The sequence below is a fragment of the Pleuronectes platessa genome, chromosome 19 (assembly GCF_947347685.1).
Source record: "Pleuronectes platessa chromosome 19, fPlePla1.1, whole genome shotgun sequence".
Lineage (NCBI taxonomy): Eukaryota > Metazoa > Chordata > Actinopteri > Pleuronectiformes > Pleuronectidae > Pleuronectes > Pleuronectes platessa.
Genome location: NC_070644.1, coordinates 9,395,894 through 9,499,973, shown reverse-complemented (window position 1 = coordinate 9,499,973; position 104,080 = coordinate 9,395,894). Strand labels below are relative to the sequence as shown.

General features: G+C 41.2%; 7 protein-coding genes across 9 annotated transcripts; 3 read left to right on the top strand and 4 right to left on the bottom strand.

Annotated features, from left to right (window-relative positions):
* Positions 1-3,480: 3,480 nt before the first annotated feature.
* sdad1 (SDA1 domain containing 1) lies at positions 3,481-8,762 on the top strand. The gene is made up of 22 exons (XM_053410898.1): positions 3,481-3,688; positions 3,802-3,906; positions 3,989-4,087; positions 4,379-4,489; positions 4,773-4,844; positions 4,948-5,048; positions 5,134-5,191; positions 5,295-5,369; positions 5,441-5,542; positions 5,654-5,723; positions 5,822-5,925; positions 6,249-6,306; positions 6,384-6,442; positions 6,523-6,599; positions 6,759-6,856; positions 6,940-7,016; positions 7,153-7,285; positions 7,412-7,506; positions 7,596-7,786; positions 7,936-8,020; positions 8,292-8,453; positions 8,539-8,762. The coding sequence occupies exons 1-22, from the start codon at positions 3,599-3,601 to the stop codon at positions 8,584-8,586; spliced, it is 2,070 nt and encodes a 689-aa protein (XP_053266873.1). The 5' UTR covers positions 3,481-3,598; the 3' UTR covers positions 8,587-8,762.
* A 2,457-nt stretch (positions 8,763-11,219) lies between these two features.
* On the top strand, positions 11,220-21,138 carry klhl8 (kelch-like family member 8). 3 transcript variants are annotated; one of them, XM_053411543.1, is made up of 13 exons: positions 11,237-11,311; positions 12,616-12,739; positions 13,673-13,892; positions 14,037-14,098; positions 14,702-14,867; positions 15,487-15,807; positions 16,055-16,241; positions 16,681-16,824; positions 17,348-17,459; positions 17,957-18,125; positions 18,210-18,369; positions 18,851-19,052; positions 19,370-21,138. In XM_053411543.1, exons 3-13 carry the CDS (start codon positions 13,695-13,697, stop codon positions 19,491-19,493), a joined length of 1,845 nt encoding a protein of 614 aa, XP_053267518.1. In that variant the 5' UTR covers positions 11,237-11,311; positions 12,616-12,739; positions 13,673-13,694; the 3' UTR covers positions 19,494-21,138. The 3 variants fall into 3 exon arrangements, with proteins under 3 accessions (XP_053267519.1, XP_053267517.1, XP_053267518.1); XM_053411544.1 differs by lacking the exon at positions 12,616-12,739 and having other exon boundaries at positions 11,220-11,311; positions 15,487-15,636; XM_053411542.1 differs by lacking the exon at positions 12,616-12,739 and having other exon boundaries at positions 11,220-11,311.
* A 21,163-nt stretch (positions 21,139-42,301) lies between these two features.
* LOC128462302 (AF4/FMR2 family member 1) lies at positions 42,302-62,508 on the bottom strand. The gene is made up of 19 exons (XM_053447631.1): positions 62,049-62,508; positions 58,582-58,702; positions 56,913-57,743; positions 52,603-52,644; positions 51,773-51,859; positions 51,561-51,594; positions 50,178-50,265; positions 49,854-49,986; positions 48,753-49,763; positions 48,581-48,669; positions 48,254-48,467; positions 48,043-48,137; positions 47,404-47,467; positions 47,158-47,294; positions 46,911-46,982; positions 46,053-46,146; positions 45,836-45,879; positions 45,485-45,723; positions 42,302-45,185 (listed from the first exon to the last, which is right to left on the bottom strand). The coding sequence occupies exons 1-19, from the start codon at positions 62,099-62,101 to the stop codon at positions 45,061-45,063; spliced, it is 3,573 nt and encodes a 1,190-aa protein (XP_053303606.1). The 5' UTR covers positions 62,102-62,508; the 3' UTR covers positions 42,302-45,060.
* Positions 62,509-63,363: 855 nt separating this feature from the next.
* LOC128462301 (uncharacterized) lies at positions 63,364-67,081 on the bottom strand. Its single transcript, XM_053447630.1, has 2 exons — positions 66,574-67,081; positions 63,364-66,363 (listed from the first exon to the last, which is right to left on the bottom strand). Exons 1-2 carry the CDS (start codon positions 66,914-66,916, stop codon positions 65,996-65,998), a joined length of 711 nt encoding a protein of 236 aa, XP_053303605.1. The 5' UTR covers positions 66,917-67,081; the 3' UTR covers positions 63,364-65,995.
* A 265-nt stretch (positions 67,082-67,346) lies between these two features.
* LOC128462300 (bone morphogenetic protein 7) lies at positions 67,347-70,571 on the bottom strand. The gene is made up of 5 exons (XM_053447629.1): positions 70,401-70,571; positions 69,891-70,039; positions 69,719-69,796; positions 69,491-69,621; positions 67,347-68,745 (listed from the first exon to the last, which is right to left on the bottom strand). Exons 1-5 carry the CDS (start codon positions 70,502-70,504, stop codon positions 68,608-68,610), a joined length of 600 nt encoding a protein of 199 aa, XP_053303604.1. The 5' UTR covers positions 70,505-70,571; the 3' UTR covers positions 67,347-68,607.
* A 10,239-nt stretch (positions 70,572-80,810) lies between these two features.
* On the bottom strand, positions 80,811-82,383 carry gsdf (gonadal somatic cell derived factor). Its single transcript, XM_053447628.1, has 5 exons — positions 82,280-82,383; positions 81,843-81,991; positions 81,671-81,748; positions 81,447-81,577; positions 80,811-81,027 (listed from the first exon to the last, which is right to left on the bottom strand). Exons 1-5 carry the CDS (start codon positions 82,381-82,383, stop codon positions 80,896-80,898), a joined length of 594 nt encoding a protein of 197 aa, XP_053303603.1. The 3' UTR covers positions 80,811-80,895.
* Positions 82,384-88,285: 5,902 nt separating this feature from the next.
* Positions 88,286-103,780, top strand: LOC128462298 (serine/threonine-protein phosphatase with EF-hands 2). Its single transcript, XM_053447626.1, has 17 exons — positions 88,286-88,337; positions 88,438-88,455; positions 88,695-88,822; positions 89,454-89,508; positions 89,678-89,853; positions 89,982-90,096; positions 90,186-90,232; positions 90,312-90,478; positions 91,785-91,821; positions 92,343-92,492; positions 93,056-93,397; positions 93,521-93,706; positions 93,826-93,968; positions 94,063-94,169; positions 94,427-94,590; positions 94,709-94,796; positions 103,596-103,780. Exons 1-17 carry the CDS (start codon positions 88,286-88,288, stop codon positions 103,778-103,780), a joined length of 2,160 nt encoding a protein of 719 aa, XP_053303601.1.
* The last annotated feature ends 300 nt before the right edge of the window (positions 103,781-104,080 follow it).

Below are 104,080 nucleotides of genomic sequence, written 5' to 3'. Positions count from 1 at the left end.
ACAAAATAAAGCTCTCGTGGCTCGATAAGGACATTTGTAAGGATTATTAGGGCCCGAGCACTGACTGATAGTGAGGCCCCATTGAAATTGTAAGGATTATTATTATTTTGCAGGCAAATTAATTGTCTTTTTGAGGGCTTTAACATGCTCAAATTCGTACCAAAATTCGCAGAAAATTAGAAAGTGGTAAAAATGTATGTATTCTGGAGGAATTTTCAATGAGCGTGGTAAATTGGATCAACGTTGCCCCCCGAGACCCCTTGTACGCTTTCACATCGACCGATCTTCACAAAAATCGAAACACAGGTATATAATGACGAGACAAAACAAAAAGGTCTACAGGTGCAATTTGTGCATCTTCTTCCTGTGCTTAGTTTCTCATGGGGAAGAGCAGGTAATCCAATCCTTAATGTAATTGCTAAAGGTTGGCAGGCTGTCGTGTTGGCAGGACTTCAACCACCTATTCATTGCACAATATCTAAAACTATGTAAATTTAAAAATAAAATAATTTAATTTAATTTAATTGTTTTTATATTTAATTTAATTTAATTTTTATTTTATTTTATTTTATTAAATTAAATATATTATTTTTTTAATTAAATTAAATTTAAAAAAAAGAAACTGCGACCGCACATCCTGCGCAGAAGCCCACTGCGCACATCTGCGCAGTAGCCCATTGTGCAGGATTTCTTTTTTTTTGTATTTGTTATTCATTTAAATTTAACCTTTTTCTGTTTTTATATTTAATTAATTAAATAAAATCCTGCCAATTTTAACACTGGCATGAAAATGAATTAAGCACGGACACTACAGGGTTATATCAGGCAGTCCACGCCCAACATACTATATTGCCATCTTTCTGCAGCACAAACCTGAGAAACGAGAATATAAAACACATCAGTATCATTACTTAGGTTTCCATGGCTGTGACCAAACAGCTGCACTCCAGCTGTTGTCCTGAATGAGCTTTGCTAATGAAAGAATACTGCATAGTCACATGCAGTATGTGTTGAGAGCACAGCATCCTGGTTTAAATGTTACTACCAACACATCTCCTTTGGTACTCTGTGTGCAACAAGCATACTGTGTCAGGGTGAAAATGTATTACACTGCATACATTACAAGCGATATGTATATGTGGGCAGGGGTGGACTGGGACAAAAATTCAGCCCTGGCATTGTCTGTCCAGACCAGCCCATTACATTATCAGCGGACACCACATAGAAGTCCACAAATCTCGCGGCGTCTTCTCTCATGCATACTACTGTTACCACCTAGCTCAAAGATGGCAACAAGAAGGGAGGCCACACACAAACCTCTCAAGCCAAAAGTAAATTTATTTAACCCCAAATCAAGATAGCTCTAACTACGCAGTGGGATGTGTAAAATATGTTACGCGTCAGTGGTGTTAACAGTGTTTGGATGTGTGAAAATAAGGTGTGATGTATGTTGTAAGGTGCAGAAGCAAAGCAAAACAAAGGCTGAGGGCCCCATGCCCCTGGAAGCAGCCTTTAGATCTGCAGCTGAAGCCCAGCCCAAAAGGGCAGGCCCAGGGTGAGTGCCAGCCCTACCTGTGTCTGGAAAACAACTCCTCAGGCTCTCACATGTCAAGTGGTCAACCTGAGAAGGACATGGATACATTATAATGTCTCTAATCATCACAAATTAAGTATGATTTCATAAAACATAAAAAATGATAAACTCACCAGACTAGAGGAGACTCAACAGACATGGTACAGTGAAGGTAGAGAGTGGAGGCAGACAGAGAGCAAGTCCTCGAACATGGACAGAGGGGGAACAACTCCTCAGGCTCTCACATGTCAAGTGGTCAACCTGAGAAGGACATGGATACATTATAATGTCTGAAAAATAAAGAAAATGTTTTCCTCTGTCCTGAACCTAGAGTTGAGAACTTTTTGGTACTGTGTTTCTTTTAAAACCTTTTAAAAATTATTATAATTATGAATTTATACATTAAAAAATACATGATAAACTTACCAAATTCTAACAGTGGTCCCAAATGTCCACATATAAAACAGAGGGAGAACGACTCCTCAAATATATCACAACAACCTGTAATGGAGAATAATTGATCATTTAGTGTACATGATCACACCATTAAGGATCAACATATAAGCACTCTCATCTCTATTTACAGCTCAGAAAGTTTACTGTTGCTATGGCAACAGTAAACGACGTTAGCAGCTCTTAGCTAGCTTAGCTAAATCATCTGAACAATAATAACCCATAATATAACAATTCAGCATATTAAAACAAAATCAAAAACGGCCAACGTTACTTACCATGTCTGCCTCCACTCGCTCATCATTGTCGAGTCCTCCTCGCTCGTCTCCCGGCGCACCTGCTGCTGCTGGGCTGGTGAACCCGGCTCCAAATAGGTCCGTCAGTTTGGCACATGTAGCAGCCTCCACCTCCAGAGACTTCAGCTTTTTTTCCCGATGCTTCTCAGCGCCACCCGGGCGTTTTTTACTCTTATTATCCATTTTAAGTTTCTGTCTCAGCAGCAGCCCGTCCCGCGACTCCCCCCGCCAATGCCATGAGGTCCCGCCCCACCCTGGTTTGTGTTGTGATTGACAGCACTGTCCGGGCTCTCTGAGCCTGTCAGCCCATGATTGATTGAAAATGACAAACAATAGACCAATAATATGTGTCGATGCTGGCAACACACTGCTAGCCATCTGTAGCCAATTGGCCGGCCCAATTGGAGGGAATTTAGAGAGGAAGAAGAGAAAAAAAAACGAGAAAAAAAACAAAGCGGACCAGACCGGCCCACATTGGGTCAACGGCCCACCGGGACGATGCCCGGTATGCCAGATGGCCAGTCCACCCCTGTATGTGGGTAGTCAGAGAGGTCCTGAACACAGGCATATCAGTCTCTCACTGAACTTATTGAGCAAAGTGTTTTTACAGTACTTTGAAATATCCAGAAATTAGCTACTTGAAGCTAAAAATGTGAGACTTTTATTCACTAAAATCTCTAAATTGATACAGTCAAAATGCTATTCATAAAAATAACACGTGAGGCGATGTATACTTCTTGTTACTATAATCCAATCCATTTAATTTTCAATTATGCATTTTGTATATACTCCATGTCAACAGTTTATTTAGAAAAAACGCTTTGGATGCGTTTACCATAAATGTCAGTATATGCGCGAAGTAGAATTTCTGTGTCGGCTGATTTGACCACAGAGACACGAGTGTCGGCTGGCTTGACCGCAGTGGGATGGGGGTTGGTGGGGCTGGGTTCCTTCTAAACCAAAGCCTACAACCATCTCCACTGTTTTCATTGTAGTTTATTATTTAAATCATATTTCATTTACGGTTTTAACCAGTGTTTTTGTCTAAAAAAAGGCAAAAAAACAACTGTAACACAAGTGTCACGTTAATAAAGTTTGATCATTAAAGAACTTTGTAGAAAACACGAACGTCCCCTTTTATTGAAGTGGACGTGACGTAACGCTACTTCCTGTTGGTACCTTTAATGGATGCCCACACTGTCGCCACGTTTATCTTGTGAAAACTTCTGTATTTTCATTTTTTTCAATAGAACGGGTTCGTAAAACAACTTAAACCATGTCCGGTCGACAGAGCAACAAACTGCCAAACAACTTACCACAACTGCAGAACCTCATCAAACGGGATCCGCAGTCGTACGTAGAGGAGGTGAGTGTTGTTAGCCGGAAGGCTGCTAAAGCTGCTAGCTCGCACACTCGCATGTTTTATTCCTAGACTTGTCACTTAACCCTCGTATCTGTGTTCCTGTGTGTGTGCTCCAGTTCTCCCAGCAGTTCCGACACTACCAGTCCAATGTCCACATCTTCAAGCTGCAGCCGGACAAACCCAACAAGGAGCTGGCGGAGCTCGTCATGTTTTTAGCTCAGGTGACATATGAACGTGTGGTCGCAGTGAGTCGTGCTGATCAGGGATGTGAAACGTGCTAACGGGAGACTTGTTGTCCCTCAGGTCAGTCACTGCTACCTGCAGCAGCTGTCCGGCTTCCCCCAGGAGCTGTCCGAGTTACTACTGAGTTACCACACAGTCCTGCAGCCTGACTTAAGAATGGTGAGGATATTATATACATATTATATTTTCAAGTGTTTTCAGGGCAGGTGCAATATTTACCTCATTTTATTATTATTCTGGGTCTTACTCGAGATGTCCTTGTGTATTGTTTTTTCTTGTTTGTTACACAATATAATGATGAAGCTGCTGTTGCACTTTGGCCCCATGGAGACAAGAAAGTATATTTGATTGATATGAAATGGAGCTTGTTGATATTTATGTCACATAGCACTGACATGTTATCGTTCACATGTGTGACCCCCCCCCCCCTCTCTCTCCTCTCCTGGTCAGACCTTCTGCAAAGCTATGATTCTCCTGAGGAACAAGAATCTGATCGACCCCACTTGTCTCCTGGAGCTCTTCTTTGAGCTGCTGCGATGTCACGATAAGCTGCTGAGGAAGGTGAGAGCGCTCGGCCCCATAACAGCTTATTGGTGATCCAAGTATAGTCTGTCCCATTTATTAAAGAAAGATAGATTGAAATGGTCATTATATTTTATGTAGTATTTTCTGTTTATCAATACATATTTGCATATTTCGAAGTATTTGAGACAGGAGTTTATTGGTAGTAATGGTTGTGCATCTGGTTATGAATTTTATGAAAATGTGACATTTTTTAAGTATGTATTTGTTGTAAATAACCTGTAACTCTCCCTGATTTTGTTGTTTCCTCTTTTCTCTCCAGACACTGTACACACACATTGTTGTTGATATCAAAAACATCAACGCTAAGCACAAAAACAACAAGGTCAACACAGTAAGTATAAACAACGAAATCGCGCCTTGTGCACTTCACATGTGACTGTCTGGGTTCAAACAGCCGCCACTCACTGTCTTTGTTATCGTGTCGTGTGTTTCAGACATTACAGAACTTCATGTACACCATGCTGAGAGACAGTAATCCCATCGCAGCCAAGATCTCTTTAGATGTGATGGCGGAGCTTTACAAAAGAAACATATGGTGAGAGTCATGACTTATACACTGAAGAGAGATTGTCAAGCGGAGGGGATTTCTGGACCTGATCGTCTTTTTGTTTGTTTCACAGGAACGACCCGAAAACAGTTAACGTCATTACAACGGCGTGTTTCTGTAAAGTGACAAAGGTATGTTTGTTTTCACTTGACAGCCGTCACTTACTCACTGACACTGATTGAATAAAAAAACAATGTTGTACATGTATGCTCACCTGCATCTCCCCGTCCCTAGATCGTTGTCGCAGGTCTTAAATTCTTCCTGGGCAAAGATGAAGATGAAAAGAACGACAGCGATTCAGACTCCGAGGTAAGCATCCCAGCCTTCGATTAGAGGTGTTAGAGACACAAACATGTCTTATAGACCGTCTTGTTTTCCAGCCAGAGGGACCAACAACCCGAGATGTGATGGTGAAATACTCCACAGGCAGGAAAACCTCCAAAAACAAGAAGAAGATGGAAAAAGCAATGAAAGTTCTCAAGGTACCGTTGTTGTAACTACTAAGACACACGCATAACTGGTTTTCTTACACACATGTTCAGGTAAACTGAGTTCACTGTTTTAATTTTCAATACTCGTGTGGTTTTGAACAGAAACACAAGAAAAAGGCTAAAGTGGAGGTGTTCAACTTTTCTGCTATTCACCTAATTCATGATCCTCAAGGTAGGCTCACCTCCCCTCTCCACAGTACCACATAAATGTCCGATGTCATTTAGTAAATTACCACAACTATCTAATATCTCCTCTTTTTTTTTGTAAAGATTTCTCAGAGAAACTGTTGAAACAGTTGGAAAGCTCTAAGGAGCGCTTCGAGGTGAAGATCATGATGATGGAGCTCATATCCAGACTGGTTGGAATCCACGAGGTAATTCCTAATCATGTTGTTATTTTTATTTTTTGCGGGGGGAAACATATTAAATAATATTTTTATAAAGAGAAAAACCGGTTCTGATACAAAGACGAAAGCTGGAAGTTACTTCAGATAAAACTGCAGTAGGCGATTTGTAGGGGGACGAGGCGGGACAAATTATTGTTGATTGATATTGTTAACTCATTATTTTGCTAATAAACCTAGATGTTGTGTGTGTGTGTACCTGGGCTGTGTGGAAATATCACACAGAAGTATAAATGCATTATAGATGGAATATTTTATATCGATTCTTATACTGTGTTCTTTTCCATCTACAGCTCTTCCTCTTTAATTTCTATCCCTTCATCCAGAGGTTTCTTCAGCCTCATCAAAGAGGTGAAACTTAATCTCCGATAGTAAAGTTAAAAACCTGAGTTGATGACACGTCTAAAACCGTCTTTGCTCTTTTGTAGAGGTGACAAAGATTCTGCTGTGTGCTGCCCAGGCATCTCACCAGCTCGTTCCTCCGGAGGTACGTTATGATCTACACCGTGATTCAGTCAGTTAATAAACACTTGAGCACTGTTAACGCTGTATTTCCTACTCGTGCAGGTCATCGAACCCGTCATCATGACCATCGCAAATAACTTTGTGACTGACAGAAACTCTGGGGAGGTCATGTGTGTGGGGTAAGAGGCTTCCATGTCTCCTTTCTCTCGTTACAGTTAATGAGAGTCAATATGATTATATAATGTGAAGGAAACAATAGAGAAAAGTAAGCTTTTAACTACAGTGCTTAGTATTACCTCATGGATTTACAGTACAGTTCTCCTCTCCTTGTGCTCCAGTATCAATGCCATCAAGGAACTGACAGCTCGTTGTCCCCTCGCCATCAATGAGGATCTGCTGCAGGACTTGGCTCTGTACAAGAACCACAAAGACAAGAGTGGGTTTTTCTACACGTTGTATATCGACCACATCATGCACATGTGTGTTCAGTCACTCACAGTGTGTTTGTGCTCCCCTCAGATGTGATGATGTCGGCACGGGGACTGATCCAGCTCTTCAGGAATCTGGATCCACAGATGTTGCTGAAGAGGGACAGGGTGAGCGCAATGAATTTTTTAAGAACTTTTTTGCTTACTCACCTACTGCTGAGGAGCGTGTTTGGAACTTCATCTCCAACTCTTACTGTGACAAAGCTACATCTCTGTTACTTTGAATGTGCTTCTTGTTGTCCAGGGGAGACCCACAGAGGCGTCGACAGAGGCTAAAATCAAAGACTACGGAGAACTTGAATCTAAAGACTACATCCCTGGAGCTGAAGTCCTGGAGGTGGAAGGGGAGGCGAAGAAAGAGGGAGAGGAGGACGGAGGTCAGCAGTTGATTGAATTTTCTAATCTGAACTACAAGATAAAAACAATTTTATTTTAATAGATTGTGTGTATGAGATGATGGATAATCAATATAAAGGATGCATATTTGTCCTGTTGTACAACAGAAGGCTGGGAGAGCGCCAGTATAGGTGATGATGATGATGAAGACGGGGAGTGGGTGGACGTTCACCACTCGGCTGATGAAGACGCAGGAGAAATGGTGAGAGTAACTGGTCTTGTTGAGCTGCTGGGGGACGATTACACACAGGAACTTTGTTTTAATGTCAGAGTTTCCTGTGGTGGTTTCAGGCGGAGAAGCTTCAGAGTATTCCGGTGGAGGAACGAAAGGCGAAGGCAGCTGCCGTCAGTGGCAGCCGGCTCCTCACGCAGGATGAGTTCAAGAAGATCCGCCTGGTGCAGATAGCCAAGGAGGTGAACAATGCGCCGGGCAAGGGCCAGAAGAGGAAGATCGTGTTGAGTGACGATGAAGAGGACAACAGGTGAAAGAGATGTTTCAAAGATGAACTGTTTCATGTGAAAGGCAGTTCTCTCTCGTCTCCTACTCCTTGAAATAAGGTTGTCATCACTGTCATGTCAGGTTTATCCATAAGAATTGAAATATTTTTGTATTTGTTTCTGAATCTTGCAGGGGGGAGCTGCTGACTTTGAGAAACATCGAGAAACTGCATAAAAAACCCAAATCAGACAAGGAAACACGTCTGGCAACAGCAATGGTAAAAAGCCTGTGTTTACTGTGGACTGACATCAAAGCAGCTGATAAACCAGTGACTCATTTATACTTCAGTTTATAAAATGGGGAAAAAACTGTTAATAACATTTTCAATATTCACATTATTTGTTTTGTCTAAATAATAATATTAAAAAATATTGGCACTGTAGACTGTGAAAGGCAACAAACATTTGTGAAGCTGGAACCATTTTTTGTTGTTGTGTTTATCATAGTTAGTGGTTGATTGACCCCTGATGATGTGTTTGATTTTCCAGGAGGGACGAGGTGACCGGAAGGATTTCGTTAGGAAGCATTCCAAACTGAACTCACACGCCAGCACCAGCAACAAGGAGAAGAGGAAGACCAAGAACTTCATGATGATGAGACACAGTCAGAACGTTAGAACCAAGGGCAAACGCTCCTTTAGAGACAGACAGGTAACACGTCAGACCGAGGGGCTGCTCCATTTGATTGTACTCACGCTTGCACTTCGACTAAAGACATTTGGTCTTTGTGTTTCAGATCGCTCTACGAGATGCTCTCCTGAAGAGGAAGAAGCAGCACCATTAGGACATGTGGAGATGATGATGATGATGATGATGATGGTCGTCACAACCCTGATCTTTGACTATGTCAAATATTATTCATCCTTCAGTGGCTTGCAAACTGTCATCTCATTAATGTATTATATTCAGTGGATGAACTGCATAGATGTACTATGTTCTGAAATAAACCTTTTAATTGTGTGAACGTGAGTATGTTAATTCAATTATGGAGAAAAATCATTATCCTGTTGTTTTTCTCGTGTTGATAAATGGCCTATTGATCCCGTATATTTTTGAACTGCTCTACTCACTCCATGCAGGCAGCAGCTTTGATTTTTGATGATAAAATGTATATTTTTTAGAGCTGTGAAAAATAACGCGTTATGATTAAATTACAGGATTAATTCGTTTTTTTTTTTTAACGCATTTAACGCATGCGCAGAAGGACCTTCCAATTCCGCCGCCTCTGCACTAGTCGCCGCTCTAATGCAGTCAGACGGCAGCTGCCATTCAAACAAACAAACAACATGGATAATTCTGATGAACCTGAGGACCTTCTGGACGGGAAGATCGTGTTCCAAAAAAACAAAGATCGAACATTCAGTAAAACCAAGGTGATATGCACACTCTGCGAGAAGACGTTATCGTTTCACCGTAGCAAAACCCGCCTAACCACCGCAACGCGAAGCATGTGTTGGTCGGCGAGGGGCGTTCAAGTGGAATGCGCCAAACCAGACTCACTCGCCGGACACATTGTGCAAAAGAAGTGGTCAGCTTTACTGTCAGAGAATTTGAACAAGTTAGTTTGCCTCACCAACTGGCTAAAGACCGAGTAGCTAAGAGGGCCTTTAGAGGCATTAGATTGTATCATGGTGTGGTTACTGGTTGTGTGACAAAAAATATAAAAAATGTCAACCATCCTATGGCTAAGAAGCTCAAATAATTTCTGTTTAATTTTTTAAAAAAAAGTTTTATTCAACCACACAATGGCTAAGGAGCCCGAATTCTGTTTAGGATGAAGATTATATTAATGTTCCATATGGAAAAGCAATGATAACTGCTGAAGAACTGCTGAGTTGCAGCACAAAAGAAAAGTTAAATGTCATAAATCTTGTTTTCACAAAAATATTCCGAAAAAATCGGTAATGTGATTAATCATGAATAATCCATAGAAACCTGTGATTAATTTGATTAAAAATTGTAATCATTTCACAGCCCTAATATTTTCTGTTCATTAGATCACAGGCACTGAAAAAGAGTAGACGTATTTACTTTCAAACTACTGACCTGATCCCATTCATATAAACTGTGGTGTAATATATAGTCACACTAGTACAAGGACAGTTTTTAGCTGAATGTGATAGTTCAGTTTTGCAGCCATGGACTTTGAGGTTATTATTGTTATGAATACCTTGGTATTTAGTGGCTACATTTCAACGAAGATTGAAATAATAAAGACTTCATTTCAATATTTCTGATTAATGTTTTTAAGGTGGATCAGAAAAATGCTCACACAGAAGCTATAAACAGTAAACGGCTCAGATCCGGCTCAATCAGTCTGTGACGGTGTCGTTATGTGTGGGTGAAACATTATTGGCCAATATAATTATATAACAAGTGTTTTGACGGTCTAGCTTGTCCTCACTTTGTACGTTATGTAAAGTTATACTTTTTTTTTAATGTCAGTGTCTGACAAAATAAACAGTGTGTGTGTTTTACAACTGAGCAGAGTGAAAGTTTTGTGCAATAACTTGGTTTTAATGACAGAAAAAACATTTGTGACAAGGTTTCATTACATTAAAGCTGAAGTTAAATTATTGTATTATGGAAATGCTTCATTCTCTGTCATCTCTAAGATCATTGTCCTCTCAGCATCTGAACTTTTAAGCCAGCTGTAGCGTATGGCACACACACATTTTAACAAAGGACTAATAGATATTTAACGCTCTTTCAATTTTAGGGGTCAGTATCTTGCCAGGGACACTTGGGCATGCAGATGGGGAAGAGTGGGATCCGAACCCTCTACCTTCTTGTTGGAGGACGACCATTCTACCCACTAGGCCACACCACCTGCTCATTCCTAAGCACAACAAGAAGATGGACATATTATGTATTATATTGTATTTTCTACTTTACTACATATATTTGACAGCCTTACTTAAAAGTTACTTTTCTATTTTGGGATTTTAGATACTGGATGATTTAACATGCTTTAAAAACCTATTGTTAGAGAATAACCCAGTAGTTTCTAACCATGGCTTCTGACGCCTTACAAGAATCACAGTGTGGGACACATTTAATTATATATATTTCAGAAAATTCACGCAAAACCTTCTAGTTTATTTTCGGTGAACAAATTAATGACATATTGTTTCCATCAACTAGCACAAGGAGTAAGGGTCACTCATTACAACAAAACTATTTAATCTCAAGTTGTTTCTTCGTATGATGTAATGTCACAAATGCATCATATGATATAAGCTCTATTCATCTTTTCATATGTTAAATGAGATCTACAAATAATTCGTATTAATTAAAGTAAAAGTACCTCCAATTTGAACTCACGTGCAGGTCTTAGTAACATTACTTTGGCCATAACGTATATTTCCGGGAGCATCGTAGAACTGGATATTAAAACTTTGTATCCTTCAGGTGACGCTGTAAAACTACACTTCCCATGAAGCACCTGGAAGCACAACAAACATTCCACTCAGAGAAGCCGGCATCTTAATTCTCAGCTGCGACATGAGGTATCTAAGTTAAACACATTTCTCCACACACCGAGGCTCCTCGACGCTTTACCGTCGCTTGTGGCGTCGCACGTTCAGTGTTTTCGCTAAACTCGTGGTTAAATCGTGAACGTGAGCTGCGCGTGCTAGCCTGCCTGCTAGCTACAGTTAGCTAGCAAGCCAAGCACTAGTGGACTCTGAGGTCTAGCTAGCTACATTTGTCACAAAGACACATTTAGCATCGTTAGCTGTGAATGTGGGTAACGTTAACAACCCAGTGACTCACAAACACAACCACACTCATTTACTGTATTAAATGTTGACCCGTGTTTGCTGGTGCAGATTGTTGTTGATGGTTATGCTATGCTAACCTGTGTGTAATACATGTACGAGCATGTTGGTGGTGTCACTCTGAAATAATAAGATGAGCCCGATTATTCTGAATGACGTCTGAAGGTGCGAGCTGTCACTCACAGTAAACAGATCATGTGGTGTATTTGTATTAAAGCTGCTGTCTTAAATATTTACTTAAATCAACCCCAGATCGTCCAATGTCCAGTAATAGCTGATCAAAATCCACTTTATTACAAACAAAAGCCATAACACACCTTCATGACCTGATACAATAACACGTGTGATACATGGTGGAGCAGTGAGGACCGGTTTGATCAGCTAGAATAAAAAAATCAGACCTATACAGTCAAAAGAAATCAATCAAATATGTGTTTCCATAGCTCAATTGTCAAAAAGATCTAAATGCTTGCATACACCAGCTGTTAAGATGCACCACTGTAAACCAGCAAATAGTATCTCAATGATAGAGAAGTGATATTCTGGGACTCTAATATTCCTTCAGATCTGCTTTTTCTGTCTAACGTTGCATGCTGGTTTCCTATTGGGAATCGCTCTTTATATATGGTGGACACAGAGATGCACAGAAGGATGCTGCATGGGTTCAAAGTGGTGCTTGTTATTGTTTTTCCCATTTGTACGCAGCGGAGTCGGGCAGTTGCGCAATACATCCCTTTAAATTATTGACTCTCTCGCTCCACTTACTCTTAATAAATAATAGATCACTGTCTGATGACGTTACCATCTATAAAAGGGCTCCAACTCATCCTGGGTCTGTATTTGAAGAAAGCGAATATTACAAATCGCTTCATGGGCTGAGAGCGTAAACAGTATCGAGAAAGGAATCTGTCGTCGGGCTTTCAGAGTAGAGCAGCAGTGGAATCCGTGCATATGATGGGACTGGATGTTCTCAGCTCTCAAAGCTGAGGGGACTAGTGATGAGGGGGCGACACACTGAGTCTATTCACTTTCAGAGGCATGGCTTCAAAGAGAGAGACAGTACATCATCTGTAGGGTGTGGGTGGAGCTTCGGCCTCTGGCGGTCCGCTCTCACTTCATCTGTTCTCTGTGGAGATTTTTCATCAGACTCAGCAATAGGTAGGAGCTTTTATGGTTTGATTGCCGTGTTTTCTGAGCGGTGTGCTAGTTAATCTTGGAGTGATTTGCTCGTTGTTGTTTTTCCCCTTTTTGCTTAAGTCTTTGCTAAATGAATATAGATGAAGTGACACTGCAAGTGGTAGTGGGGGGGGGGGCTGCTACTGACCAAACTTGCTAGGCTTGCAGGCGACCCCCCTCTAACAGCAGTTCCCCTGTTGTCTCCTCCGTTTAAGCCGATAGAATGTTATTTGCACCGAGTTGTGTTTTCTCGTTGTTGACTGTGAGTTGTTCTCGCATGGTGCTGTTAAAATCTGGCCTACTTTTCCATGGGCAATAATTGAATACTGTTGTTAACGACCTCTCCATGTAACTATATTGTAAAAAGCATTACTTCTAGGTTCTAGGTTATTTGTCTAGATTGAAAAATATCAAAAGATGGCTATCAGAGTTTTTTTGATTTAAATAAGTCTTCTTATTCGTTTTTTAGTTATTTATTTTTTACTTAAGGATCAAAACGCATCAATTTTAAATTTGCCATCATATAAGGAACTAGAAAATAATACATTTTCACACAAAAATAACACTCAAATGAATGTCAGAATTTTTAAGGACAAATTTTTTCGGTTCCAGGGACATGCAGCAAAATATCTTGGTTCACATTTATTAATAGAATAATACAAATGTATTTCTACAGCACCTATACAACTAAGTTGTGCCTACAATTTGTCAGAGTGAGATCCTAAATATTTTAGGGCATATGTTTAACAATTTAGTGTTGTTTTAACATAATTAAAGAAAGGTTAAGTTAAAACAACCATTCGTTTCAATGAAACCTAATACAGCTACACTACTTTAAGTCAGCAAACCATATCTCCTGCAGAGGAGCAAAACAATCCAGTGAGTTTCCAATGTGGTGGTTCATCTCTCCTGTAGGTATTGTTTCCTGTAGCCAGCTATGGCACCAGGGGATGTGGTGCCAGACCATGCCAAGCCACTGAAGCCCAAGGAGAAGCGGCCAGTAAACAAGGCACCGAAAGCAAACTGCGAGCCCGATGGCTCCTTTGTCTTCGAGGCTCACGAGGCGTGGAAGGACTTCCATAACTCCCTCAGACACTTTTATGAAGTGGGGGAGCTCTGCGACGTCACGCTGAAGGTGAGTCACCCTGTGTGGACTCAAGTGACAAGTTTGTCTCATTCTTTTGTCACAGCTGATACTCTATGATTTTAAAAAGCATCTTATCTTATCCTCTATCTCTAAATAGCTGCAAAAATCAGTTTTTTTGTGTCTATTTTCTAGGTTGGCAGCAGGTTGATACCATGTCACAAGCTGGTGCTGGCTTGTGTCATCCCTTACTTCCGGTACGTTCGATTTGTCTCCTTTATTTATACATTGAAACCTTAACTATTCATTTTCAGTGCAGCAAAGAGTGTAAGAAAGTAGTTTTTAGTTCCTTATGGACTCTGATTTTCCATAGTGATTTAATGGAACCTGTTCTAATCACCACACATCACATGCTGGATATGCTTTCAGCTCTGATTAAACACACTGAAATTAATGCATTAAAGATCTGTCTGTAAACTCTCGAGGCTTAATGTAAAGTTTCAGTGTCAGGAAAAAAATCGAAGACTTTTCTGTTGAGCTCATCTACATGAAGAGGACTGGTTGGAAACATGACACGTATTCTCTCTTGTATGTTTAAATCTGGAAGAAAACATACATCACATCATATAGAAAACACATCACACTGTAATAGCAGAACAACCACATTCGATATCAACTAAAATGCACTGATTGCTACAGCATGCATATAAAGCCTGGACAAACCTTTAGTGTGGGTGAAATTATATGTACCGTGTAGACCTCCATATTTATCGAGTGGCCATCTGTGGAGCAGTCTCTTAAAGATGATTTGATCCTGTATTTCAACTCGTCCTAGTCAAAGTGGATATTTCTTCTTGCAGGGCCATGTTCCTGTCAGAGATGTCTGAGGCCAAACAGAATCTGATAGAGATCAAGGACTTTGATGGGGATGCCATCCAGGACCTGGTGCATTTCGCCTACTCCTCCAAGCTCACGTTAACAGTGGACAATGTCCAGCCGCTGCTCTATGCTGCCTGCATCCTTCAGGTAAACACACACACATGTAATCTATCAACAAGCAGTGTGAGCTTAGTGGTCTCCTTATGTGACTTGACTGAAGGAGTTCTGCTCCGTCAGTGACAGCATTAGTCCGACCATTGACCTGAATAAGATCTATTTTGATGATGATGTTAACTTGAGTTGCTTATAGAATATTCTATCCATATTTCTGTTGACATGTTACAGAACAGAGTCTAATTGTGACTCATGTCAACATTATGGACATTACAAGTCCTACTACTTGTTTACACTTGAACCCAGGGCATGCGTTTGGTAACTGCTGTATTACAGTGTCGCAGAATGCTCCATATAAACTTTGTTATGCAATACATATCCACACAATGTGACTTAGGTCTGAATACTTGTAATTATTATTGCTTTCTGAGTAAGATCTTATTTGGATAAAGCTGTTTACCGGACAGCGTCTCATTCAGACTATAGTCTTAATCCGGTTAATGTCGGAATATTGGTTTCCATGTAAATATGTCCTATGGAAAGTATAGTGATCTCCGGACATTTCATTCAGCACTTTCAAATGTTACAAGAGTCTTTCCATATAACACCATTTACACACGGAGGGATTTCCATTACTGCCTGACTCTGTTAGGTGGAGTTGGTGGCGAGAGCTTGCTGTGAGTACATGAAGGCCCACTTCCACCCCACCAACTGCCTGGCAGTTCGGACTTTTGCCGAGAGCCACAATCGTGTGGACCTGATGGACATGGCCGACCGCTACGCCTGCGAGCATTTCATCGAGGTAGTGGAGTGTGAGGACTTCACATGTGTGTCTCCCCAGCACTTGCGCACGTTATTGTCCTCGAGTGAGCTCAATATCCACTCAGAGACACAGGTGTATAACGCCGCAGTGAAATGGCTGAAAGCAAACCCGCAGCACCACGAGGCCTGGCTGGACGAGATCATGTCTCAGGTTAGAGGCGGCAACTCTTGGAACAGGAGGATATGGTTTGGTTGGGCTGAATGTTAATTTATCAATGTTGACTCTCTGCATGTTTGGGATTTGTCTTTAGCAACACATCCTATGTTATAAACAGTTTTACTCATTAACTGAACGTTAAGCTACATAACTGTGCATGAAATAAGTGTTGCATAAACCGTGTGCAGCTTTTATGTAACCTTTTTTACAATCACAGTACATTATATGATGGTTCCCTCAGGTGCGCCTCCCCCTGCTGCCCGTCGAGTTCCTGACTGGAACTGTTGCGAAGGACGAGATGATCAAAGGTAACTTGAGTTGTCGTGACCTGATGGACGAAGCCAGGAACTACCACCTCCACCTCTGCAACAAGGTGGTGCCTGACTTTGAGTATTCGATCCACACCGTACCCCGGAAACACACTGCAGGTACTTTTATGGTTGGGTTGGGTCTTTGAATATGTAACTACTAATTTTTATGGTATTTGTAGCAACATTCGGCACTTTCTTGTTCCTCTAAAGGAAAACATAACTATCTTCATGACACCGTATGTCTGGATGTTTGAGTTTTAAAAGGTTAACTCTCATTTTTATAATTAAAGCATAAAGTAGAAAAAGCCCAAGTAAGTTTCGTTTTTTAATTTAATTTAAATCTTTGCCATTCATTAGCCACTAATTTTACAATTTTCCACGAGTTCCTTAGTTTATTTCTTTGGTTTTCTAACCAAATTTATCACTACAGTAATGTTCCTTGTGGAATTTTTAACAACTTGTTAAGCCTCTATATTTTTTGTATATTTTTTACCTCAGCTGTTCTGTGAACATAAAGTGTAACATGTGTTCTCTCTTTTTTTTACCTTTCTTTTAGGGGTTTTGTTCTGTGTGGGTGGCCGGGGGGGCTCAGGTGATCCATTTCGCAGCATCGAGTGCTACTCCATCACTAAGAACAGCTGGTTTTTCGGCCCAGAAATGAACAGCAGACGACGTCACGTGGGTGTCATATCTGTCGGAGGTAAGAGAAATATATATATACATTTATATATATTGAGACAGAAATTATTGACAGTTTATATAAATGTAAATAATACATATTTGGGGCATGCAGAGTCAGTGAAATGTTTTAAATCACTTCTCAAAATACATCTTTATTATGAAAGTCTCTTAATAATTGTTGCCCACTGTGTTATAGCAAAAACTTTTATTTGTATTCTATTATTTATCTTCTTTTAAGTTTTTATTGCATTCTATGTATTCTTTGTATTTTAATTGCATAACCAATCTGTCAATTTGTTTTGATCTCGTTTGTTGTTTTTATCTTAACTTGTAAAGCCCTTTGTAACCTTTTTTTTAAAAGTGGCATATTATTATTATATATATATATATTATTATTATTGTTGTTTTATTGTTATTTTACATTGTTATTTTACTTTTTCATAGATTTAAAAAAAAAAAAATTGTCCCCATTATTTGTAATGGCTGATCTGTTCACACGATCATAAAGACTCATCTTCATATCCGTTGATTTACCCTCGTAGGCAAAGTCTATGCTGTTGGAGGCCATGATGGTAACGAGCATTTAGGCGACATGGAGATGTTCGACCCCCTCACCAACAAATGGATGATGAAAGCTTCGATGAACACTAAGAGGTACATGATGCTGCAATATAATGACTGTGAATTTAGATTTTCCCATAACATTCAAGACTGAATGGATGTGAGAACAACAAAGTTTTCTAACATCAGCCCACAGCTCCCTATGTAATCTGTCATTCTTACACATCTTGAAATCGCGGCGGTGGAGTTTGCCAAAAATGACCAAAGCCGGTCGGATTGTTTTGAGGCTACATCCACTAAGCTGGACAAATTCATTTCAAATGTGTAATGTAATGCTTATAGTGAAAGCCTGGAATTGATTCATACTGTTGGCTCTATGGCAGCTGTTAACTCTCCTGTGTTGAGCAGAATCTCATTTCGTTATTTCCTGTTCATTTAAACGATTTTCCTCCTTTTCCACCTCAGGGAAAGTCAGACTTTACTTTACGAAATAATTGATAGCTAACCTGCATTTCCTCCAATTTACCATTTACCATTCACACTTTTCCAATTACTGAGAGTGCTGGGTAAAAAGGATGTGTGTTTCTCAGGAGGGGCATCGCCCTGGCCGCTCTCGGTGGTCCCATCTACGCTATCGGAGGCCTGGACGACAACTCCTGCTTCAACGACGTGGAGCGTTACGACATCGAGAGCGACTGCTGGAGCGGCGTGGCCCCGATGAACACGCCGAGAGGAGGGGTGGGATCTGTGGCGTTGGGGGTAAGACCGAAGAGGGAAGACGATAAATGATGACTGATGTTTAGCACAGTATCAACACAGTGCTCTGTATCCTCTTCATGCCAGAGCTTTGTGTACGCGGTGGGAGGCAACGACGGCGTGGCGTCACTCTCCAGCGTGGAGCGGTTCAACCCTCACCTCAACAAATGGACAGAGGTCAGCGAGATGGGCCAGCGGCGGGCCGGGAATGGAGTCAGCAAACTGAATGGCTGCCTCTATGTCGTGGGTGAGGGAAATAAATTCACTAAGCAGACGGAGGTTTGTCGGTTTGGGTTCCAAACACCATTAATTATCTTCTCCTCAGATTTGATTTGTGGAGAGATTACATTTGTTGGAGCCGTATACAGAAGCTCGAAGATGTAATTTGTCCTGATTTGATCACCCTGCTGGTATTACTCGTGTTTGTTTTTTTTTACACCTGTGTGATAGGCCTAAGTTTCTGGTAACTTATTCACAAAGTTTAAAGAAGAGATCTTCATTATTGTTCCACTTGAATCTGACGAGTCATTCAAGGTTCATTCAAACATCTGTGGTGACCTTTTGCCTTGTGGATGACTCAACATAATCGAACTCACACTTTTGCAAAAATTTCCACCTGAGCATGATGTTTTTCTGGCAACATGTGTCTTTATACGTTCTGTGAAGTATCATGATACCTGTCATTTTCCTGCTGGAACATCCTTTACCTTGTTTGTCACTTTCCGAAGGTGGTTTTGATGACAACTCGCCCCTGAGCTCCGTGGAGAGATTCGACCCTCGAATGCACCGCTGGGAGTACGTGTCGGAGCTGACCACCCCTCGCGGTGGAGTTGGGGTCGCCACCGTCATGGGGAGGGTGTTCGCAGTCGGGGGCCACAATGGGAACATCTACTTGAACACAGTGGAGGCGTTTGAGCCTCGAATGAACAGGTGAGGAGGCGATGGATGAGGTGATGTGTTCTTCACGTATAGCAAACTTCATTGCTCGATAATTAAATAGCTCTTTTTAATAGTAAGAACCTTTTACTGGTGAAAACCCATCAGTACAAAACACGTGAAGTATCCAATAGAATCACAATGAAATCATCTGAGCATTAAAACTGGTGTAAATATAATATTATTTCAAACATTATACATACTTGAATAATTACAATGCTTTCATTTAAATAAGAGTTATAGGAGTTAAGATGGTTAATGTGTTTTCCTCTTGGAGTGTTGTTTTAAATCTGTTTGTGTGTGCTGTTCAGATGGGAGCTGGTGGGATCAGTGTCTCACTGCCGGGCCGGAGCCGGCGTGGCCGTCTGCAAATCTCACGTCAGCAAGATCAGGGACGTCGGCCAGGGCTCCAGCAACGTGGTCAACTGCATGTGACCTCCGCTCCGCTCAGTGCCAGGCGACCGACTTGCCCGGTCGCCATCAGCTCTGATCACTGCACAGGCAGCACAGCACAAAAAGCACACGTTGTTCATGTCAACACTCTCTGAGCATCGGCCTGAAACTGGTGAAGGCTGATGTTCAGTCTGCACTCTGACGGAGGAATAGGAGAGAGATTTCACGCCTGATCTTCTCTGACACATTCAAGACATTGTTCTCGACCCGTGCTGGTGTTATTTGCAATCAGTGATGTAGTATTTTGTACTGTACTTTCTTTTGTTTTACTTTCTCGACATAATTTTGACTTAAAAAAAAAAGGGAAAATAGAAGCTGAGTCAGGATATTTACGACTAACCTTTTGAAGGTGAGAGTTGAGCTTGGATCAGGACCACTAGGTTCCTTAACCGTGCACATAATAGATAATGGGCTATGTTGTGGGCCAGTATGAAACGATTTCCGATGTTTACTGCCTCAGACTATCTCTGGATTTCTCTTTGGCTCTGCTTTGTGGTTTCTTTATTCTCAGAGAAAGAATTTAGGCACATTCATACTGGATTCAACACCTTGTTTGCAGTGCAGCGTGTGAAGTTGTTACACTTTCATCAGCAGTCAGTGTCAAGTAGGATAAAGTAGTCAAATAGATTTCCAATATTCCTTTGTTCTTTTCTTTATGGTGAATTTGACTCTAAAGGACTGTTTCTATCTGCAGGTCCAGCTGCTTTAAGCTGGATCACAGCAGCTGGGACTGTAAATGTGTTTGAACAATCATTAATGGCTGACTCGACAAGTCAGTCACTTGGGCAGAAGGTACCGGGGGAATCGAACTGATGCAAGTGCCAAACACAAACCAATATGCGTCAGCCGCTTTTACCTCGTCCTCAGGTGTGAGAAACGTTTGACAGCTAAAAAGCCGAGAGTGAAGGACCGATCAGAGCAATACGGTGCACGTCCCCACTTCTTTTTCAGTTTACATTATTGTGTAGAAATGTAATCAAAGTGACGGCAGATTTCAAATTTAAGATTTGCGTTTGACGATAGCTGGACTGTCAGTAATCCTAGTCAGAGTTTTCATATGTGTTTGAGATTCAGCTGAGGTTTGTCTCTGCAGACAGTTCTGTTATATTTTAATATATGGACATTTTTGTATTATAAAATGGGTGTATTATTCATTATGACACTATCTTATCCATTGCTGTGCACTATTTTCCTAGAATAGATATGAAGTCTGAGTATATTTTTGTCCTAAATGGAGAATTTCATGTTATTCATGTCTTGAGTTTGAAGATGCTTATTTTTCACTCACGCCTGTTTCTGTCATTTAAATGAAAAACGTCATAATTTCTAGCAACACTTGTTTTTTCAGAAAAGGCTGAGACATGACTTTAAAACAGAAATTCTATATACGATTTATACTAGAGGTATAGATATAATTGCACAATTTGTGTCCTATCCTTATTAATACAATCAATACTTTTTACTCCACAACTGATGTTGCCAACCTTGTTCACAAATGAGACCGAGTCTTTTGTAAATTTTACTGTACTTTGTGTTGTTCTTCCTCCTTTTGGCTGCTTCCCTCTTGTGCTTTTTATTCACATGGTATTGGAATAAATTGGTACAATAAAGTTACGTGTAAAGTTTATTGGTGGGATTCCTCTTTTTTCCCCAGTAACAGGCACAGTTTCCTTCCAGTCAGGACTGAGAACAAACTGAAAAGCCTTCGCCGGCCGAGTTCCTGCAGCTTTATGAAACTAGAGGTGCATCTGAGAGCACATTCGTCTGCTAGGGCTGATCAGCTACTTTATCAACATATTGCATGTACATGTATTGAGGCCAAGCACAGATCAGAAATACTTATTTTGATTCACAAAATCTGGATCATTATACCTGATCTGCAAAAGAAACTAAAAAAAATCTACAATCTTGAATGAATCCAGTCCAAAAGGCAGAAGTTCTTCTTGGGCTTGTACCAAATCCTTTCAGTGGCTTTTGCACTATCCTGCCCAAAGACGAACTAACAGCAGTGAAAACACGTCCTCCTCGACGTTTATCTCTGTGAAAACTCAGCCTTAAAACACAGTTTGTGTAAGTTGTCATCTAGAAGTTTCCTTTCTTTCTCTTTGTGACAATTCGTAGTATTCTACTTTTTCTACCATTAGACATTTTAAAGCCTCAAGTCAAAGTGATATGTCGGCTGAGCAAACAACCAATGTAAGAAAATTGTAAAAATGAGAATTAGATTTTAAGTTTATGATAATGGTTTTCTAACGTCCAATTAAACTGAGTTAAAAAGTAACAGTTTAAGGCAGAGGCTCCACAGTATAAACTTTATTGACAGCTGACATGAGGTTGTTATAAACTCCTGGACTTTGTGGTGTCACTGTATCAGATGGGATTTACACTCGTCAGTTTTTCATTGAGATTAATCAGCTCCACATGGTTCCTCATATTGTTTACATACCCTGACATTGTGGTTTCATCATGTAATGTGTCTTTTCACTTCTCTGGCCTCTACCACACAACTCATTATCAACAGTTGTGATTTAGTAAACATAAGAAATTCAATTTTAATTATTTAGAAGTTCTATTACTACTCTTAAGACACAAGAAAAGAATCACTCATTTCAAGGAAAAAGGGTCAAATTAGCCATATTGTTCTTAAAATATAAACATTAAGTCACACTTCTTATATGTAACTGTCAAATGTTTTATCCTCAATTTTGCATAAAGTGGAATCAAAATAACAACTTTGTTTTCAGGCACTGATGTTTTTATTTGGTGACAAACGGCAGCAGGTTGTAGGAAATGAGTCAAGAGGTCAAAATGTCTATCATCTGTGTTTTACTGCTTTCAGTCTTTGGACCCTGGTCAGATGCTGAAAAGAGACAAACCAAAGAGAAGATGCTCAGAGGTCTGATTACTGAGAGCTGGAACACATCACAGACGCACAGACACACACACAAACACACACACTACCAGACTCAGGGAGAAGTTTGGAGAAAAAACACATTAACTCTATTAGGATGTTTAGAAACTCACCTTGAGAGGTGACTATAGAACTAGTGCAAATGGACGGAGGACAAAGACGCCTCGTGCAGCTGCTCAGCTTCGCTGCTCTTCTTGTTTGTGGTGAGTCTCTTTGTTTCTTTGTTTTTAAGTGCGGTATTATCAACCATAATCAAAGTGTTGGGATTCACAACCTGAAGAGACAATAAACCAAATATAACCACTTGGAATTCAGATTGAATCCATCATGTGGCGTAGGCGATAGGACATGAACTGAATAACGTGTGTTTTGTGCTGAATTAAGTAAAGAAACCTTACCTACAGACATATGATGTAATGAGGGTTGTGTTTATCACATTAAAAGATGGATAGAAATAAAAAATAAATAAAAATACCAGTCATTCCTATGGAAGCGTATTGCATTCACTTGAAAAAAAAAAGAATTCCTGACCTAAGGTTATTAATGTGAGTCGTCTGTGTGTGACTGCACCTTCACAGCAAGTGGAAGTTTTCTATTTGATCTGTTAACAAATTTGTAGAACTAAGATTTGGTTCCAAAAATATTTAGCAATCTTAATTTGATTAATAAATCAAGTCGATTGAATTTTTGTAAACTGTATGATGTTTTTATTTGCACAATTTTTAAATAACAAAACAATTTAAAAACAAAAGATTTGATGTCTATTTTTCACCAGGATAACGTACTTGATAAAAGTATTACAATTTAAAATAATAAAACGAAATACACATTCTATCATGGTTTTTTTTTATCTCAGAAAAACTAAGTTTGCTTTTCTTTTTCTTTTTTTAAATGAAAACTTATCTCAGAATCTCCAAGATAATTATTTCTCAGAAAAACAGAACTTTTTTTTTCAAGTAGAATGAAATCGTTTCAGTAAATTTCCAACGGTGACATTTGAAGGATGTTCATCAGAAAATAAAGACGACAAAATTGTATTACAGACGATCTCTAAAGATATTTCTAAATGTCAGTGATCCCATCACATCTTTAAACTTGAAGAAAATATCTCAAGGCACTGGGTTATTGGGCTTTTCGAGTTGTTGTCAAATGGCATTAGAAAAGAGAGAGTGATTTACTGTATGATTATAGAGAAATATTTTAACTGTCGTTAGATTGTGAAATAGTTTAAACACAAACAAATCTAACTTTATTTTCTATCAGACCTCCTAGTCTTCATCATTGCAGGTGGAGACGAAGACGACCAGAGCAGCTTCTCTTGTGCTAAACATGTGACTCTATAGTGTCTGTAAAGTCAAACATTACCCAAATATTTATGTGTCGTGCTAAGGTTTGGATGACACGGCTGGACTGTGGATCTGTCACGGGACATTTATGATTGACGTTCAAACCATTCACCAGCTTGAGAAATAACACATCAGCAGCTTCTTCTTGTTTTACTGATCAGCCACTGGAAGTAATCAGATTACTCACATCCTGGATTTTCTTTGATTAAAATACCCCATGTTGTCTTTAAAACAAGTCTGCATTTACTACTAGTGGTTGGTTTTTAAAAGCCAAAATATTATTATTATATCAACAGACAGTTTAGATGTGACCCCCCCGGATTAACATCAACATTTTTTAATATTTTATTGATATAACATTGAATAGCAAACAAAAATTTGGTCAGAAATATAAACTTAAGACATCACAACGAAGGTAATATGTTTATCTTTTACTGAGAAAGCTGCTGTTGACATTTATAAAACACATAAATTGTTTCTTCTTCAACATAATGCCTGAATTAATTTCCAATTATATAAAAAAAATATTATTTGTGTTTTTGGCTGTCATACAGATACTTAATTAATTGGAGATTGTTAATTTCAATATATCATATACAATAGATATGAAATTAAGGTATGAGGCAAATTAGCGACATTAGGCATAATGGGGCATAACCTTAATTTAACACATTTTCCAGTCTCTGGTATGTAGATTGATGCTGCTTTTGGTTGAAATTGAATAACAACATATGTTTCTGTACAATCATTGCTGTTCCATCATCACAGTATTTCAAATACAGCTTAATATCTCAAAATAACTTTGCTGCACAGTCCCAAGGGGCTTGTATATATTTTCCACTCCGACCACTAGATGGCGGCAGAGTGCTTCCAATACCTTCCTTGGTATGTGTAGTATTTGCACCATCAGGCACAATTGTCACCTCGGCGGCATTAAGACCGGAATGGGGTTTGAGGACGAATTCGTCCACAAGGGGATAATTCACATTTGTCATCTAATATCGTATATTACTTGCATATATTTTAACATGAGCTGCTTTACATTATTACTTTCCTGTGTTCTTTTGTACTTTAAATTATTTTGTTGTATGTTCAGCCCGTGGTCAGTGTCAGCAGGGCTGGAGGGAGTATGAGAGCAAATGCTACTTCTTCTCAACCGACACAAAGTCCTGGTTGGACGCCAATGCATTTTGTCTGCAGCAGAACAGCAACTTGATGAGCATTCAGGACATTCATGAGAGGGTGAGACACACACACACACACACACGCAAACAGACACCCTACATGTTGTTATTTCATACACTGGGTTGATGTATTGTCGTGTGTGTTTTCTCTAGCTGTGGGTGAGAACACAAATCAGCACAGACAGCTTCTGGATTGGCCTGAATGACCGAGTGTCAGAGGGCGTGTGGGAGTGGAGCGATGGGAGTCGTTTCATCGAGTATCTATCGTAAGTAACACTCTTAAATCTCTCATATCACACGAAACTCATAAGTACATTATAAGTTTGGTTTCCTCTCTGCTGTTTCAGACACTGGAGGGAAGGCCAGCCTGACAACTGGAACGAAGAGGACTGTGGTCAAGTGGTCGGATCCAGCTTTGGACAATGGAGCGATGAAGACTGCAGCCTGGCGAGGAAATACATCTGCAAGCACCTCAACTGTAAGTCCACCCACTAGTATCCATAGTGATTTAGACTTGTATTTTTTCCACTTATAATCTATTTAAGTTTATTATTTCTCCAGCTCATGCAATAAAAAAACCACTAGACCTTTTTCCCTCTTTATCGTTGTGCATTCTCACCCTCTTCTACACATGTACAAACTTGAATCTCATGCAGGCAAACTAAGAACTTTAACTTAAAAAACCCTTTTCGAACCTAATTTCAGCTTGTGGCAAATATAATAACCCTCATTTTTATAATCGATTGAGTAAAGTTTACAATAGGGTACATTTATACTCTAAAAAATATATCATGTGTTTAGGTTTTCTGCATTCTTATGAAATCACAAAACAAAAAAGCTAAGCCAGTAATACATTGAAACACTTCCTGTTTGGAACCATCAGGACATTTGATTGTTTTTTGAACTTCACCTTATGTTGCAGGTCTAAAATGTTCAATCATCTATACATGAAACTATTTTTTAAAAGCCGAATTAGATTTTGACTGAACCCGCCAAAGGAAATGCTGATAGACTCAGTTCTCTCTCACTGAGGATTAATCACACTATGTTTTCCCTCCGCAGCCAATCCTGGGCCACAGTGTGACCTGGCCAACGGGTGGAGGCCGTACGGTTCCAACTGCTACAAGCTGAAGGCCGACACAAGGAAGAGCTGGTCAGCAGCCAGACTGGACTGCGTGCAGGACGGAGGGGACCTGCTGTCCATCACCTCTGCAGCCGAAGAGGAGTACGTCACAGGGACACTGGACCAGTCACGGTTCGACCTCTGGATTGGGTTCTCCACACTGGTGAGAGGAAACCAGAGAAGAACCTTCACTTTCTCTTCTCCCTGAATTCCTTCTGTATCGTTGCATTGAAATTGACTATGCATCAGTGTGAAGATTCGCTTTCTGTCTTCAGAAATGCAACAAGATGTCCTGTCAAGTTGAAGTGGGAAACAGCCAGTTCACCTGGACTGACGCTAACACGGAGTCTTACACAAACTGGGCCGGCGGTGAACCTACAGTGTAAGATGTGAAATATAACACACACCTGTCCTTTCCGTTCATCCATCCATTTGTGCAGTCATGCTTTAAACAGGTCTGTTCTCTGACAGTGACACACAGTCGGGCTCATGTGCTGCAATAATCAAAGATGCGTCGGATCGATTCGGGGAGTGGCGTTCACATGTGTGCAGATACGAGCGCCCGTACATGTGTAAACGACCACTGAACAGTAAGCTGGCTCGTCTGATCGTATCACTGGAACTAGAAAAGTCTTATCTGTGTAGTTCTCAAAGTAAAATAACCTTTTTCCTGTTGTTTTCCTCCTCCAGCCATCTGCCCCGATGGCTGGTCGAGCTTTGCCGGCTCTTGTTATTGGCTGGTCAGTAACATCAACCTCTTGACCACCTGGCACGACGCCCTCACCAAGTGCTCGGATATGGGGGCACACCTGCTGATTATAGACAGGTAAGGAAGAACACAATGGATAACAGTTTTAATATTCTACTTTTCGCTCTCTACTTTGGTCTCCAACTGATCCTCAAGGAATTGTGTGGATCTTTAGCCCCTAAATATCCCTCAATTCTTTGGGGGGGAATGGACATAAAGAATAAATAAATAAGTAAAAATCGACACGATCCTTGTTTTCTTAAATAGCTCCATCAAGACAGGAACACAAAACTGACTGCAAACGCTCAAACCAAGCATGCCAGGCCAGTAGGGGGCAATAAAGGAAATGATTCATTAAATACCAGAGAAGAATAATGTGAACTTATCTCTTCAGCCACTTGTAGAGATTTGAAAATGGTCTTTTACTTATATCGCTGTTGTCATGTGGATGAGACCAAACGCAAAGAAAAAAGTTTGTTTTGCAAAATATCCACATTAGTTAGACAAGGCCATTGGGAGATCACCAAATTAAAGTTTATCTAAAGCAAAAGTGTCAATGTATCATTGTACTGTACAGTTTAACATTAAGACACAATCTTCATGGTTGTAATCTCTGAATCACACAGTGAGTTGCTGTTAAATGTTTTTCCCTTTCGTCGTTTGCAGTCAAGAAGAACAGTTCTACATAAACGGGAAACTTCCAGACTTCCACCAAGTGGACATCCCTGACATCTGGATCGGTTTATCAGGTTCTCTGCACACTGAATGTTTTAATGCTCACCATGAAACAATAGAAAAGATGCGTTGTTATCTTCACATTAAATGTGATGTGTGAACACGCCCCTTCAATGTCTTTTCCCCCTTTGGTTTGTGATGTTACCAGATAAAGACCAGGATGGAGATTTCAAGTGGGTGGATAAATCCGCAGTTACTTTTTCGAACTATGGTCCCGGCTGGCCCAGAAACACAGCAGGTGTCTGGGACTGTGGACAGATCTTCACAGGTAGGACACACACTCTTCCAGCTCTAAACCGACAGCGTCTTCTGACGTCCACATCAGCTGAGTCCACGTTCTCTTCCAGGAAACTATGACGGCAAATGGGAAACAACCAACTGCTTCAAGAGCCTGGGTTACGTCTGTGAGATGACGGGCGGACAGAATACGAAACCAACTTCACCTCCCGGTCAGTCGGACGGACAAACTATTTTTGACACACTGTCTCGTTAAAGGTTTGTCAATAACCTTTGAATTATTTTGCTTCAGATTCCCACTGTGATCCTGGACTCTTGTTGTACGGGGACTTCTGCTATCATTTCGAGACTGAGATGGTGAAGAACTGGCACGATGCTGAGGCCCACTGCAGCAGAGAGCAGGGTCACCTGGCCAGCTTCCACTCACAGGAAGAACTGAGCTTCCTGACCGGTGAGCTACAAAAGAGAGAATATGGTCCATATGGAGGAGAGAAAAACTGAAGGAGCTAAACGCTGTTCCTTTAAATGAGGATTGGTCTTGTTATTTTCTTCTTTTGCAGCTCACATGCCGGCAGAGTCCTGGGTCGGTTTGAATGACATCAATGTGGAAAACCAGTTTGTGTACACCGATGGAACTCCAACAGTGAGTGATAAAGACAGAAGTAATATTTGCTTTTTGGAAAAATGAATCCCTAATTAATTTGTAGAGCAATGCAAATCTTTGGATTCCTGCGGAGAGCCTGTTCTTTCCTCCAATTGTCTGTGTTCAAAAAGGCCTTAGAAAGACTGATGCTGCTTGTGATGAAGCATTTAATATATATTTTTCTCTGGATCTCAGGACTTCCTTCTATGGGGATCCAACCAGCCCGATAACTCAGAGGATAACGAGGACTGTGTGCACCTCAGAGGCATGACTCACGCTGATGCTGGGAAACTAAATGATGACATCTGCTCTGCCACCAAGGAATATATCTGCAAAAAAGGTCTGATCCTGTTAGGCTTTCTCAGGTTAAAGACTCAATTGCAGATCAATGATGCAAAAACGTATTTATTTCCAAAAACAGGGAAAAACAAGGATCCAACAGGGCAAAAACATACGAGCAAAAAACAGAAAGTCCAATTCAAAAAACAAAATTCCAAAAGTCAAAAATCACAGAGGATCCAAAAAATCTGAGTTTACTACCTTACTAGGTAAAACAGGGCTCGAAAAACTGCAGCATCTTCTCACATACAAACGATGACAATCCAACAGGGGACAACAGAAAGACTGGGCTTAAATAGCAGGGTGAACAAAGACAAGACACAGGTGAACAATCAGGCAAACACTCAGGGTGACGATAGGGAACAGGTGAGGGAGAAAAAGAGCGGGAAGCAGCAGAGGGCGGAGTCTCCGGACAATAACAGGACACACATGGTCTGACAAAAATAAATACAAGCACATGACAACATAAATAAACAGGGGGAAACACATGACATAACAAAACACAAGCAGGAGGCACAAGGGAAAATGTCTTCGATTGCCCGGGATCTTAACAGATCCTCTCATCTTTCTCCCGTGATGCTCTATCCATAGGCCTCTTGTTGCATTCATGTCCTAGTTTGGAGTTCATCTTTGTCTTGTCTCTTCACAGCCAAGGGACAAGGACCTCCTCCCCAGCCCCCAACATCTGGACCAGGTTACCTTTATACTACACTGATCAATACAGCTCAGCCTACATCAGAGACGGATCAAACGTTTGTGTTAATCTGGTTGTGTCTATTTAAAGCTGTCTGCTAAATTTGTTGCAGGATGGAATGATAAATGTGGTTCCTGGATGTCGGACCCTTTTAACGACTACTGCTACCTGTTCAACTACCTGTCCATGAGGACGTGGGCCGAGGCTCGGGCCGACTGCGTCAACCAGGGAGGAGACCTCATCAGTATCACTGATCCCTACGAGCAAGCCTTCGTACAGGGTGCCACTTCCTCACTTCTCTATTCCAATTATTATTATTTTCTGAATTCAGCCTGTTTTGATATATTGACATAGTGCATATTACATATTTACACTTATTGTGTCTGTGTTTATCATGTGGGTGAGGATCTAAATAAAGAACATTCAATATTACAGCCTGTTACAATATCATCATTTCTTCAGGAAATCAAATCTCATGATCCTGTTTGGGTTGCTCATGCACAAGTCCCAGGTAACATAGATAGAGAGATAGAGTGATAGATAGAAAGAAAGACAGAAATATATATAAATAGATGGATAGATGGATAGACAGATAGATGGATAGACGGATAGATGGATAGATGGATAGATGGATAGATGACTAGATGACTAGATAGAGTGATTGCATTTAATTCGTATTTTTGCTGTTTCCTCCCAGGGGTGATCCAGACGAGTCCCACGGGGATCTCACTGTGGATGGGCGGCCATGACTCCATCACTGAGGGCGGCTGGGAGTGGATGGACGGCTCTCCCTTCAGATACATTCGCTGGAACGCAGGTTCATATCAAACTCAAATATATCTCACATGATATCTGTGATCAGTTCATCCAGACACTAGAAGGTCAGTAAAGCACTTACCTCCACCACAGCCCCCTTAATTAACCACATTCAAATTAACCAAATGCAGATATTTCTGTGGATCTGCACCAATCAAACTATTTTTCATCAGGATCCATGAATTATTCTTGGAGAAATCAATGAAAATGTTCAAAAATGGCCTCTCGCACATTGTTAAAGAAAGAGAGTGATTTACAAAAAGACATTAACAGAAGCTGAATAAGAAACAAGACCCTGAAGTGGGACTGTTTCACACCTTGAGGGCAGCAACAGAGAAATCTCGTTCCCCTTCAGTTATGAGAGGAGAAAGGGGGATCGAGAAGATTTGGAGTTGGAGAGAGGGGTTTGAGGAAGACCAACTAGATTCTCTTCCTCCTTCTTGTCTTCCTTCACAGGTAACCCAGACGACTACAATGGGGAAGACTGCCTTTCTATAGTTATTAACAGCGGCTACTGGAATGATGACAACTGTGAGAACAACAGAGGATACATCTGCAAGCGGAGAGGTGAGATGTGTGGCTCGGAATGTTGCCAACGGTGCAAATTGAAAACTAAGACAATAAACAGATAAATCTTGTTAAAACCATACTGATGTTTCTCCTGTCAGGAAACCTGCCCGAGCCTCCTCCACCCCATGATGGTAATGATACCTCACTGTTATTGCTATTAAATGTGTTATGATCAGTTATATTCGGTTCACAGTTCTCTTGATGGGTAACGTCTGGCTGCCACAGGTTTCATGACAGCGCTGGTGTGCCAGGACTCCTCCGCCGTCCTCCACTGTCCGGAAGAAAGTGTCATCAACATCCAGTCTGCCTTCTACGGACGGAAGAGTGCTGACATCTGTCCACATCTGGGCGGATCAACAGGTGCTGTAGCCAAAGGAACTACACATAGGTTTAGAGAACAGAGAGCAGATAAAAGCGAAAAACTATAAATGTAAAATCCACATGGCTCGGAGAGTTAAGTGCAGCCTCTGATTTGTTTGGGGAGAGTGTTCCAGAGGGAGGGGGCAGAAAAGGCTCTGGTGCTCCATGCTGAGAGGAGGTGAGAGGAGGTGAGAGGAGGTGGGAGAAGAAGGGGGCCTGGTCATGGTGGGATTTTGACTTTGAATTGGATTTGTTCTGGGACGGGGGGGCATATGAAGATTGTGAAGAACGAGGGGTGAGCAGTCGAGCAACAGAACTATAAGTCGTCAGTTGCTAAAATCCCAAAAGGTTTAGAGAGATCATTAAAATGCCAGCTGTCAGTGTGTGTCATTGCCTTCTGACTGGTAACTGCTTCATGTAAATCATGATAAATCTCCTCTGCTGTTGTTTGCTTCACCAAACATTCACGTCCGTCTGTGCAGAAAGCTGCACAGTGGAAGGTGTCCTCCCGATGGTAAGGAAGTCATGTGACAACCGACCCTTCTGCTTCGTGTACGCCCACGCGGAGGAAGACCCCTGCCCTGCCGTTTCCAAATATGTGGAGATCGTCTACAGCTGTGAACAAAAAGGTAGTCTCCTCTTCGTGTTCTTGTCCTATTGGGATGTCCTTCATCAGTCAGAATCCTCTAACGTGCTGTGATCCGGCTGCTCCCAGTATGTCTTCACGGCCTGGGTGTCGAGGATGGAAACATCACAGACTCCCAGCTCTCTGCTTCCTCCTACACTGGGGCTTTCACTCCCAACAAAGCCCGTTTGAATGGGAACTCCTGCTGGATGCCTTCGGGAAACCGTACGTACACATATGAAGTACTGCTTTTTGGCCCCAAATACCTTCTTTATTTCTGTTGAAGTTCAGCTTAAGTCAGAAAATGGGACAAACTGGTGTCATCAAGTCAATCTAACACTAACTCTAATGTCTCCAGCAACTTCCAGCTGGATCCAGGTGGACCTGGGCCAGGCCAGAAAGGTGACAGGGGTAGTGATCCAGGGTTGTCCTCAAAATGACCACTGGCTCACTAAATTCAAGATCCAGCACAGTATGGACGGAGCAACCTGGACTGATTACACAGGCGACGGGCGAGTGAGTAAACAGAGAGTAACGCCGTCTTGAGTATTGCCAGGGGCTGAGGTTGAAGATGGCAGCTTCAAAACGAGTCTGATGCTTCACTGACTTGGAACTGAGAGAATTGTGCCACTTTCATTCCCTCTCCTCACCCTGAACCTCTTTTTTAGCTTTATGTAACTTTGTTGAGTGGGTACGATCTCATGTGAGAAGGGAAGAACTGTAAGTCAGAATCATGCCCAGGAAATCAAGAAGAATTCTACACAGAATTTGCTGTATTTATCACAGCAGCAGCTCTTTGATTCAGGAAGCTGTGGATAGGATTGAAAACCACTTGATCGCTCTGACACAGAGCCCAGGAGAAATCACCGTGTGTGGCAGCAGAGGGCGCTGTTGCTCAGTAAAAGTTACACAGTGTTGCTTTAACAGCCAAACAGTGAAGGAGGAACACAGGTGGTGATTCTGGGATTTCCTTCCTTTCTAGTTTCTCCCAGGTTCAACAGACAGAAACACCCCCGACACCCAGCTACTGGGTTCACCTTTGGTAGCCCAGTACGTCCGTATCCTCCCGCTGGACTTTAGTGGAGAGGCGGGCCTTCGATTTGATGTCCTGGGATGCACCCCAGACTGTGAGAAAATACCTACACTTGTTGTTACAAGCAAAATTGTGAAAACGATATGTGATAGTGTCCTGTGCTTTCACATATTAACACTGAAAGACTTTGTGGTCCAACAGATGCGATTGCATGCGTCACGAAGCCCAACTTCAACCTTGCCAATGATCGAATGACGTAAGTGAAACCTGAAATAATATTTATACACATGTACTGATATGACATTTCTAATCTGTTTGTGTTACAATGATATTTATGTGATTTTTTTTATTGATTATAAAAATCTCATGTCTCCGTCAGTGTCCACTGTCCTGCAGGCTGTGCCAAGGCAAATTACAGAGTCTATGGCACTTCTGTGTATCGTGGGGTAGGTGACTTCCTGACCGTTTAATCTGTGCCGCCCAGTCCTCATTTGTTTAAATCCAACATAATAACATAATTCTATGCAACAGGACTCAAACATCTGTGCAGCAGCGATCCACGCTGGAGTGATACTAGACGAAATTGGTGGAGAGTGCACTTTGTTGAAAGCTGAGGGCCAGGACCTCTACCCCGGCTCCACCAGGAACGGCATCACCTCCAGACAGTAGGCTCAAACTTAAGCTTCATCCTTAATTCATCTTCTTGTTGTTTATTACAACAGACCAGTGAGGTTTCATTAATGAGTTTACTTTCTCCAGATTCGATGGAGACTATGATGTATCGTACATATTTGCAGATGGGGGTGAGTTTTCCATGCATTTATAATCATTTGAATTGCTGTATTTCCTCTAAACAGGCCCTATTTATCTACGTTGAAATAAAACTTAAAGGTTTTGTGTGCTGTACATTTTCCCTTCTCTTCTGTCCTCTTCAGAGCTGAGGTGCTCTGGGCCGGACTGGTATGAGTTCGGAGACTTCTGCTACAAACCTTTCGAAGACAGAAAGACGTGGCACGACGCCCGCGACACCTGCAGGAGCCTGGGAGCTGAACTCGTCTCCATCCTCTCCATGACCGAGCAGACCTGGCTGGAGAGTTACATGTACATGGGTACGGAGAGAAACCCCCAGAAGAAAGCTGGTTTAATGTGAAGATGCTGTTATATAATGTGAGACTGTTGAAAGGAGGTAGAAGGTTTCAAGGCCTGTTTACACTTGAATTATTTATGAATCAACAAAGAGTTGGAAGCATCAACAAAAATGGTTCCAAAATATGCGAAAGTATCGAAGAAAAAATATACAATTACAGCTAAAAGGCGAGAGTTGTTGAAATTACCATGAAAGCACAGCCTCTTTATTTTCTGACAGGGAATATAACTCAACCTGATCCTGAACCTTGGGTGTTTACCATATAGTTCCAGCCAACACCGGGCCAAACAATAATTAAAATAAATAAATACAGCAGTTCAAATAAAAAAATAAAAAAGTCTATTTACACAAAAGGCATGTCTTTCTTTACAAACAAATGGCTATAACAAAAGGTGTAGGTATTACTTAACAGTGTGTTTGATCCCCTTCTTCTCCAGTCCGCTTGCTCAAGAGTCTCTGGTCAACATACTGAACCTCAAATTGCCCCTGACGATCAGCAAAGTGCTTTATAACGACCAATAATTTAACATTTCTTCATTCATAGCTACCAATGATGTGTGGACCGGTCTGAACGACCTGTTCTTGACGGGTATGTTCACCTGGTCGGACATGCACATGGTCACCTTCACCTACTGGGCTCCGGGGGAACCCAACAACCACGGAGGCTTCAGCGAGAACTGTGTTGAGATGTTACACCAGGTGAGACGAGAGTGAGAGTGAGAGAGAGAGAGAGAGAGAGAGAGAGAGAGAGAGAGAGAGAGAGAGAGAGAGAGAGAGAGAGAGAGAGAGAGAGAGAGAGAGAGAGAGAGAGAGAGATTTACACTACACATAGAATTCCACCACATTATTCATTCTTTGCAGTGAAGGTCAAGTCCATTATTCTCTCTCTGTTCCAGACTGGACGATGGAACGACGCCTCCTGTTCAGAGCTCAACACCTACATATGCAAAACACCCAAAGACCATTACCCCCTGCCCTCCGTGAAACCCACCCAATACGGATGTCCTCAGGTACCACGTGTTTTCTTTATGCCTTTTAAACATAAACTGATTTACCCAATAATTATTCAGAGCTGTGGTGTGTGTTGTGTGTTGTGTGTACGGGTTGGGGGGGCTGTAATAAGCTCATGACTCTAATGCGTATATCAGGGGTGGGATGCTTACGGCTACGCCTGCTACTGGATGGAGGAGACCCCCCAGAGCTGGTCTGATGCTAAGGTCTTCTGCACGGAGCAGGACGGCTTCCTGCTGCACATCGGAGACATGTGAGTCTGAAAAGAACCAGTTCAAACAGGAGAGATGTCTTTCACACCACCAGTATTCTGCAACGTTTGTCTCGAAAGACTTAATTGTTTAGCTAATTAAGTTGTTTGTGAAGATCTTTAACCCAGACATCCCGAAAAGCATAGTGCCTTAAAGCCGGTGACAGTTGGTCCCCTCGTCCCATTCTTGTGAACGTTATATCTCAGGTACACCTCTAGAGAATCTCTTCATATTTGGTTGATTTAGATTTTTGTGGCCTCCGTTCAAACCTAAAGGGAATTTCATTACATCCAGAACAAACATTCACCAGGACTCAAGGATGACCTGACTAGAATATAGAGGTCAAAGGTCATGGCGACCTCACAAGTCTGGACAAATAATATATGTGAATAGGAACTACACAGGTTGGCGGTGGCATTCAACCACACGTCACCTCAATTTTATTACATATTTTCTATTTGTGTTTTTTTTGAAAACTTTATTCACCTTCATCATCTCTTCAATTAATTCAATAATTCCTTCTTGTTTAATTAAGTTGTTCTACTTAAACTCATTCTATGTGCCTTACCTGTGTTGGTACAGTCTCGTTTATGAAGTTTTCTTCCTCGCTGTTATTTACATTATGAACAGTGGTCAGCAGTGTAAAGACATTATTTGAATTATATCTTTTGTCAAAGTGTTATGACTCGTACATTTCCACGTGTGTGTGATTCATCATCCTAACAATTCTGGTATCATGATGTGTCGGTCTGATTGATTTACTCGATTACGAAAGATGAATCAACTTTGGATTTTGTTTTGTATCACACTGACTAATTTTCTCTTCCCTTGTAGTTATGAGCAGGCGCATTTTACCGTGGAGTTGTCGGGAAAGACGGGGATGTGGTGGCTGGGCCTGAGGGCTCGTGGAGGCACATCTGGAGGGGTGGACTACATCTGGGACAACGGCTCCCCTCTCTCCTTCACTCACTGGGACAGAGACCAGCCAGGTACACAGCAAACACCGACCAGAACAGGACAAGGGGAACACAGCGGGAAAGGGGTTGATTTAACTAATTTTCCCTTTTTTTTTTTTACCCCATCTGTAGATAGCGGGGATGGGACCTGTGTCGCTATGACAACAGGTCCGATTGGTGGTTTCTGGGATGACAAGCAGTGCTCTGAGAAGCTCGCCTTCATCTGTGAGAGACCCAGGCCGGACATCACCCCACCCACCAGACCCCCGACTCCTCCTCCCGCACAGGGCTGTGCTGAGGGCTGGACGGCCCAGCCTCACTTCAGGAACTGTTACAAGGTAAATCGAGCAGAAAATGAAACACCTAAAAACCCAAATCCCTTCAGGGTCCATGAGGTCAGAGATGAGTTTATAATAACTGATTTATTGGCTTTCAGCTCTTCCACAATGTGGACTGGTCTCTGAAGAAGAGCTGGGGAGCCGCCCACGAGGACTGCGTGTCCAGAGGGGCTGATCTGGTCAGCATCCACAACCAGGAGGAGGAGGAGTTCCTGTCTCTGTACAGCAAAGGCAGCAGCAAGTGGATCGGCCTCAAGCACAACCCCACAGAGGGAGGTGGGTAGGAAGTGTGCTGTATAGGATGAACCCCGGTGGAAGCTTATGGGGATCCAAATAATGAAACTGCTTTCTAGGTCATACTTGGAGTGACGGCTCACCTCTGTCCCACACCAACTGGGGCCACGGGGAACCCAACGACCACGAGGACCGCGAGGACTGTGTGGAGATGGTGAGCAGCACCAATGGGACGTTCTCCTGGTGGAACGACCTCAACTGTGACGCTCACCAGGACTGGATATGCATGATCACTAAGGGAAGGACCCCCATCCTGCCCCCCGTGCCCCCCCCTCCAGTCCCGGGTAAACTCTTCCCCTCCAAGTCATGTTTCTGTTTTTCTAAGGCCAGATCTATTTTAGGGTATAATTCTAATACACTTTATTTCTCACGCCTCACCCCTCAGCCCCCGACTGCGGAACCAACGTTGGCTGGAGGAAGAACAACAACATCTGTTACTACTACAACGACACCGACGTGGTGGACTTCCACACGGCCATCACGCGCTGCTACCATGAGAAAGCCTCGCTCGTCTCCATCCACAGCAAAGAGGAACAGGCCTATGTCAACACCATGGTATTCATTGGATTTATTTTACAACTTCCACACAGCAAATGCACAGTAGAATATGTTGAATATGTTGCATGTTCTTTTTCCAGGTGGGGACAGGGCATGTCACTGCAGCCTGGATCGGATTGAGGATGATCGGCATTGCCAACGGACAGTACCTGTATGTACAAGTGTTCAGAACTCAGTTTGGGTCAAATTAGAGGGAATGATAAAATCCCAAAAATTTTGCTCTGTCAAAGGAGGTTTTATTTTCATCTGCAGCTCTTTGTCTGTTAGTGAGCAGGATTACACAAAAAGTACTGGATGGATTACCACAACATTGAGTGGAAGGATGTTGTGTGGCTCAGGGAAGAACCCAATAAATGTTGGTGCGGCTCCAGGAATTCTTTCCCTTTTACTTTGACATTGTGGGATAGGACGTTTTTCTTTGAGGAGAAGGTTTTTTCAGCCTTTCTGTTTCCCCAGTTGTTTCCTATTTGTTACTATAATGTGGCCTTACCTATAAGACTTGTTTTAATTTGAATGGATTCTCGGACCTTAGCAGAAGTTTATGCTGTACTGAGGGCAATTCTAGTTTTTTGCTGCATCATACAGCTCAGATTTGAACGTGTGGACTGTGGTGAAGGTGTGATGTTAGAGACATTCTTTCGATGCTCTACAGTGAATAATGAAAAGTCCTTTAGACTCACAACACATTTGGATGAACTGTGTCACGTTAAAGTGCAGAGAGTCCTTTGTTATTAACATGCATTTCCTCTAGGGAGTGTTTTCAAGTCAAACTGTATGATTATATGCCACAAAGCAAGATCTGCTCCAGAAACAATGTCTTTTTTTGTGTTGTTGATACAAAAGGTCAATGCCAAGATGTGTGTGTTTTATCCTCACAGCTGGATGGACCACTCCCCTGTGACGTACACTCACTGGGCCTCGGGTGAGCCCAACAACGCCAACGGGGAGGAGCAGTGTGTTCTTATGAACAGACATCAAGGTGCTGAAATCTCTAAAATAATCAGAAAATCATCTGTTTATGAACTGTGTGTGTTTACCTAGCATGCCCCCCCGCTGGGTATTTACACTGAGTTCTGGTTTGTCGAGGTGGATGGAACGATGCCAACTGTGGTCGGGCCGCAGCAGGTTACGTCTGCAAGAAGCTCCCCGGAGACAACCACACCCCTCCTCCACCCACACAGCCCTGGGAGGGGAACTGCCCTGAAGGTAACATACACATCTTAAATAGAGACATAAAACACACAAAATGATATATATCATAAATAAAACATACAGTTTATTTGTATAGATATACATACTTGATATAATCTATTCTTACTGTCAGTAAAAACCATGAAAAGAATATATCCACTAACTAACTAAGGTATTGTCTGATTCATCAAGGCCTGATGCAGTTCATCCCTCTGAGACATAGAGCGTCACTGTGTCACGTATTAATCCTCTGCAGAAAACAGATCCCCAATAAACACTCTACAATCTACTCCTGTTTGATTAGTGTTTGCTTAAAACTACAGTTCCCAGCAGCTACTGAGGCAAAATATGAGATAAAATCCAATAATCAATGATTCGAATCAATAATCAGGAACACTTCGGGATGATGTTGGATATTGTTTTGTATATTTTTTATAGATAAAATGACGTAGACTGTAAATTAAGCTTTTATCTTCATTGCCCACCTCTCAGTGACGAGCAGATGTAAATCATTTGTCTCACATACACAATGTATGTGTACAGGAGTCAAGACGTAAGTGTTGTTAGCTGGAAGTTGCCCATCTTCTTTCCTCCCTCCCTCTCCACAGGTTGGATGCGTTTCAAGGACAAGTGCTTCATGTTCAAAGGGAAGAAAAACGATCTTAAAGGCAACTGGTCCTTCGCCCGGAGCTGGTGCAAAGACCAAGGCGGAGAGCTGGCGGTTATTGATGACCAGTATGAAAATGGTGAGCTAAGCAGGGAACTAGTCTCTCAAAGAATGAATGAGTCCAGCTCAGAGTGTTTAAATAGTTTAATCGTCTCCTGTAGACTTCGTGTCCAGCTACCTGAGGGACCTGGAGCTCCCCACCTGGATCGGCCTGTCTGATCTCTTGGCAGAGAACCAGTACACCTGGAGCGACGGGGTCAGCCCAGTGCTCTACACCAACTGGAATGACAAGGAGCCCAACAATGCAGGAGGAACGGTGAGGCATCTTTAATAACATGGATTATTTCTATGATAAGTGGAGCAAAGCAGGTTCAAACTATATTACATTCAGCTTTTAACTCTCTGAACAGGAACACTGTGTGGCACTGAGTCACGGCCCCCTGGTGACGGGCAAGTGGAACGACGACGCCTGTCACAAGGATCACAGCTTCATCTGCTACAGGAAGAAATGTCAGTAACAACCCCAGTCGTCATTCATCCACCTAAAACCAATTGAAATCATTGATGCAGCTAAATCATCCCTGTTCAGGCCCGAACTAAAAGATATATTTCTCCATCTCGCTCCACCTCAGCCAGCAGCATCGCGCCTCCACCCCCAACCCAGAGCCCCTGCCCGGTCGGCTACGTCTCCTGGTATCAGAACTGCTACAAGCTGGTGGAGGAGCCTGCGACCTGGGACGCGGCTCAGAAAGCCTGCGAGCAGCAGGGAGGGAACCTGGCGAGCATCGACATGAGCTACGACCAGGCCTTCGTCGCAGGAGTGGTGCTGCAGGGCCGAGCCGACGCCTGGATCGGACTCAGGCGCAAGGTGGAAATACACAACAGACAGACTGAAGTACCTACAGACTTAAAAACAAATTATAGCCCCTGAAAACGATGTAAATGTCAGTCAACGCTAAAAAATATCCTCCAATCCTTATTTTTATTTATTAAAAAACTCAATTAATCTCTGTTCTAAACAAACAACCAGCATAAAACAATGTACAAATTTGAAGTTAAAGTACTGCATCTATCTTATCTTAGTTATATACAAAGTTATACCATCAAGTTTGTCTAGGAAACAACTTCACAGGGGGAAATAAAGCTGTCCACTGTCTTGTGATGCAGGATGACAGCTCGTACACGTGGACAGACGGCTGGCCCGTGTTTTTCACCCAGTGGGGACCAGGAGAGCCGAGCAACATCAAGGACGAGGGCTGCGTGAGCATGCACGCGTCACGCGGGTTCCACGGGACCTGGAACGACACCAAGTGTGACCAGGCCAAGCCCTACATCTGCAAGATCTCCTCAGGTACAACTCACACCTTGGCTTTCCCCTCCCTCGCCGTCCCAGCTAGTTCTGTAACAGGGATCCGGAGCTTTGATTCAAAGTCTAAAGCTTGAACTGTTGATAAAAACTGTTTCATTGAACGTAACTTCATCAGAGACCCCGCCACCCACTCCCGTCCCTGGTGATGGGAAGTGTCTGCCTTTCTGGATCCCCTATGGCCGCCACTGTTACTTTGTGTACAACCAGCAGACGGGCTTCTCCTGGCCGGACGCCCGACACTACTGCCAGGAAGTCAGGGCAGAGCTGGCGTCCATCCACAGCCGAGCGGAGGTGGAGTTCATCAGGAACCTCAACTACACCAAACATCACAACATCTGGATCGGACTCACCAGGGACCGCAACTGTGAGTGCAGCCGTGGACAGAGGAACCACGATACTTCTACGTCTTTCCGTCATGGTCGATAACTGGCTGATAAATGACAAATACATGCCTGAACCTTTGTGTGTTGGGTTTTTCAGTTGGTTGGGGCTGGACAGATAAGACGTCTCTGGGCTTCCTGAACTGGGCTCCCAGTGAACCCAACATGGCCTTTCACCCCGGGGACGTGGCCGAGGAGAACTGCGTGGAGATGTATGGTGACGGGCGCTGGAACGACAACAACTGCCTGCAGAAGAGAGGGTTCGCGTGTCGCCACCGCCAGTGTAAGGAGAAGAAGGAAATCTATATATTCTAATGAAATATAAAAGGCTGTGTTTTATTTCCGTTTTCAAAGCTCTGAGGAAATTAAACAGAAAATGTTAAAGAAAATATTTTTTACAGGGATTTGATGAAAAACTAACAGATTCTTGTAACACTCTCTTTCAGATTACACAACTGATGATGGCGGGAATCCGATTTTCCCCACCGATGGTCCAGGTGTCAACGGTAAGTGTGAAAAAGTGCAGATCCCTTAACATGTGTGTTTTCTTTTGGCCTGCTTTGATAACTCCAGTTTTAACCAATCTGATGGATCGCAATGTTTCTGCGTTGCTTCTTTGATCCAGACTAAAATGTCACTCTTGGATACATTGCCCAAAAACGTTACCCGACACTCATGGTCGCCAGAGGATAAATCGTACGTCTTTGCTGATCATGTGACTTGTCTGGTATCCGACGTCTGTGTCTCTGTACAGACGGAGGCGTGATCGCTGGTGCCGTCATCGCAGCCTTGGTGATACTCGTCTTGATAGCTGGAGGGCTGTTCTACCTCTTCAGGGTGCGCGGTTACAAACTAAGCGCCATTAGCCTGCCCACACGGAAAGCCGCCGTCATTGATGTGGTGAGTTATTGATCAGCCAAGAAGGATTGGTTCAGTGTTGAGAATGATGTGCTCAAATTTGTCGTACTTGTTTTTTTTTGCAGCCTGCTTTCAACAACCCCAACTTCGGAGGAGAGTCCGACAAATAAAACACCATCCAAGTTTTGTACAGTGAATTTAAACAAATCAGTAATAATGTGGTTTCATGAGATGAAATGCTATTGTATATACAGGTATCTTAATTAAACTAGAACACGTCATGTTTCCAGGAATTATTGCAACACATGTCTAGACTCATTCAGAACATTTTGTACATTCTCTTAGTTTGACGTCTTTCCCCACCAAATATGAAATTGTGTCGAGTAAAAGAAAAGTAAACAATGAGTTCATTTCCAGTGTTTAATTCATCTGTGTACACTGCAACACAAATTCTTTACATATTTCACAAAAAGGAAAAATAAGCAACCTTCAAAAAGGGTTAGGGTTTGTGATCATTTTTCCAGTAAACGATTATTCGGACAAGAAGTGTAACCTTGTTTTTCTGAAGCACCGACACCCGGTGATGAAAACAAAGCCACAGGTTGGAAAGACAAGACCCAGGAACATTAAAAAAACAACAAAAAAAACAGATTGCACTAGTCATGAATGTCGAATGCCAGGTTTTGCTTTTTCACTTCTTGTGCAGTGTAAAGATCAATACAATATGTAATCATATGTATGTAAACATAATCCCTCCTTCCGTGGCATATGGTAAAAACAATCGTGAATAGGAGAAACATAAATCCAGGAACACTTTGTGGTCCTTGCTCAGCCCTTTTTAGCCAATAATTACATGGACACACATGAACTGAGTCAGGCAACTAAATCTCCTAACCTTACGAGGCTAATTTCAAGAGAAATTCAATATTTGTATGTGTTTAGCTAAACCAATGTTTCCTTTCTCGAATGATTGATTTTATACTGATTGTATTTACCCCCCAGTGAATCAATAAGACCCAACGATAACTAGAGCATGATATCCACTGATTCAAACATTGAGATAAAGAAACTCATACTTTATTGCTTAGAATCAAGATACAACAAAAAGAGAGTGAAGACTAACACAGTCCTGCCGGTCTCGGGGAACGTGGTGTTTTTCTGTACAAATTAAATTAAATAGAAATACTCACAAAAGTGTTTATTTTTTTTTATTTTTATTTTTTAAATAAGCTACAGTTGGCCATTTATTCTTCTCAACTTTAGTGTAGGAAACATGTAGGGCTGCAGCCTACTAGTGCAAAAACAAACAAGGGAACACAAATGTAGTTTCTTTTCAGTTAAATGATTGTGGTCGTCCATGATAAACGCAGCCAATTAAAACCATTAAATCCACAACTGTGTGTACGGAAAGTCAGGGATGTCATAGGATTCCGTTTTTTGGGGGTTCTGGAAAGTTGAGTTGCTGTAAGACACATCTGTGCTTAAAAGGCCAAGTTCAATGTTTTTAAATTCTATATTTAAACAATACCAACAGGCCCATGTGTAAACTGAAGTGAGATACTGGTTCCCTCTGTTCATACTGACTGAATAAAGAATTCTTTCTATGACACTCACACATTCGTGAATGCAAAGTGTACATCGTAGGTCAAAGTTCACCAAAGTTGAACTCCAATGCGAAGCCTCTCATTCCTTTAAATAGGAGAAAGTGGACACTTCATCATTATTTCTGGTCTATCAGGTCTAACTTTACAAAATGCCCTCCTAGGTTTGTTGGACTCAGGCTGCTCAAGCCTACTAATAGTTTAGGATTAACTTTGAAGTTTATCTTCCCCTTTAGAATGGATCTGTTCACAGACAGTGTGGACAAGAGGAAAGATGTGAAAATCGTTTTTAGGACAAAACACAGAAAAATGAACCTGTCATTTAAGATGTTGACTGAAAAAAGGGCAAAAGTGCAAATTCTGTAACGGGATGATGAGAATAAAATAAATTCAACTTTGGATGGACAAATAAGTCACCCTCAGTCATTACCACCGACAGTGCTACAGCCAGAAACAGCATCTGCAACACGGGTCACCGTTCTCTCACGTCTCAGAGGTTTCCTACCATCAGTCGCTCCGACACGCAAATGAGACACATTTCATTCAGGAGCAAAGAGGTCAGACCTTAAACAACAATGCTTACTTAAATTACCTAAATTAAAAAGAAGCTTCTCTGCTCTGTTTGATTTTACTGTGTCCAGATTGATTTTTGTCTCATTACTCTCCACATAATCAAACCTACATGCAGTGAATGTATTTCATCTTATGTCTCATCACCAGTATGGCACTTTTTTTTAGTTTTTTTGTTATTAATGCACTTATTCTTATTGCACAAGAAATGTGACGGCATTGAAAATATTGACAATGTGAAGCAAACAAGGAACGAGCTGAAATGAATAAACTTAATGCCGACTTAAAGTTACACTTTGGTGCTTTTGCAACCAACTTCATGAACTTTTTGTCAGTAATATTTGACTTAATGAAAAGTGACAAGCAAACTGGGTTTGTCTCATACAAAAGGATCCAGATTTGTGGGAGAAAGAAATGTTGACTATAAAAAATACAGACTCCCTGTGACCATAATCAAACAATCTTTCAGACTGAAACAGGGAAACTTAAATCTCCTTTTAAGAGAAATAAAACAAAATTTGTTGGGAAGTGATGAATCCAAAAATGAAGTGAAGTGCTTATAGTTTTTCGTATTATACAGGTTGTCGAATGTGATGACAGTTACAGTGCTTCCAACACCACCAAATGGCACTTTGAGTTAATCTGACATTTCTATGACATCAGCTGACAGAGGAACAAGGAGGAAAGTTAAACCTTCCGCGACATGAAATCAGAGAGAAATAAAGAGACTCCAAAAGTGAACATAAGAGAAAAGAATAAACTGCGAGTGCAATGGTTAGTGTTGTGTATTCCTTGCTGGGATTTTTTTTCCAAAACCAGCCTTAAAAACAAACATGAGATGACATCCATGTGTTTGTAAAGAGACGTCCTTGTGAAGGAAAGGAACAAGACGCCTGAGGGACAGTTCAGGTGGGGATCACGGTGAAGGACACTGAAGTGAAGTGGAGGCGGTGGGGGGGTTTGTAGGTGTCCAGCAGGGGGAGCAGTATGTTGGTCACTTTACCTTTTGGCTGTCCAGCCTCAGCCAGTAGACTCCCTGTCGTGTATATCGGACCATAGTGTTCAGAGTTGAGGTTTGACTCAGTGGGCCCATAACCGTGTCCAGCGACGTCAGCAAACCTACAACACACATGAAAACCATGAGTGAAACAGCAGCTCATTCCCCTGAGGAGTAATACAACACTGACTGACACTGTTTTTAACTCCTCTCTGAAAGAAGCGTCGGTCAGAAATCCACCTCACCCATTGTTAGTGGATTGTACAGTGGAACTAAATTTGGTTTTAATTGATTACTTGACGCTGTACAAACAGGGGGAAACATCCTGCCAAAAATATGTATCTTTACGAATAAGAACAGATGTATCCACACCCCATTAACACATGACATGTAACACCGTCTCTTTCCCATCCATCCTTACCGCTGCCTTTATTTGCCATCAGCTCCGCCTGCTCCCAGAGGTCATGAGCGCTTACGAATAACGAGGTGATTTTGACGTAGGTGAATGCTATTTGTTCTATAGCCTGGGGAACCGCCACCATGCCACTGAGGGGGCCCGCTATCGACCCGCTGCCACTGTGGTTGGATCCGGGACCTGAGCTTGTGGATGTGCTGGCAGGAGACGGGATGTCAGGCATCGGGGACGGGGTGTCTGCAGCACTAAAAGAGGGAGACAGGTGCGACACAGAGGGGAGTATTAATGAAAAGAAGTCAGCTGTCGACTTTTTACATAATGTGTAAGTGAATGCAACAAGGCCAATAGATGACTTACCTTCCTGTGAAGACAGAGGGATCATGTGGTGCCTGAGCAGAATTCTGAAAGAGAAATATAAATGGCAAAGCAAAATAAAAACTAAGTCCTGGATTGAGAACGTGTATAACTGCTGCTCTTCTACTTCAGTACAACTACTTAATTAACACATCTGTTAACCAAGTATTTTCTAAATAATCCTGTCATTTAAGAAGTGTGGCCATGTGTTAATACTCACAGTGAAGTGATCAGTCAGTGTCTTTGAATACTTGAGTGCAGTTTTGTATTTGTGGCGAAACATGGCCATCTGCAGGAGAGACTGGCACCTCAAACTACAGGAAACAATTAAACGTCATTCAATAATGATTAATGATTCACATAAGTTATTACAGTAAACAAAAGACATAGTATAGGACACTGTCTATTAGCTGCAGGGAGACCATATTAAGTTGTAATCATGTTTTGTTTATCCATCTATCCACGCATGCATCCATCCAGCTTGTCCTTTAAAGGTCATGGAGACAATCAAAACCATGTATATTAGTAACACAAATATTTTCAATATCTACACTTAACAGAGAAGTGTCCAAAGAGAAAACATTCAACTGTGAGGATAAATCCACCTGGACGAAAATGTCATTTGTTTTCTTATTAAAACGTTGGGATTTCCTGTCTGTGCAGCATTTTGTGGTAATATTATATCAATAGATATTAAGAAAATAAAGCTAATTTTACGTTGTAAAGCCAATGTGCCAAACTCATCATGTATCAATGAGACGAGCAGTTATTGTCATAAATATTAAAAAAGATGAATTCATTTTTTTTTTACACTGTCCATCTAAATAAGCGATACACTAGCACACAACATCATGTTTCAGAAATGTTTCAAGGTTCTGTTATATAATTCAACTGCACCACACACTCTAGTTCAATCAAACCCTCTCTGAAATGAGTCAATGTAAATGTATACGGCCCTCAAGAGCCAAAACAAATATAAAAGCTAAAACCAGGATTAAAAGCTTAAACCTGTGATGTTAGGGGAACCTCATTCGATTTTCTGGTGTCAGGGGAAACAGCACATTCAGCATCCCCTTACCATAAAACTAAAAAGTCCTTTTCTGAGGGCGGAGCAGAGGGGTCCACTGTGTTTTTAAGTTTCAGGATAAACCTGTGACAGTGAAAAATGCACAAATCAGAACCAGTTATGGAGCAAAAACATTCAGCTGAAATTTAAAAAAAAAGAGCCTTTTACTGAATGTGTCCACGAAAAGGTGGAGGAGCCTCTATGGCTTTGCAAAGATTCAAACTCATAATTGTAGGGAATAATGGAAGTTGGTTCTTACTTGAGGAGGTCGACTGTCTCTTCAAACATGGTGTAGGAAGACATTGAAATCTGTGGATCTTTTTCCATAGCAATGCCGCTCTCAACAAAGAACATGACAGCATCCAGGTAGTTGAAAGCTTTACTGAGCTTATCTGACTGTAGAGAAGGAGCAACAAACAAATGCAGTGGTTATTGTTTATTTGAAGGCCTGTTCATATTTCATTACATTTTGGAAAATAAATTCAGAACCAAAACAGAACCCCACCTCTGCATCTGCTTTGTGCTTCAGCCGTTTTGCCTCCTTTATGGATTGCTTCACTGGATACGGCCTGCAGGAGAAAGGACCAGAACAAAATGAGGAACAACGCAACAACAAGTTCATATAAATGAGATTAGAACTTTGGCACCAATTTGATAAGAATAAAGATAAAAATAATAAATGAATAAAGACAAAATCACAATCGTCTTTAAACTGTATATAGACTCTATAGTTCTCTGATGAGTTGGGTTGTATCGAAGAGTTATTTGCAGATGATAGACAGGAGAGATAGACCTGTGACCATATTTATTGAGCTTTTCATTGTGAAAACATTGTTTTTAATGATGAGTGACACAAAGTGGGAGAGCAGTCCTACCATATTCCTAAGTCATAGTCAGTAACAACTACCACAAGAATCATGTTTAAAGTTTCTGTTCAAAGCTAAAACCAGCTCTGGCCTTTATAAATCTGTGGTTACAATGTCAGACGATTCTGTTTGGAGCATTCTCTTTGGTTAAACAGCACAACCAGATACAAATCTGACTAAACTGAACGTACAGCAATTTAGGGTCAGGGGCCGCAAGATTTTATAAAACATCAAAAGTTCACTAAAGTTCTAACAGCTCTACATAAAGGAAATCTCACCTGTCCTCAAACCTGAGCAAGGGCCTATTGATCAAAACTGCCTTGTTGGACTGTGAAGACGATGGGACCGTGGGGCAGAACTTTGGAGGCTTTAGCTGGAAACGTTCGGTCGTGGAAAAATTAATTAATAAACTTCTCCACTGGAAACAATCACTAAAACGCAATACACTCGTTTGATGCTTACAGCAGGTGCTCGTGTGTTGACAGTTACCTTTTCAGAGTGGAGGCGCTCGGTGTGTTTTTCACTCCTCTTCTTGTGCTTGCCGGAGTCCTTGCTCTTTGCAGCCTCCTTACTGGACTCCAGAGTCTCCGCAGAGCAGCGTTTGTGTATCTTTGAGTCTTTAGCTGAGTCTTTGAGTGTTGTCAACACAGGCTTCTTCTTGGCCTTCTTTGTCTCCTGATCCTCCGCTGGATTGCTGGAACTTCTGCAGAAAAGACCAGTGAGCCTGTGTGATCAGACTGAACTGACTCAAACATAGACGCCATCCTTTTACCCGTGGCAGACAAATATAGGAGGTTTCTTTTTGAGGGTACCTACTCCATTTTGATAGAAGGATAAGCTGAAGAGGTATTCTTGTTTTCCAGCCGCCTTTTCTTCCTGGGTAGATTTTTATTGTCTCCCTCAACCTAGAAGACAACAAAACACACATTATAAATCAAAACAGAACTTTGATTATGTAAACACATGCTCAGCCCTGGACCTTTCTCACATTTGGAATTGTGCTTTTTTTGCTGCTTTTGCTGGGTTTGTGTGTTATAGAGACATCACCGCCCCATCCATCCGGCTCGACAACCAGCGCTGGTCTCTTGGCGTTGCTGGGTATCTTCTGCTTGTTGCCGGATGTCTGGGGGACCCTTGAGAGCAGACTTAGATCAATCCTCACCAGCAGGGATATGGGAGGCCTGTGGAGGTCCTGAGAACCATTGGCTGTTTGCGCTCTCTTCTCTGAGTGCTTTTGGGATGTTTTTTTAGGTCTCTTGTTTCCCTTCTGGCAGATAGTCTCTGCCTTGGGTTTGCTACAGGGGATTTTCACTGGTTGGTCGGGAGACGGCTCTTCAGGCTGAGCAAGAGTCTGTGTGGGGCAGGAGCAAGGGTTGGGATATTTCACCCCACAAGATTGACAATGACTTTTCAGAACCACCTTGACTTCAGGCTCGGATCCAACCTTCCGCTTGTCAAGGGACATGTGTTTAGAAGTCCTTTTGCTGTCATGTTTAGAGTCACCATCCTTGATTTTCTTGCAGTGTCTTGTTTTCGTCTTTACCTTGGGCCTGTCTGTGAAACCCAGGTCTTTGCCTCCTGTGGCTACGACGTCCTCACACTTAACCCTGACGGCTGCTTCAATGGGATCCTGGCGGCCCTCCTTTGCTGGCTTCAAGGAGTACGTCTTGCATGACGGTCTCAAGGAATCAGCAGAAGGGTATTTTTTGCTACTCTGCTGGTGATGGTTGTCCTGGTGGCTTTCTCTGCACTGCTGGAGTTTTGCATGGTTGTCCCCAAGCTCATTTTGGTGAGTAGGAAGCTGAGGCTTAGAATCCCTGGTGGGGTCGACCACTTCTACGCTGGAGTGCTTGGAGCTTTGAGTGGGCAACAGTCGTTTGTGAGAGGGGCTCTCAGAGACATGCGTACCACCTTGACAGTCAGTGCTCGAGTTCTGTTGGTTGGTCCTGATCCAGTTCCCCAACTGCCAGTCACCAAGGCTCACCGCTGGAGCATCAGGCTACAAAAAGACACACGACGAAGAGCAAAAGGAAATAGTTCTGAGAATGTACATTCAACCTTTAATGCAAATAAACTAACAAGAATTTACCTCAGTTTTAACTATGCTGCTCACTGGGGGCTCTCCTGTGGTGCTTTCACTGTCCGACTCTGATCTTGAGGTGCTCTCTGAGTCGCTAGAGCTGGCTGACTCTACCCCGCTGGAATGTGCAGCAGCTTTGAGGCTGGTTGAAAACAGAACATTTTTTATATGTCTTTATAGCTTTATTAAACTTCATGGAAGCAACAAGTGTATAACAGTCTCTTAAGTTCAGTTACTTTCAGTGGCTGGGCCTGAAAGCTTAGTTCCTTATCTTCTGTAGTGTTTTAAAATGACAGCAAACAAAATGTCCTATAGAGGAGCTAAGTCACTTACGATAAGGCGCTCTGCTGGTTGAGCTGCAGTGGATCTGTAGGAGGAGGAGGAGGAGGAGGAGTAGGAGGAGGAGGAGAGAGACAACTTTCTGGAGAGAAAAGCAAACAAACAAAATGAGACAACATAAGTACATGTCAGTAAACACTCATGTGGATCACACATTGCATCTGAGCTTTTTTCCCCCACTAATACTTTACGGACTAACCTGATGCCAACTAATCTTCAGTACTGAACTAAAATGCCCCTTAAGCAAATAGATATAACTCAATAAGGATATTTTTCATTAAGATCTATGAATTATTGCCAGGAAAACAAGTGAAAAAAAATAAGTGTTGAAAAAATCACCATGTTTAAGCAAGTGAAAAAACCTGATCCTGGATCCGCCCCTGAACCAGATCTACAATAAAATGTAATAGTTCTTTCCTGACCCCATCCTTCCACCAAGTGGAAATACATTCAGATGTTTTGTCCTGTTTTTGTTTGCTTACAACCAAAAAAACCAACCAACAAACAAACGGACAGGGATGAAAACATCTTCTTTTAGTGGAGGTGACTTGAAGTAGTGCTGACTACTCTAATGATAAAATATGCGGTTTTAACGCTGGTTGACAGTTGAATTTTACCACGAAGTTTAAGTGTATCATAACTCTGACTACTAGAGTTTGGCTTTTGAACTCATATCTTGCGCTGTAACATTAACACGTATTGTGGTCACTGAATGAAGAAAACATGAGCTTTTGTTTTGCTCCATTTTCCTGGGCGGTTTATAGCGCTAAAATAAAGCACTCCGGATTTTCTGGCATGTACTTAAACAGCTGGAAAAATGTAAACAGAAGTTCTGACTCATTTTTCAGAAGAAGCACTTAAAGTCAATGACTCATTAAGCAAACATGAGAGGAATGAATGAGCTGAAGTAGGTACCGTATGAGATGGATTAAAACAATAAAAGTCTAACAAAAACAGAATAGTCCTAAAAAGAAAGGAGTGAGAGATTTGAAGAAAGTTCCCCCTCCTCTCTGCGATATGCCAGCCCCTTCTCCCCGAGATGATGTTAATTTGAGATCAAATTGTAGGCCTGTTTCTCTCCTCTGGCATTTTGTGGTCAACTCACAGAGTAGGGGAATCTGGCACTACAAGTTACCATAGAAACATTGCTTTCAAGAAGCAAGTTAGGTAGAACAGAGACACTGCTTTAAAACCATGAATATTAAAGGTCGAAAAGAGAAAGTGATATGATGACTACTCAATATGTCTGCTAAAAACATCTACGGACATTAAAGAGTCAATCCTTGTTCCTATTCGATGTTTGATTGCTTATTTATTTATTTTTTAATCCTTGTTCTCTGCCTGAGTTGTACTTTGCTAACTTCCCTCATTACTCACTTTGTCCCGGGCATGAAGAGACGTGCACTGCTTCCTGTTTGGACAGAAAAACAAAACAAGCTTTAATATAGGTCATAGATATGGTTCAATTAAGTTTGTACCCTTGGATCTGCATTTACACTGAAATAACTTACTCAATTACCAACCTTTGTTGACTGAGTATGCATGATATCAACATAGATTTCAATTACTGGCAACCTTTTGGAACTTGCCTTGGCTGAGAACAGGGATTCGGAGGGTTTGTCTATGCTCGTTGTGGGTATATCTGTCAGAAGAGGAGGCCATGAGTGGGTCATTTCCTGTAAAATAAAGAGTGTCATATGTGTTAGGAGCCTACAAACAAAGTCCAACTACAAAACAGATGCTTGTCTTCATATAACCAACAGTAATTCATGCAGATGGGCTCTCTTCACACTAAAAAAAAAACACAAAAACAAATAACTGCACTGATAACGATAATATTATAAAGCAACCAGAGGAGACAATTGTAAGAGAGCTACAGAAAAGTTCATCAGCATCTATGGCAATGAATTTATTCCAAAGAGAATTAATTCATAATACATCTTAATTCAATAATTTATTGACATTTTAACAAACCAAAACTATTCAAATATATAACAAATATCTACTGAAATATTAACTTATCCACCTTTTAGATTATATGATACTTAATTCACTCCATTTTCTCCTTTCTATTTCAGTTAGTGCTACAAATAGTTTTGTTTTGTCTTACATGTATGTTTACTGTCAATTTCAGTTTGATGTTAATATCATTTGATATATTATTTGGAATGGGATCATTTTTGCATTAGTAAAAGTTGCATGTGCATGGCATTTAGCAGCTTTTCTAGCAAGTGTGTGAATGGTACTTGGTTGTGTGGCATACACAGTAAGTGAGTCAGTTATCATGCATAGTTTTGGGTGTTATTTTTTTGTGTTTTGAACTGATATGTGAGATATAAATAGGCTGTTACCATAATTACAGATGTAGGGCAGCAGTGAGTCATGAATTAAAATGTGAAATTAAAACAGATGAACCTACCCTCAAGATGTCCTCAACACACTGAGCTTCATTTGTCCTCGTCTGTAGAAAGGAACAGAGATATACGAGTTTCTGAAATCACCATGAAAAATATACGTGCAATTATAAAATGATGATTTAATATGGGGGTAAAACAAATCAAACAGACATAAAATATTCCTTTCACAATCTCAGATTCCTCACTAGCATTACAAGAGGCTGTCATTTATCTTACAATCTGATTCATGGCAGATAATCTCTGGATATAATCTGTAGGGAAATAACAGTACATACAGCATAGTCAAACCACAGATTAGTGTAAAGTGTTGTGAATTTATTCTATCTAGAATGTCAAAGATGTACACTTTTGTCTTTGTGCTACAGGCCTATAAGCACTGGCAGTCCAGAAGAGAAAAATCATCAACTAACCTTAATAGAACGGAGTGAACAAAACCTTAGACACATCTGTCAACATCAAGCAGTCGTACACAACATCTCTACCAACTACAGCCTCAAACAGTGATGCAATAACCTGATTCAGGCAGCAGCATAGGCCAACCCCAACGTCACGTAAACACTGAGTGAATGAGTCAACAGCCTGCGTTTCAGTTTGTTTTCAGACCTCTCTTTCGGGTTTTCCTTCTAAATGGACAATGTTTGAGATAAGGTCAGAGTGAATGGGCCCCCAGAGCAGTTATGCAAGTTGGTGACAAAGCTCATTTATTGTTTTGCTGATCCATGGGGTGAAGGTATCAGAGGCAGCTAAGGTCATGTATGCACACAAAAAACATAAATGGCAGGTTGCTCACCACTTACAGTTGCAATCAGAAATATTCAACCCCCTCACCTCAATAGACATTATAGTGATGTGGATGACAGATAATGACAATAAATGACAAAAAAACCTCATCAAACAACAAAAGATATTTATTGATGCGTATTTTACTTATTTTGACAACAGAATTTGACTTAACTTTGAAGTTCAAATGAAAAATGTAACTCTTTCAACACATGTACATGTTCAGTATTATTCAACCCCCCAGCTTCAGTACTTTGTGGCGCATCCTCTAGCTTTTATAACTTCTAAAAAATGTTTTCGGTAAGTGCGGACAAGCTTCTTACACCTCTCGAATGGAATCTTTGCCCATTTTTAAAGTGCAAAAGCCTCTAGATCAGTGATGTTTGATGGCTTCCATGCTGCAACTGCCTTCTTTAAATCCCACCAAAGATTTTCAATCAAATTTGAATCTGGTGACTGTGAATGCAACTCCAGGACGTTCCAGGATCTTTTTCTCAACCAAGCTTTGGTGGACTTGGAGGTTTTGCTTTGGATCATTGTCTTGCTGGAAAGTCCAATGATCACCAAGGTTTAATTTGTCAACAGAAGGCATCACATTCCTCCTTAAAATGGCCTGGTATTTCTGTGAATCCATGATGCCATGTACACAATAAAGATTGCTAGTTCCTGCCACAGAAAAACAGCCCAACATCATCTTTGACCAACCTCCATGCTGGACTGTGGGGATGGTATTCTTCTGGTCCTAAGCCTGGCCTTTCACACGCCAGACATACCGCTGGTCCATACATCCAAACAGTTCCAGTTTGGTTTCATCAGTCCATAGAACTGTCACCCAAAACTCAGTAGTCTTATCCAAATTCCTCCTGCATATTCTAGTCGACTTTTGATGTTCCTTGTGGTCAAGAGCTGAGTGTTTCTTGAAGCCCTTTTTTATTCAGTGCACGTCTTATAGTTGCCACTAACCCACTTGTACCAGCCTTCATTAGGTCATCCTGTAGGTGGCTTGCAGTCACACAGGGGTTTTTCTGAGTTGTTCTGACTAAGTTGCTGAGGGTCCTTGATAAAATGTTGGGCTTTCTTCCACGGCCAGGCAGGTTTGAAGCTGCTCCATCAGTTTTAAACTACCTTATAATGTTCCCAATTGTGTCTCTTGGAATATAATTTTTGGGGGAAATCTTCTTCTACCCAAGGCCTTTCAGGTGTGATGAAATAATCTCCTCTCTCAGCTTTTATGGAAGCTCCTTTGTCTTTCCCATGATTGCAACTCACCTTGAATACCTTCATGGGTAGGGTTTATATATGCATCACAGCTGAAGCAAATGAAGGATCAGTTTAGATTTCCCAAAGGCTTAATAATGTTTCAACTCATCTTTAGGAGAAAAAAAACTGTCAGACAGCTTTAAAAACAACAATATTATATAGGGGTTGAATAATTGTGATTATATACAACTATTTTTAAAGCACTGGTATCTGATCTGAAGTTGGTATTTGATGAAATGTAAAATCCAGGTATCAAGCAGGGAATTTGTTTTTTCTGTTTTGTTTATATGCTTCACAAAATGTCATATGCACTCCAGAATCACGCAGTAATGTGATTATGTTCATGCTAATGCAAACATAATCTGCTCAGTATCACCATCACACATTTTCACTGGCCACACCAGTCGGACAGTAAACTAGATGCCTGATTGACATTGTCTCGACACTGTTTGAACAAGGAAGTCTGCTCTCTGACCCCTGACAGCTACATTAATCCATTTTGGTAGAAAGCACAACTGCTTAACACATTACTTCTCCCTGTCATGTATTGTTGCCCGAACTCAACCTCAGAGAGAAACTGCACGACAGAGTCCAGATGTGAACTCAGGAGGGCTTGTGAGCAAAAGGGGAATGAGTCACTGCTCAGCTATCCTGCACTGGATTAGTCCCAGCCTTGAAAACAGAAGCACATTCAACACTGCTCTGCTGCTGCAAGAGGGTAAGGGGGAGTTGCAGAGAGCTGCAGGTGCAAGGGCTGTATGTATGTGTGTGTGTGTGTGTGTGTGTGTGTGTGTGTGTGTGTGTGTGTGTGTGTGTGTGTGTGTGTGTGTGTGTGTGTGTGTGTGTTTACGTGTGACAGGGAAGGGATGAATAGAGTTGAACTGGAGTTCAGCCAAATACTCCAAAACAATAGAGTCCAAGGCCTTTTTCAAACGCCTGAGCAGTCAAGCAGAAACAGCCAAACTACGAGGATGCTTCACAGACTGTCCTGGAATCAGCAGACACAAAACGCTCGTGGTCTAATGCACAGTATATTCAAAGCCCAGACATGAGTGCAGAGAAGTTATCGGTAGGACTATCCTTGTTAAACCACCTCCCCCACAGTTCCTGGAAGCACCACACAAGAGCTTCAAGAAACATCACAATCATGCGCAGTACATCAGAGCATCCATTATTGAACAAGTAAGTTTAGTCCTTCAAAAGCTAAACCACTTTCTTCAAATAGCAGGAATCATTCCCATAATATGGAGTGCAGTAAATCCTACATGCGTAACTACAGGTCTATACTGAATTGTGTAGTTGAAGTATAAGCCACAGTTAAACTAAACTTTCAGATTATAACTAAATTAAAGAAAATATTATTCAAAGATCCCATTAAAATCTAGTTGAGCTAGCTGTTACTTGGGTTGTGTACATTTTACAAAAATTGTAATCTATGTTTTGATGTTTTTTAGGCACTTTACCTTTATTGTCACGAGTTGTGTGCTTAAAATGAGGAGAATGAACAAGATGCATAGTAGAGCCAGGTGGCAACCAAACCTACGACCTCAGCAGGAGGGTTCAACATTAAGTACATGTATATGTACGTATGTGTAGGTATGAAAGACATTGCAAGATGTGGAGTTTTTGAACATTTTCACAGGAAATAATTCCGACTTCATGGGGTAAAAAATATGGCTTAGGGTTACAGATTTTTTGGAGTGTGTGAAATTGGGTGCAGCATGTTTGAATTAAAGGAGACTGTTTACCCTTGGCGAAGGTACAGTATGCACTCCACTGACTGCTATTCAAGTTGTTATACTTTTTAAGCCACCTTTAAAAGGTAATACACAATTGGAGCTTAAAGTCTCCACTAGTTAAGAGATAGGCTTTGGTTTCCATTCTGAACCTCTTGCTATTTTATTAAAAAGGAAAAATTTCAACATTTTGGAAAATTCCATTGAATGGCTTGCTCAAAGTTTGATACCACTCGTGTTTGTATACTAAACATGAAGTTATAGCCAGCACCTGCATAGCTTAGTTTATCTTTAAGTTAAATATATCCACCTACCGTTTTCCTAAAACGTATTAATAAACACACTTTGCTCTATTTCCAAGCTATGCCAAGCTAGGCTAACTACCTATAGATTGTAGCTTTATATTTACCGTACAGATATAAATGTGCTGTTGATCTTCTCATCATAACAACTGTTGGACTGTTCTACAACCAATATTAAATTTTAAACAATAAGATATAATTTCACTATTATTAGACCTAGGATAATACACTCACCTCCAAGAACTGTGGCAGTATCTTTATTTTTCCCGGTTTGGACTTGCTGATTAACAATGGTGCATATGGCTGTGGCGAAGATTTCAGCTCAGGCGAATCACTGAGCACCTGGTCTTGACCATCCATGGGGCGCACATAGGCTGTTGGCTTAGGGTTCATGACTACGCTGGGCTGCTTAGACGACAGGAGTGGGGGGAAGGTCTGAGGGGGTAGTGCGTTTGTTTTGGTGGCTTGAGTCACAGCTGTATCTTTAGGGGACAGCTTAATGTTCAGCATGGTAAAGTCCATGGTGCTGGTGGACCCAGATGGAGGGTCTGAGAACTCCTGATGCTGATGTCTATCGAAGGTATCCTTAGTGTCAGTGCTGTTGTCGTTACTGGAATGTAGGAACGCTTGCGGCTTTACATCAGGAGACTGAGCAGACATTTCCTGGGGAAGGCTGACGTGTACCTTGACATCTGAGAAGACTTCACTCTTCTTCTGTTGATGCCCTGAGTTTCCAGGATGACTGTGGTTTGAGGAAGTCTTTAAGACAGTGGATGAATGTCCATGTCCGTGTGGAGAAGACAATGCAGACATCGGCATAGGCTGGGAGGAGTAACTGCTACTAGAGGGGCATTTCTGGTTTAAGGGTGGCATGTAATGGACCTGGTTGTGGAATGGACCTTTGGTTGATTTATCTGTGTTTGTCTGACCCTGATCTGACTGCGAGACGGTTACATAACTAGGAATGGATGAAGGCTCGGTGGTGAGGGGACATGGATTGTTCACATCCTCGTAACTGCCCAGCATCCTCTGGATCCGATTGGAAAGCTCGTCCCCTTTGTTTGTCTACAATGAGAGGGTACAAACATTCAGCTGTGGTAAACATGAACATGGTATCTCAGTTCAAAAAAAGTTAATTTTTAAACATGATTAAAACATATTGGTTGTAAGAAATCAGCGGAACACCCTAGTGATTAGAGTACATTTTCACATGACAACAAGCATAAAGTCTTCATTGATGTTTTCTCTGAATTTCTTCTTCAGTGTTTCTGGAGTCTCTGAAAACTGTTTCCCTGTCTGACTGCACTTCCTAGTATTCTCAACTGATACTTGTTACAGGAAAAGATTTTCAACGCAAAGATTTAAATGTTATCTACAAACAACCGTGTGGTTCTTAGAATGTCACCAAAATGTTCTCCTTATTTTTCAAAATAAATTTCTTGTTCCCTTCACTTTTACAGGTTCATGTAGATTTTCTTACTAACATATCTCTATACAGATTGTGTCCAACTGCCCAGCTGCCTAATTACAGATGAATGAATAGAGGAAGCTGAAAAAAACATTGATAAGCTCAGCTTTTGGTTTGCTGCTCTATTTGTTTGCCCTGGGTTTTGCTGCTCTCTTATGTAGACTGGAGAGTTAATCTGCAGCTTTAGAAGAAGAGTATAGCCATAACTCAAGATTTGGGGGGGGGGGGGGGGATCCAGCCAGCTCCTCTGCAAATAAAATATCCATCTATTCGAACTTTAAAGTTGATATTCTTTTGCAAAATCTCTACATTTGGCCAATAGTCAGGGACACAGCAGTGAAGAGCACTGATATTTCTAGTAAAGAATAAAACATTATTAATCATGGTCTTTATGAGAAACTAGTACAGTTAATGTATCTATAGTACTACTTTTACCTTGTATGGTTCCGCAAAGAGAGGCACTTTCTCAGGGTTGAGTTCTTTGGCTTGGCTGGCTTCCTGGTTCCTCAATTTCCATGCTCGGAGACGAAGAAGGTGCCTTTCTTCATTGTATACACTGAAAGAAGCATTTTTGAGAACATCCTTTACACTATGACACTAAATAAATACAATTATCCTTTTAAATGCCAGAGGTGGGGATACATAACATATTTAAATGAAAATCCAACAATCACACAAACATGAATGACCATGCTCTTAGTCTTGGTGGCTGATGGGAGAACCGCCTTTTCCTTACATCTGGATTTTAGATTTTGTCTAACGACTTCAAATACTTATAAACCTCAGAATAAGGACTTTTCGTCTGACGATACCCAAACATTTAGAGACTGCAAATAAATGGCATCTTTATCACATACTTATCTACCTGAGGGGCTTGGCAGCGGCGTCTAGGGGGAGAGCAGACAGTGCCTATCAAATCTAGACAAGTGTAATTAGACTCACAGATGCCATGAGGATTCACCAAAACATTCACATCTGTTCTCTCTAGTCCCCAAAGGCGACACGCTGCCTATCCAGTACATGCATCAAATGGATAATAACAAATACTGTTCTTGATAGGATGCCAAAGGTAAAAAGAAATAGTTTACTCTTTGTAAAGTATACTGTGGAGAAGCAGCCCGCCCCCTGTTAAAAGCTTTAAATATGCTGGAGTGAACTGAACACTTGAATCTACAGTTCGAAATGTTGTGATTTTCCTGCCAAAATAAAGTGTTGATTACCCTCCCAGAGGGACGCTTCCATGGCAACAAGTCTGGCAATGCAGATTTGAGACTGAGCCAAACAGATGAGCACTCACTCATTATAGTAGCAGAGAGACTGGACCAACTACAAGGACATCAAAAAGTGGCATTGCCAAGTCACACAGACCCAGGGGGAAAGTCTGTATTTCAGACACTGTCTAGTCTTAAAAACAAACATGAAACATAGGTTTTGTTGACGACTGTCAGTACTGATGATGGGACTGAGCCATATGGCCAAATATTCAAATAAAAATGTTAATATTGATAATTATTATCCCAATAAATGTAAATTTTATTTGTTATTTCAAGTTTAAAGACTTGTGAATAACAAATGCTGTGGGGAGCAAAAAAAACAACATTTTACAAATATGAGACAGATGTGCTATACTTCCTCACTGTGCTTATATATTGCGTAAGCACTGCAATACATCTAAATATAATCGGATATATATTAGAAACTGCGCCTGAGGGTATATACGTTTTTGTTTTTTATTAGCTTGATACAAAACTGTCCAGAATTAGCATGCATGATTAAATCTCGACAATGAGCAACCTATAATAATTTAATCTGCAAAAAAAAAAACTGTAATTTTAACAAGAGAGCACAAAGATGAAACCATACAACTGTAAAGCTCCGCAGAAGAAGCATGTTCCTTTAAAACAAGTTATCATTTGCTGAATTAACAACCAATTTAATTGAATTTAGAGACTGGATTTTGCTGCATAATATGTAATTTACTATATTTCCTATGTTCAGAAAACCAGTAGGGACAATAAAGGCCTTCAATAATTAATTCATTGATTATGACTTTATGAGATTCCAAGCTACTTTGGCTAGAAATAGCAACAATGTCTGCTGCAGATCTGATGGCACTGACTGAAACTCCACTTAACAGGATTAAACCACCTCCAGCTGTACAATCGACCATCACGGCAATCCTACTATTTATTAAGACTGTCTTTAACCAGATACAAAAAAAACATAAACAAAGTTTCTGTGCACGACAGTCAAAACTTCCAAAACAGCTGCATGAAATGTACGATTTTCCATACCATCTAAGGCCTTATTGAGGGAACTACCTGCAGATACCCTGACATCGTGAATGACAGAACCCAGAGGATACCAGTTTACCTATTATACAAAAAGATGATTGATTGTAGAATAAAAGGTTTAATAACGACCAGAATAAAGCACATGCAAGACACAGTTGCACTGAAACAATAGCAATAATTATTGTTATTTTATTGAAGAGCAAATATGAATTTCATAAGGACTTTCTGAAGCATAAATGGAGAAAAAAAATTAGAAATATACATATAGAGCCAGAGGTGATCAGAAAGTGGGCAGTCATTGCTTCGCTCCGTCAAAAAAAAGAATGTATGTATATATATATATATATATAAAAGGATTTTCTGAAATTTCAGGGGAGCAGGGTTAGGGATGTAAAATTTACTGTCGGAACCAGAGCTGTTTTAAAAGTGGGCAGTCTTTACTTGTCTCTTTCAAACATTTAAAATAATCATTATACTTTAATTTTAGTCAATGGCAAAAATCTATTTTCATTAGGATTTTCTGTGACGTCAAAGGAGAAACTGTCAGGTTAGGGAAAATTTATTTGAAAATTTCCTCTGGAATCAGAGCCATCATAAATGTGGGAAATAATTGTCGTAATTCAACTTTTATCAGTAGAAATAGTCAATTTCTGCAAGATATTCTAACATGTCGATGGAAAAAAATGAGAAGGAATTTTATGAGGGCGCAACAGCCGTTCTGGAGTGGCGTTCGAACAATATCAGTGTTGAAGTGTAGAAATTCAATTTTAAATCTATATCTTACGGATTTTTTGAAACGTCGGGGGAGAAAATTTATGGGAAATATACCTCTGGAAGCAGAAGTGGTTTTAAAAGTTGGCGGTCACTGCTGCACTCCAAACAATCTCAAAAAGAACAACAATATAATGGTAATCAATCGCAATTCATCAGAAGGTTCAGTAAATATGGATATATGAATGCATTGTGTAAGCACAGTGAGGAGGTATACCACTTGGCTGATTTGAAAATGATTTGCAGTTCATCGTTCTCTGCTCATGAAGAAGAGTTTAAAAGCTCGAGTCTTTAAAGTCAAAATCGTAACATGACACCGCGTCATCGCGATTATTATCGATATCGTCCCATGTTGTTGTCCTGGTATTTTGACCAGGTCGTGCTTAGATCGTTGTTAAATGAAAGTATCGGTCACTGAGCACCGTGTTCAACCCTGAGCTCTAATGTTTTCCAACTGAATCCCAGTTATTCCAACACTGGGGGGGGGGGGGGGAGAGACTAGCGTGGATCCGTGACGTGAACTTTAACCGTGAATTTGCTTAGATCGTGCGGTGTAAACAGAGCAGCTGGTGGAAATCACAGCAGATTCCAGCTCCTCGCCCGGACACACGAACAAGCTAAAGCACAACAACAACTCCTTGCAGTTTGAACTGAGTTTCGAACTACATAAAACTCCACTTTTGACGCGGTGTCAAGCCCAGCTACACTCACTGCGTGTGTGTGTGCGTGCGTGTGAGGCTAACGCTCCCTGGCTAATTACTACCAGTCTGGGCTGGGGAGGCTAACGTCCCGCAGCTAGCAGCTAGCAGCAGCCGCCGCCGCTGTGTGTCTGCCTACCTCGGCTGGGATGCCATGGCGCGCCTCTCCCCGCAGCTGAAGTTGGCTGTCATGTGTTTGTGACAGTCCTCACCGAGCCGCTGCGCTCAGCCGCTCACATCCCCCAGTGCTGAGGAGGCTCCGTCCATTTAAAGCGACTGTCAGGCCGCCGGGGTGCGATAGTTGTCTGCTAACAGTGGAGCTGTGTCCGGGTCGATCCTGTCGCTGCCGCCGCCGCCGCTGCTGCTGCTGGATTGTTCTACTCTATTCAGCCGCCCGGGGACGAGGCTGGGATTTATACACTCAATGCTGCACACACATGTCACCAAACCCCCCTAAAGCGCTCGTTTCACCGCAAACACTTAAAATGTGTCATGAGTTCGAGGAATCCTCCCGTTGAGATCTTTATTAATCACAGTTTCTTCTTTACTACCTCAGTTTGGCCAGAGTTTCCACCATGACCCCTGCGTGCCAGACATGGTACAGTCATTACATACTGTATGTTTACCTGAGGTGACAGCAGTCTTCATTCGACCAGAACTGGTTTTGTCTGCCCCCGTCTGTGCCCATCACTGTCTCAGTCTGGACCTACAGTCTATGGTTCAAACCCATCACTGTGTCACTTGTCTCAATCTGTCCCCATCACTGTCTCACTTGTCTCAATCTGTCCCCATCCTGTTCCTGTCTGTCCCTGAACCCATCACTGTCTCAGTTGTCTCAATCTGTCCCCATCACAATAAACAATGCAGGAAAAATGTGCATTTAGATTTATACTTTCTGTGACAATACCCTATTTACTTTTCTCATTTCAAGTTCTATATTTTTGTTTGTATTTGTGTTGTCTTTCTTGTTTCAAGTCAAGTTTGTAGTAAAACTGTTAAATAGCATAAACCCCCCCCAAAAATGTGGCTCCAAGTTGGCCTCCAGTGTAAATGGCAGATTCACCACCTACTGTCATATTATCATAATGTATATGAATTCAATAAGTCAATATTTACCTCAGCTCATGTCCCATGTACAACTGGAATCATATTTAATTTTGACTGTATCAAGAAATTTGTAACCAAAGTGACTTTGATTTAAATAATGACACCAAATATAATAGAACAAATATCAATGCTTTAATTTATACTGGGTCTTATCCTGAGTATGTGTGTATGTATCATTATCTGCTTATTTATTAATTTTGGGTTATTTTGCTTTATTCTATGTCAATATGTGAATCTACAGCAATGCACATACAGTTTATGGGATTGCCCAAGTGAATAGATGAACTGTATAATATGAAATATTATATGAGTTGTTACCTCCAATATCAATGAAATACGGAAAAAACTTGGTCACAAAAATGCTTTAATTTAGCATATACAAAACATTTGTCCCATCATTTCTATAGGTTGTCAGTGCAGTGTCACACATAGTCACAGGTCTGATGAAACCAGCAGGGATTCACTCTCCTGACCAAACATATATCGAAGCAGGCCTCACATGTCCTGACACACCGTAAAGCTGTGGTACCAGTTTTGATGACCAGCTCTACTCTTGGCCTGCAGCAGACAACCTAGAAATCATTTAAAGCTTTTCAACAATAAAACTTTAGAAAGCAGTTTGACCTGGGGTTAAAAAAAAAAACACTTAGCTTGCATGTCCTCGTGTAGCTGTTCTTGCAACTCAGGCTTTGGAGAAGGGTCAGTTACTGGACACTCACCATGAGTGGTTATGTTACACAGCTCCTGAGCGTGTGCCAACAGAGCATACCAACACCACTATCCTTCATTTAGACCTGAGCAGAGGCTCAGGACAGCTGAATATGAAACTGTTATATTATAGACATGTGCCAATGAAAGTGCACTTGACTGTAAGTGTACGATTATATAAAACATGATTTCTGTGACTGTTTAATAGTTGTTATAGAGTCAAATATATGTATTTTTACATGCACATTCATATCCTGGTTTTTATTCTTAATATGGTTTTGCTCATATCCTGGAGATAAAATTATATCCGAAATAAAGTTTGTTCCTTAACAAATTTGGCTTTATTGATGACATCATAAGTTGTGATTATCCACTGCATAAAGGCTTAAGAAAACTGGACCCTTCTAGTGTTTGATACACATTACTGGTTGCACACACACACACACACACACACACACACACAAACACACACATACACACACACAATATTGCCGTATGACTAGTTTGCCATCCAGTGGTTGGAGAGTGTCGAGTACAATATTTTTGTATTTCCGTTATTTCACATAAAAGCCAGTAGGTGGTACTCCGTGCTTTTTTGTTTCATGTTTCCACTTTGAGCACACGATTAGTGGCAGGATGATTGAGACTGCACATAATATCACAACCACGCAAACACACAGTGACACAGGCTAATATACAGGTGAGCAGTAATCAGACAAATACATGATACACACAGATAGTTGGCACTTTTAGTATTCCAAATATAATAATACTTTGTATCTCAGAAGATTCCCACACAATTTGTCCAAAAGTATTTGTTCATTTTTTTTGCTTAATCTGTTTTGCAGTTAATTGTAATAGGAATCAGGTTTGCATTGGTTGGTATGTAACCTTTTAATAATTATAATACTGACACACAATAAACATTTGGTGTAAAAGGAAAATAAAGTTTCCATGCAGACTTAAAATAATTAATTTCTCATACATACGTTGTTTATTCCATGTAACAGGGACCTTTTGCACGACTCATATTGCCAATGAAACCATCTAACAGAACACTCACCATTCTTTGCAGCTTTTCTGGTAAACATCTATTCGTCTGTAACATAGATTCACGTGTGGAAAGTGATCCACATCTACTTTCTGTGCTCAAAAAAGGACTTTCAAAATAAGAACATTCTTAAAACATCACCTAAAGTAGACTGAAAGACAAAAATATTGTTTACTCTGCGTACAGTAAATATACAAAAAACATCCTTTGTCAACAAAAATTCGTCAAACAGAACAAACAAACCTCCAAAGGGCCCATAATCAATATCTTAGTAGCATTTCAATAAGTTACATTCTGATCCTGCATCGACTTACCAATAACTGTCTGTTTTCTTTGTTGTGGTTATAATATAAGTCGAACTTCAACATATTTAGATGCAGTTCTTATCAAGTTAATAGCTTATATAAACCATGTTGAATAAACCCCACCGCCAGCCAGTATTCAGTTAACCTTGTACTTAACAGCTGTGGAATGTAACTATAATCTCTTTTACTCAAGCACTGTGCTCAAGTACAAATTTAGTACTAAGTATTTGTGCTTGACTACTGTATTTCGTCGTTATAATACTTTATATTTTTATATTGATAAGGAATATTTTGTTTTGATTGTATTTAATAACTATAGATGTTTAAGAAATGCAGAGTTTTGCATATAAGCATGGCTTTTTATGAAATACAATGCTTTATTTTAGATTGAATAAGTAACATTATGTAAAATTTGTTCATATGTTTGACAGAACATACATTGGCAACAATTTTTTGTGTCATTTTTCATTCTGTAATGACAGTTTAGTCGTAGTTTCAGATGTAAGAATTTGCTGTTTTTATGGTTTTGGAAAATGGTATTGTGGTATTTGTGATGTTTTCTAACTTGGAAAAGACAATTAATCCATTAGGAAAAAAACAAGGAGATTAATACATAATGACTATCATTATTAGTTGCAACCTTATATCCAATTATTATAAATCAACTTAACCTCAACAAACTACAACTGTAAAAAGCTGCTTAGACCTAAATTCATTAATAAGATTAAACAAAAAATATATCATAAAGAAGTATAACGAGATACTTTTGGGCTATAGATTGTACTTACATACGTGTACTTACATACGTGTTGTTACATACGTGTACTTACATACGTGTACTAAAGTAACAATTGAATGCAGTAGTGCTTTTTTTCTAAGGTAAAAGTTCTGAGAACTTATTCCATCGCTGATGTTTTATCCTTCACCTTGTTGGTTGGACTGGTTTGGACCTCTCTTCCAGAAGGTGACCAGATAGGGGGGACATCTGAGAACGCTGTCCCCCAGGACGTCTTCCTGGGTGCTGAGCTTGACGCAGAATGACGTCTCTGACTCCCCTGTGCTGAAGTGCTCTGTGACATCGTAACGCAGGCCGCAGCTCTCCAGAACTGTGGTGGAGCTGGCGTGTAGGTGCAGTTTGGTGGCAACGGGGGCACTGGCTATCACTTCCAGCTGCTCGTGTCCAGCAGCAGATATATCCACGGGCAACACCACATAGGCACGCAGAAAGCTCTCTCCCAGGGTACACTTGAGCTCCTTAGACCAGCAGTATTCCCCGAGGTCTCCTGGCAAGAGATGATATATGAAGGCCATCACACAGCAGATCGTTACATATGCAGACTAACAAAACAGAGGCCAATGTCAGTCACTCACATAGGATAATGACTCACTTGATAGTCTCAACACAAAGTGCTGGTTATTTTTAGAACAAGCTCTTCTCAAATTTTTTTATTTTGCAGCAAACCCTCAATAACAATGTCTCCAAGGCTGCTTACCTTCTGTGGAGTCTTTAAGCCGTATGTTGTTATTGTCCTGAATTTGCAGTTTTTTGTAGTATGTCATCCGGGTGCACTCCAGTAAGCAGTTGGTCAGCTGTGGCCCGGTTCTGGAGCTCAGGCTTGGTCTCAGTCTCAGTTGTGTTTCCATCTCTGAACATTCGATGGCCCCCAAAGCCGGCAGAAGTGTGGACAGTACACCGACACACATCCACAAAATGACAAACATTTTCTGTGCTGGCAATGCTGAGCTGCAGGCCCAAATCCTGTTGTCCTCTCGTGGATCTGTTGTTTTTCCGTAATCTGGGATAAATTTTTCTTGCTTGCACGACTTGAAAATCATAGGTGAAGTCTCCACTGCAGCCAGGGGGAGATTTATAAAAGCTCAGAGTGCAGCAGCACACCCAGCAACTGAATATATTAAAAGCTTGTTCAAAAGTGCGCAACATGTTTCTCTTCCCCTGAACAGCGCCTGGTTTTCAGTGCCAACATTTTCTCCTCTGCTATTTCTCCGACTTGGCATGTAACTGTCTGCCAGTCATGAAATCCCAAATTACTGTCACAAGGAAATGATTTCAAAAAAGATCAAATAAAAGGGAAAAACAAGCAAAGAAAGTTTGTTGATATCAATTATCTTTATTCAAAAAATGCAAGAGAGAAATCAGTGACTTTGTACATATGATTAAGATGCTAAATCATCGGTATATGCACAATAAAAATTTAGCATGCGATCTAAGTCTATTGATTAATTTCAGGTGACGTAGAAGCTCACTCATAAAAAACAAAAACAAAAACAGTACTTGAAAAGTGAATGGTGAGGTAACTTGATGAAGTGAGTGGGAGAATACAAGCAAACAACTGAGAACTATAAAAAATATCATGAGAAGTTGTGTACATGGAATAATATGCTTTGGATTAATACATGATATAAATTAAGCAATAATAGCACTGACAGATAAGAGCCTCAAATTTACACAATTTAACCCCTTTTAATTTGAATTCCACTTTTGTTTGCCAGGATTAAATCTTTATGATTAATGATTATTTACTTTTTGTTTTTGCAAAAATTATAAACTTGATTGTATTTATCAGGATTAAATTCAGATTTTTATTTGCTATATAAGATGATGCAAAGCAGCTTTCTTTAGTCCAACATTTTCATATTTCATAAAACTAATAATAATTGTTTAATTGTCGTTTTTTTATTATTCTACTTGGAGAAACATGAAGATGGAACATTGCAAATGGAGGTTTGTGGAAATGTAAAAAACAGATGTTATTCATCTACCCAGACTTTTAGGTGCAGGGAGATTGATTTGAAGATAATATGCTCCTTTTAATCTCTCTGCAAAATGTCTAAGCATCATAGTTACGAGCCTGTATTTCATTTATTGCTTATAAGTCTATTTTTAATGATGCAATTTGGCCGTTTGGGATTGTTTTCAATGAGAGGAAAACAGATCAGAGAGAAGATTGGCTTCAGACTGTCTCAGATTTTTGGAGGGGACACTAGGTGACTGTTAGTGACTATAAATAACGCTGTGGACTCATGACCTGTTAAAAGATAAACTGGTGTCAGCTGCATTTCAAATCACTGTTTATAACTTGTTGCAAGAGAAATACTTGGATTCATCTGCAGAAATTATCTTTTTTATTGACCTGCAAAATCGAACTGGTAACTTTTTATTAAAAACAATATCACATGAAATAGATTGTAATTTGAGACCGGTCATGTTTGATCGAGCTCAGTAATCCCCTTCTCTCACCACAGCTATTAAAAGAGCATATAATTTTAAATCAGTTTTGTGGTCGAGTGTCTCGAAAAATCTGTGCTACCCCCTTGTATCTCTTTTTTTCTGGCTACAGCAGAGGCACAGGAATGCAAAACTTAGGTTCCCACACTCAGAGTTGAAAAAGCAACATAAGTGTTTGTAAGAGAATATAGGCCTGCACCTAGAGGTATATTCTACTTTTAAACGTTTCTATTTCTTGTTTACGTTCCAAGTGGCTAAAAGATGTCACAGGAAAACAACTTTACTCTCTGTTGGCTCCAGGTCCACAGCCGCAGCTGCGGGTCAGCTGCACAGAGGAAATGATGACAGTGCTGGACTCGTCCACGTAGACGATGGGCACCAATTCCTGGGAGCTGGGCTGACAACATGGCACCTGGACCTGCAGAACAAACAAAGAGAGGTGGAGGAGTCAGGCATTGTGACACGGTTTGATATTCAGAGTGAAGAAACTGTCCAAATAGACCGAACTAAGACAAAGTTCAGTTTATTGAAGACAATTATTGAAATAATAGACATTTACTTAAAGTTTAAAAGAGAAAAATCAAGTGTATTACATGCAAACATATTTAAAAAGATGAATGAATCAGAGCAAAATGTAGGCAATGCCAGTGAGAATAATTAAATAAATTACAAATGTGGTAGTTCAAAAACCTTATTTCAAATGATGCAGAGTCAAACCAGGCATAACTAATGGCAAGAGACACAGATAAACTCTGCAGCCAGCTGTACAGGGACAGCAGTGGAAAGTAACCATCTACTTAGACTAAGGTACGTATTTATAACAGAGTAATATATCAGTTTCAATGTACTTAAACAGTCACACAATTGTTTCTTTCTATATCTATTCACATTTTCTTTCTTTTTCCTCTTCCCCCATTTCCCAAATCCAACCAGACGGGTCAGGTGCTTGCTCTTTGTAGAAACATTGTTCGGTAAACCAGGTGCTGTAAATGCCTTGACATAACTTATGATGTGATTTTTAATTGATATATTTACTTCAATATTTACAATATATGTTTACTTCTTATACACACATGAACGGCATTGCAACATGAAATAATTGGGGTTTGCTGGTATTTACTTATTTCACATAATAAATATTTTAACACCTGAGAGAAATATACCTGTGTGTCGGACTCCTGGCCATTGGTGTGGGATGATGGACATTGCACGGTGTTCATCTCAGGGTTGCAGAGTGCACACTGAACAATGGTGAGGCTGGAGGGATGGATCACCCAGTTGTCCCAGCCAAGATCTATACCAAACAAAATAATTGACATTATTATTATTGTTATATTTTTCATATATATATATACATATGTCATTTACATCCACACACATTGAATTGGTACCTTTCATGAAGATCTGAGAGGCCACGGAGCAGCACCTCAGACGGTTTTCTCCATCACGTGAGTCAGGGGTTGCTGCAGCTGCAACAACATGAAAAAAGCCACAAGGAATCAGGCTCAAGTTGGAAAAGTGCCATATTGTTTGTGGCCATCACTAGTGCAGGATTCAACTCACCTGCAGCAACTTTGGCTCTGTGAGAAGTGGAGCGCTGCCATTGCTCTCTGATAGCGTGCAGCCCGCCAGCAGGAAGCCGAGGCTCGGCCTCCAGGTTGAGAGCCCTGAGGAGACTCTTCCTGATGGACTCCAATGACTCGCCATGGCAACTGAACATCACATTTAAATACAATACTAAAATATATTACACAGAAACATATAGAAGTACAAAAGATATCAAACATTTAGCATTGTCCTCAGACAACCGGACATTCATTGATGCCCTGAATAACAAAAGGAACACTGTATTTTACAGAATGTGAACGCCTCATCATACATGCATCAGCACAGATCAATGTCATCTGCAAGTCTAGAGCAGCTGTTTGAAATTACTTCTCTGACCTGACAAAATGTTTCCTAATTTTTTTGGAGTAAGAATGTTTTCATTGTTCCCTGCATAAAATAAAAAGCCCTACAATATACAAGAACTCATTGCATACAGGCGTGTGTGTAAACAAGTGTGACACTGACCTGATGGCAGAGGTTGCAGGTTCTTCATTGGATGGCTGCAAGACAAACGCAACCACGGCCGAAGAGCCCAGAAGCATTATCGAGACGGTGAACGCAAAGGACATGGTGACGAGCTGGGTTCGAGTCAGTTAAAAGAGGTCGCTTGCTGTTGGTTCTGTCCGTCTGGTCGGAGGCTGGAGATAGGAGTGACGAGATGAGGATACTGCGCAACGTAGTGTTTGTCAAGGCCTGGGAACCTGGGTTTTTATCTTCCTGTAGCCCAGCTTGGCCTTGAGATACTTAACATTGTTGTCTTCTTGTCCCCCTGTTCTGTGTGAAAGAGAAGAAGAGGACGACCCAGAAGAGAAAGAGACGTTAATACAATCAGCAATGAGGGGTGAGAAGAAAAAAAAAAAGATATATGGCAAGCCACATGAGGACATTTATAGCCACAATACACTTGTCAAATTATGACAAGATATCCACAAATGAGAACATTATAAAGCTTGTGTTCCACTTGTTTACCCTATTTCTTGTAACACAGAGTTGTATAATTCTGATTTCCTTAATGCACTGAGGCTTTAAGGTTGTTAAAATCATCTCATTCATTAATATCAGTGTAATAGATATATTATCTGTGTGTTGATTTAAATACTCTGCATAAAAGCAGTATGTGTTCCAAACCGAAACATGCTAAATATGCTAAACTGCTGCACTTCAAGATAATGCTAGATGTCTTGTCATTCTGATATATTTGTCATCTTTGAATTTTGATTAGTGCTGTATGGGTTTGAACAATGTCTGACCCTTCAAATGAACCCAAATCTACATTTAGAGAGAGCACAGGCCACAAACATATCTGAAAACTTGGCTTAAAGACGATAAAGAAATCCAGAGAACTCCACAAAGTCAACCAAAACAGCCTATTTTTACACATGTTGCCACGAGAAGGTCTCAAAACAATGAAACACAAGCTGTCCATTCATTTCTGCACATGGGCAGTTATCAGTTTCTATCACAACTCCCTTTTCTGGCCTGATATTGAAGGCAGAATTCTCCCTTGATAAATATATTAACAATATTATTCCTCTACAGTGTCTATTGAAGGACGGGACCCGGACAAAAGAAATGTACAACATAAAGTGATGATTGCTGAAGGTGATTCTATTATGTGAAAGTCAGAGGAAAAAATTAAAAGGCCTGGCAGCATTGACAATTATGTGAGCCAGTTTGGACCATGATAAATGCGAGGAATGATTACTTCAAGTCCTGAGTTGCCCTCTCTTTTCATCAGAGAGGCCTAAAAATTGGTTAGACTGAAACTTTCCATGCAGCCCATAATACGCAGTTTGAATACTGCTCTGGATATTCAGCTATGATAGCTAACGGTGCCAAAGGAATTCTCTGTTCGAGCTGATACAAGACTTGCAAAACTGTCTTTTGTAGCACATGTAGATTCAGGCAGTGTCTTCACTTTAATGTCCAAGCTCTCTCTCTGTCATACCCTGATGTCAGAGTGCCTGCTTCGGCCAGGACGGAACAATCCTCTAGTTCTTATAGTAGACAGATAAAAGAAAACAAGGAAGTGGTCTGATTACCTCAAGTATTTATGTCATTCAAAATAGCAAAAGAATAGCAGCAGTAAAAAAAACTAAACAAATCTTGGCTCCACTCCTCGGCTCAGATCGGCATTCAAATTTAGAGGATTCTTTCCAGGTCAAGGCCCTGTCTCTCCAACAACTTTTTTTTGCATAATCTTGCTAGCAACAGCCAACCAATCAACGAATAGCCAACAAACATCCAACCAACCCACAACCAACCAACCAACCACCCAAACAACCAACAAACCAACAAACCAACAAACCAACAAACCAACAAACCAACAAACCAACAAACCAACAACCAACCACCCAACAAATCAACCAAGCAACAAACCAACAAACCAACAAACCAACAAACCAACAAACCAACAAATCAACCAACCAACCAACCAACCAACCAACCAACAACAGCTAAACAACTAGCCACCAAACGAACCAACCAAACAACAGCCAACCAAAAGCCAACCAGCAAACTTTTTATGAAAAGCTTAAATGAGAAAACAAGAATAAGCAATTCTATAGAGGAGACATACCTCCTCTAAACCGTTCAGATGATCTTATTTTATCATCAAACAACAAATTAACAATGGTCTGAAGACCAAACTATGAATACACATTTAGGTAGCAGAACTTGTTCATCTGTCCCATGCTAGTATTTACCTCGCAACCCCTTACCCACCTCCAGACCACAGGATTAAATTACCTGACTGCATATGAAGGAGTTTAAACTGGCCCCGTCGCAACCAGCTCTACAGTATTTATATTGTCAGTATCTATTATAGTAGGGAAAGGTTGAAGTTTGGAGGTTTGGATTGTTGCATTTGGACTTTTCCATAAACAAAGAACTGATTTATTTTTCCACAGTCAAATCTTTCATAACCCAAAAGCACTTGGTGACCTCAGTAAAAAATCTGGGCATCATATCACAAATACGTGTCGAGATCTTGCCCAAGATGTCTGACATGTCTGAACAACAATGGGAGACTCTGCACCAAAGGTCTTTAATCAGCTCAGCTTCTCTGTGCTGGAAAACTCCTGGAAATCTTCTGGAATATATTGAACAAATGCTCCCTCGAGTCCCTTTTGCCTTATAGTTCTCTAAAAACACTGCAACACATTTATTGTGTTTTTTTATTTGTTATCAAGAAGTAAATTCTAACTAAATAAATCAACAAACCAACTAACCAACCAATCATTATACTGCTAACTTGACAGTACTTAATTAATATACTTATTTACTCTTTCATTATGAAGAACATGAGCTCTGTAGTTATTTTGAAAGTACTGTCCTGCTACTAAATAGTCACCAATGTGTAGTCATCCACAACTCAAAATAGTCCTCAACAAATATGTGTATTATTTATATTTGAGTATATTTACTTAAAACTTATATGTCCAGAGATTTTAGTGCAGAGGTCAAGTACCCCTACAAAGATAGAAAAATATGCTGTTGACCCCCTCCAATAACAATAATACAAGAGAAATGCCTCACAAAGATACTAGACATGGATTATAAATCTTCAAAAACCTTTTTTTTATGGGTTTTGTCGACCCTTATAACAATATACAGTATCCTCAGCCATATTGTTTATGAACACACACGTGATTGAGCTCAGGCCTTGAGTACCACAGCACTCCCACGACTTCCTCGGTGTGGTTACACTGGGGGAGTCAAAGCACACGGCAGCTGCTCCTGCATGGTAGGATCACAAAGAGCCTTTATGCACAGATGAAGGACTGTGGAGGATCCACCATGCAGACAACAGAGACGGCATTCTTGAAATATATTTCAACACACACAAACACAACTGGGGAGTTTCACAAGGTGTTTTTGGAAGATTGCTGCTTTTCGTGGATGTTTAATCTCATATGGATTTATAAAAACTAAATAAATAGGGCTGGGTTTAATGTAGCTGGACAGAACATTGTACTATAGAGATACATTTTGAAATGCATATCAGTTCAACCAGATATGAATTTTATTAGTGCAGCAGGGGGACAAAATAACAGGAACAGGTAATACAATGTAATTCAATATAATACTGGTACAAATCAGCTCATGAGGAGTAAAGGGACCCAACGTAAAACCCGAAGTTTTTTAAGTTATAATAAAAGTTGTTTATTGTGGATAAATAATAACGCACAAATAATAAATGAATGAAATTACACTAACAGACAGGAACCGGGTGAGTGAAAAGCAGATATACAATTATCTATCTGTATTAAACCAAAGATGCCAATAGAACCTATAGCTGAAATGTCTTGTATTAAAAACTTTGTAAAGGGCATAATGTGTTGTTTCTGATGAGGTAACGTAGTGTTAGTTTAGCCTATGTTTGCAGATTGTTCATATCATTTTGTAAAAAGGCTCTATGACATTTCATAGATTGCTATCAACAGAGTTCAATATTGCATCAGGGATTAGTTAACTATTAGTTATTTCAATAAATAGCTCATTTCGACACCCTCCAGGAGGTTTAGTCTGAACTGGTTTGTTTGTTCTTCTACTAGTTAAAGGTTCAGTGTGTAAGATTTAGGTGTAAGGGATCTATTGACAGAAATTAAATATAAAATAATCCTATTGAGGTTTTCACTATAGAATGGGCCCTTTAGAGTTAAAGACTTTATATTTACATCGGGAGCGGGTCCTCTCTACGGAGGCCGCCATCTTTTTTTTTTTACAGTAACCCAGACTGGACAAACTAAACACTGTTTAGATTTGATTTATAGTTAGTATATATTCACTGAAGGCTATACCACAGGTTGGGAAGGGTAGGGTGAGGTGAGCAGCATTCTGCTGCAATATGCAACTTCCCCACTAGATGTCCCTGAATTCTACACACTGAACCTTGTGCCAGCTTGCTCCAAGATGTCAGTATCAACTATATATAATATAATAGAGAAGAGTGACTAAAACCCAAAAAGTTTGAATTCAGAAAATATAAGTGAAACATATAAGAATATATAGTGCTTTGTAAATGAAATAAAAACATTGTCTATACAGATTAATGAAGATCAAGTGCCTAAAGAAATAAGAATAGAAACCAGAATAAAATGAACAAGTTACATGAGACAGTGAAACTAAGCAAAAGCTGCAGTAGGTAGTGATCATCAAAGGAGTTATGAATATTGGATATTTCACATAATATTGAAACAATATAGTTAGGTTGCAATATAGTTAGGTTGTACAAAAACTGCAGGACACTGCCACAAGGAGTGAAAGGATGTTGTTTGCATTAGGGAAAAACCTATTAACCTTTAGTGCAACTTCTTTTTTCTGAGCATCCTCCCTGATCCACTTGTTCCCCCGGCTGTTTTTGTGGACAGACACTTATGCCCACCATCTGTTTGGACATGTCAACAACCCTCAAAAACTCACTGGTAACCATCAAGGTCAAGCAGAACCAGAACACGCCATCAGCATCTGCATCTGAAGCATCTGAAGCTACATATTCTGCTGTGTTCACAATGGACGAGTGAAATAAACAATGATTGCACATGATATGTTTTCAAATAATATTTATTCTGTTACCTATATGAATGCATTTATTGGGAATAGAAGGATCAGTCTAACCAGTGGTTACTGGTCATGGAGATAGGGAAAGTAGGGTGGAAGTAGCAGGTGTCATATTATTCACATTGATTCGACAGGCCAACACAACCTGCTTTCAAAGCAGCTGCTGCCCTTTATCAGAGCGCTCATCTGTTTATCCAGCGTAGATGCCAGGTGTAGTAAGGTTTTAATCCTAATCCACTTTGCATGTTGTTTTGTTTAAGTGATTACAGGGTTTGTCTCAGACACCTCTCCCAGCAACTCATGAGCATTTTCACCAGTGTGTGTTTGTTTCTGACTTTTGTGAGTGTCCAGCTTCAGGGACGGGACATGCAATAGATTTACAGACACTGGGACAGGTGCGGCTGTGTGTGGGAAGTGGAAAAGTCCCACAGATGATTTGTGGCTGGAAAATCTGCAGGAGAAAATAAACAATGTGTCTGAGAGAGTGAGAGGAAGGGATGGAAAAAATGTAGCGAGGGCAGGTAAGGATGTTCTGATTTGGCAACTTTAATTTTTTGATAAAACTAATGATTCTGTTCATACTTTTGCAATGATGCCGTAAGAAACAAAATCCAGTAATTATAATTTATAACAACTAGATTTATTATAATATTCAAAATAGACATTCTTAACAACTTCAAAATCTGAAATGACATTGATAAAATAACAGGAAAATAGGTTCTACTTCTCTATTATTGCATTATTCACAGGTTGCAAAACTCAAGGTCAGACATCTCACAAAGTATCTTTGTCTCTGACAGTGAAAACAAGGATCATGGGAAGTGGCATGAGAAAATCGGAACTACGGCTGAAGAAATGTGACAGAGGTGCTCCCTGTATCCACAAACATTTTGTTGATAGCCAAACAAAGTTTACCTTGAAATGTCCTGAACATTGAAATAATTAAAAGCCAGTAGGTGGTACTCCATGCTTTCTTGTTAAATGTTTCCACTTTGAGCACACGATTAGTGGCAGGATGATTGAGACGTCACATAATATCACAACCACGCAAACACACAATGACACAGGCACATGTACAGTTGAACAGTAATCAGACAAACACATGATACACACAGATAGTTTGCACTATTAGTATTCCAAATATAATAATACTTTGTATCTCAGAAGATTGCCACACAATTTGTCCAAAAGCATTTGTTAATTTGGTTTGCTTAACCTGTTTTGCAGTTAATTGTAATAAGAATCGGGTTTGCATTGGTTGTAATGTAATTTTTTTTATAATTATAACACTGACACACAATAAACATGTAGTGTAAAAGGAAAATAAAGTTTCCATGCACACTTTCAACAATTAACATCTCATACTTACGTTCTTCATGTAACAGGGACCTTTTGCACGACTCTTATTGCCAGTGAAACCATCTAACAGAACACTAACCATTCCTTGCAGCTTTTCTGGTAAACATCTATTCGTCTGTAACATAGATTCACGTGTGCAAAGTGATCCACATCTACTTTCTGTGCTCAAAAAAGGACTTTCACAACAAGAACATTCTTTTAACATCACATAAAGGAAACATCATTTACTCTGCATCCAAAACATCTGTCTCAGAAAACCACATCCAAAGAAAGTGAATGTTGACCATAAAATAAAAGAAGCAAAATGATATATTACGTATATAAAGTAAATATAAAAAAAACATCCTTTGTCAACAAAATCCGTCACACAGAATGATACAAAGAGGAAAAGTTCAAATTGAACCTATACAAAAACAAACCTCCAAAAGGGCCCATAATCAATATCTTAGTAGCATTTCAATAAATTACATTCTGATCCTGCATCGATTTACCAGTAACTGTCTGTTTTCTTTGTTGTGGTTATAATATAAGTCGAACTTTAACATATTTAGATGCAGTTCTTATCAAGTTAATAGCTTATATAAACCATGTTGAATAAACCCCACCGCCAGCCAGTATTCAGTTAACCTTGTACTTAACAGCTGTGCAATGTAACTATAATCTCTTTTACTCAAGCACTGTGCTCAAGTACAAATTTTAAGTATTTGTGCTTAAATACTGTATTTTGTCGTCATAATACTTTATATTATTATATTGGTAAGGCGTGTTTTGATTTGATTGTATTTAATAACTATAGATTTTTAACAAATGTAGAGTTTTGCATATAAGCATAGCTTTTTATGAAATACGATGCTTTATTATAGATTGAATAAGTAACATTATGTAAAATTTGTTCAGCTGTTTGGCAGAAAATGTATTGCCAACTATTTTTTGTGTCATTTTTCATTCTGTAATAACAGTTTTGTCACAGTCGCAGATGTGAGAATTTGCTGTTTTTATGTTTAATAATTTTGAGATTTGGAAAATGGTATTGTGGTATTTGTGATGTTTTCTAACTTGGAAAAGACAATTAATCCATTAGGAAAAAAACAAGGAGATTAATACATAATGACTATCATTATTAGTTGCAACCTTATATCCAATTATTATAAATCATCTTAACCTCAACAAACTACAACTGTAAAAAGCTGCTTAGACCTAAATTCATTAATAAGATTAAACAAAAAGAAGTATAACGAGATACTTTTGGGCTATAGATTGTACTTACATACGTGTACTTACATACATGTCGTTACATACGTGTACTTACATACGTGTACTAAAGTAACAATTGAATGCAGTAGTGCTTTTTTTCTAAGGTAAAAGTTCTGAGAACTTATTCCATCGCTGATGTTTTATCCTTCCCCTTGTTGGTTGGACTGGTTTGGACCTCTCTTCCAGAAGGTGACCAGATAGGGGGGACATCTGAGAACGCTGTCCCCCAGGACGTCTTCCTGGGTGCTGAGCTTGACGCAGAATGACGTCTCTGACTCCCCTGTGCTGAAGTGCTCTGTGACATCGTAACGCAGGCCGCAGCTCTCCGGGACTGTGGTGGAGCTGGCGTGTAGGTGCAGTTTGGTGGCAACGGGGGCACTGGCTATCACTTCCAGCTGCTCGTGTCCAGCAGCAGATATATCCACGGGCAACACCACATAGGCACGCAGAAAGCTCTCCCCCAGGGTACACTTGAGCTCCTTAGACCAGCAGTATTCCCCGAGGTCTCCTGGCAAGAGATGATATATGAAGGCCATCACACAGCAGATCGTTACATATGCAGACTAACAAAACAGAGGCCAATGTCAGTCACTCACATAGGATAATGACTCACTTGATAGTCTCAACACAAAGCGCTGGTTATTTTTAGAACAAGTTCTTCTCCAAAAAAATTTTTTGCAGCAAACCCTCAATAACAATGTCTCCAAGGCTGCTTACCTTCTGTGGAGTCTTTAAGCCGTATGTTGTTATTGTCCTGAATTTGCAGTTTTTTGTAGTATGTCATCCGGGTGCACTCCAGTAAGCAGTTGGTCAGCTGTGGCCCGGTTCTGGAGCTCAGGCTTGGTCTCAGTCTCAGTTGTGTTTCAATCTCATTCGAACATTCGACGGCCCCCAAAGCCGGCAGAAGTGTGGACAGTACACCGACACACATCCACAAAATGACAAACATTTTCTGTGCTGGCAATGCTGAGCTGCAGGCCCAAATCCTGTTGTCCTCTCGTAGATCTGTTGTTTTTCCGTAATCTGGAATCAATTTCTTGCCTGCACGACTTGAGAATCATAAGTCAAGTGTCCACTGCAGCCAGGGGGAGATTTATAAAAGCTCAGAGTGCAGCAGCACACCCAGCAACTGAATATATTGAAGGCTTGTTCAAAAGTGCGCAACATGTTTCTCTTCCCCTGAACAACGCCTGGTTTTCAGTGCCAACATTTTCTCCTCTGCTATTTCCCTCCCTCTGGACGTGGCATGTAACTGTCTGCCAGTCATGAAATCCCACTTTACTGTCACAAGGAAATGATTTCACAAAAGATCAAAAAAAGGGAAAACCAAGCAAGGAAAGTTTGTTGATATCAATTATCTTTATTAAAAAAATGCCAAAGAGAAATCACTGATTTGTACAAATGATTAAGATGCTAAATCATCGATATATGCACAATAGAACATTTTGCATGCGATCTAAGTCTATTGATTAATTTCAGGTGACGTAGAAGCTCACTCATAAAAAAGAAAAAGAAAAACAATACTTGAAAAGTGAATGGTGAGGTAACTTGATGAAGTGAGTGGGAGAATACAAGCAAACAACTGAGAACTATAAAATATCATGAGAGGTGCGCTGTTAAAATTGTGTACATGGGATAATATGCTTTGGATTAATACATGATATAAAAGAAGCAATAATAGCACTGACACAAAAAAAACGATATAACCCCATTTAATTTGAATGCCACTTTTGTGTGCCAGGATTAAATCTTTAAGATTAATTACTGAAAATTAAAGATCACTACCATGTGAATACAATGCAATGTGAAATAAAGAAACGTTCACACTTGGTTGTATTTTCAGGATTATATTCAGATATTTCTTTCCCCACAAAATGATACAAAGCAACTTTGTTTTGTTGCAAACATTTTATAAATCATAAAACTAATAATTATTGTTTCATTGTCCCAGTGTTTTTTGGAGGGGGGCAGAATTGTCCTTTAAAAAAAAAAAAAAACATGAAAATGGAACATTGCAAATGGAGGTTTGTGGAAAAGTACAAAACAGATGTTAGTCATCTACCCAGACTTTTAGGTGCAGGGAGTTTGATCTGAAGATAATATGCTACTTTTAATCTCTCTGCAAAATGTCTAAGCATCATAGTTACGAGCCTGTATTTCATTTATTGCTTTTAAGTCTATTTTTAATATGATGCAATTTGACCGTTTGGGATTGGTTTCCATTTGAGGAAAACAGATCAGAGAGAAGATTGGCTTCAGACTGTCTCAGATTTTTGGAGGGGACACTAGGTGACTGTTAGTGACTATAAATAACGCTGTGGACTCATGACCTGTTAAAAGATAAACTGGTGTCACCTGCATTTCAAATCACTGTTTATAACTTGTTGCAAGAGAAAAACTTGGATTCATCTGCAGAAATTATCTTTTTTATTGACCTGCAAAATCGAACTGGTAACTCTTTATTAAAAACAATATCACATGAAATAGATTGTAATTTGAGACCGGTCATGTGTGATCGAGCTCAGTAATCTCCTTCTCTCACCACAGCTATTAAAAGCATATAATTGTAAATCAGTTTCGTGGTTGAGTGACTCATAAATCTGTGCAACCCCCTTGTATCTCTTTTTTCTGGCCACAACAAAACTTAGGTTCCCACGCTCAGAGTTGAAAAAGCAAGTGTTTGTAAGAGAATATAGGCCTGCACCTAGAGGTATATTCTACTTTTAAACGTTTCTATTTCTTGTTTACGTTCCAAGTGGCTAAAAGATGTCACATGAAAACAACTTTACTCTCTGTTGGCTCCAGGTCCACAGCCGCAGCTGCGGGTCAGCTGCACAGAGGAAATGACGACAGTGCTGGACTCGTCCACGTAGACGATGGGCACCAATTCCTGGGAGCTGGGCTGACAACATGGCACCTGGACCTGCAGAACAAACAAAGAGAGGTGGAAGAGTCAGGCATTGTGACACGGTTTGATATTCAGAGTGAAGAAACTGTCCAAATAGACCGAACTAAGGCAAAGTTCAGTTTATTGAAGACAATTAATGAAATAATAGACATTTACTTAAAGTTTAAAAGAGAAAAATCAAGTGTATTACATGCAAACCAATTTAAAAAGATGAATAAATCGGAGCAAAATTCAGGCAATGCCAGTGAGAATAATTAAATTACAAATGTGGTACTTCAAACGATGCAGAGTCAAACCAGGCATAACTAATAGCAGCAGACACAGATGAACTCATGCACAGCAGTGGAACATGGATATAACCAGGGTTTGCAGGTATTTACTTATTTCACATAATAATTTCAATATTTTAACACCTGAGAGAAATATACCTGTGTGTCGGCCTCCTGGCCATTGGTGTGGGTTGATGGACATTGCACGGTGTTCATCTCAGGGTTGCAGAGTGCACACTGAACAATGGTGAGGCTGGAGGGATGGATCACCCAGTTGTCCCAGCCCAGATCTATACCAAACAAAACAATTGATATTATTATTATTGTTATATTTTTCATACTTATATATATGTCATTTACATCCACACACATTGAATTGGTACCTTTCATGAAGATCTGAGAGGCCACGGAGCAGCACCTCAGACGGTTTTCTCCATCACGTGAGTCAGGGGTTGCTGCAGCTGCAACAACATGAAAAAAGCCACAAGGAATCAGGCTCAAGTTGGAAAAGTGCCATATTGTTTGTGGCCATCACTAGTGCAGGATTCAACTCACCTGCAGCAACTTTGGCTCTGTGAGAAGTGGAGCGCTGCCATTGCTCTCTGATAGCGTGCAGCCCGCCAGCAGGAAGCCGAGGCTCGGCCTCCAGGTTGAGAGCCCTGAGGAGACTCTTCCTGATGGACTCCAATGACTCGCCATGGCAACTGAACATCACATTTAAATACAATATTAAAATGGATTACACAGAAACACATATAAGTACAAAAAATACCAAACATTTAGCATTGTCCTCAGACAACCGGACGGTCATGGCGGCCCTGAATTAAAAAAATAATTTTGTATTTTACAGAATGCATGTGAATGCCTCATCATACATGCATCAGCACAGATCAATGTCATCTGCAAGTCTAGAGCACTGCAGCTGTTGGAAATGACTTCTCTGACAAAATGTTTCATACTTTTTCGTGTGTGTAAACAAGTGTGACACTGACCTGATGGCAGAGGTTGCAGGTTCTTCATTGGATGGCTGCAAGACAAACGCAACCACGGCCGAAGAGCCCAGAAGCATTATCGAGACGGTGAATGCAAAGGACATGGTGACGAGCTGGGTTCGAGTCAGTTAAAAGAGGTCGCTTGCTGTTGGTTCTGTCCGTCTGGTCGGAGGCTGGAGATAGGAGTGACGAGATGAGGATACTGCGCAACGTAGTGTTTGTCAAGGCCTGGGAACCTGGGTTTTTATCTTCCTGTAGCCCAGCTTGGCCTTGAGATACTTAACATTGTTGTCTTCTTGTCCCCCTGTTCTGTGTGAAAGAGAAGAAGAGGACGACCCAGGAGAGAAAGAGACGTTAATACAATCAGCAATGAGGGGTGAGAAGAAAAAAAAAAGATATATGGCAAGCCACATGAGGACATTTATAGCCACAATACACTTGTCAAATTATGACAAGATATCCACAAATGAGAACATTATAAAGCTTGTGTTCCACTTGTTTACCCTATTTCTTGTAACACAGAGTTGTATAATTCTGATTTCCTTAATGCACTGAGGCTTTAAGGTTGTTAAAATCATCTCATTCATTAATATCAGTGTAATAGATATATTATCTGTGTGTTGATTTAAATACTCTGCATTAAAGCAGTATGTGTTCCAAACCGAAACATGCTAAATATGCTAAACTGCTGCACTTCAAGATAATGCTAGATGTCTTGTCATTCTGATATATTTGTCATCTTTGAATTTTGATTAGTGCTGTATGGGTTTGAACAATGTCTGACCCTTCAAATGAACCCAAATCTACATTTAGAGAGAGCACAGGCCACAAACATATCTGAAATCTTGGCTGAAAGACGGGAAAGAAATCGAGAGAACTGCACAAAGACAGCCTATTTTTACACATGTTGCCACGAGAAGGTCTCAAAACATTGAAACACAAGCTGTCCATTCATTTCTGCACATGGGCAGTTATCAGTTTCTATCACAACTCCCTTTTCTGGCCTGATATTGAAGGCAGAATTCTCCCTTGATAAATATATAACAATATTATTCCTCTACAGTGTTTATTCAAGAACAGGACCCGGACGAAAGAAATGTACAACATAAAGTGATGATTTCTACAGGTGATTCTATTATGTGAAAGTCAGAGGAAAAAATTGAAAAGGCCTGGCAGCATTGACAGTTATGTGAGCCAGTTTGGACCATGAGAAATGGTCCAAAGTCCTGAGTTGCTCTCTCTTCTCCTCAGAGAGGCCTAAAAAGGGGTTAGACTGAAACGTTTCCATGCAGCCCATAATACGCAGTTTGAATGCTGCACTGGATATTCAGCTAAGATAGCTAACAGTGCCAAAGGAATGCTCGGTTCGAGCTGATACAAGACTTGCAAAACTGTCTTTTGTAGCACATGTAGATCCAGGCAGTGTCTTCACTTTATTGTCCAAGCTCTCTCTCTATCATACCCTGATGTTAGAGTGCCTGCTTCGGCCAGGACGGAACAATCCTCTAGTTCTTATAGTAGACAGATAAAAGAAAACAAGGAAGTGGTCTGATTAACTCAAATATTTATATGTCATTCAAAATGGCTAAAGAATAGCAGCAGTAAAAAAAAGATCAGATCTGCATTCAAATTTAGAGGATTCTTTCCAGGCCTAGGCCCTGTCCCTCCACCAAGTTTTTTTGCATAATCTTGCTAGCAACCACCAACCAACCAACGAATAGCCAACCAACATCCAACCAACCCACAACCAACCAACCAACCCACAACCAACCAACCAACCACCCAAACAACCAACAAATCAACAAACCAACAAACCAACAAACCAACTAACCAACTAACCAACAGCCACCAAACCAACCAACCAACCAACCAACCAACAGCTAACAAACCAGCCACCAAACCAACCAAGCAACGAAGCAACCAACCAACCAACGGCCAACCAACGGCCAACCAGCAGCTTTTTATGTAAAGCTTAAATAAAAAATAAGAATGTTCTAAATATCTACATCTCAGTTGAATGAAGATAACTTTGTGCTATGAACCCCACTACATGTATCTGATAGTCATAGCCCTAATTATTTTCCAGCTTAATATTGCATAAATGCATATATTGGTTGCCAATCTCACTGGTTTCAAACATGGAATGTATTTAACAACAGTGTGTGGCTGCAGGCCTCTTGTCTTGTTTAATGTCTGTCGTAAGCAATTCTATAGAGGAGACATACCTCCTCTAAACCGCTCAGATGATCTTATTCAATCATCAATAAACTAATTAACAATAGTCTCAAGACAAAACAATGAATAAACATTTAGGTAGCAGAACTTGTTCATCTGTCCCATGCTAGTATTTACCTCGCAACCCCTTACCCACCTCCAGACCACAGGATTAAACTACCTGACTGCATATGAAGGAGTTTAAACTGGCCCCGTCGCAACCAGCTCTACAGTATTTATATTATCAGTATCTAATAAAGTAGGGAAAGGTTGAAGTTTGGAGGTTTGGATTGTTGCATTTGGACTTTTCCATAAACAAAGAACTGATTTCTTTTTCCACAGTCAAATCTTTCATACCCAAAGCATTTGGTGACCTCAGTAAAAAATCTGGGCATCGTATCACAAATACGTGTCGAGATCTTGCCCAAGATGTCTGACATGTCTGAACAACAATGGGAGACTCTGCACCAAAGGTCTTTAATCAGCTCAGCTTCTCTGTGCTGGAAAACTCCTGGAAATCTTCTGGAATATATTGAACAAATGCTCCCTCGAGTCCCTTTTGCCTTATAGTTCTCTAAAAACACTGCAACACATTTATTGCGGGTTTTTGTTGTTGTCAAGAAGTAAATTCTAACTAAATAAATCAACAAACCAACTGACCAACCAATCATTATACTGCTAACTTGACAGTACTTGATTAATATACTTATTTACTCTTACATTATGGAGAACACGAGCACTGTAGTTATTTTGAATGTACTGTCCTGCTACTAAATAGTCACGAATGTGTAGTCATCCACAACATAAAAATAGTCCCTAACAAATATATTTATTCTTTATATTTGAGTATATTTCCTAAATGTCCAGAGATTTTAGTGCAGAGGTCAAGTACCCCTACAAAGATAGAAAAATATGCTGTTGACCCCTCCAATAATAATAATACAAGAGAAATGCCTCACAAAGATACTAGACATGTATTATAAATCTTCAAAAACCTTTTTTTTATGGGTTTTGTCGACCCTTATAACAATATACAGTATCCTCAGCCATATTGTTTATGAACACACACGTGATTGAGCTCAGGCCTTGAGTACCACAGCTCTCCCACGACTTCCTCGGTGTGGTTACACTGGGGGAGTCAAAGCACACGGCAGCTGCTCCTGCATGGTAGGATCACAAAGAGCCTTTATGCAAAGATGAAGGACTGTGGAGGATCCACCATGCAGACAACAGAGACGGCATTCTTGAAATATATTTCAACACACACAAACACAACCGGGGAGTTTCACAAGGTGTTTTTGGAAGATTGCTGCTTTTCGTGGATGTTTAATCTTATATGGATTCATAAAAAAATTAAATAAAGCTGGGTTAAATGTAGCTGGACAGGACATTTTACAATAGAGATACATTTTGAAATGCATATCAGTTCAACCAGATATGAATTTTATTAGTGCAGCAGCGGGACAAAATAATGGGAGCAGGTAATACAATGTAATTCAATATAATACTGGTACAAATCAGCTCATGAGGAGTAAAGGGACCCAATGTTTTTTAAGTCACAATAAAAGTTATTTATTGTGGAATAAATAATTACGCTCAAATTAATAAATGAATTAAATGACACTAACAGACAGGAACCGGGTGAGTGAAAAGCAGATATACAATTATCTATCTAAATTAAACCAAAGATGCAGATAGAACCTATAGCTGAAATGTCCTGTATTAAAAACTTTGTAAATGGCATAATGTGTTTCTTCTGATGAGGTAATGTAGGGTCAGATTGTAAAAAGGCTCTGTGATATTTCATAGAATGCTATCAACAGAGTTCAATATTGCATCAGGGATTAGTTAATTATTAGTTATTTCAATAAATATCTTATTTCGACACACTCCAGGAGGTTTAGTCTGAATTGTTTGTTTTTTCATCTACTAGTTAAAGGTTCAGTGTGTAAGATTAAGGTGAAAGGGATCTATTGGCCAAAATTAAATATAAAATAATCCTATTGAGGTTTTCACTAAAGTGTGTTTCATCTAAATTGTACAAAATGTTGTTTTCTTTACCCTAGAATGGGCCCTTTAGATTTAAAGACTTTGTATTTACATCGGGAGCGGGTCCTCTCTACGGAGGCCGTCATCTTGTTTTTTTTTAAGTAACCCAGACTGGACAAACTAAACACTGTTTAGATTTGATAGTTTGTAGTTAGTATATATTCACTGAAGGCTACCACAGGTTGGGAAGGGGAGGGTGAGGTGAGCGGCATTCTGCTGCAATATGCAACTTCACCACTAGATGTCCCTGAATTCTACACACTGAACCTTGTGCCAGCTTGCTCCAAGATGACAGTATCAACTATATATAATATAATAGAGAAGAGTGACTAAAACCCCAAAAGTTTGAATTCAGAATATATAAGTGAAAAATGTTGAATGAAGAATATGTAGTGCTTTGTAAACGAAATAAAAACATTGCTTATACAGATTAATGAAGATCCAGTGCCTAAAGAAATAATAATAGAAACCAGAATAAAATGAACAAGTTACATGAGACAGTGAAACTAAGCAAAAGCTGCAGTAGGTAGTGATCATCAGAGGAGTTATGAATATTGGATATTTCACATAATATTGAAACAATATAGTTAGCAAGGTTGTACAAAAACTGCAGGACACTGCCACAAAGGGTGAAAGGATGTTGTTTGCGTTAGGGAAAAACCTATTAACCTTTAATGCAACTTCTTTTTTCTGAGCATCCTCCCTGATCCACTTGTTCCCCCGGCTGTTTTTGTGGACAGACACTTATGCCCACCATCTGTTTGGACATGTCAACAACCCTCAAAAACTCACTGGTAACCATCAAGGTCAAGCAGAACCAGAACACGCCATCAGCATCTGCAGCTGAAGCATCTGAAGCTACATATTCTGCTGTGTTCACAATGGACGAGTGAAATAAACAATGATTGCACATGATATGTTTTCAAATAATATTTATTCTGTTACTATATGATTGCATTTATTGAGAGTAGAAGGATCAGTCTAACCAGTGGTTACTGGTCATGGAGATAGGGAAAGTAGGGTGGAAGTAGCAGCTGTCATATTATTCACATTGATTCGACAGGCCAACACAACCTGCTTTCAAAGCAGCTGCTGCCCTTTATCAGAGCGCTCATCTGTTTATTCAGCGTAGATGCCAGGTGTAGTAAGGTTTTAATCCTAATCCACTTTGCATCTTGTTTTGTTCAAGTGATCACGGGGTTTGTCTCAGACACCTCTCCCAGCAACTCATGAGCATTTTCACCAGTGTGTGTTTGTTTCTGACTTTTGTGAGTGTGCAGCTTCAGGGACGGGACATGCAATAGATTTACAGACACTGGGACAGGTGCGGCTGTGTGTGGGAAGTGGAAAAGTCCCACAGATGATTTGTGGCTGGAAAATCTGCAGGAGAAAATAAACAATGTGTCTGAGAGAGTGAGAGGAAGGGATGGAAAAAATGTAGCGAGGGCAGGTAAGGATGTTCTGATTTGATAACATTCATTTCTTGACAAAACTAATGATTCTGTTCATACTTTTGCAATGATGATGTAAGAAACAAAAATCCAGTAATTATAACTAATAACAATTAGATTTATTATAATTATTCAAAATAGACATTCTTAACAACTTCATCTGAAATGAAATTGATAAAATTACGGGGAAATCGGTTCTACTGTTCTATTATTGCATTATTCACAGGTGGCAAAAACTCAAGGTCAGACATCTCACAAAGTATCTTTGTCTCGGACAGTGAAAACAAGGGTCATGGGAAGTGGCATGCGAAAATCGGAACTACGGCTGAAGAAATGTGACAGAGGTGCTCCCTGTATCCACAAACATTTTGTTGAATAGCCAAACAAAGTTTACCTTGAAATGTCCTGAACATTGAAATAACTGTCTGTCGTTCCCTTTTTCAGTGACCATCTCAGTTCCAGGTGAACATCAGTTTTATTCCCAGTATTATTAGTATTAACACAGGTGTAAAGACATTATTATGTCTTTACACCTGTGTTTAAACCTAATGCGTTATTTGAGTTAACTCTCATAACAACTGCATCTCTATTCATTTTACTACGCTCTTTGAAGCTGCCACTGGTGAGTCTGACACAGTAAATGAAAGCATTGCAACATGACAGAGGAAGAGTAGCATTGACTCTCCTCTTCTCTTTCCCAGCAATCAGGGCGGCTCTGTTGATCCAGCGCTGGTACCGTCAGTACGTGGCCCGGCTGGAGGTGAGACGCAGGTGCACGTGGAACATCTTCCAATCCATTGAATACGCAGGAGAGCAGGACCAGATTAAGGTTTGCACATAAGAAATATGAACTGATCCTTGATGTGACCATTTCACTAGCTTTAATCTGAGCCATGCTATCGTCATGGTGGATGAAGGACGATGGGAAACAATGTCCGTTCACCACTTTGCAAAATATCTGTACAACTACTGGATGGAGTGCCATGATTCATTCATGGTCTCCAGAGGATTGATGTGTGGTGATCCCTTCACCTTCCATCTAGCACTAGCATAAAGCTGACATGTGTGGTTCATGGTGAAATGTTTGACAGACTGCCATGAAACTCTACAGATATTCAGAGTCCATGGTGGATAAATCACTTCGGTGATCACCTGACTCTTTATCTGAAAGCACCAGCATGTCAAGTTTTTAAATTCATCTTCTAAGAAACTGGCTAAAATAGGAGCAACGGATCAGGCTTAAGAATCTGCAAATAAAAAGATGATTTATTTGTCATTAGAAAAAGAACAGTTTCCTCATGCACAATAGCACACTTTTACATATTAATTACCATCTAACCCTGACCTAAATTGTATAATTTAGCCTGGACTACACAGCCTCACACAGCTGCTGTCCGAGAACCTTTTCACCCCTGACATTTTTTTTTCATTGTTTCCTTTTCTCTCATCTCGTCCTACAGCTCTACAATTTCTTTGGCTTCCTGATGCACCACTTCACCCCAGCCAGCAGTGAGAGTAAGACAATGAAGATCTCAGCTCCTGTTGTAATTCACTGACATTTCATCAGATAACTGACAGTCAGCACGCCGCTGCTCAGGACCGCAAAGTGGCTTTCCCTCGCCGCAACTGAACATACCTGCCCTCTCTCTCCCCTCTCTCTCCCCTCTCGGGCTTTCTTACGCAGGAAACCTCATATCGCACATCTTTCGCGAGAATGAAATCTGCCACCACGCAGAGTGGGAGAGGTATTTCTGCTGCGAGAGCGTCGAGGTACCAGACAGCTATGCCGGCCCCCACCTGATCTTCCCCATGACCTTCTGCGGGGTGTCGAAGCTGGTGGAGGCCTTCAAGCACAAACAAGTAGGCACACGGGCACAGAAAGCTCACTCGGCTTTCTGTGCTTTTGGTTTCAAAGCTGAAACCAGAAACGTATCTGCCTCTCTCTGTGGCACTGTTTATTCATACTTGATTCCTTTCCCCCCCAGTAGCTGCTCCATGCTCGCTACGTTCTGCAGCTTCTCGGAGAGACCTGGAGACTCCTGAGAACTCTTACCAACATCATTCATGTCTCCACCTGCCATACGAAGGAGATCACCATATGCGGTACAGAGCAGCAGTCCTTCCATGGACACATTTTGCCCCTCAATTTTCTCACACATTCTTTTGATCAACACTTTATCGTTCCTCCCCAGGGGACTTGCACGGACACCTCGAGGACCTGCTGTTGATATTCTATAAGGTATTCACAGCATGCAAATCACCACGTTGTCAGTGAGCGATGTTAACCTTTATTAAGACCTCGAACTTGATCCGTCCAGAATGGTTTGCCGTCCTCCGAGAAACCGTATGTCTTCAACGGAGACTTTGTGGATCGGGGCAAAAACTCCTTGGAGATCCTGCTCATCTTGTTTGGGTTCCTGCTGGTCTACCCCAATGACGTGCACCTCAACAGAGGGAACCATGAGGACCACATTGTTAACATGAGGTGCAGAGGACCATAGCTCTCAGTTTGCTTTCATTTTCTTTATCATATTTATTCTGCCTGTTGCTTTTACATTAGTGGTTTTGTAGACTGAGGGTTTGATTTTGGATTAAGTGTCCTCACCCTAACCCAGTGAATTTCAACCTTTTTTGAGCCGCGGCACATTTTTTACATTTACAAAATCCTGGGGCACACCACCAACCAAAATGACACTCTATGGACTAACTATAAAATTATTTCAGCCCTTTCTAACTCTTACCTTTTAATGAGCACAAATTGAATCAGATTTATGAAGCAATCTTTGATTTAACTAAACTTTATTTAACGGAGACATATTATACCCATTTTATCACATTTGATATGGTTCCTTGGGGTCTTATTGAAATGTCTGTAACATATTTTGGTCAAAATACCACAAGGATCATTTAAAACAGGACATTTTAACCCTGTCTAAAACAGATTGACCTGTTTTGAGTGCCAATAGTTACTCCCGCCGTTTACCCGCGCTTCATTGAACTTCTTCACTTTGACATTCAGAGCACTGGGCAGAAATCACATTGCGTCAACACCCACCGTGGGCCTTCGCGATGCTTTGTTTTAATTAAACAGTCGGATTCCCCTGGTCCGCACCAGTTCTGGCTGCTAGGCGCCAGCCGAGGCGCACCGCAGGGTGCCCCCCCCCCCCCCCCCCCCCCCCCCCCCCCAGCGCGAACGGAGGGTTCCCCCAGCGGGCGCCGTAGCTGAGGTGATCCGCAAGAAGGTCCCGACACGCGTCCAGAGTCGCTGCCCGCCGACCGCCGTACCCGGTCCCCTCTAACGGCCCGCCTTCCGCACCGGCGACGGACACCGCCCCACGGTCCAAGAGAAAGAAAGCACCTCCTAAAGAAGGCGGGGAGGTCCTAAAGAAAATAGGACCCCCCCCCCTCCAAAAAAAACGTCGAGGCGTGCCGCACGCCGAGTCAACGGCGTCGTGGAGAGGAGGGCGACTGCTCCCCCAGGCGCGGCACCTGCCCAGCGGTTTAACCACAAATACCAATGATATCGGTGAAAGTCACGTTTATTACCGATGTGCAGATGTCGGTAAACGAGGCAAATATCTGCCGCTACCGATGTTCGGCCGATACTTCGGTGCAACACTAGATATTAGATCATTTCCCACGGCACACCTGATGATCTCTCACGGCACACTGGTTGAAAATCACTGCCCTAACCCGAGTAATGCTTCATACAACTTTATACACAGAGCATTCTGTTTATATACAACCTACAGCTGATGAATACACTAATCTGCTTATTTTGTATTCTCCAGATATGGTTTCACTAAAGAAGTTCTGGGCAAATACAGGGTAGGTCTTATTCATTTAGCTTTAACCTCATTATTTCAGGACATCACTCTGTCCTCTATGGTTGAAGAACTATTTATCCTTTACTTCTCTAATAAAGTAATAGTTTGAGTAGTACCCTCAGTAAACCTGGACTTGGAAATCTTTATCTTTGTGAGCTGTTTTTAAAGATTTATGAATTCTGAAAGGAACAAATGGCCATAGGTGCTACAGGAATTATTTAGAGATGGGCCAGCACATTGTTGGTTTTTATATTTTTATGGCATTTACTAAGACTGTAGAACCATGCTAGTAGCTCTGTTGGGCTGTAAATATAGTATAGTATGATATTTAGCATATTTTTCTTGTGCCAGCATGCTACCATATCCTGATTTGCACTAAACACAAAGTATAGCTGAGGACAAGGTATCAAATCACCAAAGTTACTACAATTCAGAGATCGACTGAAATTTCATGGCAATCCAACCATTGATTGTTAAAATAAACACACAAATAAGATATTGAGTTCATGACTTGGTCTGCAGGTGCATGGCAAGAAGATCCTGAAGCTTGTCAAGAAGATCTTCAGCTGGCTGCCCCTGGCCACAGTGATCGATCATAAGGTGCTGGTGGTGCACGGAGGGATCTCCGACACGACAGACCTCGACATGATAGCCAGAGTGGACAGACACAAAGTAAGAGAGGACTTCGGCATCAATCAAAGGAGACATACTATGTTTTTTCTTCTGGTGCGCTATAGGCTTTTTCTCAGTAACTGTGTAGTTAAAAAGCCCAAAGTCCATTTCAGAAAACGCTGAGGCCCCTCAATAATCAGCTGGTGGTCCAGCTGATACTTCCGCACCATTTTGATGTGCCAAACCTTCACATGAACGACAAATGGCTAGTCGGTCGCGTCGACTTAACAAAGCAAAGTGAGAGAGGAGGCTGATTTTACATACACGTGCTGGAAGCGTTTGAACAATCACAACAGACTGGGTATTAACAGGAGGCGGGCTTTAAAGAGACAGGAGCTTAAACCAAGTGTTTCAGACAGAGGCTGAAAAGAGGAGCTGCAGCAATGAACATAAATTGTAACAGTAAACTGAGTATGTAAACAAAGTTAAAATTATGAACCTGAATATGAGTATGTCCCCTTTAATTTAATACATTTTGTGCTGCAAATCTCGGGATATTATCAGAACATTTCCCAGACAGCTGTGTTTGTGTGTTTAAGGTGTGTGTTTTTGAATGTGTGCAGTACGTGTCGGCCCTCAGGCCTCCTAAGACGACCCATCATTCAGTAAACGATGATAAAACCATGAACAACAATGACAGAGAAGCCAGTGGTCCAGTGGAAGCCAGGCGTCGAGTGTGCTCTTTTAGCCACCACCGCTCGCCGCCACCTCAGTGGTATAACCTACCTCGCCGCTCACTGCACAACCTGCCAATGAGCCGTCAGCTCAGTTGGTCGGTGGAGGAGGAGCTCAAGAGGAGGCGCAGGCTGGCTGGGCTTGACCAGCCCTATGGTGAGCTGCAGAGATCTGACTCTGACCCAGAGTGCAGGGCGACAACAGAGACAGACGAGCATGAGTGGAAACAGGTAAAAGTGGGACAAGAAAATCCATCACCCCAACTGTTTGGGTTGATGGAAACCATTTCTGACAGTCCTTCGCCAAGTGATTTGAAACATGCAGTGTTTGTACATGTGTGGTTCTTCAACCAGATAGTGGACGTGTTGTGGAGTGACCCCATGCCCCAAAATGGCTGCGTTCCCAATGAGGTGCGAGGTGGAGGCTGCTACTGGGGTCCAGACGTCACTGAGGAGGTGCTGAGGAGACACAACCTGCAGCTCCTCATCCGCTCCCATGAGTGCAAACAGGACGGCTACGAGTTCTGCCACAACCACAAGGTGAACACAAACAGCCACACAGCTCACTGATTTTGGAGGGAGAGAAAAGTACGTGTAGCCTTGGACTGCTGCTACTGTTAATAAGTCAGCATTTACCAAGAGTCTTCTGTTGCATCCAGGTGCTGACAATATTTTCGGCCTCAAACTACTATGAGGAGGGCAGCAACAGAGGAGCCTACATCAGAATGGGCCCTGACCTGGTCCCACACTTCATTCAGTACCAGGCCAGCCGGACGTGCAGAGAGCTCACCCTGAGACAAAGGTTAAGATTAGGATTTCACCGTTTGTTTTCCCAGTTGTTCCAAGTTATACAGTTGAATTCAAATGTTGTTTTCTCTCCGTGGTCCTTGTCTCAGTGTTGGCTGGACGGAGAGATCAGCGCTACGGGCCCTGAGGGAACAACTGTTTGTGCATAAGTCAGATCTCATCAGTGCTTTCCAGGAGTTTGATCCTAACAACACAGGTCAAAATTACACTGAGCAGTAAATATTCATTTTAACACCCTGATATAAAACATAAGAATTCTTTGTCATTACTATCGACTGTAAACAAAGATGAACGACATGTCTCCAGTTTCTCTAACTCTCCAGAAATGTCACATTTGGGGAGCAGTCTTGTCGTCCATCTTTACATACAGTCTGTTTATTACTAATTGTATAAGTGTATCAGGATGTAAATAGTGGTTTAGTAACAATAACCTTCCTCTGGTATGTGTCTCAGGGATGATCAGTCTGAGGCACTGGGCCAGTGCCACAGAGAATGTGCTGAAGCTGGGTCTGCCCTGGAGGGTGCTCCGCCCTCAGCTTGTCAGCAGCACCCAGTACAGCATGGTAGATTACCAGCAGTGGATAAGGGAGCTCTCCATCACTGAGCCCAATCTGGAGGTCAGATTTATTTGATTGGAATCTGTGTGTGTGTGTGTGTGTGTGTTTTCTTCACATGTTTCTCATCCTAGACACACAGTGCTGCATAATCATTATAAATTCGTCTTTTTCATGACAGATATCTGACACCAGCATCCTGGAGACTATGTACAAGAACCATTCAAACCTGGAAACCATCTTTCGAATCATAGACACAGATCACTCTGGTCAGTAAGAAGCTCAGCCTAATTCTCAAACACACCCTCAATGGCTTTCTCTGCTTTTTCTTAGCTTTTCCTTTCGTTTGCTGGGAATATAACACCCCTGCTTTTCTATGTGGTCTTACCACAGCGGTGTACCTATAAGAGATTGACGTACTCTTCAGATACAATGCTAGCCTGGATGCCAGACGAACTTAGCCCCGCCCACAACATTTTTGGTCGGGCAGTTCGGTCTGGAGTCGCTCCATTGGGAAAAAATTATGGCCCGACCGGGCCAATCAGATTGTCAGGGCGGGCTTTATACGATGATTGACAGATGATCAACGGTGACGTAATCAACCACGTCATCAAAGTGCCCTTGGGTTGAATTCGTTTTCAACAAAGATGCCTGCCGCTGGCGAGCTGAGATGTGTAGATGCTGCCATTGAGTCTGTTTTAGAAGCCATCGACAGCGCATTCATTTTGAAAGAGGAACACAGAACGTGGAGGCGACGCCAAAGCACCGCGCTAATCCTTATCGCCCCGGCGCTTGGCTGTTCACAACGGACACTGAAGCGACGCTGAACCGCCGGGCAGCGCTAATAATATCACCCGTTGATCCAGTAGATCGCTGCACGGCTTTGTGCCGGTCACACCGGAGGCTGAAGCACCGCGAGGCAGCCTTGGCGCAGCGCGGTGCTTCAGCCTCCGGTGTGACCGGCACAAAGTTTTAACATGGGAGTGGATGGGAGCCAGCTGTTATTTAAGGCTTGGCGCTGCGCTGAAGCGTCCGGTGTGAACCCAGTAAATAACTCACAATGCGTTGCTTAGCATACGTCACATACTACGTTGCTCTGATTGGTTGTAGGTCTATCCAATTGAGCGAAGAGGAATTTTACTTCCTGGTCAGTTGAAACACGCCCCATAATTTTTTCCCAATGGAGCGACTCCAGACCGAACTGCCCGACCAAAATGTTGTGGGCGGGGCTAAGTTCGTCTGGCATCCAGGCTACTGTTACACACAAATACTACATCATGCAATTACCGTGTTGATTTTCTCTTTCACTCAACTCATAAAGAAGTCAACCAAAGCAGAATCTTGCTCTTTGAAGTAACTATAAATGATAAATTCTTAAAATCTTTGGGGGGGGGGGTAATTCTGATTGCAACTGTACATACATCGTACTCTCACGGCTGTAAAAGGTTAGCCTACTGTATACAAATGAACTTGGTATTAAAATGAACATGGCTTCAGTGAAACAAGTAATCAACATGCTAGGTAATGACAAAGACGTTCAACAACACAAAGTCATAGGTTTACTTTTCTGGCAGACAATGTTCCCGACCAGCTGCATCCAGGGTCCAGCTGAGCTCGGCTCGCCTCCTCTTGTTTTCAACTTCCTTTAAGTTCCCTGTTATAGACTAACGTCTGCAAAAAAGAGTCAACATGCTGTCTGTCCGTCTGTCTGTCCGTCTTGACCTCTTTGCTCTTTCATTCTTTACTTATATTAGAGGTGTTTTGTTCCTTTGTGAGTAATAGTGTCAGTAGCAGCAGGTAAGTCGGTAGCTGCCGGTGTATGTGTCCGGCAATGGACTGCTCGGTGGAAGAGGTCAGTCTGGCTATAGGTGAGGTTGTTGGGTATGACAGTGTATTCATGATGCTAAAAAAGAGTGAGGAAGAATTAAACTTGGTCTTTAGATTAAAAATTGAGGAATTTTATTACACGGTGCATGTTACATCAGGTAAAATGATGTGTTTTGGCTATGGGAAAGAGGGACATCTGATCCGATGCAGCCACAGAGCGACATACAGTTCACAGGAGGAGAACAGTGTGGACAATTTTTTGATTGAAGAAGATTTTCTCAAATTGTCTGCTGAAGAACTACATGCTGCGCTGCAGAGGATAAAGAACGGCAATGCTCCGGGCATCGACAGACTTCCTGCAGATTTTTACAAAGTTTTCTGGCCTGTGATTGGAGGAGATCTGCTGTTGGTCCTCAGAGACAGCACAACAAAGGACAGCTTCCTTTAAGCTGCAGGATGGCGGTCCTCACCCTTCTCCCCAAAAAAGATCTTCAGGAGATAAAGAACTGGCGACCAGTAGCTCTGCTCTGCACTGATTATAAACTTTTGTCCAAAGTGTTGGCCACGAGGCTGAGAAACAGTGTTAATTTTGGCAGCAATTTTTGATTTTGTCTTAGTCTTTATATGAAAATGCATATAAGTTTTAGTCACATTTAGTCATTTTGATCCTTTTTGGTTAACTCTAGTTTTCTTCGACAAAAACTCAGAACATTTGAGTCTAGTTTTAGTCACATTTAATAGCCACATTAAACTCATTTTCTTTCCTTCTCAGGCCCAGGGACCCCGTGTTGTGTCTACAGCTGCATAATAGTCTAGCTTGCAGTACTAAGGTCACTGTACTTCTTCACTTCAATTATTAATTTATTGTCATCCATGTTGAAGAACTTCTCCGCTGTTTCCTCCGTTAAATGTCGGGTGTCAAGGGTAAATTACGTATTCTCCACTCAAGCCTATGTGTCTCTCACTCTGCTGAATCACCGTGGTGCAGAGTTCATACGTATTTTTCAGATCAGGGTTAGGGTTAGAGGGATGACCGCCATGTTTTTTGTTTTCACGAAGAGATAGAAGCACATGTCAGGTGTCCCCAGCCTCCTGACTCATTATTACGTGGAATTCATACGAATTCTAGTGCATTACTTTGAGTAAGACTTTCTACGAAATTTTGATGAGACCAGCTCAAAATGTGGGGAATGTTCCATAAGGACAGACTGAAGAACTGTGACTCTCTGCTCTGGCTCCTCAAAGAGCCAGTGGTTCACGGGACTCGGTTCCGATATGATGTAGAACCAGGCCTACCTCAGAAACTGTGCCAGGCCAAAGTCCTCACACTGGGCCATGTGGTGGAGGTGTGTGGCCCTCGCCTAGCCTACCCTGCAGGAGTCACATTTAGAACCGTTACGTACGCACAGAACGGGGCCTGAAACGTGCGTACGCCACTTCTCACGCAAACGTTGGGATTTATAAAAACAGTCTTTTCCACACAAACTCTGACCCATGCGTACGAACGTTTTGGAGACGGGAAAGTGGCGATGCAGACGTGAGGTGGTGAACTGTTCCACACAAACCTTTTAATTTAAAAATAAAAAGAAAGACTTAAAGCAAATTACGTTTAGAATCTATTAACAGCAAAGTTACAGAGCCAAGTCATTAATAGGTTTATAATATCCTCCAACACTGTGTGTATCATCAAATCACTGCAGTGAACGTGACTGGGCTGGAAGCAAACGCTGCAGCCTCTTCAATGTTTTTCCTTCCTTGATTATAACTCCCTTGAGCTGAAGACATGTACTTATTGTGGCACTGGTTTATCTCCGCAGTCTCCGGTCCTCCCTCCACCGTCAGCTTCCGTCAACCGACACTAACGACTTCCGCTGGACTCTTTCACACTAAAAGGCTTCATACGCTTCATTTCCTTTCATCGTAAATTAAAAATGTTAATGATCAACACTATCAAAGTGTTTTATTATAAGTTCATCTGCTAATTATGTATCTTAGAAAGTAGTACGAGTCGCTGCCACAACCCAGCATTGTGGGAACAAATCTAAACTTATGATTTAATCTACATATTTGAAAAAGGAGTGAGAAGTACAAACTTTTGTCTTGTATTTTCATTCGATCTGTTAATACGAGATGAGGAGAGCTTTATTCTTAAGGGAAAGTCATTGACATATATCAGCCAAGAATTTCCATATCGGTGCACCTGAGTTAGACGGATCAGTTCTTCTCTGTCTCTCTGCTGCTGGGAGCCTCCAGTCTCATCACCCCTCTGGATGTATATATGTGTCTTTTGTCATGAATCTTTTTGTTCTCACAAAAATATACAGAGATAATCGGTAATATGTGATTAATCATGATTAATCCACAGACAACTGTTAATAATTTGATTCAAATTTTTTATTATTTCACAGCCCTAATAAAAACAAAAACAGAATAAACAAATATCATTATCGGCTAGATTGTTGTTTTAAACATCGGTATCGGGCAACAATTTCCATATCGGTGCATCCCTAGCTGTTGCTTGAAAGTATCCGCTCTTCCGGCTTAAATTCAATTTAGAGATTGTTGTGTACACTACTCTTTCACCTGGTCTTGGACCTTCAAGGCGGTTTGGAAGCCTACGCTCCCGCTTGATCACAAATTTGCCTTCATTGACCATAGCACCCTTAACCTGAGGACATGTTCTTGTGGTACTTTCTTTTTCAAGAGCAGAACCAATTTGAGCAGCTCTCTTTGTTTCTTTTCCAAAATCAGATGCAGTGTGTTTGCTTTGCTCCTCCAAGACAACCCTTTGTATCTTTTCCTGTTTTAGGGCACCTTCAGGTTGGGCCTGTCTTGTCTTGTTCTCTGACTGTTCTACTTTGAACGTATCGACCGTATGTTGGCGCTTAGTAATCGTAGCTGGATTCTTGGATGTGATATCATCTTTCTGTTCCCTGATTTCTTCATGTCGTTGACAGGGAGCTCTGATGGGTTTGCTCTCCATACTTAGCATCATCTCCTCTGCATCTGATGAGGCGTCTTTTAGCCTCAAGTATTTTCGATATAGTCGAAAGTTCAGGTCTCTAGCGTTCTTCATGTCTTCATCGAGTCTGATGCGAGCTTCTCTTTCTTTCTGGCCGTAACTTCGAGCGAGCTGACTCTCACCTAGAGCATCCTGAAGCTCATATTGTAGCTTCTTGTTCTCAGAAGCCAGCTGGTGATTTTCCTGAGTAAGCTGGTCCAGTTTAGCTGTGTCCTCCTGGTGCTGGGAGATGAAAGCCTGATGAGCAAGGTCCTTCTCACGGAGCGCGTCATCAAGTTCACTCTGTAGACTCTTCCTCTCAGAAGCAATTTTGTTAACTTTCCGACACAGGCGGTTCGCTTTATCTGTGTCCTCCTGGTGCTGGGAGATGACAGCCTGATGAGCAAGGTCTTTCTCACATACAGCACTCTCAAGTTCACCTTGTAGCCTCTGGATCTCAGAAGCAAGTTGATGATTTTCTTTGGTCAGCAGGTCCAGTTTATCTGTGTCCTCCTGGTGCTGGGAGATGACCTCCTGATGAGCAAGGTCCTTCTCACGTAGAGCGCCATCAAGTTCACTTTGTAGACTCTTCCTCTCAGAAGCAATTTTGTTAACTTTCCGACACAGGCGGTTCACTTTATCTGTGTCCTCCTGCTGCTGGGAGATGACAGCCTGATGAGCAAGGTCCTTCTCACGTAGAGCGTCATCAAGTTCACCTTGTAGCCTCCTGATCTCAGAAGCAAGTTGATGATTTTCTTTGGTCAGCTGGTCCAGTTTAGCTGTGTCCTCCTGGTGCTGGGAGATGACAGCCTGATGAGCAAGGTCCTTCTCACGGAGCGCATCATCAAGTTCACTCTGTAGACTTTTCCTCTCAGAAGCAATTTTGTTAACTTTCCGACACAGGCGGTTCACTTTATCTGTGTCCTCCTGCTGCTGGGAGATGACAGCCTGATGAGCAAGGTCCTTCTCACGTAGAGCGTCATCAAGTTCACCTTGTAGCCTCCTGATCTCAGAAGCAAGTTGATGATTTTCTTTGGTCAGCTGGTCCAGTTTAGCTGTGTCTTCCTGGTGCTGGGAGATGACAGCCTGATGAGCAATGTCTTTCTCACATACAGCACTCTCAAGTTCACCTTGTAGCCTCCGGATCTCAGAAGCAAGTTGATGATTTTCTTGGGTCAGCTGGTCCAGTTTAGCTGTGTCCTCCTGGTGCTGGGAGATGACAGCCTGATGAGCAAGGTCCTTCTCACGTAGAGCGTCATCAAGTTCACTCTGTAGACTCTTCCTCTCAGAAGCAATTTTGTTAACTTTCCGACACAGGCGGTTCACTTTATCTGTGTCCTTCTGCTGCTGGGAGATGACAGCCTGATGAGCAATGTCTTTCTCACATACAGCACTCTCAAGTTCACCTTGTAGCCTCCGGATCTCAGAAGCAAGTTGATGATTTTCTTGGGTCAGCTGGTCCAGTTTAGCTGTGTCCTCCTGGTGCTGGGAGATGACCGCCTGATGAGCAAGGTCCTTCTCACGTAGAGCGTCATCAAGTTCACTCTGTAGACTCTTCCTCTCAGAAGCAATTTTGTTAACTTTCCGACACAGGCGGTTCACTTTATCTGTGTCCTCCTGCTGCTGGGAGATGACAGCCTGATGAGCAATGTCTTTCTCACATACAGCACTCTCAAGTTCACCTTGTAGCCTCCGGATCTCAGAAGCAAGTTGATGATTTTCTTGGGTCAGCAGGTCCAGTTTATCTGTGTCCTCCTGGTGCTGGGAGAAGAAAGCCTGATGAGCAAGGTCTTTCTCACATACAGCACCCTCAAGTTCACCTTGTAGCGTCTTCTTCTCAGAAGCCAATCTGTAAATTGTCCGTCTCAGGCGGATCACTTCATCGGTTTCCTTATGCTGCTTGGAGATGACCACCTGATGAGCAAGGTCCTTCTCACGTAGAGCGTCATCAAGTTCACTTTGTAGCGTCTTCTTCTCAGAAGCTAATCTGTAAATTGTCCGTCTCAGGCGGATCACTTCATCGGTTTCCTTATGCTGCTTGGAGATGACGGACTGATGAGCAATCATTATCTCATGTAAAGCACCCTGAAGTTCGTCTTGTAGCTCCTTGTTCTCAGAAGCCAGTTGGTGTTCTTTCAGTTTCAGCTGGTCCAGTTTATCTGTGTCCTGCTCCTGGGAGATGATAGCCTCATGAGCAAGGTGCAGAGCCTCCTCAAGGTCATCTTGTAGCCTCTTCTTCTCAGAAGCTAGTTTGTGATTTTGATCATTTCTCTGATTCAGGTTGATGACATTGTCCTCACTAAACTCCAGAGCACTCTGAACTTCATATTTTAGCTTCTTGTTCTCAAAAGCCAGACGTTGGTTTTCCTGAGTTAGACGGATCACTTCTTCTCTGTCTCTCTGCTGCTGGGAGCCTCCAGTCTCATCACCCCTCTGGACTTTGCAGTTCTCCCCTCGTGCCTTCATGTGCTGACTCTTCTCTCGCAGACTAGCTATTTCTGCTCGTGCTTGTTCTTGCATCCAGTCCATCTTCAGTGCAGCTCTGGCTTCGCTTTCTCTCCACGGGGCTTTTCGCAGATGAGCTATTTGAGCTTTTTCTTGCTTCAAGTTCATCTCCAGTGCAGCTCTGGCTTCTCTTTCTCTTTGTGGGGCTTCTTGCAGACCACCTGCAGTCGCCTGCTTTGATTTACTTTCCTGTGAAACAAAACAGTTATTACTCATGTGCTTTGAAGCTGAACCAATTTAACAAAATTGGGGGTGAATTATCTTATACATTTCGCACGGAATTATTAAAATAGAGTCAATAACTGAAATGGAATCAATAATACCTCAAGCTTTATAATCGTCTCCATTTTCTCCTCTTTGTCTTCGGTCTCCTCAAATTCCTCTTCACTCTCCTCTATAATAACTTCTAGTAAATCGATATTCCAATGTTTGGTCATAGCGACATACAGCATTTATTGTCTACCTTACTGATACTACTTCATTTCTACGATTTATTATTGACAAGTGGTAACCAACATCATAGGAGACCAACATCATCCTTTAAGATCTTTAGTTCTTAGATTCCTATTTCCTATGAAGTTGACCTCTTTATTAAGCATCACATCTGAGGCCAATGAAGGGTCATTATAGAGTTCCTAAAGACTTAATTATGTTTCAGCTTTAAAAACAACAATATTATATCGGTGCTGAATAATTGCGTCATGGCCATCTTAACAAAGTATACTGTTACACTAGCCTGGATGCCAGACGAACTTAGCCCCGCCCACAACAGATTTGGTCGGGCAGTTCGGTCTGGGGTCGCTCCATTGGGAAAAAATTGTGGCCGGACCGGGCCAATCAGATTGTCAGGGCGGGCTTTATACGATGATTGACAGATGATCAACGGTGACGTAATCAACCACGTCACCAAAGTGCCCTCGGGTTGAATTCGTTTTCAACAAACATGCCTGCCGCTGGCGAGCTGAGATGTGTAGATGCTGCCATTGAGTCTGTTTTAGAAGACATCGACAGCGCATTCATTTTTAAAGAGGAACACAGAACGTGGAGGCGACGCCAGAGCACCGCGCTAATCCCTATCACCCCGGCGCTTGGCTGTTCACAACGGACGCTGAAGCGACGCTGAACCGCCGGGCAGCGCTAATAATATCACCCGTTGATCCAGTAGATCGCTGCACGGCTTTGTGCCGGTCACACCGGAGGCTGAAGCACCGCGCTGCGCCAAGGCTGCCTTGCGGTGCTTCAGCCTCCGGTGTGACCGGCACAAAGTTTTAACATGGGAGTGGATGGGAGCCAGCTGTTATTTAAGGCTTGGCGCTGCGCTGAAGCGTCCGGTGTCAACCCAGTAAATAACTCACAATGCGTTGCTTAGCATACGTCACATACTACGTTGCTCTGATTGGTTGTAGGTCTATCCAATTGAGCGAAGAGGAATTTTACTTCCTGGTCAGTTGAAACACGCCCCATAATTTTTTCCCAATGGAGCGACTCCAGACCGAACTGCCCGACCAAAAATGTTGTGGGCGGGGCTAAGTTCGTCTGGCATCCAGGCTAATACAATGCATCTGTAGAGGAAAAAATGATACACAGTGGAGCGCATGCCTAAACAAGGCCTTAAAATATGAACTGAAGATATACAGAACCACATGGAAATCCACACAATCCATGTTTGTATTTAAATTCACACCCAATTGCACTGTATCATATCTATGACCATGGTTTCCATGTCGCCGTGCAGGTTCGATCTCTTTCGAAGAGTTTCGTCAGACCTGGAAGCTGCTGAGCTCGCATCTGAAGACTGAGATCAGCGGCGAGGCCATCGCAGACCTGGCCCAGAGCATCGACTTCAACAAGGATGGGAGCATCGACATCAATGAGTTCATGGAGGCCTTCCGGCTGGTGGACCTCTCCTCACATACCTGAGAGGCTGGACCAGGAGCTAAAGCTGCTGTAGCTGCTGCTTTGAGAACTGCCACAAATACACTGGGACACTCATCTGTGGGGATTCAGAACCAGTAGCATCTCACCTGCGTGAGCTGGGGGGGGGAGGGGGGGGGCTGACAGTGTGCAAACTAGACCTTTTCTACCTCTTTACCTCTTAGACTGTTGGCTGATAAAATTATTTTACAATATACAATTTTCAATCATGTTTATCCAAGAAGTGTGAGGTATTTTTTTTTTGAGATTTTGCATAATTTCTGGATTACCTGTTTAGTTAAATAA

Coding starts and splice junctions, on each gene's coding strand:
- sdad1 (XM_053410898.1), top strand. CDS start 3,599: ATGTCCGGTCGACAGAGCAACAAACTGCCAAACAACTTACCACAACTG. Junction 5,192..5,294: donor GTTTCTGTAAAGTGACAAAG/GTATGTTTGTTT, acceptor CCCCGTCCCTAG/ATCGTTGTCGCAGGTCTTAA. Junction 5,926..6,248: donor GACTGGTTGGAATCCACGAG/GTAATTCCTAAT, acceptor TTCCATCTACAG/CTCTTCCTCTTTAATTTCTA.
- LOC128462301 (XM_053447630.1), bottom strand. CDS start 66,916: ATGATTTTCAAGTCGTGCAAGCAAGAAAAATTTATCCCAGATTACGGA. Junction 66,364..66,573: donor GCTTAAAGACTCCACAGAAG/GTAAGCAGCCTT, acceptor ATCTCTTGCCAG/GAGACCTCGGGGAATACTGC.
- LOC128462302 (XM_053447631.1), bottom strand. CDS start 62,101: ATGACAGCCAACTTCAGCTGCGGGGAGAGGCGCGCCATGGCATCCCAG. Junction 51,595..51,772: donor AATCCCTGTTCTCAGCCAAG/GCAAGTTCCAAA, acceptor CTGTCCAAACAG/GAAGCAGTGCACGTCTCTTC. Junction 47,468..48,042: donor TTGCTCAGGTTTGAGGACAG/GTGAGATTTCCT, acceptor TTTCTCCTGCAG/GCCGTATCCAGTGAAGCAAT.
- gsdf (XM_053447628.1), bottom strand. CDS start 82,383: ATGTCCTTTGCATTCACCGTCTCGATAATGCTTCTGGGCTCTTCGGCC. Junction 81,749..81,842: donor CAGAGCCAAAGTTGCTGCAG/GTGAGTTGAATC, acceptor ATGTTGTTGCAG/CTGCAGCAACCCCTGACTCA. Junction 81,578..81,670: donor CTCTCAGATCTTCATGAAAG/GTACCAATTCAA, acceptor TGTTTGGTATAG/ATCTGGGCTGGGACAACTGG.
- LOC128462298 (XM_053447626.1), top strand. CDS start 88,286: ATGGGAAGTGGCATGCGAAAATCGGAACTACGGCTGAAGAAATGTGAC. Junction 90,097..90,185: donor GAAGGAGATCACCATATGCG/GTACAGAGCAGC, acceptor GTTCCTCCCCAG/GGGACTTGCACGGACACCTC. Junction 94,591..94,708: donor TCACTGAGCCCAATCTGGAG/GTCAGATTTATT, acceptor TTTTCATGACAG/ATATCTGACACCAGCATCCT.
- klhl8 (XM_053411542.1), top strand. CDS start 13,695: ATGGCACCAGGGGATGTGGTGCCAGACCATGCCAAGCCACTGAAGCCC. Junction 16,825..17,347: donor GGGTGTCATATCTGTCGGAG/GTAAGAGAAATA, acceptor TTACCCTCGTAG/GCAAAGTCTATGCTGTTGGA. Junction 17,460..17,956: donor GCTTCGATGAACACTAAGAG/GTACATGATGCT, acceptor TGTGTTTCTCAG/GAGGGGCATCGCCCTGGCCG.
- LOC128462300 (XM_053447629.1), bottom strand. CDS start 70,504: ATGTCCTTTGCGTTCACCGTCTCGATAATGCTTCTGGGCTCTTCGGCC. Junction 69,797..69,890: donor CAGAGCCAAAGTTGCTGCAG/GTGAGTTGAATC, acceptor ATGTTGTTGCAG/CTGCAGCAACCCCTGACTCA. Junction 68,746..69,490: donor GCCAGGAGTCCGACACACAG/GTATATTTCTCT, acceptor TTTGTTCTGCAG/GTCCAGGTGCCATGTTGTCA.